Consider the following 134668-nt stretch of genomic DNA (forward strand, 5'->3'; position numbering starts at 1 on the left):
TGAGGGTGAGGGCTAGGGTTAGTGTGAGGGTTAGGCTTAAGGTTAGGGTGAGGGTTAGGGTTACGGTGATGTTTAGGGTGAAGGTGAGGTTTAGGGTGAGGGTTAGGTTTAGGGTTAGAATGAGGGTTACGATAAGAGCTAGGGTTAGGGTTAGGTTGAGGCTTAGGCTTAGTGTGAGGGTTAGGGTTAGGTTTAGGGTTAGGGTGATGTTTAGGGTGAGGGTGAGGGTGAGGGTTAGTGATAGGGTTAGGGTTAAGGTGAGGGTGAGGGCAAGGCTAAGGCTTAGGGTGAGGGTTACCTAAGGCTAAGGGTTAGGGTGAGGGGTAGGGTTAGGGTTAGGGTGAACGTTAGGTTTAGTTTGAAGGTTAGGGTTAGGGTTAAGTTTAGGGTGAGGGTAAGAGTTAGGGTGAGTATTAGGGTGATAGTGCAGTTTAGGGTTAGCCTTACTCTTAGTGTGAAGGTGATGGTGAGGGATAGGGTTAGGGTTAGGTTTAGGTTTAGGATGAGGGTGAGGGTTAGGTTCAGGGTTAGGGTGAGGGTTAGGGTTAGTGTGGGTGTTAGGGTTAGGGTTAGGGTGAGGGTGAGGGTAAGTTTTAGGGTGAAGGTTAGGGTGAAATTGAGGGTTGGGGTTATCGTGAGTGTTAGGGTGAGGGTTAGGGTGAGGGTTAGGGTTAGGTTTAGGGTGAGGGTTAGCGGCAGGGTAAGGATTAGGGTGTGGGTTAGGGTTAGGGTGAGGTGTAGGGTGAGGCTGAGGGTTAGGTTTAGGGTTAGGTTGAAGTTAAGGGTTAGGGTGAGGGTTAGGGTGAAGGTTAGGCTTAGAATTATGGTTAGCGTGAGGGTTAGAGTGAGTGTTAGGGTTAGGGTTAGAGTTAGGTTTAGGGTGAGGTTGAGGGTGAGGGTTAGGATTAGGGTTACATTTAAGGGTAGGTTGAGGGTGTGGGTGAGGGTGAGGGTAAGGGTTAGGATTAGGGTTAGGTTTAGGTTTAGGCTGAGGGTGAGATTGAGGGTGAGGGTTAGGGTGAGGGTATGAGTGAGGGTGAGACTGAGTGTTAGGATTTGGGTGAGGGCGAGGTTTAAGGTTCGGGTTATGGTGAGGGTGAACATTAGGGTTAGGTTTAGGGTGACGGTGAGAGTTAGTGTTTGGGTCTGGATGAGGTTCAGGGTTATTGTTAGGGTGAGGGTAAAGGTTAGGATGAGGGTTAGGGTGAGAGTGAGGGTTAGGGTTATCCTGAGGGTTAGGGTGATGGTTAGGTTGAGGGTTAGGGTTGGGTTTAAGGTTTGGTTGAGGGTGAGGGTTAGGTTTAGGGTTAGTGTTAGGGTGAGGGTGAGGTTTAGGGTTAGGTTTAGTGTGAAGGTTAGCTTAAGGGTTACGGATAGGGTGAGGGTGTGTGTGAGGGTTAGGGTTAGGTTTAGGTTGAGGGTGAGGGTGAGGGTGAGGGTTAGGTTTAGGATTAGGGTTAGGGTTAGGTTTAGGCTGAGGGTGAGGTTTAGGTTTAGGGTTAATGTTAATGTTAAGATTAGACTGAGTGTGAGGTTGAGGGTAAGAATTAGGGTTAGGGTGAGGATTAGGGTTAGGGTTATGGTGAGCGTGAGGGTTAGGGTTAGGTGATGTTTAGCATGAGGGTGATGGTTAGGATGAGGGTGAGCGTTCCCTTGAGACTGAGGGTTAGATTTTGGGTGAGGGTGAGGGTGAGGTTGAGGGTTAGGGTTAGGGTGAGGGTTAGGGTGAGGGTGAGGGTGAGGGTCAAACTGAGGGTTAGGGTGTGGGTGAAGGTTATGTTTAGGGTGAGGGTTAGGGTGACGGTGAGGTTTAGGGTGCGGGTGAGTGTTAGGATTATGTTTAGGATTAGGGTTAGATTGAGGGTTAGGGTGAGGGTAAGGGTTGGGGTTAGGGTTAGGGTGAGTTTAGGGTCAGAGTGAGAGTGAGGGGTCGGATTAGTTTAAGGGTTAGGCTGAGGGTGAGTGTGAGGGTTAGGGTGAGGGTGAGGGTTAGGCTTAGTTTGAGGGTTATTGTGAGGGTGAGGGTTAGGGTGAGGGTTAATGTTAGTGTTAGGCTTAGCGTGAGGGTTAGGGTGAGAGTAAGGTTTTGGGTGAGGGTTAGGGTGAGGGTGGGTTTTAGAGTTAGGTTTAGAGTTAGGGTGAGGGTTAGGGTTAGGGTTAGGGTGAGGGTTAGTGTGCGGGTTAGGATTAGTCTTAGGGTTAGGGATAGGATTAAGTAAAGGTTTAGAGTGAGGGTTAGAGTGAGAATGAGTGTTAGGGTTACCGTGAGTGTTAGGGTCACGGTTAGTGTGAGGGTTAGGGTTAGGGTAATGTTTGGGTTTAGTGTGAGGGTGAGGGTTAGGGTTGGGTTCAGGTGAGGGTTAAAGTTATGGTTAGGGTTAGCGTGTGGGTTAGAATTAGGGTTAGGTTTAAGTTTAGGTTTAGGGTTACGGTTAATATTAGTATTAGGGTGAGGGTGAGGGTGAGGTTTAGGATTAGGGTTAAGTTAGGTTTAGGTTCAGGGTTAGTCTTAGGGTTACGGTTAGGGTTATGGTTACGGTGAGGGTGACGGTTAGGGTTACGTTTGGGGTGAGGTTTAGGGTTAGGGTTAGGGTTAAGATTAGTGTTAGGTTTAGGGTTAGAATGAGGGGTAGGATGAGGGGTAGGGTTAGGTTTAGGGTGAAGGTTAGGTTTATTGTGAGGTTTAGGGATAGCGTTAGGGTTAGGGATAGGGTGAGGGTTAGGTTTAGGGTGGAGGTTAGGGTTGGGGTGAGAGTAAGGGTTAAGGGCAGTTTTAGGTTGAGGGTGATGGTGAGGATGAGGGTGAGTGTGAGATTTCGGATGAAGGTTTGGGTTAGGGTTAGGGTGAGTGTGAGGGTGATATTTAGGGTTAGGTTTAGGGTTACGGTGAGTGTGAAATGAGGGTGAGGTTTAGGGTTAGGGTTAGGGTTTAGGTGAGGTTTGGGTTTAGGGTTAGGGTAAGGGTGAGGGTGAGGGTTAGGGTTAGAGTTAAGGTTAGGGTGAGGGATTGGGTTAGGGTTAGTGTTAGTGTTAGGGTTAGGGTGAGGTTTATGATGAGGGTTAGGGTTAGGGTTACGATTAGGTTTAGGATGAGGGTGAGTGTGAGTGTGAGGGTGTGGGTTAGGGTTAGTCTTAATGTTAATCTGAAGGTTAAGTTTAGGGTGAGGGTTAGAGTTAGGGTGAGGGCGAGGTGATGGTGAGGGTTAGGGTTAGAGTTAGGGTGAAGTTTCGGGTTAGGCTTAGGGTTAGGCTTAGAGTGAGGATTAGGTTTAGGGTGGAGTTTAGGGTTGGGGTGAGTGTAAGGGTAAGGGGCAGGTTTAGGTTGAGGATGAGGGTGAGGGTGAGGGTTAAATTTGGGTAAGTGTTAGGCTGAGAGTAAGGTTGAGGGTGACGTCTAGTTTTAGGGTGAGGGTTAGGCTTAAGGTTAGGGTGAGGGTTAGGGTTAGGGTGATGTTTAGGGTGAGGGTGAGGGTTAGGGTGAGGTTTAGGGTGCAGGTGAGGTTGAGGGTTACTGTTAGGGTGAGGGTTAGGGTTAGGATGAGGATGAGGGTTAGGATGAGGGCTAGGGTTAGGGTGAGGGTTAGGCTTAGTGTGAGGGTTAGGGTTAGGTTTAGGGTTAGGGTTAGGGTGAGGTTTAGTGATAGGGTTAGGGTTAGGGTGAGTGTTAGGGCAAGGCTAAGGCTTAGAGTGAGGGTTAGGGTAAGGCTAAGGGTTAGGGTGAGGGTGAGGGTGACAGTTAGGTTTAGGGTTAGTGTGAGGTTCAGTGTTATGGTTATGGTTAGGGTTAGGGTTAGGATGAGGATTAGCGAGAGGGTTTAGTGTTAGGGTTAGGGTGAGGGTTAGGTTTAGTGTGAGTTTTAGACTTAGGTTCAGGGTTAGGTTGCGGCTTAGGTTGATGGTTAGGGTTTGGGTTAGGGTTAGGTTGAGGGTGAGGTTTAGGGTGAGGTTTAGGATTAGGGTTAGGGTTAGGGTGAGGGTTAGGATGGAGGTTAGGGTTAGGGTGAGGGTTAGGGTTAGGGGTAGTGTTAGGTTGAGGGTGAGGGGTACGGTTATGTTTAGGGTTAGGGTGAGGGCTAGGGTGAAGGTGAGGATTAGGGTTAGGTTTAGTGTGAGGGTTAGTGTGAGGGTTAGGGATAGGAATAGGGTTATGATGAGAGTAAGGGTGAGGGTTAGGGTTAGGGACTGAGTGAGGGTTAGGGTTAGAATTAGTGTTAGGTGAGGGCTAGGTTGAGGGTGAGGTTTAGGGTTAGGGTTAGGTTGAGATTTCGGGTTAGGTTTAGGGTGAAGTTTAGTGTTAGGTTTAGGGTTACTGTTAGGTTGAGGGTTAGGGTTAGGGTGAGGGTTAGGGTTAGGGTTATGGTGAGGGTGAGTGTTAGGATTAGTGTTAGGTTTAGTGTTAATCGGAGGGTGAGGGTGAGGGTGAGGGCTAGTGTTAGGGTGAGGGTTAGGCTTAAGGTTAAGTTGAGGGTTAGGTTTAGGGTGATGTTTAGGGTGAAGTTGAGGGTTAGCGTGAGGTTTATGGTGCAGGTGAGGTTTAGGGTTAGTGTTAGGGTGAGGGTTAGGTTTAGGGTTAGGATGAGGCTTAGGATGAGTGCTAGGGTTAGGGTGAGGTATAGGCTTAGTGTGAGGGTTAGGGTTAGGTTTAGGGTTAGGGTGAGGGTTAGGGTTTGGGTTAAGGTTAGGGTGAGGGTTGGGCTTAGTGTGAGGATTAGGGTTAGGTTTAGGTTTAGGGTGAGGGTTAGGGTGAGGGTTAGGGTTAATCAGGGTTAATCTGAAGGTTAAGTTTAGTGTGAGGGATAGGGTTAGGTTTAGGGTGAGGTCTAGATGATGGTGAGGTTTATGGTTAGGTTTAGGGTGAAGTTTAAGGTTAGGCTTAGGGTTAGGCTTAGGGTGAGAATTAGGTTTAGGGTAGAGGTTAGGGTTGGGGTGATTGTAAGGGTAAGGGGCAGGGTTAGGTTGAGGATGAGGGTGAGGGTTAGGGTTAAATTAGGTTAAGGGTTAGGCTGAGGGTCAGGGTGAGGGTGAGGTCTAGGGCTAGTGTGAGGGTTAGGGTTAAGGTTAGGGCGAGGGTTAGGGTTAGGGTGATGTTTAGGGTGAGGGTGAGGGTTAGGGTGAGGGTTAGGGTGCGGGTGAGGTTGAGGGTTACTGTTAGGGTGAGGGTTAGGGTTAGGGTTAGAATGAGGGCTAGGGTTAGGGTGAGGTTTAGGCTTAGTGTGAGGGTTAGGGTTAGGTTTAGGGTTAGGGTGAGGGTTAGGGTGAGGGTTAGTAATAGGGTTATGGTTAGGATGAGGGTTAGGGCAAGGCTAAGGCTTAGGGTGAGGGTTAGGGTAAGGCTAAGTGTTAGGGTGAGGGTGAGGGTTAGGTTTAGGGTTAGGGTGAGGTTCAGTGTTATGGTTATGGTTATGGTTAAGGTTAGGGTGAGGGTTAGTGAGAGGGTTTTAGGGTTTTAGTTTTAGGGTGAGGGTTAGGTTTAGTGTGAGTGTTAGTGTTAGGGTTAGGGTTAGGTTGAGCGTTAGGTTGAGAGTTAGGATTTGGGTTAAGGTTAGGTTGAGGGTGAGTTTTCGGGTGAGGTTTAGGATTAGGGTTAGGTTTAGGGTGAGGGTTATGATGGAGGTTAGGGTTAGGGTGAGGGTTAGGGTTAGGGGTAGGGTTAGGTTGAGGGTGAGGGGTATGGTTACGTTTAGGGTTGTGTGAGGGCTAGGGAGAAGATGAGGATTAGGGTTAGGCTTAGGGTGAGGGTTAGTTTGAAGGTTAGGGATAGGATTAGTGTTATGGTGAGAGTAAGGGTGAGGGTTAGGGTTAGGGTCAGAGTGAGGGTTAGGGTTAGAATTAGTGTTAGGTGAGGGCTAGGTTGAGGGTGAGGTTTAGGGTTAGGGTTAGGTTGAGATTTCGGGTTAGGGTTAGGGTGAAGTTTAGTGTTAGGTTTAGGGTTACTGTTAGGTTGAGGTTTAGGGTTAGGGTGAGGTTTAGGGTTAGGGTTAGGGTGAGGTTGAGGGTGAGGGCTAGGGTTAGGGTGAGGGTTAGGCTAAAGGTTAAGTTGAGGGTTAGGGGTGAAGTTGAGGGATAGCGTGAGGGTTAGGGTGCAGCTGAGGTTTAGGGTTAGTGTTAGGGTTAGGGTTAGGTTCAGGGTTAGGATGAGGCTTAGGATGAGGACTAGGGTTAGGGTTAGGGTGAAGGTGGGGCTTAGTGTGAGGGTTAGGGTTAGGTTTAGTGTTAGGCTGAGGGTGAGGTTGAGGGTGAGGTTTAAGTTGAGTGTATGGGTGAGGGCGAGACTGAGGGTTAGGGTTTGGGTGAGGGTGAGGGTTAGGGTGAGGGTGAGTGTTAGGGTTAGGTTTAGGGTGACGGTGAGGGTTAGTTTTTGGGTCTGAGTGAGGTTTAGGGTTAGGGTTAGGGTGAGGGTAATGGTTAGGGTGAGGGTTAGGGTGAGAGTGAGGGTTAGGGTTATTGTGAGGGTTAGGGTGATGGTTAGGTTGAGGGTTAGGGTTGGCTTTAGTGTTTTGTTTAGGGTGAGGGTTAGGGTTAGGGTTAGGTTTAGGGTTATGGTGAGGCTTATGGTTAGGTTTAGGGTGAAGGTTAGCTTAAGTGTTACAGATAGGGTGAAGTTGAGGGTGAGGGTTAGGGTTAAGTTTAGGTTTAGGTTGAGGGTGAGTGTTAGAGTTAGGTTTACTATTAGGGTTATGTGTAGGTTTAGGCTGAGGGTGAGGTTTAGGGTTAGGGTTAGGGTGAGGGTAAGGTTTAGGGAGAGCATTAGGGTGAGGGTGAGGGTTAGGCTGAGGGTGAGTGTGAGGGTGAGGCTTAGGATTAGAGTTAGGCTTAGGGTTAGGATGAGCTTGACGGGTTAGGGTGAGGGTTAGGGTTAGGTTTAGGGTGAGGGCTAGGGTGAGGGTGAGGGTTAGGGTGAGGGTGAGGGTGAGGGTGAGAGTTAGGTTTAGTGTGAGCCTTAGTCTGAGGGTAAGGGTTAGGGTGAGGGTAAGTGTTATGGTGAGGGTTAGGGTGAGAGAGAGGGTTAGGTTTAGCATGCGTGTTAGGGTGATGGTTAGAGTTAGGATTAGGGTTAGGGTTAGGGTTAGCCTGAGGGTGAAGTTGAGGGAGAGGTTGATCTTGAGATTTAGGGTTTGGGTTAGGGTTAGGGATAGTGTAAGGGCTAGCGTGAGTGTGAGTGTTAATGTGAGTGTGAGGGTGAGGGTGAGGGTTAGGGTTAGGGTTAGGCTGAGTGTGAGTGTGAGAGTGAGGGTCAGTTTTAGTGTTAGGGTTAGGGTTAGTCTGTGGGCTAGGGTGAGGTTGAGGAATAGGGTGAGTGTGAGGGTGAGTGTGAGGGTTAGGGTTAGGGTAATCGCTAGAGTTAGGTTTAGGGTAGGGTGAGGTTAGGGTGACGGTGAGGGTTAGGGTGAGAATTAGGGTTAGGGTGAGCGTTAGGGTTATGGTTAGGGTGAGGGTTAGTTTTAGGGTGATGTTTAGGGTGAGGGTGAGTGTTAGGGTTAGGGTGAGGGTGAGGGTGAGGGTTAGGCTTAGGTTTAGGGTTATGGTGAGGGTGAGGGTTATGGTTAGGGTTAAGTTGAGGGAGAGGGTGAGGTTCAGTGGTAGGATTAGTGTTATGGTTAGCCTGAGGGTGAGGGTGAGGCTGAGGGTTAGGTTTAGGGTGAGGTTTAGTGTTCGGGTTATGATGAGGGTGAGGGTTAGGGTCAGGTGATGTTTAGGGTGAGGGTGAGGGTTAGGATGAGGGTGAGAGTGAGGGTGAGACTGAGGGTTAGATTGTGGGTGAGGGTGAGGGTGTGGTTGAGGGTTAGGGTTAGGGTGAGTGTTAGGGTGAGGGTGATGGTTCGGGTGAGACCGAGGGTTAGGGTGTGGATGAGGGTTAGATTTAGGGTGAAGGTTAGGGTGACAGTGAGGTTTAGGGTGCGTGAGAGGGGTAGGATTAGTTTTAGGTTTAGACTGAGTGTGTGGGTGAGGTTTAGGGTGAGGGTGAGGGTTAGGCTTAGGGTGAGGGTTATTGTGATGGTGAGGGTTAGGGTGAGGGTTAGGGTTAGGGTTAGGTTTAGCATGAAGGTTAGGGTGAGAGTAAGGTTTTGGATGAGGTTTAGGGTGAGGGTGGGTTTTAGAGTTAGAGTTAAAGTTAGGATGAGGTTAGGGTTAGGGTTAGGGTTAGGGTTCGGGTGACGGTTAAGGTCATGCTTAGGGTTAGGGTGAGGGTTAGAATTAGGGTTAGGGTTAGGTTTAGGTTTAGGGTTACTGTTATTGTTAGGGTTAGGGTGAGGGGGAGGTTTAGGCTAAGGGTTAGGGATAAGTTTAGGTTTAGGGTTAGTGTTAGGGTTAGGATTAAGGTTATGGTTACTGTGAGAATGAGGTTGAGGGTTAGGGTTAGGTTAGGGATGAGGTTTAGGGTTAGGGTTAGGGTTAAGATTAGGGTTAGGTTTAGGGTTAGGATGAAGTGTAGGGTGAGGGTTAGGGTTAGGTTTAGGATGAGGGTTAGGGTTATTGTGAGGGTTAGGGTTAGCGTTAGGGTTAGGGTTAGGGTGACGGTTAGGTTTAGGGTGGAAGTTAGGGTTGGGGTGAGAGTAAGGTTTAGGGGCAAGGTTTGGTTGAGGGTCAGGGTTAGGGTTAAATTAGGGTTAGGGTGAGGTTGAGGGTGAGGGTGAGTTTTAGGGTTAGGGTTAGGTTTAGGGTGGGGGCTAGTGTGAGGGTGAAGGTTATGGCGAGTGTGAGGGTTAGGCTTAGGGTAAGGGCTAGGGTTAGGTTCAGGGTTCGGGTGAGGGTTATCGTTATGGTGAAGTTTAGGGTTAGGATTAGGGTCATGGTTAGCATTAGGTTTAGGATTAGTGTGAGAGTTAGGCTGAGGTTAAGGTTTAGGGTGAGGGTAAGTCTTAGGGTGAGGGTTAGGGTGAGAATGAGGGTTAGGGTTAGCGTGAGTGTTAGGGTGAGTGTTAGGTTTAGGGTGAGGGTGACGGTGAGGGTTAGGGTTAGGGTTAGGTTGAGGGTGAGGGTGAGGTTTAGGGGTAGGATTAGAGTTAGGGTTAGGGTTAGGCTGAGGGTGAGGTTGAGGGTGAGGGTTAGGGTTAGGGTGAGATTTAGGGCTAGTGTTATGATGACGGTGAGGGTTAGGTTTAGGTGATGTTTAGGGTGAGGGTTAGGATGAGGGTGAGGGTTCGGTTGAGACTGAGGTTTAGATTTTGGGTGAGGGTTAGGGTGAGGTTGAGAGTTAGGGTTAGGGTGAGGGTTAGGGTGAGGGTTCGGGTTCGGGTGAGACTGCGGTTTAGGGTGTGAGTGAGGGTTAGCTATAGGGTGAGGGTTAGGTTTAGGATGAGGGTGAGGGTTAGGTTTAGGATAAGGGCTAGGGTGGGGTTAGGGTGAGGTTGCGGGTGATTGGTAGGATTAGTTTCAGGGTTAGGCTGAGGGTGAGGCTGAGGGTTAGGGTGAGGTTGAGGGTTAGGTTTAGGGTGAGGGTTATTGTGACGGTGAGGGTTAGGGTGAGGGTTAGGTTTAGGGTTAGGTTTAGCGTGAGGGTTAGGGTTTGAGTAAGGTTTTGTTTGAAGGTTATGGTGAGGGTGGGTTTTAGAGTTAGGGTTAGCGATAGGGTGAGGGTTACGGCGACGGTTAGGGTTAGGGTGAGGGTTAGTGTGAGGGTGAGGGTTCGGGTCAGACTGAGGGTTAGGGTGTGGGTGAGGGTTATGTTTAGGGTGAGGGTTAGGGTGACGGTGAGATATAGGTTGCTGGTGAGTATTAGGATTAGGTTTAGGGTTAGGGTGAGGTTTAGGGTGAGGGTGAGGGTGAGGGTTAGGTTGAGGTTAGGGTCAGTGTGCGGGTGAGGGGTAGGATTAGTTTTAGGGTTAGGCTGAGGGTGAGTGTGAGGGTTAGAGTGAGGGTTAGGGTTAGGCTTAGGCTGAGGGTTTTTGTGACGGTGAGGGTTAGGGTGAGGGTTAGGGTTAAGGTTAGGTTTAGCATGAGGGTTAGGTTTTGAGTCAGGTGTTGGGTGAGGGTTATGGTGAGGGTGCGTTTTAGATTTAGGGTTAGCATTAGGGTGAGAGTTACGGTGATGGTTAGGGTTAGGGATAGGGTTAGGGTGAGGGTTAATGTGCTGGTTAGGCTTAGGCTTAGGGTTAGGGTTAGGATTAAGTTAAGGTTTAGGGTGAACCTTAGGGTGAGTGTGAGGGTTAGGGTTACCGTGAGTGGTAGGGTGAGGGTTAGGGTTAGGGTTAGGTTTAGGGTTAGGGTGAGTGTGAGGGTTAGGGTTAGGGTTCAGGTGAGGGTTAAGGTTATGGTTAGGGTTACGGTTATTGTTATTGTTAAGGTGAGGGTGAGGGTGAGGTTTAGGATTAGGGTTAGGTTAGGTTTAGGTTTAGGGATAGTGTTAGGGTTAGGGTTAGCGTTACGGTTAAGGCGAGGATGAGGGTGAGGTTGAGGGTGAGGGTTAGGGTTAGGTTTGGGGTGAGGTTTAGGGTTAGGGTTATGGTTAAGATTAGGGTTAGGTTTAGGGTTAGTATGAGAGGTAGGGTGAGGGATAGGGTTAGGTTTAGGGTGAGGGTTAGGGTTATTGTGAGGGTTAGGGTTAGCGTTAGGGTTAGGGTTACGATGAGGGTTAAGTTTAGGGTGGAGGTTAGGGTTGGGGTTAGAGAAAGGGTTATGGGCAGGGTTAGGTTGAGTGTGATCGTGAGGATGAGCGTGAGGGTTAGGATTACTGTTTGGGTTTGGGCTAGGTTGAGGGTGAGGTTTAGGATTAAGTTTAGAGTTACCGTGAATGTGAGGTGAGTGTGAGGGTTAGGGTTAGGATTAGGGTGAGGTTTAGGGTTAGGGTTAGGGTAAGGGTGAGGGTGAGGGTTAGGGTTAGAGTTAAGTTTAGGGTGAGGGATAGGGTTAGGGTTAGTGTTAGGGTTAGGGTGAGGGTGAGGGTTATGATGAGGGTTAGGGTTAGGGTTAGGGTTAGGGTTAAGATTAGGGTTAGGGTGGGGGTGAGTGTGAGGGTTAGGGTGAGGGTTAGGGTTAGTCTTAGGGTTACGCTGAGGGTTAGGTTTAGGGTGAGGGTTAGGGTTAGGGTTAGGTTGAGGGTCAGGTGATGGTGAGGGTTAGGGTTAGGGTGAAGTTTAGGGTTAGGCTTAGGGTTAGTGTGGAGGTTAGAGTTGGGGGGAGGTTAAGGTTTAGGGGCAGGGTTAGATTGAGGGTGAGCGTGAGTGTTACAGTTAAATTAGGGTTAGGGTTAGGCTGAGGGTGAGGGTGAGGCTTAGTGTTAGGGTGAGGGATAGGGTTAGGGATAGGGTGAGGAAGAGGGTTAGCATTATGGTAAGGTTTAGGTTTATTGTTATGCTTAGGGTTAGGGTTAGGGTGAGGTATAGTGAGGGTGAAGGTTAGGGTAAAGGGTAGGGTGAGGTTTAGGATGAGGGTGAGTGTTAGGGTGAGAGTGAGTGTTAGGGTTAGGTTTAGGGCTAGGGTTAGGGTTAATGTGAGGGTTAGGTTTAGGGTTAGGTTTAGGGTTAGGGTTAGGCAAAGGTTTAGGGTGAGTGTTAGGATGAGAGTGAGTGTTAGAGTTATCGTGAGTGTTAGTGTGAGGGTTAGGGTTAGGGTTAGGTTGAGGGTGAGGGTTAGGCTGAGTGTGAGGGGTGAGGGTGAGGGTTATGCTGAGGGTGAGGGGTGAGGATGAGGGTTAGGATTAGGGTTACTGTTAGGGTTAGGATGAGGGTGAGTATGAGAGTGATGGTTAGCATTAGGGTTAGGGTGAGGGTGAGGGCTAGGGTGTGGGTGAGCGTTAAGCTAAAGATTAGGGTGAGGGTGAAGTTGAGGGTGATGTTCAGGGTGAGGGTGAGGGTTAAGGTGAGGGTTAGGTTGCGGGTGAGGTTTAGGGTTAGGGTTAGGTTGAGGGTTAGGTTTAGGGATAGGATGAGGGTTAGGATGAGGGCTAGGGTTAGGGTTAGGGTGAGGGTTAGGCTGAGTGTGAGGGTTAGGGTGATGGTTAGGCTGAGGTTTAGGTTGAGCTTTAGTGATAGGTTTCGTGTTAGGGTGAGTGTTAGGGCAAGACTAAGGCTTAGGGTGAAGGTTAGGGTAAGGCTAAGTGTTAGGGTGAGGGTTAGGGTTAGGAATAGGTTGAGTGTTAGGTTTAGTGTGAGGGTTAGTGTGAAGATTAGGTTTAGGTTTAGAATGAGGGTTTGGTTTAGGGGTGGAGTGAGAGTAAGGGTTAGGGTCAGGGTTAGGTTGAGGGTAAGGTTTACGGTTAAATTAGGGTTAGGTTTAGGTTGAGGGTGGTGGTGAGGATGAGGGTTCGGGTGAGGGTTCGGTTGAGGGTTCGGGTTCGGGTTAGGGTGAGGGTGATGGTGAGGTTTAGGGTTAGGGTTAGGGTTAGCATTACGGTGAGGGTGAGGTGAGGGTGAGGCTTAGGGTTAGGGTTAGGGTGAGGTTTAGGGTTAGGGTTAGGGTTAGAGTTAGGGTGAGGGTGAGGGTTAGGGTAAGGCATAGGTTTAGGTTGAGGCTGAGGGTTAGGGTTAACATTAGGATTAGGGTTAGGGTTACGGTGAGGGTGAGGTTGAGGATGAGGGTGAGTGTGAGGGTTAAGGTTAGTGTTAGGGTTAGACTTAGGTATAGAGTAAGGGTGAGTGTGAGGATTAGGGTTAGGGTTTTGGTTAGGCTTAATGTTAGGCTGAGGGTGAGGGTTAGATTTAGTGTAAGTGTTAGGTTTAGGGTTAGGTTTAGGATTAGGGTGAGGGTTAGGGTTAGGATTAGGGTTGGGTTTAGGGTGCGGGTTAGGGTTATGGTTAGGGTTAGCGTTAGGGTGAGGGTGAGGGTTTCGCTTAGGGTTAGGTTGAGGATTAGCGCTAAGGTGAGGTTTAAGGATAGGGTTAGGGTTAGGGTTACAGTGAGGGTGAGAGTTAGGGTTAAGGTTAAGTTTAGAGACAGGGTGAGGGTGAGGGTTAGGGTTAGGATTAGGTTTAGGGAAAGGGTTACGTTGAAGGTGAGGGTGAGGGTTAGGGTTAAGGTTAGGGTTAGGCTTAGGTTTAGGGTGAGTGTTTGTGTTAGGGTTAGGGTGAGAGTTTGGGTTAGGTTTAGGTTTAGGATGAGGGTTAGGCTGAGGAGTAGGGTTAGGGTTATGGTGAGGGTTAGGGTTAGTGTGAGGGTTAGCGTTAGCTTAGGGTGAGCTTTAGGTTAAGGTAAGGGTGAGGGTTGGGTTTAGGGTGATGGTGAGGCTGAGGCTTAGGTTTAGGGTTAGTGTGAGCTCTAGGGTGAGGATGAGGGTTAGGTTTAAGGTTAGGCTGAGGTTTAGGGTTAGTGTTAGGGTGAGGGGTAGGGTTAGGGTTAGTGTGAGGGTTAGGTTTAGTTTGAGGTTTAGGGTTAGGTTGAGGGTTGTGTGAGTTTAAGGCTTAGGGTGAGGTTTAGGGTGAGAGTGAGGGTTAGGGATAGCTTTAGGGTGAGTGTGAAGGAAAGGGTGCGGCTTAGTGTTAGATTTAGGTTTAGGATTAGGGTGAGTGTCATGGTGAGGTTTAGCGTTCAGTTGAGGGTTAGGTTTAATGTGAGGGTTAGGGTAACGTTTAGGTTTAGGGTTAGGGTGAGGGTAAGGGTTAGGGTGAGTGTTAGCGTTATCGTGAGTGTTAGGGTGAGGGTTTGGCTTTGGGTTAGGATTAGGTTTAGGTTGAGGGTGAGGGTTAGGCTGAGGGAGAGGGGTGAGTGTGAGTGTTAGGATTAGGGTTATGGTTATGGTTAGGCTGATGGTGAGGGAGAGGATTAGCATTAGGTTTAGGGTGAGTGTTAGGGTTAGGGTTAGTGTGAGGGTGAGTGTGAGGGTTAGGATTAGGGTTAGGGTTACTGTTAGGCTGAGGGTGAGTGTGACGGTAAGGTTTAGGGCGAGGGTTAGGGTTAGGTTTAGGGTTCGGGTGAGGGCTAGATTTACGGTTAGGATTAGGTTTAGGTTTAGTTTTAACTGGAGGGTGAGGGTGAGGGTGAGTGTGTAGGGTTAGGGTGAGGGTTAGCATTAACGTTATGGTGAGGTTAGGGTTAGGGTGATGTTTAGGGTGAGGGTGATGGTTAGGGAGAGGGTTAATGTGCGGATGACGCTTAGGGTTAGTGTTAGGGGGATGGTTAGTTTTAGGGATAGGATGATGGTTAGCATGAGAGCTAGGGTTAGGGTTAGGGTGAGGGGTAGCCTTAGTGTGAGGATTAGGGTTAGGTTTAGGGTTAGGGTGATGATTAGGGTGAGGGTTAGGGTGAGGGTTAGTGATAGGGTTATTATTAGCGTGAGGGTTAGAACAAGGCTAAGGCTTAGAGTGAGGGTTAGGGTAAGGCAAAGGGTTAGGTTGAGGGTGAGGGTTCGGTTTAGTGTTAGGGTGAGGTTCATGGTTAGGTTTAGGGTTAGGGTTAGGATCAGGGTTAGCGTGAGGGTTAGGGTTAGGTTTAGGGTGAGGGTTAGGTTTAGTATCAGGGTTAGAGTTATGATTATGGTTAGGGTGAGGGCTAGGGTGAACTTGAGGATTAGGTTTAGGGGTAGGGTGAGGGTTAGGGTTAGGATTATGGTTATGGTGAGAGATAGGTTTAGGGTTAGGGTTAGGGTCAGAGTGAGGTTTAGGGTTAGGATTAGTGTTAGGTGAGGGCTAGGTAGAGGGTTAGGGTTAGGCTTAGGGTTAGGTTGAGATTTCCAGTTAGGTTGAGGGTAAGGGTTAGTGTTAGGTTTAGGGTTACGGTTAGATTGAGGGTTAGGGTTAGGGTGAGGGTTAGGGTTAGGGTGAGGGTGAGGGTTAGCATTAGGGTTAGGTTTAGGGTTATTGTTAGGGTTAGGGTTAGGTTTAAGGTTATGGTTACCATTAGGTTGAGAGTGAGGGTAAGGTTTAGGTTTAGGGTTAGTGTGAGGTTATGGTTAGGGTTAGGATAAATGTTAGGGTCAGGGTTAGTATGAGGGATAGGGCGAGAGGTAGGGGTAGGGTTAGGGTGAAGGTTACGGTTAGTCTGAGGGTTATGGTTAGTGTTAGGGTTAGGTTTAGGATGAGGGTTAGCGTCAGGGTGCATGTTCGGGTTAGGGTGAGGGTTAGGGTTAGGCATAGGGTTTGGTTTTGTGTGAGAGTGAGGGTTAGCGTTAGGATTAGGGTTAGGGTTAGGCTGAGGGTGAGGGTGAAGATGAGGGTGAGTATGAGGGTTAGAGTTAGAGTTAGGGTTAGGTTTAGGGTTAGGGTAGGGGTTTGGTTTAGTTGGAGGGTTAGGGTTAGGGTGAGGGTTGGGGTGAGGTTAAGGCTTTAGATGAGGTTTATAGTGAGAGTGAGGGTTAGGTTTAGCCTTAGGGCGAGTGTGAGGGTAAGGGTACGGGTTAGGGTTAGGTTTAGGTTTAGGATGAGGGTGATTGTTAGGGTGAGGGTTAGGGTTAGGGTGAGGGTTAGGGTTAATTTGAACGTTAGGGTTAGGTTTAGGGTTAGGGTTAGGGTGAGGGTAAGGGTTAGGGTGATTGTTAGGGTGAGAGTGAGTGTAATGGTTATCATGAGTGTTAGGGTGAGAATTAGCATGAGGGTTAGGTTTAGGGTTAGGTTGAGGGTGAGGGTTAGGCTGAGGGTGAGGGGTGAGGGTGACAGTGAGGGTGAGGGTTAGCATTAGGGTTAGGGTGAGGGTTATGGTTAGGGTTACGGTGAGGGTGAGTGGGAGGGTTAGGATTAGGTTTAGGGATACTGTTTGGCTGAGGGTGACGGTGAGGGTTAGGGTTAGGGTGAGGGTTAGGGTTAGGGTGAGGGTGAGGGTAAGGGCCAGAATTACCGTGAGGATTAGGGTTAGGTTTAGTGTTAAGCTGAGGGTCATGAATTGGGTGAGCACTAGGATTAGGTTGAGGGGTAGGCTTAAGTTTAGTGTGAGGGTTAGGGTTAGGGTGATATTTAGCATGAGGGTGAGTGTTAGGGTGCTGGTGAGGTTTACGGTTAGTGTGAGTGTGAGAATTAGGTTTAGTGTTATGTTGAGGGTTAAGCTTAGTGTGAGAGTTAGGATTAGGGTTAGGGTGATTGTTACGGAGAGGGTTAGGTTGAGAGTTAGTGATACGGTTAGTGTTACGGTGAGGGTTAGGGCAAGGCTAAGGCTTAGGGTGAGGGTTAGGGTAAGGATAAGAGTTAGGGTGAGGGTTAGGGTTAGGGTTAGGGTGAAGTTTAGGTTTAGTGTGAGGGTTATGGTTAGGGTTAGGGTTAGGTTGAGGGTAAGAGTTCGGGTGAGGTTTAGGGTGATAGTGATGGTTACGGTTAGCTTTATTCTTATTGTGAGGGTTATGGTGAGGGTTAGGGTTATGGTTATGGTTCGATTTAGGATGAGGGTGTGGGTTAGGGTTACTGTTAGGTTGAGGGTTAAGCTTAGCATTAGGGTTAGGGTGAGGTTTAGGGTGAGGGTTAGGGTTAGGGTCTGGGTCTGGGTGACGTTTAGGTTTAGGGTTAGGGTGAGGGTAAAGGTTAGGGTGAGGGTTAGGTTGAGAGTGAGGGTTAGGGTTATCGTGAGATTTAGGGTGATGGTTAGGGTGAGGGTTAAGGTTGGGGTTAGGGTTTGGTTTAGGGTGAGGGTGAGGTTTACAGTTAGGGTGAGGGTGAGGGTTAGGGTTAGGGTTAGGTTTGGGGTGAGGGTGAGGGTGAGGGTTAGGTTTAGGGTTAAGGTTAGGGTTAGGTTTAGGTTGAGGGTGAGGTTTAGGTTTAGGGTTAGGGTGAGGGTAAGATTTAGCGAGAGGGTTAGGGTGAGGGTGAGGGTTAGGCTGAGGATGAGGGTGAGGTTGAGGGTTAGGATTAGATTTAGGCTTAGGGTTAGGATGAGTGTGAGGGTGAGGGTGAGGGTTAGGGTTAGGGTGAGGGCTAGGGTGAGGGTGAGGGTTAGGGTTAGGTTGAGGGTGAGGGTTTCAGTTAGGTAGGGGTGAGGGTTAATTTGAGGATTAGGGTGAGGGTGAGGGTCAGGGTGAGGGTTAGGTTTAGGGTGAGGGTTAGGGTTAGGGTTAAGGTGAGGGTTAGGGTTCGGGTGATGTTTAGGTTGAGGGTGAGTGTTAGGGTGAGGGTGAGGGTTCGCGTGAGGTTGAGGGTTAAGTTGTGGGTGAGGGTTAGGCTTAGGGTGAATGATAGGGTGATGGTGATGGTTATGGTGAGGGTGAGGGTTAGGGTTAGGGTTAGGGTGAGGATTAGGTTTAGGGTTAGGCTTAGGATGAGTGTTACGTTGAGGGGTAGGTTTATGGTTAGAGTGAGGGTTAGGGTTATTGTGATTGTTAGGGTTATGGTGAGGGTTAGGATTAGGTTGTGGTTGAGGGTTAGGTTTAAGGTGAGGTTTAGGGTTAGGTTTAGGGTTTGTGTTAGGGTGAGGGTGAGGGTGAGGGTTACTGTTAAGTGTAGGGATAGGTTTAGGGTGAAGGTGATGGAGAAAGTTAGGTTAAGGATTAGGGGTAGTGTTAGGGTTATGCTTAGTGTGAGGGTGAGGGTGAGGGTGAGGTTTAGGGTGAGTGTTATGGTTAGGGTTAGGGTGAACTTTAGGGTTAGGGTGATGTTTAGGGTGAGGGTGAGTGTTAGTCTGAACATGATATTTAGGCTGAGGGTGAGGGTTAGGTTTATGGTTAGTATTAGGGTGAGTGTTAGGGTTAGGGTTAAGGATAGGGTGAGGATTAGGGTGAAGTTTAGGGTTAGGGTTAGGGTGAGGATTAGTGTGAGGGTTAGGGTTAGGTTTAGGTTTAGGGTTAGGGTGAGGGTGAGGGTTAGGGTTAGGGTTCAGGGGAGGGTTAAGGTTATGGTTATGGTTAGGGTGAGGGTTAGAATTAGGTTTAGGGTTAAGCTTAGGTTTAGTGTTACGGTTAATGTTAGTGTTAGGGTGAGGGTGAGGGTTAGGATTAGGGTTATATTTTGGGTGTGGTTTAGGGTTAGGGTTAGGGTTAAGTTTAGTGTTAGGTTTAGGGTTATTATGAGAGGTAGTGTGAGTATTAGGGTTAGGTTTAGGGTGAGCGTTAGGGTTATTGTGAGGGTTAGGGTTAGCGTTAGGGTTAGGGTTAGGGTGAGGGTTAGGTTTAGGGTGGAGGTTAGGGTTGGGGTAAGATTAAGGGTTAGGGGTAGGTTTTGGTTGAGGGTGATGGTGAGGATGAGGGTGAGCGTGAGGTTTCCGTTGAGGGTTTGGGTTAGAATTAGGGTGAGGTTGAGGGTGAAATTTAGTGTATAGGGTTAGGGTTTCGGTGAGTGTGAGGTCAGGGTAAGGGTTAGTGTTAGGGTTAGGGTTTGGTTGAGGTTTAGGTTTTGGGATAGGGTAAGGGTGAGGGTGAGGGTTAGGGTTAGAGTTAAGGTTAGGGTGAGGGATAGGTTTAGGGTTAGTGTTAGGATTAGGGTTAGGGTGAGGTTTATGATGAGGTTTAGGGTTAAGTTTAGGCTTAGGGTTAAGATTAGGGTTAGGGTGAGGGTGAGTTTGAGGGTTAGGGTGAGGGTTAGATTTAGTCTTAGGGTTAATCTGAGGGTCAGGTTGAGGGTGAGGATTAGGGTTAGGGTTAGGGCGAGGGTTAGGTGATGGTGAGGGTTAGGGTTAGGGTTAGGGTGAGATTTAGGGTTAGGCTTAGGGTGAGCATGAAGTTTAGGGTGGAGGTTAGGGTTGGGGTGAGGGTAAGGGTTAGGCACAGGGTTAGGTTGAGGGTGAGGGTGAGGGTTACGGTTAAATTATGGTTAGGGTTAGGATGAGGGTAAGGTTGAGATGGAGGGCTAGGGTTAGGGTGAGGGTTAGGCATAAGGTTATTGTGAAGGTTATGGTTGGGTGATGTTTAGGGTGAGGTTTAGGGTTAGGGTGAGGGTTAGGGTGCGGGTGAGGTTTAGGGTTAGTGTTAGGGTGAGGGTTAGGTTTAGGGTTAGGATGAGGTTTAGGATGGGGGCTAAGGTTAGGGTGAGGGTTAGGCTTAGTGTGAGGGTTAGGGTTAGGTTAAGGTTTAGGGTGATGGTTAGGGTGAGGGTTACCGTGAGGGATAGGGTGAGGGTTAGTGATAGGCTTAGGGTTAGGGTGAGGGTTTGGGCAAGGCTAAAGCTTAGGGTGAGGGTTAGGGTAAGGCTAAGGTTTAGGGTGAGGGTGAGGGTGATTTTTAGGTTTAGGGTTAGGGTGAGGTTCAGGGTTAGGGTTATGGTTATGGTTAGGGTTAGGATGAGGCTTAGCGTGAGGGGTAGGGTTAGGGCTAGGTTGAGGTTTAGGTTTAGTGTGAGTGTTAGTGTTAGGGTTAGGGTTAGGGTTAGGGTGAGGGTTAGGTTGAGGGTTAGGGTTTGGGTTAGGGGTATGTTGAGGGTGAGGTTTAAGGTGAGGTTTAGTGTTAGTGTGAGGGTTAGGGTGAGGGCTAGGGTTGGGGGTAGGGTTAAGTTGAGGGTGAGGGTGAGGGTTAATGTTATGATTAGGGTTAGGGTGAGGGCTAGGGTGAAGTTGAGGATTAGGGTTAGGTTTACAGTGAGTGTTAGGGTGAGGGTTAGGGTTAGGATTAGGGTTATGGTGAGAGTTAGGATTAGGTTTAGTGTTAGGTTCAGAGTGAAGGTTAGGGTTAGAATTAGTTTTAGGTGACGGCTAGGTTAAGGGTGAGGGTTAGGGTTAGGGTTAGGGTGAGATTTCGGGTTAGGGTTAGGGTGAGGGTTTTTGTTCTCTTTAGGGTTACGGTTAGGTAGAGGGATAGGATGAGGACTAGGTTTAGGGTTATTGTTAGGGTTAGGATTAGGTTTAAGTTTACCTTTACAATGTGGGTGAGAGTGAGGGTGAGGTTTAGGGTTAGGGTTAGGATGAGGTTTAGGGTTAGGGTTAGGGTTAAGGTTAGGGTTAGGGTTAGCTTTAGGATGAGGGTTAGGGTGAGGGGCAGCGGTAGGGTTAGGGTGATGGTTAGGGTTATTGTTAGGGTTAGGGTTAGGGTGGAGTTTAGGTTTATGATGAGTGTTAGGTTTAGGCATAGGTTTAGGTTGAGGGTGAGGTTGAGGGTTAGTGGTAGAATTAGGTTTAGGGTTAGGCTGAGGGTGAGGGTGAGAATGAGGGTGTGTGTGAGGGTTAGGGTTAGGTTTAGGCTTAGGCTTAGGGTTAGGCGGAGGGTGAGGGTGAGAGTGAGGGTTAGGTTTAGGGTTGGGGTTGGGGTTAGGTTTAGTATTAGGGTTAGGGTGAGGGTGAGGAAGAGGGTCAGGGTTAGGATTAGGGTTAGGGTGAGGGTGAGTGTGAGGGTTATGGTTAGGGTTAGTATTAGACTTATGTTTAGGCTGAGGGTGAGGGTGAGGGTGAGGGTTAGATTTAGCATGAATTTTAGGTTTAGTGTTAGGTTGAAGTTTAGGGTTAGCTTTAGGGTTAGGGCTAGGGTGAGGGGTAGGGTTAGGGTTAGCATGAGGGTTAGGTTTAGTTTGAGGTTTAGGATTAGGGTGAGGTTTGGGGTGAGGTTAAGGCTAAGGGTGAGGTTTAGTGTGAGAGTGAGGGTTAGGGATATCCTTAGGGTGAGTTTGAGTGTAAGGGTGCGGGTTTGGGTTAGGGTTAGGTTTAGGATGAGGGTGAGTGTTAGGGTGAGGGTGAGTGTTAGGGTGAGGGTTAGGGTTAGTGTGAGGGTTAGGGTTAGGTTTAGGTTTAGGTTACCGGTGAGGGTAAGTGTTAGGGTAAGTGTTAGGGTGAGAGTGAGTGTTTGGGTTTTCGTGAGTGTTAGGGCGAGGGTTTGGTGAGGGTTATGGTTATGGTTTGGTTGAGGGTGAGGGTTAATCTAAGGGTGAAGGGTGAGGGTGAGGGTTAGCATTAGGGTTACTGTTAGGGTTAGGCTGAGGGTGAGGATGAGGGTGATTGTGAGGGTTAGCATTAGGGTTAGGGTAAGGGTTAGGTTTAGGGTTAGGATGAGGTTTAGGATGAGGGCTAAGGTTAGGGTTATGGTGAGGGTTAGGCTTAGGGTGAGGGTTAGGGTTAGGTTAAGGGTTAGGGTGATGGTTAGGGTGAGGGTTACCGTGAGGGTTAGGGTGAGGGTTAGTGATAGTGTTAGGGTTAGGGTGAGAGTGAGGGCAAGGCTAAGGCTTAGGGTGAGGGTTAGGGTAAGGCTAAGGGTTAGGGTGAGCGGCAGGGTTAGGGTTAGGGTGAGGTTTAGATTTAGTGTGAGGGTTAGGGTTAGGGTTAGTTTTAGGGTGAGGGTAATATTTAGGGTCAGGGTTAGGGTGATAGTGAAGTTTAGGGTTAGCCTTAGTCTTAATGTGAGGGTTATGGTGAGGGTTAGGGTTAGGGTTAGGTTTAGGTTTAGGATGAGGTTGAGGGTTAGTTTAGGGTTAGGGTGAGGGTTAGGGTTAGTGTGAGGATTAGGGTTAGGGTTAGGGTAAGGGTGAGGGTAAGGTTTAGGGTGAAGGGTAGTGCAAGATTGAGGGTTGGGGTTATTGTGAGTGTTAGGGTGAGGGTTAGGCTGAGTGTTAGGGTTAGGGTTAGGGTGAGGGTTAGCGGGAGGGTAAGGATTATGTTGTGGATTAGGGTTAGGGTGAGGTTCAGGGTGAGGGTGAGGGTTAGGGTTAGGTTGAAGTTAAGGGTTAGGGTGAGAGTTAGGTGAGGGTTAGTCTTAGCATTAGGGTTAGGGTGAGGGTTAGAGTGAGGGTTAGGGTTAGGGTTAGAGTTAGGTTTAGGGTGAGGGTGAGGGTTAGGATTAGGTTTATGTTTCAGGTTATGTTGAGGGTGAGGGTGAGGGTGAGGTTTAGGGTTATGATTAGGGTTAGGTTTAGGGTTAGGCTGAGGGTGAGGTTGAGGGTGAGTGTTAGGGTGAGGGTGAGCCTGAGTGTTAGGATTTGGTGAGGGTGAGGTTTAGGGTGAGGGTTAGGTTGAGGGTGAGTGTTAGGGTTTGGTTTAGGGTGACGGTGAGAGTTAGGGTTTTGGTCTGGTGAGGTTTAGGGTTAGGGTGAGGGTGAGGGTAAGGGTTAGGGTGAGGGTTACGGTGAGAGTGAGGCTTAGGGTTATCGTGAGGGTTCGGGTGATGGATTGGTTGAGGGTTAGGTTGGGTTTTAGGCTTTGGTTTAGGGTGAGGGTGAGGGTTAAGTTTAGGGTTAGGGTTAGGTTGAGGGTTAGGGTTAGCTTAAGGGTTACGGATAGTGTGATGGTGAGGGTGAGGGTTAGGGTTAGGTTTAGGTTCATGTTGAGGGTGAGGGTGAGGGTTAGATTTAGGATTAGGGTTAGGGTTAGGTTTAGCCAGAGAGTGAGGGTTAGGGTTAGAGTTAGGGTGAGGGTTAGTGTGAGGGTGAGGGTTAGGGTTAGGGTTATCTTTAGGGTGAGCTTAGGTGAGGGTGCGGGTGAGGAGTAGGATTAGTTTTAGGGTTAGGCTGAGGGTGAGGGTGAGGGTTAGGGTGATTTTGAGGGTTAGGCTTAGGGTGAGGCTTGTTGTGAGTGTGAGGGTTAGGGTGAGAGTTAGGGTTATGGTTAGGTTTAGCGTGAGGGTTATGGGCAGAGTAAGGTTTTGGGTGAGGTTTAGGGTGAGGGTGGGTTTTAGAGTTAGGGTTAGATTTAGGGTGAGGGTTATAGTGAGGGTTAGGGTTAGGTTGGGGTGAGGGGCAGTTTGAGGGGTACGGTTAAGGTTAGGGTGAGCGTTAGGTTTAGAGTGAGGGTTAGGGTTAGGGTTAGGGTGAGGGTAAGGGTTAGGGTGAGGATTAGGGTAAGAGTGAGGGTTAGGGTTAGCCTTAGGTTTAGTGTGAAGGATAGGGTGATGGTTAGGGTTAGGTTTCGGGTGAGGGTGAGTGTGAGGGTTAGGGTTAGGGTTAGGTTTAAGGTACGGTTTAGCGTGAGAGTGAGGTTTAGGGTTAGGATTAGGGTTAGGTTTATGCTGAGGGTGAGTGTGAAGGTTAGGTTGAGGGTAAGGTTTAGGGTGAAGGATCGTGTGAGGGTGAGGGTTAGGCTGAGGGTGAGGATTAGGATTAGGGTTAGGGTTGGGGTTAAGCTGATGGTGAGGGTGAGGGTGAGGGTCAGGTTTAGAATTAGAGTTATGGTTAGGTTGAAGGTTAGGATTAAAATTAGGATGAGGGTTAGGGTTAGGGTTAAGATTAGTGTGAGGGTGAGTTTTAGGATTAGTGTTAGGGTGAGTGCTAGGGTAAGGGTGAGGTTTAGGTTCATGGTTAGGGTTAGGGTGAGGGGTAGGGTGAGGGGTAGGGTTAGGGTTAGGGTGAGGGTAAGTTTTAGTGTGAGGGTTAGAGTTAGGGTTAGTTTAAGGGTAAGGGTTAGGGTGAGGGTTAGGGCGAGAGTGATGGTGAGGCTTACGGTTAGGGTTAGGTTTAGTGTGAGGTTGAGAATGTGGGTTAGGTTTAGGATTAGGGTTAGGGTTATGCTGAGGGTGAGGGTGAGGGTTAGGGTGAGGGTAAGGGTTAGGTTAAGGGTTAGTGTGAGGGTGAGGTTTACGCTGAGGGTGAGGGGTGAGGGTGAGTGTTAGGATTAGGGTTAGGGTTAGGGTTAAGCTGAGGGTGAGGGTGAGGGTGAGGTTTAGACTTAGAATCAGGGTTAGGGTGATGGTTAGGTTTAAAATTAGGATGAGGGATAGGATGAGGGTTAGGGTTAGGTTTAAGGTGAGGGTTAGGGTGAGGATAAGAATTAGGTTGAAGTTTAGGGTGAGAGTGAGGGTTAGGGTTATCATGAGTATTAGGGTGAATTTTAGGGTGAGGGTTAGGGTTTTAAGGTTATTGTGAGTGTGAGTGTTAGGGTTAGGGTTAGGGTGAGGGTTAGGTTTAGGGATAGGATTAAGCTGAGGTTAGGGTGAGGGTAAAGGTGAGGGTGAGTGTTAGGTTTAGGGATAGGGTTAGGCTGAGGGTTAGAGTGAGGGTGAAGGTGAGGTTTAGGGTTAGGGTGAGGGTGAGGTTGAGGGTGAGGGTTAGCATTAGGGATAGGGTGAAGGTTAGGATTAGGTTAGGGTGACAGTGAGTTTGAGGGTTAGGATTAGGGTTAGGAATATTGTTAGGCTGAGGGAGAAGGTGAAGGTTATGGTTAGGGTGAGGGTTAGGGTTAGGGTTAGGTTTACTGTGAGGGTGAGGGTTAGGGTTAGGATTAGGGTTAGGTTTAGTGCTAAGCTAAGGGTGAGGGTGAGGGTGAGGTCTAAGGTTAGTGTGACTGTTAGGTTTAGGGTGATGTTTAGGGTGAGGGTGAGGATTAGGGTGAGGGTGAGGGTGAGTATTAGGGTTAGCGTGAGTGTTAGGGTTAGGGTTAGGGTGAGGTTTAGTGTGAGGGTTAGGATTAGGGGTAGGGATACTCTTAGGCTGAGGGTGAGGATGAGGGTTAGGGTTAGGGTGAGGGTGAGGGTGAGGGTTACAATTTAGATTAGGGTTAGGTTTAGTGTTAACTGAGGGTGAGGGTGAGGGTGAGGGCTAGGGTTAGGGTGAGGGTTAGGCTTAAGGTTAGGGTGAGGCTTAGGGTTAGGGTGAGGGATAGGGTGCAGGTGAGGCTTAGGGTTCAGGTTAGGATGAGGGTTAGGTTTAGGTTTAGGAAGACTGTTAGTATGAGGGCTAGGCTTAGGGTTAGCGTGAGGGTTAGGCTTAATGTGAGGGTTAGGGTTAGGTTTAGGGTTAGGGTGATGGTTAGGGTGAGGGTTACGGTGAGATTTAGGGTGAGGGTTAATGATAGTGTTAGGGTTAGGGTGAAGGTTGGACCAAGGCTAAGGCTTAGGGTGAGGTTAGGGTGAGGGTTAGGGTGAGGGGTAGCGTTAGTGATAGGGTTACTGTGAGGGGTAGGGTTAGGTTTAGGGTTAGGGTGAGGGTTAGGTTGAGGGTTATGTTTTGGGTTAGGGTTAGGTTGAGGGTGAGGGTTCAGGTGAGGTTTAGGTTTATGGTTAGGGTTAGAGTTACGGTTATGTTGTGGTTGAGGGTGAGGGTAAGGATTACGATAAGGTTGAGGTTTAGGTTAGGGTTAGGGTTAGGATGAGGTTTAGGGTTAGGTTTAGGGTTAGGCTGAGGTTTAGGGTTAGGGTTACATTGAGGATTAGGGTTAAGGTTAGGGATAGGTTTAGGTTTATATTGAGGGTGAGCTTCAGGGTTAGGATTAGGGATAGCTTTAGGGTTATTTTTACAATTAGGTTTAGGGTTACCTTTACGGTGAGGGTGAGTCTGAAGGTGAGGTTAGGCTTAGGGTTTGGGTGAGGTTTAGGGGTAGGGTTAGGGTGAGAGTTTGGGTTAGGGTTAGGGTTATGGTGAGGGTGATGGTTAGGGTTAGCATTAGTGTTAGGGTTAGGGTTAGGGTTATTGTTAGGGTTAGGGTTAGACTTAAGGTTACGGTGAGGGTGAGGGTGAGGGTTAGGGTTAGGGTTAGGGTGAGGTTTAGAGTGAGGTAAGAGTTAGGGTGAGGGTTAGGGTTATGGTGAGGTTTAGGGTGACGTTGTGGTTTAGGGTTAGGGTTAACGTTAGGGTGAGATAAGAGTCAGGGTGAAGTTTAGGTTGAGGGTGAGGGTTAAGGTTAACGTTAGTGTTAGGGTGATGGTTAGGGTTAGGATTAGGTTCAGGGTTAGGGTTAGGATTAGTGTTAGGATTATGCTGAGGGTGTGGGTGAGGGTTAGGGTGAGGGTAAGAGTTAGGTTGAGGGTTATTGTGAGGGTGAGGTTTAGGATTAGAGTTACGGATAGGGTTATGCTGAAGGTTAGGGTGAGGGGTGCGGGTCAGGGTTAGGATTAGCGTTAGGGTTAGGTTTAAGCTGAGGGTGAGGGTGAGGGTGAAGTTTAGAGTTAGAGTTAGGGTTAAGGTTAGGTTTAGGGTGAGGGTTAGGGTGAGGATAAGTATTAGGTTGAGGTTTAGGGTGAGAGTGAGGGTTAGGTTTATCATGAGTTTTAGGGTGAGGGTTACTGTTTTAGGGTTTTTGTGAGTGTGAGTGTTAGGGTTAGCGTGAGGGTTAGGTTTAGGGATAGGGTTAGGGTGAGGGTTATGGTTAGGGTGAGTGTGAGGGTGAGGGTGAGGCCTTGGGTTAGGTTAGGTTTAGGGTGAGGTTGAGGTTGAGGGTTAGGGTTAGGCTGAGGTTTAGGGTGAGTGTGAAGGTGAGGTTTAGGGTTAGGGTGATGGTGATGGTTAGGGTGAGGTTGAGGGTGAGGGAGATGGTTAGCATTAGGGTTAGGGTGAAGCTTAGGGTTATGGTAGGGTGAGGGTGAGTGTGAGGGTTAGGTTTAGGGTTAGGTATACTGTTAGGCTGAGGGAGAATTTGAAGGTTATGGTTAGGGTGAGTTTTAGGGTTAGGTTTAATGTGAGGGTGAATGTTACGGTTAGGATTATGGTTAGGTTTAGTGACAAGCTGAGGGTGAGGGTGAGGGCTAAGGTTAGGGTGTGGGTTAGGCTTAAGGTTAGGGTGAGGTTTAGGGTTGGGGTGAGGGTGAGGGTTAGGGTGAGGGTGAGGGTTAGGGTGAGGGTGAGGGTTAGTATTAGGGTTAGCGTGAGTGTTAGGGTTAGGGTTAGGGTGAGGTTTAATGTGAGAGTTAGGATTAGGGGTAGGGATACTGTTAGGCTGAGGGTGAGGATGAGGGTTAGGGTTACGGTGAGGATTAGGGTTAGGGTTAGGGTGAGGGTGTGGGTGAGGGTGACAGTTTAGATTAGAGTTAGGTTTAGTGTTAAGCTGAGGGTGAGGGTGAGGGTGAAGGCTACGGTTTGGGTGAGGGTTAGGCTTAAGTTTAGGGTGAGGGTTAGGGTTAGGGTGATATTTAGGGTGAGGGTTAGGGTTAGGGTGAGGGATAGGGTGCAGGTGAGGCTTAGGGTTCGGGTTAGGAAGAGTGTTAGGATGAGTGCTAGGGTTAGGGTTAGGGTGAGGGTTAGGCTTAATGTGAGGGTTAGGGTGAGGCCAAGTGTTAGGGTGAGGCTAAGTGTTAGGGTGAGGGTTAGAGTGAGGGGTAGGGTTAGGTGAGGGGTAGGGTTAGGGTAAGTGTGAAGGTTAGGTTTTGTGTGAGGGTTAAGGTTAAAGTTAGGGTGAGGGTAAAAGTTAGGGTGAGGGTTGGGGAGATAGTGAGGGTTAGGGTTAGCCTTAGTCTTAGTGTGAGGGTTATGGTGAGGCTTAAGGTTAGGGTTCGGGTTAGGGTTAGGCTATGGGTGAGGGTGAAGATGAGGGTAAGTGTTAGGGTTAGGGTTAGGGTTAGGCTTATGGTTAGGCGTTCGGTGAGGATGAGGGTGAGGTTTAAATTTAGGGTGAGTGTTAGGTTTAAGGTTAAGATGAGGGTTACGGTTAGGGTTGGGTTTAGGATTAGGGATAGGATGAAGGCTAGGGTGAGCGTGAGGTTTAGTGTTAGATTTAAGGTGAGGTTTATGGTTATGGTAAGGTTTAGGATTAGTGTGTGGTTTTGGGTTAGGGTTAGGGTTATGGGGAGGGAGAGGGTTAGGGTTAGGGTTAGGGTTATTGTTAGGGTTAGGGTTAGGGTTAAGGTGAGGGTGAGGGTGAAGGTAATTTTTAGGCTAAGGGTTAGGGAGAGGTTTAGGGTTAGGGTTAGGGTTAGAGTTAGGGTGAGGGTTCGGTTTAGAGTGAGGGTTAGGTTTAGGGTTAGGGTTAGGATTAGCGCGACGGAGAGGATGAGTTTGTGGGTTAGGTTTAGGTTTAGGTTTAGGGTTAGGCTTAGTGTTAGGCTGAGGTTGAGGGTGAGGGGGAGGGTTAGGGTTAGGGTGAGGGTGATGTTTAGGGTTACTGTTACAGTGAGGGTGAGGGTTAGGTTTAGGGTTATGGTTAGGGTGAGTGTGAGGGTTAGGATTAGGGTTAGGTTTAGGGTTATTGTTACTGTTAGGGTTAGGGTTACCTTTAGGGTGAGGGTGAGACAGAGGGTTAGGTTTAGTGTTAGGGTTACAGTGAGGGTGAGGGTTATGGTTAGGATTAGTGTTACGGTGAGGTTGAGGGTTAGGGTTAGGTTTAGGGTTAGGGTTAGGGTTATTTTCAATGTTTGAGTTAGAGTTACAGTTACGGTTACGGTGAGGTTGAAGGTGAGTGTTTCAGTTAGGGTTAGGGTTAGGGTGAGTTTTAGGTTAAGGTTAGGGTTAGGGTGAGGTTTAGGTTTAGGGTTAGGGTTAGGGTGAGGTTTAGGGTTAGGGTTAGAGTGAGGGTTAGGGTTAGGGCTAGGGTTATGGTGAGGGTGAGGGTGAGGGTTAGGATTGGGGTTAGTTTTAGGGTTATTGTTAGGGTTAGTGTTAGGGTTACCTTTACGGTGAGGGTGAGGCAGAGGGTGAGGTTAGGGTTTGGGTGAGGTTTAGGGTTAGGGTTGTGGGTAGTGTTAGCGTGAGGGTTTGGGTTAGGGTTACGGTTACGGTGAGGGTGAGGGTTAGGGTTAGTTTTAGGGTTAGGATTAGGGTTATTTTTAGTATTAGGGTTAGAGGTACTGTTTCGGTGAGGGTGCGTGTGAGGGTTAGGGTTAGGGTTAGGGTGAGGTTTAGGATGGGCTTAGAGTTAGGCTGAGGGTTAGGGTTAGGGTGAGGTTTAGGGTGAGGTTGAGGGTTAGGGTTAGGGTTAACGTTAGGGTGAGGTTAAAAGGGTGAGGGTTAGGGTAAGGTTGAGGGTTAAATTTAGTGTTAGTGTTAGTGTGAGTGTTTGGGTTAGGGTTAGGTTGAGGTTTTGGGGGAAGGTTAAGGTTAGGTTTAGGGTTAGGGTGAGGGTTACGTTTAAGGTTAATGTGAGGACGAGTGTTAGGTTTAGGGTTAGGGTGAGGGCTAGTGTGAGGGTGAGGGTGAGGGTTAGGGTGAGGGCTAGTGTGAGAGTGAGGGTTAGGGTTAGGGTTAGGGTTAGTGTGAGGGGTAGGGTGAGGGATAGGGTTAGGGTTAGGGTGAGGGTAAGTTTTAGTGTGAGGTTTATGGTTAGGGTTAGGGTTAGCTTGAAGGTAAGGTTTAAGGTGAGGGTTAGGGTGAGAGTGAGGGTGAAGCTTAGGGTTAGAGTTAGGTTTAGGGTGAGGGTGAGGTTGATGTTTAGGGTTAGGATTAGGGTTAGGGTTAAGCTCAGGGAGAGGGGGAGGGTTATGGTGAGGTTAAGGGTTAGGGTGAGGGTTAGTGTGAGGGTGAGGGTTTGGCTGAGGGTGAGGCGTGAGTGTGATGGATAGAATTAGTGTGAGGGTTAATGTTAGGCTGAGGGTGAGGGGGAGGGGGAGCTGGAGGGGGAGGTTTAGTTTTAGGGTTAGGGTTAGGGTGCAGGTTAGTGTTAAGGTTAGGATGAGCGTTAAGTTGAGTTTTTGGGTGAGGATTCGGGTGAGGATAAGCATCAGGGTGAGGATTAGGGTGAGAGTGAAGGTTAAGGTTATTATGAGTGTTAGGGTGAGTGTTAGGGTTAGGATTAGGTTTAGGGTGAGTGTGAGTGTTAGGGTTAGGGTTAGGGTGAGTGTTAGGGTTAGGTATAGGGTTAGGATGAGGGTTAGGGTTAGGGTAAGGGTGAGGGTGAGGGTGAGGCTTAGGTTTAAGGTTAGGTTCAGGTTGAGGGTGAGTTTGAGGGTTAGGGTGAGGGTTATGCTGAGTGTGAGGGTGAGGGTTAGGGTGAGGGTTAGGGTTAGGGTGAGGTTTAGTGTGACGGTGAAGGTTAGGTTTAGGTTAGGTTGAGGGTTAGAGGGAAGTCTAGGGTGAGGGTTAGGGTTAGTGTTAGGGTTAACGTTCGTGTGAGTGTAAGTGTTAGGATTAGGATTAGGGTGAGGGCTAGGGTGAGTGTGAAGTTTAGTGTTAGGGTTAGTGTGAGAGGTAGTTAGGGTTAGTGTGAGGGTAAGTTTTAGTGTGAGAGTTAGGGTTAGGCTTAGGGTTAGGTTGAGGGTAATGGTTAGGGTGAGGATTAGGGTGAGTGTGAGGTTGAGGCTTAGGGTTAGGGTTAGGTTAAGGGTGAGGGTGAGGTTGAGGTTTAGGGTTAAGATTAGGGTTAGGGTTATGCTGAGGGTTAGGGTGAGGGATAGGGAGAGTGTAAGGGTTAGGGTGAGGTTTAGGCTGAGTTTCAGTGGTGAGTGTGAGGGTTAGGATTAGGGTTAGGGTTAGGGTTAGGCTGAGGGTGAGAATTAGGTTGAGGGTGAGGTTTAGGTTTAGGGTTAGGGTTATGGTCAAGGTTAGGATGAGGGTTAGGATGAGCGTTAGGGTGAGGGTTAGGGTGAGGATAAGCTTTAGGGTGTGGTTTAGGGTGAGAGTGAAGTTTAAGGTTATCATGAGTGTTAGGGTGAGTGTTAGGGTGAGGGTTAGGATTAGGGTGATGGTGAGTGTGAGAGTTAGGGTTAGAGTTAGGGTTAGGGTGTGGGTTAGGGTTAAGGATAGGGTTAGGGTGAGGGTTAGGATTAGGGTAAGGGTGAGGGTGAGGGGGAGGGGGAGGCTTAGAATTAGGGTTAGGTTTAGGATGAGGGTGAGGTTGAGGGTTAGGGTTAGGGTTATGCTTAGGCTGAGGGTAAGGGTCAGGGTGAGTGTAAGGGTTAGGGTGAGGGTTAGTGTGAGGGTGAGGGTGAGGTTGAGGGTGAGGTTTAGGGTTAGGTTTAGGGTTAGGGTGAGGGTGAGGGTTAGGGTGAGTGTGAGGGTGAGGGTTAGCATTAGGGTTAGGGTGAGGGTTATGGTTAGGTTAAGGAGAGGGTTAGGATTAGGGTTAGGGATACTTTTACACTGAGGGTGTGGGTGAGGTTTACGGTTAGGGTGAGGGTTAGGATTAGGGTTAGGATGAGTGTGAGGGTGAGGGTTAATGTTAGGATTAGGGTTTGGTTTAGTGCTATGCTGAGGCTGAGGGTGAGGGTGAGGGCTAGGGTTAGGGTGAGGGTTAGGCTTAAGGTTAGTGTGAGGGTTAGGGTTAGGGTGATGTTTAGGGTGAGGGTTAGGGTTAATGTGAGGGTTAGGGTGAGGGTGAGGTTTAGGGTTAGGTTTAGGTTGAGGGTTAGGTTTAGGGTTAGGATGAGTTTTAGGATGAGGGCTAGAGTTAGGGTTAGGGTGATGGTTAGGTTGAGGGTTAGCATGAGGGTTAGGGTGAGGGTTAGGGTGAGGGTTAGTGATAGATTTAGGGTTAGGGTGATGGTAAGGGCAAGGCTAAGTCTTACGGTGAGTGTCAGGGTGAGACTAAGGGTTAGGGTGAGGGTTATGGTGAGGGGTATGTTTAGGGTTAGGGTGAGGGTTAGGTTTAATATTAGGGTTAGGGTTAGAGTTAGGGTGAGGGTAAGAGATAGGGTGAGGGTTGGTGTGATAGTGAGGGTTAGGGTTAGCCTTTGTCTTAGTGTGAGGGTTATGGTGAGGATTAAGGTTAGTGTTAGGGTTAGGGTTAGGCTGAGGTTTAGGGTGAGGATGAGGGTGAGTGTGAGGATTAGGGTTAGGGTGAGGGTTAGGTTTAGGTTAGGCGTAGGGTGAGGGTGAGTGTGAGGGTTAGATTAAGGGTGAGTGTTAGGTTTAGATTTAGGGTGAGGTTTAGCGTTACTATTAGGGTTAGGTTGAAGGCTAGGGTGAGGGTGAGGCTGAGGGTTAGGGTTAGTGTTAAGGTTAGTGTTAGGTTTATGGTTATTGTGATGGTTAGGTTTAGGGTTAGGGATAGGTTTAGGGGTAGGTTGAGGTTGAGTTTGAGGGTTAGGGTTAGGGTTAGTCTTAGTGTTAGGCTGAGGTTGAGGATGAGGGTGAAGGTTAAGGTTAGGGTGAGGGTTAGGTTTAGGGTGAGGGTTACAATGAAGGTGAGGGTTTGGGTTAGGGTTGAGGTTAGGGTGAGTGTGACGCTTAGGATTAAGTTTAGGTTTAGGGTTATTTTTAGGGTTAGGGTTAGGGTTATGTTTACCTTTGTGGTTAGGTTGAGACTGAGGTTCAGGTTTAGGGTTAGGGTTAGGGTTACAGTGAGGGTTTGGTGTATGGTTAGGGTTAGGGTTACGGTGAGGGTGAGGGTTATGGTTAGGTTTAGGGTTAGGGTTAGGGTTAATTTTAGAATTAGGGTTAGAGTTACAGTTATGGTGAGGTTGAGTTTGAGTGTTAGTGTTAGGGTTAGGGTTAGGGTGAGGTTTAGGGTTAGGGTTAGGGTTAGGGTGAAGTTTAGGTTTAGGGTTAGGGTAAGGGTGAGGTTTAGGGTTAGGGTTACAGTGAGGGTTAGGGTTACGGTTATGGTTATGGTGAGGGTGAGGGTGAGGGTTAGGATTAGGTTTAGGTTTAGGGTTATTGTTAGGGCTAGTGTTATGGTTATCTTTACGGTGAGGGTGAGGCTGAGGGTGAGGTTACGGTTAGGGTTTTGGTGAGGTTTAGAGTTAGGGTTAGAGGTAGGGTTAGGGTGAGGTTTTGAGTTAGTGTTAGGGTGAGGTTTACGGTGAGGGTTAGGGTTAGGGTTACAGTTAAGGTGAGGGACAGATTGACGGTTAGGGAGAGGTTTGGGTTGAGGTTAGAGTTAGGGTTAGGGTTAACGTTAGGGTGAGGTGAAAAGTTAGGGTGAGGGTTAGAGTAAGGGTGAGGTTTAAGTTTAGTGTTAGTGTTAGCGTGAGGGTAAGGGTTAGGGTTAGGTTGAGGGTTTGGGGGAAGGTTAGGTTTAGTGTTAGGTTTAGGATTAGTGTTAGGTTTAAGGTTAGTGTGAGGGTGAGTGTTAGGATTAGGGTTAGGGTGAGGGCTAGTGTGAGGGTTAGGGTTAGGGTTAGGGTTAGCGTGAGGGGTAGGGTGAGGTGTAGGGTTAGGGTAAGGGTAAGTTTTAGTGTGAGTGTTAGGGTCAGTGTTTGGGTTAGGTTGAGGGTAAGGATTAAGGTGAGGGTTAGGGTGAGAATGAGGGTGAGGCTTGGGGTTAGGGTTAGGTTTAGGGTGAGGTTGAGTTTGAGGATTAGGGTTAGGATTAGGGTTATGGTTAAGCTGATGGGGCGGGGGAGGGCTAGTGTGAGGGTAAGGGTTAGTGTGAAGGTTAGTGTGAGGCTGAGGGTTAGGCTGAGTGTGAGGGGTGAGTGTGAGGGTTAGAATTAGGGTGAGGGTTAATGTTAGGCTGAGGGTGAGGGTGAGGGTGAGGGTTAGGTTTAGGGTTAGGGTTAGGGTTAGATTGAGGGTTAGGGTTAAGGTTAGGATGAGGGTTAGGTTGAGGGTTATGGTTAGGGTTAGGGTGAGGATAAGCTTTAGGGTGAGGTTTAGGGTGATAGTGAGGGTTAAGGTTGTCATGAGTGTTGAGGTGAGTTTTAGGGTGAGGGTTAGGTTAGGGTTAGGGTTAGGGTGAGTGTGAGTGTTAGGGTTAGGGTTAGGGTGAGGGTTAGGGTTAGGTATAGCGTTAGAGTGAGGGTTAGGGTGAGGGTGAGTGTGAGCTTGAAGGTGAGGTTGAGGCTTAGGGTAAGGGTTAGGTTTAGGGTGAGGTTGAGTTTGAGGGTTAGGGTTAGGGTTATGCTGAGTGTGAGGGTGAGCGTTAGGGTGAGGTTTAGGGTTTGGGTGAGGTTTAGTGTGAGGGTGAAGGTTAGGCTCAGGGTGAGAGGTGAGGGTTACGGTTAGTGTTAGGGTTAACGTTATGGTGATGTTAAGGGTTAGGGTGAGGGTGAGGGTTAAGGTTATGGTTAGTGTTAGGGTGAGGGTTAGGGTTAGGTTAGGCTGAGGGTTAGAGGGAAGGCTAGGGTTAGGGTTAAGGTTAGGGTTAAGGTTAGTGTGAGGGTGAGTGTTAGGATTAGGATTAGGTTGAAGCCTAGGATGAGGGTGAGGTTTAGGGTTAGAGTTAGGGTTAGGGTGAGGGGTAGGTGGAGCGGTAGTTTTAGTGTTAGGGTGATGGTAAGTTTTAGTGTGAGAGTTAGGTTTAGGGTTAGTGATAGGTTGAGGGTAAGGATTAGGGTGAGGTTTAGGGTGAGAGCGAGGGTGAGGATTATGTTTAGGTTTAGGTTCAGTGTGAGGGTGAGGTTGAAGGTTAGGGTTAAGATTAGGGTTAGTGTTACGCTGAGGGTGAGTGTGAGGATTAGGATGAGGGTAAGGGTTGGGTCGAGGTTTAGGCTGAGGGTGAGAGGTGAGTGTGAGGGTTAGGATTAGGGTTAGGGTTACGTTTAGGCTGAGGGGGAGGGGGAGGGGGAGGGTGAGTTTTAGGGTAAGGGTTAGGGTTAGGGTGAGGGTTAGGGTTAAGGTTAGGATGACGGTTAGGATGAGGGTTAGGGTGAGGGTTAGGGTTAGGATTAGCATTAGGGTGAGGTTTAGGGTGAGAGTGAGGTTTAGGGTTATCATGAGTGTTAGGGTGAGTGTTAGGGTGAGGGTTAGGATTAGGGAGAGTGTGAGTGTTAGGGTTACGGGTAGGGTGAGGGTTAGGGTTAGGGATAGGGTTAGGGTGAGGTTTAGGGTTAGGGGGAGGGGGAGGGGGAGGGCGAGGGGGAGAGGGAGGGTGAGGCTTAAAATTAGGGTTAGTTTTAGGGTGAGGTTTAGGTTGAGGGTTAGGGTTAGTGATATGCTGAGGATGAAGGTGAGAGTTAGGGTTAGGGTAAGGGTTAGGGTGAGGGTTAGTGTGAGAGTGAGTGTTAGGCTGAGGATGAGGGGTGAGGGTGAGGGTGAAGATTAGGGTTAGGGATAGGGTGAGGTTTACGGTTAAGGTTAGGTTTAGGGTTAGGGTGTGGTTTTGGGTTAGGTTTAGGATTTCGGTGAGCGAGAGGGTTAGCTTTAGGGTTAGGGTTAGGGTTAGGGTTAGGGTTAGGGTTAGGATTAGTGTGAGTGTTAGGGTTAGGGTTAGGGTGAGGTTGAGGCTTAGTTTTAGGGTTAGGTTTAGGGTGAAAGTGAGTTTGAGGGTTAGTGTTAGGATTTAGGGTAACCCTGAGGGTGAGGGTGAGGGTTAGGGTGAGGGTAAGTGTTAGGGTGAGGGTTATTGTGAGGGTGAGGGTTAGGCTGAGGGTTAGGGTTGATGGTGAGGGTTAGGATTAAGGTTCTGGTTAGGGTTAGGCTGAGGGTGAGGGTGAGGGTTAGTGTGAGGGTGAGGGTTAGGCTGAGGGTGAGACTGAGGTTGAGGGTTAGCATTAGGGTTAGGGTGAGGGTTAGGGTTTGGGTTAGTGTGAGGGTGAGTGTGAGGGTTAGGATTAGGATTAGGGATACTTTTAGGCTGAGGATGAGTGTGGGTGTTAGGTTTAGGTTGAGGTTTAGGGTTAGGGTTAGGGTGACGTTGAGGCCGAGGGTTATAGTTAGGATTAGGGTCAGGTTTAGTGTTAAACTGAGGGTGAGGTTGAGGGTGAGGGCTAGGGTTAGGGTGAGGGTTAGTGTGAGGCTTATATTGAGGGTTAGTGTGAGGGTTAGTGATAGGTTTAGGGTTAGGGTGAGGGTTAGGGCAAGGCTAAGGCTTAAGGTGAGGGTTAGGGAGAGTCTAAGTGTTAGGGTGAGGGTGAGCGTGAGGGTGAGGGGTAGGGTTAGTGAGGGTGAGGATTACGTATAGTGTGAGGGTTAGGGTTAGGGTTAGGGTGAGTTTAAGATTAAGGGTAACGGTTAGGGTGATAGGGAGGGTTAGTGTTAGCCTTAGTCCAAGTGTGAGGGTTATGGTGAGGCTTAGGTTTAGGGTTAGGTTTAGGTTTAAGATGAGGGTGAGGGTAAGGTTTAGGTAAGAGTGAGGGTTAGTTTTAGTGTGAGGTTTAGGGTTCGGTTTGGGGTGAGGGTAAGGGTTAGGGTGAAGGTTATGGTGAGAATGAGGGTTAGAGTTATCGTATGTGTTAGGGTGAAGGTTATAGTGATCTTTAGGGTTAGGGTTAGGGTTAGCTTTAGGGTGAGGGTTAGCGGCAGGGTAAGTATTAGGGTGAGGGTAAGGGTGAGCATTAGGCTTAGCATTATGGTTAGGGTGAGGGTTAGTTTTAGGGTTAGAGTTAGGGTTAGTGTGAGGCTGAGGGTTAGGGTTAGGATTAGGGTTAGGGTTATGGTTAGGTTGAGGTTGAGGGTAAGGGTGAGTGTTAGGGTTAGGATTAGGCTTAGGTTTATGTTTAGGCTTAAGTTGAGGGTTAGGGTGAGGGTTAGTGTTAGTGTAAGGGTTAGGCTTAGGGTGAGGTTTAGGGATTGGGCGAGCGTTAGAGTGAGGGTATGCATGAGGGTGAGACTGAGGATTAGGGTGTGGGTGTGGGTTAGGTTTAGGGTGAGGGTTAGGGTGACAGTGAGCGTTAGCGTGAAGGTTAGGGTGAGAGCGAGGGTTCAGGTTTTCTTGAGGGATAGGGTGAGGGTTAGGGTTGGGGTTAGGGTTTGGTTTAGGGTGAGGGTGAGGTTTAGGTTTAGGATTAGGGTGAAGTTTAGGATGAGGGTTAAGGTTAGGATTAGGGTTAGGTTGAGGGCTAGGGTGAGGGTGAGCGTTAGGGTTAAGGTGAGGGTTAGGTTTAGGGTTAGGGTGAGGGTTAGGTTGAGGGCTAGGGTTTGGGTTAGGGTTAGGTTGAAGGTGAGGTTTAGCGTGAGGTTTAGGGTTAGGGTTAGGGTTAGGGTGAGAGTTAGGATGGAGGTTAGGGTTAGGGTGAGGTTTAGGGTTAGGAGTAGGTTTAGGTTGAGGGTTAGGGTTAGGATTAGGTTTAGGGTGAGAGCTAAGGTGAGGGTGAGGTTATGGTTAGGGTAGGGTGAGGGTTAGGGTGAGAGTTAGCTTTAGGATTAGTGTTAAGGTGAGAGTTAGGGTTACTGTTAGGGTTAAGGTTAGAGTGAGGGTTAGGGTTAGGATTAGTTTTAGCGTTAGGGCTAGGTTGAGGGTATGGGTTAGTGTTAGGTTTAGGGTGAGGTTTAGGGTTAGGGTTAGGGTTAGTGTTAGGGTTAGGTTTACGGTTATGTTGAGGGTTAGGGTTAGGGTGAGATTTAGGGTTAGGGTTAGGTTTAGTGTTAGGGTTAGGGTTACGGTTATGTTGAGGGTTAGGGTTAGGGTGAGGGTTAGGGTGAGGGTTAGGGTTTGGGTGAGGTTTAGGTTTAGTGTTACAATGAAGGTGAGGGTTAGCGTTAGGGTTAGGGTTAGGGTGAGGGTGAGGGTTAGGGTTAGGGTTAGGGTGAGGGTTAGGTTGAGGGTTAGGGTTTGGGTTAGGGTTAGGTTGAGGGTGAGGTTTAGGGTGAGGTTTAGGGATAGGGTTAGGGTTAGGGTGAGAATTAGGATGGAGGTTAGTTTTAGGGTGAGGGTTAGGGTTAGGTGTAGGTTTAGGTTGAGTGTGAGGTTGAGGGTTAGGGTTAGGATTAGGGTTAGGGTGAGAGCTAGGGTGAGGGTGAGGATTATGGTTAGGGTAGGGTGAGGGTTAGGGTGAATGTTAGCTTTAGGATTAGGGTTAGGGAGAGAGTTAGGGTTAGTGTTAGGGTTAGGGTTAGAGTGAGGGTTTGGGTTAGGATTAGTTTTAGGATTAGGGCTAGGATAAGGGTATGGATTAGTGTTAGGGTTAGGGTGAGTTTTAGGGTTAGGGTTAATGTGATGGTTAGTGTTAGGTTTACGGTTATGTTGAGGGTTAGGGTTAGGGTGAGGGTTCGGGTTAGTGTTAGTCTTAGGGTAAGGGTGAGGGTTAGGAATAGGGTTAGGTTTAGGATTATTGTTAGGGTAAGGGTTATACTTACAGTTACGTTTATGAAGAGAGTGAGAACCTAAACGTCACGTTTAAGGTTAGGTTTAGTGTTTGGGTGAGATTTAGGGTTAGGGTTACAATGAGGTTGAGAGTTAGGATTAGGGTTAGGGTTAGGGTTAGGGTGAGGGTTAGGATTAGGGTTAGGTTTAGGGTTATTGTTAGGGTTAGGTTTAGGGTTAACTTTACGGTGAGTATGAGGCTAAGGCTGAGTTTAGGGTTTGGGTTTGGGTGAGGTTTAGGTTTAGGGTTAGGGGTAGTGTTAGGTTTAGGGTTAGTGTTATTGTTACGCTAGGGTTAGAGTTACGGTTATGGTGAGGGTGAGGGTGAGGGTTCGGTTTAGGGTAAGTTTAGGGTGAGGTTTACGTTTAGGGTTAGAGTTAAGGTTAGGTATAGGCTTAGGGTGACGGTGAGGTTTAGGGTTACAGTTAGGGTTAGTGTTAGGGTTAGGGTGAGGGTTACGGTTAGGATTAGTTTTAGGGTTAGGGTTAGATTGAGTTTGAGTGTGAGGGTTAGAGTTAGGATTAAGCTTAGGGTTAGGTTTAGGCTGAGGGTGAGGGTGAGCATTAGAGTTAGTTTAGGATGAGTGTTAGGGGTACGATTATGGTTAGTGTGAGGGCTAGGTTGATGGTGAGGGTTAGGGTAGGGTTAGGGTGCGGTTTAGGGTTAACTATAGGGTTAGGGTTACGGTGAGCGTTAGGGTTAAAGTAAGGTTTACGGTTAGGGTGAGGTGTACGGTTAGGGTTAGTGTTATGGTTATGGTTAGGGTTAGGGTGAGGGTGAGGGTTAGGATTAGGTTAAGGTTTATGGTTATTTTTAGTGTTAGGATTAGGGTTACAGGTACAGTGAGGGTGAGGATGTGTGTGAGGGTTAGTGTTAGGGTTAGGGTGAGGTTTAGGGTTAGGGTTATTGTTAGGGTTATGGTTAGGGTTAGGATGAGGCTTAGGGTGAGGGGTACGGTTAGGGTTAGGGTGAGTGTTAGGGTTACTGTGAGGGTTAGGGTTAGGTTTAGGGTTAGGGTGATGGTTAGGTTGAGGGTTAGGGATTAGGTGAGTGTTAGGGTGAGAGTGAGGGTTAAGTTGAGGTTTCCCGTTAGGGTTAGCTTACGGTGAAGTTTAGGGTGACGTAAGAGTTAGGGTGAAGGTTAGGTTTCAGGTGAGGTTGAGGGTTAGGGTTAGGGTTAACGTTATGGTGAGATTAAGTGTTAGGTTGAGGGTTAAGGTGAGGGTGAGGGTTAAGGTTTGGGTTCGTGTTAGAGTGAGGGTTTGGGTTAGGGATAGGTTGAGGGTTAAATGGGAAAGTTAAGGTTAAGTTTAGGATTAGGTTGATGGTTAAGGTTAGGGTTAAGGTAAGTGTGAGGGTGAGTGTTACGTTTAGGGTTCGGGTGAGGGCTAGGATGAGGGTGAGGTTTAGGGTTAGGCTGAGGGTAATTTAGTGTGAGGGTTAGGGTTAGCGTTAGGTTTAGGTTGAGGGTAAGAGTTAGGGTGAGAGTTAGGTTGAGAGTGAGGGTGAAGCCTAGGGTTAGGGTTAGGTTTAGAGTGAGGTTGAGGATGAGGGTTAGGGTTAGGATTAGGGTTAGGTTTACGCTGAGGGTGAGGGTGAGGGTTAGGATGAGGGTAAGGTTTAGGGTGAGGGTTAGTATGCGGATGAGGATTAGGCTGAGGGTGAGGGTTGAGGGTGAGGGTTAGGATTAGAGTTAGGGTTAGGGTTAGGGTGAGAGTCAGGGTGAGCGTGAGGTTTAGGTTTAGGGTTAGGTTTAGGGTGAGGGTTAGGGTTAAGGTTAGGATTAGGGTTAGAATGAGGGTTAGGGTTAGGTTTAGGGTGAGGGTTAGGGTGAGGATAAGCATTAGGTTGGGATTTAGGGTGAGAGTGAGGGTTAGGGTTATCATGAGTGTTAGGGTGAGTTTTAGGGTGAGGGTTAGGGTTTTAGTGTTAGGGTGAGTGTGAGTGTTAGGGATAGGGTTAGGGTTAGGGTGAGGGTTAGGTTTAGGATAGTTTTAGGGTGAGGGTTAAGGTTAGGGTGAGTGTGAGAGTGAGTGTGAGTGTGAGGCTTAGTGCTAGGTTTAGGTTTAGGGTGAGTGTGATGTTGAGCGTTAGGGTTAGGATTAGGGTTAGGGTTATGCTGAGGGTGAACGTGACGGTTAGGGTGAGTGTAAGGGTTAGGGTGAGGGTTAATATGAGGGTGAGTTTTAGGCTGAGGGTGAAGGGTGAAGGTGAGGGTAAGGATTAGGGTTACGGTTAGGTTAAGCTGAGGGTGAGTGTGAGGGTGAGGGTGACATTTAGGCTTAGGTTTAGGGTTAGGGTGAGGGTGAGTGTGAAAGTGAGAGTGAGCATAAGGGATTGGGTGAGGGTTAGGGTTAGGGTTAGGTTGAGGGTGTGTTTGACGGTTAGGGTTAGCATTAGGTTTAGTGTTAAGCTGAGGGTGAGGTTGAGGGCAAGGTTTAGGGTAAGGGTTAGGCTTAAAGTTAGTGTGAGGGTTAGGGTTAGGTTGATGTTTAGGGTGAGGCTGAGGGTTAGGGTTAGGGGTAGGGTGAGGGGTAGGGTTAGTGTCTGGGTGAGGGTGAGGTTTAGTGTTAGGGTTAGGGTTAGGGTGAGGGGTATGGTGAGGGGTATGGTTAGGGTCACGTTGAGGGTAAGTTTTAGTGTGCGGGATGGGTTTAGGTTTAGTGTTAGGTTGAGGTTAAATGTTAGGGTGAGGGTTAGGATTAAGTTTAGGGTTAGTGTTAGGCAGAGGGTGACGGTGAGGGTGAGGGTGAGGTTTAGGGTTAGGGTTAGGATTAGGGTGAGGTTTAGGGTTGGGGAGAGGGTTAGGGTGAGGGTTAGGTTTAAGGTGAGGGTGAGGGTGAGGGTGAGGCTTAGGGTTAGGGTTAGGTTTAGGGTGAGGGTCAGGTTGACAGTTAGGGTTAGGATTAGGGTAAGGTTTACGCTGAGCGGGAGGGTGAGGGTTGTGGTGAGGGTAAGGGTTAGGGTGAGGGTTAATGTGAGGGTCAAGTTTAGGCTGATGGTGAGAGGTGAGGGTGAGGGTTAGGATTAGGCTTACAGTTAGGGTTAGTCTGAGTGTGAGTGTGAGGGTGAGGGTGAGGTTTAGGGTTAGGTTTAGGGTTAGGGTGAGGGTTAGGGTGAGGGTGAGTTTGAGGGTAAGCATTAGTGTTAGGGTGAGGTTTCGTGTTAGGGTTAGGGTGAGCATGAGTGTGAGGGTTATGATTAGGGGTAGGGATATTGTTATGCTGAGGGTGAGGGTGAGGGTTAGGGTTAGGTGAGGGTTAGGTTTAGGGTTAGGTTGAGGGTGAAGGCGAGGGTTACGGTTAGGATTAGGGTTAGGTTTAGTGTTAAGCTGAGGGTGAGGCTGAGGGTGAGGTCTAGGGTTAGAGTGAGGGTTAGACTTAAGTTTAGGGTGAGGGTTAGGGATAGGGTTATGTTTAGGGTGAGGGTGAGGGTTAGGGTGAGGTTTAGGGTTATGTTTAAGGTTAGACTTAGGGTTAGGGGAAGGGTGAGGGTGAGGGTCAGATTTAGGGTGATTGTTAGGTTTAGGTTTAGGGTGAGGTTTAGGGTTAGGATTAGGGTTAGGATGAAGGCTAGGATGAGGGTGAGGTTTAAGGTGAGGGTGAGGTTTAGGGTTAGAGTTAGTGTTAAGGTGAGGGTTAGGGTTAAGATTAGGATGAGGGTTAGGGTTAGGGTTAGGGTGAGGATATGCATTAGGGTGAGTTTTAGGGTGAGAGTGAGGTTTAGGGTTATCATGAGTGTTATGGTGAATTTTAGGGTGAGGGTTAGGGTTTTAGGGTTAGGGTGAGTGTGAGTGTTAAGGTTAGGTTTAGGGTTAGGGTTAGGGTAAGTGTTAGGGATAGGGTTAGGGTGAGAGTGAGGGTTAGGGTTATGGTGAGGGTGAGGGTGAGGGTGAGGCCTAGGGTTAGTTTTAGGTTTAGGGTGAGGGTGAGGTTGAGGGTTAGGGTTAGGGTTAGAATTGGAGTTAGGGTTATGCTGAGGGTAAGGTTGAAGGTAAGGGTTAGGGTGAGGGTGAGGGTGATGTGAGGGTTAGGCTTAGGGTGAGGTGTGAGGTTGAGGTTTAGGATTAGGATTACGGTTATGGTTAGGCTGAGGGTGAGGGTGAGTATGAGGGTGAGGCCTAGGGTTAGGATTAGTTTTAGGGTGCGGGTGAGGGTTAGATGTAGGGTGAGTGTTAGGTTTAGGTTAGGGTGAGGGTTAGGGTGAGGGTTAGGGTTAGGATTGGGGTTAGGGTGAGGGTGAGGGTGAGGGTTAGCATTAGGGTTAGGGTGAGGGTTAGGGTTAGGATGAGGGTGAGGGTGAGGGTTAGGGATAGGTTTAGGTTTAGGTTTAGGGTTATTGTTAGGGTTAGGGTTAGAGTTACGGTTACGGTGGGGGTGAGGGTGAGGTTTAGGGTGAGGGTAAGGTTTAGGGTGAGGTTTAGGGTTAGGGTTAGGGTTAGGGTTAACTTTAGGGATAGGGTGAGTGTGAGGTTTAGGGTTACGGTTAGGGTTCTTTTAGGGATAAGGTTAGGGTTAGGTTTAGGGTTAGTGTTAGTTGTAGGATTAGAAATAGAATTAGTGTGAGTGTGACTATTAGGGTTAGGGTTATGTTTAGGCTTAGGGTTAGGCTGAGGGTGAGGGTGAGGTTTAAGATTAAGGTGAGGGTTAGATTTAGGATGAGGTTTAAGGTTAGGATTAGGGTTAGGGTGAGGGCTAGGGGGATGGTGAGGGTTAGCGTTAGGGTTAGGGTGAGGTTTAGGTTTAAGTATAAGGCTAGGGTTAGGGCGAGGGTTTGGGTTAGGGTAAGGTTTACGGTTAGAGTGAGGGTTAGTTTTAGGATGAGGGTTAGGGTTAGGTTTAGGGTTAGGGTGAGGGTGAGGGTCAGGATTAGGTTAAGGGTTATGTTTATTATTAGGGTTAGGGTTACAGTTAAGATGAGGGTGAGGATGAGTGTGAGGATTAGTGTTAGGGTTAGGGTGAGGTTTAGGGTTAGGGTTATGGTTAGGGTTAGGATTAGGCTTAGGGTGAGGCGTAGGTTTAGGGTTAGGGTGAGGGTTAGGTTTACTGTGAGGGTTAGGGTTAGGTTTAGGGTTAGGGTGAGGGCTAGGTTTTGTGTTTTGTTAGATTATGTGTTAGGGTTAGGGTGAGGGTGAGGGTTAAGGTGAGGTTTAGGGTTAGGGTTAGCATTAGGGTTAGAATTAAGGTTAAGGTGAGGTTGAGGGTGAGGGATAGGGTGAGGTTTAGGATTAGGGTGAGGTTAAGGGTTAGGGTTAGGCTTCGGGTTAGGCTTCGGGTTATGGTGAGGGTGAGCGTGAGGGTTTGGATTAGGGTCAACTTTTGGGTTATTGTTAGGGTTAGGGTTACCTTTACGGTGAGGGTGAGGTTAGGGTTAGGGTTTAGGTGAGGTTTAGGGTTAGGGTTAGGGGTAGGGTTAGGGTGAGGGATTGGGTTAGGTTTAGGGTTTTGGTGAGGGTGACGGTTAGGTTTATGGTTAGGGTTATTGTTAGGGTTAGGGTTAGGCTTACGGTTACAGTGATGGTGAGGGTGAGGGTCAGGTTTAGGTTTAGGGTGAGGTTTGGTGTGAGGTAAGAGTTATTTTGAGGGTGAGGTTTAGGGTGAGGTTGAGGGTTAGAGTTAGGGTTAACGTTACGGTGAGGTTAAGAGTTAGGGTGAGGTTTAGGGTGAGGATGAGGGTTAAGGTTATGGTTAGTGTTAAGGTGAGGGTTAGGGTTAGGGTTATGTTGAGGATTAGGGGGAAGTTTAGAGTTAGGTTTAGGGTTAAGGTTAGTGTAAGGGTGAGTGTTAGGATTAGGGTTAGGGTGTGGGGTAGGGTTAAGATTAGGATGAGGGATAGGATGAGGGTTAGGGTTAGGGTTAGGGTGAGGGTTAGGGTGAGGATAAGCATTAGGGTGAGGTTTAGGGTGAGAGTGAGGGTTAGGGTTTTCATGAGTGTTACGGTGAGTTTTAAGGTGAGGGTTAGGGTTTTAAGGTTAGGGTGAGTGTGAGTGTTAGGGTTAGGGTTAGGGTTACTGTGACGGTTAGGGTTAGGGATAGGGTTAGGGTGAGGGTTAGGGTTACGGTGAGGGTGATTATGAGGGTGAGGCCTAGGGTTAGGGTTAGGTTTAGGGTGAGGGTGAGGTTGAGGGCTAGGGTTAGGATTAGGGTTATGGTTAAGCTCAGGGTTCGAGTGAGGGTTACAGTGAGGTTAAGGGTTAGGGTGAGGGTGAGTATGAGGGTGAGTGTTAGGCTGAGATTAAGGGGTGAGTGTGAGGGTTAGGATTAGGGTTAAGGTTAGGGTTATACTGAGGGATAGGGTGAGGGTGAGTGTGAGGATTAGTGTGAGGTTTGGGGTTAGGGTGAGGATGAGAGTTAGGGTGAGGGTGAGGGTGAGAGTTAGGGTTTTGGTGAGGGGTAGTATTAGGGTTAGGGTGAGGGTGAGGATGAGAGTTAGTGTTAGGGTTAGGGTGAGGATTAGGGTTAGGTTAGGGTGAGGGTGAGTGTGAGGGTTAGGATTAGGGTTACGGATACTGGTAAGCTGAGGGAGAAGTTGAGGGTTAGTGTTAAGGTGAGGGTTAGTGTTAGGGTTAGGGTGAGTCTGAGGGTTAGGATTAGGATTAGGGTTAGGGTTAAGGTTAGGTTGCAGTTGAGGGTGAGGGTGAGGGTTTGGGTTAGGATTAGGGTTAGGTTTAGGGTTAGGCTGAGGGTGAGGGTGAGGGTGAGAGTTAGGCTAAGGGTGAGGGTTAGGCTTAGGGTGATGTTTAGGGTGAGGGTGATGGTTAGGGTGAGGGAATGGGTGAGGGTGAGACTGAGGTTTAGGGTGCGGGTGTGGGTTAGGTTTTAGGTGAGGGTTAGGGTAATGGTGAGCGTTAGGGTTAGGTTTAGGGTGAAGGTGAGCGTTATGGTTAGGGTTAGGGTGAGGGATAGGGTGAGAATGAGGGTTAGGTTTTTCGTGAGGGTTAGGGTGTGTGATAGGGTGAGGGTTAGGTTAAGGGTTACGCTTAGGGTGACGGTGAGGGTGAGGGTGAGGTTGGGTGTTAGGTTTAGGATTAGAGTTAGGGTTAGGTTTAGGCTGAGGGTGAGGTTTAGGGTTAGGGTTAGGGTGATGTTAAGTTTTAGGGAGAGGTTTAGGGTGAGGGTGAAGTTTAGTTTTAGTGTTAGGTTTCGAGTTAGGGTTCGGGTGATGTTTAGGCTGAGGGTGAGTGTTAGGGTGAGGGTTCGGTTCGGGTGAGGGTTAAGATGTGGGTGAGGGTTAGGCTTAGGGTGAGTGTTAGGGTGACGGTGAGGGTTAAGTTGAGGGTGAGGCTTAAGGTTAGGGCTAAGGTGAGGGTTAGGTTTAGGGTTAGGGTTAGGGTGAGTGTTAGGTTGAGGGGTAGGTTTATGGTTAGAATGAGGGTTAGGGTTATTTTGATTGTTAGGGTTAGCTTTAGGGTGAGGATAAGGGTTAGGGTGAGGGTTAGGGTTAGGTTGCGGTTGAGGGTTAGGTTTAGGGTGAGGGTTAGGGTTAGGGTTAGAGGTAGGGTTAGGGTGAGGGTGAGGGTTAGTGTTAGGGTTAGGGATAGGTTTAGGGTGAGGGTTATCATGAGGGTTAGGGAAAGTTTTAGGGGTAGGGTTAGGGTTAGGTTTAGGGTGAGTGTGAGGGTGATGGTGAGGTTTAGGGTGTGTTAGGGTTAGGGTTAAGGTGAAGGTTAGGGTTAGGTTGATGTTTAGGGTGACTGAGTGTTAGGCTGATGTTGAGGGGTAGGCTGAGGGTGAGGTTTAGGTTGAGGTTTAGCATTAGGGTGAGTGTTAGGGTTAGGGTTAGGCATAGGGTTATTGTGAGGATTAGGGTTAGGGTTAGGTTTAGGGTTAGGTTGAGGGTAAGCAGTAGGGTGAGGTTTAGCGTGAGGGTTAGGGTTAGGGTTAGGGTGAGGGTCAGGGTTTGGGTTAGGGTTAAGGTGAGGGTTAGTGATAGGGTGAGGTTTAGCGATAGGTTTAGGGTTAGGGTGACAGTTAGGATTAGAGACAGGGTGAGGGTGAGGGTTAGGGTTAGGATTAGGGTTAGGGTAAAAGTTAGGTTGAGGGTGAGGGTTAGGGTGAGTGTGAGGTTTAGGTTAGTTTTAGAGTTTCTTTGAGGGTTAGCGTGAGGGTTTGGGTTAGGTTTAGGGTTAGAATTAGTGTGAGTGTGAGGGTTAGGTTTAGGGTTAGGGTGAGGGTGAGGGTTAGGGTGAGGGTTGGGGTTAGTGGGAGGTTTATTCTTAGGGCTAGGGTTATGGTTAGGGTGAGAGTAAAGGTTAGGGTTAGGGTTAGTTTGAGGGTTAGAGTTACAGTTAGGGTTAGGGTTATTGTTAGCATTAATTTGAGGGTGAGGGTAAGGGTTACGGGTAGGTTAGGTTTTGAGTGATGGTGAGGGTCAGGGTGAGGGTTCGATTTAGGTTTAGGTTTTGGATGAGGGTGAGGTTGCAGGTTATGATTAGGGTTAGGGTGAGGGTTAGGGTGAGGGTGAGGGTTTGAGTGAGGGTGAGGCTTAGAGTTAGCATTAGGATTAGGCTTAGGGTTAGTGTGAGGGTTAGGGTTAAGTTTAGGGCTAGGGTGAGGTTGAGGGTGAGCGTGAGGGGTAGGGTTAGGGTTAGGGTGAGGGTTAGGGTTAGTGTTAGTGTGAGGGTGAGAGTGAGAGTTATGGTTAGGGTGAGGGTAAGGGTGAGGGTTATGGTTAGGATTAGGGTTGGTTTGAGGGCTAGGTTGATGGTGAGGATTAGGTTTAGGGTGAGGTTTAGGTTTAGGCTTAGGGTTAGGGTGATGTTTAGCGTTAGGGTTAGGGTGAGGGTTAGGATTAGTGTGAGTGTTAGGCTTAGGGTAAGGGTTAGGGTGAGGGTAAGTGTTAGGGTGAGGGTTAGATTGAGAGTGAGGGTTAGGGTTATCGTGAGTGTTAGGGTGAGGGTTAGGGTTAGGATTAGGGTTAGGGTTAGCCTGAGGGTGAGGTTGAGGGTGAGGGTGATGTTGAGGTGTAGGGTTTTGTTTGGGTTAGGGTTAGTGTGAGGGCTATGGTGAGGGTGAGGGTTAGGGTGAGTGTGAGGGTGAGCGTGAGGGTTAGGGTTGGGGTTAGTGGGATGGATAGGCTTAGGGCTAGTGTTATGGTTAGGGTGAGGGTAAAGGTTAGGGTGGGGGTTAGAGTGAATGTGAGGGTTACTATCATCGTGTTAGGGTGAGGGTTACGGTTAGGGTTAGGGTTAGGGTTAGGTTGAGGTTTAGAGTTACAGTTAGGTTTAGGGTTATCATTAGGGTTAAAGTGAGGGTGAGGGTAAGGGTTACGGTTAGAGTTAGGTTTTGAGTGAGGGTGAGGGTGAGGGTTCGGGTTCGGTTTAGGTTTAGGTTTTGGGTTAGGGTGAGGTTGCGGGTTATGATTAGGGTTAGGGTGAGGGTTAGGGTGAGGGTGAGGGTTTGGGTGAGGGTGAGGCTTAGAGTTAGCATTAGGATTAGGCTTAGGCTTAGGGTGAGGGTTAGGGTTAAGTTTAGGGCTAAGGTGAGGATGAGGTTGAGGGTGAAGGTTAGGGTTAGGGTTAGGGTGAGCATTAGGGTTAGCTTGTGGGTTAGGGTTAGTGTTAGGGTGAGGGTGATAGTGAGATTTACGGTTAGGGTGAGGGTAAGTGTGAGGGTTAGGGTTAGGATTAGGGTTGGTTTGAGGGCTAGGGTGATGGTGATGATTAGGTTTAGGGTGAGGTTTAGGGTTAGGCTTAGGGTTTTGGTGATGGTTAGCGTTAGGGTTAGGGTGAGGGTTAGGTTTAGTGTGAGCGTTAGGCTTAGGGTAAGGGTTAGGTTGAGGGTAAGTGTTAGGGTGAGGTTTAGGGTGAGAGTGAGGGTTAGGGTTAGTGTGAGTGTTAGGGTTAGGGTTAGGATTAAGGTTAGGGTTAGGGTTAGCCTGAGGGAGAGGGGGAGGGGGAGGGTGATGTTGATGTTTAGGGTTTGGGTTAGGGTTAGGGTTAGAGTGAGGGCTATGGTGAGGATGAGGTTTAGGGTGAGTGTGAGTGTGAGGGTTAAGGTTAGGATTAGGTTTAGGGTTAGGTTTAGTCTGAGTGTGAGGGTGAGGGTGAGGTTTACGGTTAGTGTTAGGTTTAGTCTGAGGGCTAGTTTGAGGGTGAGGGTTAGGTTGAGTGTGAGGGTGAGTGTGATGGTTAGGGTTAGGGTAAGGGCTAGGTTTAGGGTTATGGTTAAGGTGAGGTTGGGGTGAGGGTGAGGGTTAGGGGGAGAGTTAGGGTTAGGCTGAGGGTTAGGGTTAGAGTTAGGGTGAGGGTTAGTTTAAGATGATGTGGAGAGTGAGGGTGAGGTTTAGGGGTAGGATTAGGGTTAGGGTGAGGCTGAGGGTTAGGTTGAGGGTGAGGGTTAAGGTTAGGGTGAGGTTTAGGTTTAGGGTTATGGTGAGGGTGAAGGTTAGGCTTAGGTGATGTTTAGGGTGAGGGTGAGGTTTAGGATGAGGGTGAGATTTCGGGTGAGACTGAGGATTAGGGTTTGGGTGTGGGTGAGGGTGAGGTTGAGGGTTAGGGTTAGGGTGAGTTTTAGGGTGAGGGTGAGGGTTTGGTTGAGTCTGAGGTTTAGGGTGTGGGTGAGGGTTAGGTTTATGTTTAGGGTTAGACTGACGGTGAGGTTTAGGGTGCGGCTGAGGGTTAGGATTAGTTTTAGGGTTAGGATTAGGGTTAGAGTGAGGGTTAGGGTGAGGGTGAAGTTTAGGTTTAGGGTTAGGGTTCGGTTGAGGTTAGGCTGAGAGTGCGGGTGAGGGATAGGATTCGGTTTAGGGTTAGGCTGAGGGTGAGTGTGAAGGTTAGAGTTAGGGTTAGGGTTAGGCTTAGGGTGAGGGTTATTGTGAGGGCTAGGGTTAGAGTGAGGGTTAGGGTTAGGGTTAGCGTGAGGGTTAGTGTGAGAATGAGGGTTAGGGTTAGCCTTAGAGTTAGTGTGAGGGTTAGGGTGACAGTTAGGGTTAGTTTTAGGTTGAGGCTGAGTGTGAGGATGAGGGTAAGTGTTAGGGTTAGGGTGAGGGTTAGGTTTAGTGTGCGGGTTAGGGTTAGGGTTAGAGTTAGGGTTAGGGTAAGGTTTAGGGTGAGGGTTAGGGTGAAATTGAGGGTTAGGGTTACCGTGAGTGTTAGAGTCAGTGTTAGGGTGAGGGGTAGGGTTAGGGTTAGATTAAGGGTTAGGGTGAGGGTGAGGGTTTTGGTTAGGGTTCGGGTGAGGTTTAAGGTTATGGTTTGGTTAGGCTGAGTGTTAGAATTAGGGTTAGGTTTAGGTTTAGGGTTAGGATTAGGGTCATTGTTAAGGTTAGGGTGAGTTTGAGGGTGAGTTTAAGGACTAGGATTAGGGTTAGGTTTAGGTTTAGGGTTAGTGTTAGGGTTAGGGTTAGGGTTATGGTTATGGTGAGCGTGAGGTTGAGGGTGAGGGTGAGGTTTAGGATTGGGGTGAGGTTTAGGGTTAGGGTTAGGGTTAAGATTAGGGTTAGGTTTAGGGTTAGGGTGAGGTGTAGGGTGATGGGTAGCGTGAGGGGTATGATTACGTTTATGGTGAGGGTTAGGGTTAGTGTGAGGGTTAGGGTTAGCGTTAGGGTTAGGGTTAGGGTGAGGGTTAAGTTTAGGGTGGAGGTTTGGGTTGGGGTGAGAGTAAGTGTTAGGGCTAGGGTTAGGTTGAGGGTGAAGGTTAGGGTTAAATTAGGGTTAGGGTTAGGCTGAGGGTGATGGTGAGGATGAGGGTTAGGTTGAGGGTTCGGTTGATGGTTTGGGTTTGGGTTAGGGTGAGGTTGAGGGTGAAGTTTAGGGTTAGGGTTTCGGTTAGGATTGCGGTGAGGGTGAGGTAAGGGTGAGGGTTAGGGTTAGGGTGAGGGTGGGGTTTAGAGTTAGAGTTAGAGTTTGGGTGAGGGTTTTGGTGAGGGTTAGGGTTAGGGTTACTGTTAGTGTTAGGGTTAGGGTGAAGGTTAGGATGAATGTTTGGGTTAGGGTTAGGAAAAGGTTCAGGTTTAGGGTTAGGGTGAGGGTGAGTGTAAGCATTAAGGTTAGGGTTAGTCTTAGCCTTAGGGTTAGGATGAGGTTGAGGGTGAGTGTGAGGCTTAGGGTTACGATGAGGATGAGGTTTAGGGTTAGAGTTAGTGTTAGGGTGAGGTTTAGGCTGAGGGTTAGTGTTAGGGTAAGTGTTAGGTTTAGGGTTAGGGTGAGGTTTAGGGTGAGGGTTAGGGTTTGGGTTAGGGTTAGGATTAGGGTTAGGGTGAGGGTTAGGGTTAGGGTTAGGGTGAGGCTGAAGTTTAGGGTTAGGATTGGGGTTACGTTTAAGGTTAGGTTGAGGTTGAGGTTGAGGGTGAGGGTTAGGGTTAGGATTACGTTTAGGATTAGGGTTAGGCTGAGGGTGATGGTGAGGGTGAGAGTTAGGGTAAGGGTGAGGGTTAGGCTTAGGCTGATGTTTAGGGTGAGGGTGAGGATTAGCGTGAGGGTATGGGTGAGGGTGAGACTGAGGTTTAGGGTGTGGGTGTGGGTTAGGTTTTAAGTGAGGGTTAGGGTGATGGTGAGCGTTAGGGTTAGGTTTAGGGTGAAGGTGAGCGTTATGGTTAAGGTTAGGTTGAGGGTAAGGGTTAGGGTGAGGGTTAGGCTGAGAGTGATGGTTAGGGTTTTCGTGATGGTTAGGGTGAGGGATAGGGTGAGAGTGAGGGTTAGGGTTTTCGTGAGGGTTAGGATGAGGGATAGGGTGAGGGTTAGGTTAAGGGTTACGGTTAGGGTGACGGTGAGTGTGAGGGTTATGGTTAGGTTTAAGTTTAGGGTGAGGGTGAGGGTGAGGGTTAGGTTTAGGATTAGGGTTAGGGTTAGGTTTAGGCTGAGGGTGAGGTTGAGGGTGAGGGTTATTGTTACAGTGAGGGTGAGGTATAGGGTTAGATTTAGCGTTAGGGTGAGTGTTACTGTGAGTGTTAGTGTTAGTGTTACAGTTAGGGTTTGGCTGAGGGTGAGTGTGAGGGTTAGGCTTAATCTTAGGCTTAGGCTTAGGCTTAGGCCGAGTGTGACGTTGAGGGTTAGGGTGAGGGTTACGGTTAGGGTTATGGTGAGGGTGAGGATGAGGTTTAGGGTTAGGATTAGGGTTAGGGTGAGCGCTAGGGTGAGGGTTATTGTGAGGTTTAGAGTTATAGTGAGTTTTAGGGTTAATGTGAGGGTTAGTGTTAGGGTTAGGGTTAGTGTAAGAGTGAGGGTAAGTTTTAGGGTGAGGGTTAGGGATAGGATTAGTGTTAGGGTGAGTGTTAAGGTTAGGGTTAGGGTGAGGGTTACGGTTAGGGTTATGGTGAGGGTGAGGATGAGGTTTAGGGTTAGGATTAGGGTTAGGGTGAGCGCTAGGGTGAGGGTTAGTGTGAGGTTTAGAGTTATGGTGAGTTTTAGGGTTAGTGTAAGGGTTAGTGTTAGGGTTAGGGTTAGTGTAAGAGTGAGGGTAAGTTTTAGGGTGAGGGTTAGGCATAGGATTAGTGTTAGGGTGAGTGTTAAGGTTAGGGTTAGGGTGAGGGTTAGAGTGAGGGTTAGGTTTAGGATTAGGGTTAGGTTGAGGGCTTCGGTGAGGGTGAGGGTTAGGGTTAGGGTTATGGTGAGGTTCAGGGTTAGGGTCAGGGTGAGGGTTAGGGTTAGGTTTAGGTTTAGGGTTAGGGTTAGGGTGAGAGTGAGGTTTAGGTTTAGAGTTAGTGTTAGGGTGAGGGTTAGGGTTAGGGTTATTTTTAGTGTTATTGTTAGGATTAGGGTGAGGGTTAGGGTGAGTGTTAGGTTTAGGGTTAGGGTTTGGATTAGGATTAGGGTATGGGTTAGGGTGAGGGTGAGTGTGAGGGTTTGGGTTAGGCTTAGGCTTAGGCTTAGGGTTAGGTTGAGGGTGAGGGTTAGAGTGAGGGTTAGGGTTAGGGTCAGCATGAGGTTTAGGGTTAGAGTTAGCATTAGGGTGAGGTTTAGTGTAAGGGTTAGTGTTAGGGTTAGTGTTAGGGTGAGGATGAGGTTTGGTGTTAGAGTTAGGCTTAGGGTTAGGGTGAGGGTTAGCTTTAAGGTGAGGGTTAAGTTTAGCGTGGAGGTTGGGTTAGGGTGAGGGTTAGGGTTAGGGGTAGGGTTAGGATGAGGGTGAGGGTGAGGGTTATGGTTAGGATAAGGTTTAGGGTTAGGCTGAGGCTGAGGGTTCGGGTGAGGGTTAGGTTAGGGTGAGGGTTAGGGTTAGGATTAGGGTGAGAGTTTGGGTGAGGGTTAGGGTTAGGATTAGGGTTAGGGTGAGGGCTAGGGTGAGGGTGAGGATTAGGGTTATGTTTAGGGTGAGGGTTATTTTCAGGTTGAGGGTTTGCATTAAGGTGAGGGTTAGGCTTAGGGTGGAGATTAGGGTTAGGATGAGGGTTAGGGTTAGGGGTAGGGTTAGGATGAGGGTGAGAGTGAGGGTTATGCTTAGGATTAGGTTTATGTTTAGTTTGAGGGTGAATGTGAGTGTGAGGGTTAAGGTTAGTGTCAGGATTAGGGTTAGGATTAGTGTGAGAGTTTGGGTGATTGTTAGGGTTAGTATTAGCGTTAGGGTGAGAGCTAGGGTGAGGGTGGGATTAGGGTTATGTTTAGGGTGAGGGTTAAGGTGAAGGTTAGGGATAGGATTAGTGTTAGGGATAGGTGTTATTGTTAGGGGTTAGGCTTCGGGTTAAGGGTATGGTGATGTTGAGGCTGAGGATGAGGTTTAGGGTTAGGGTGAGGGATAGAGTTAGGGTGAGGGTGAGCTTTAGGGTTAGAGTTAGGGTTAGGGTGAGGGTTAGGGTGAGGGTTAGGGTTAGGGTTAGTGTTAGGGTTAGGGTTTGGTGAAGGATAGGGTGAGAGTGAGGGTTAGGGTTAGTGTTAGGCTTAGGCTTAGTGTTAGGGTGAGGTTGAGTGTAAGGTTTAGGGTTAGGGTTAGGGTTAGGGTTAGGCTTAGTGTTAGGCTGAGGGTGAGCGTGAGGGTGAGGGTTAGGATGAGGGTGAGGTTTAGGGTTAGAGTTAGCATTAGCGTGAGGGATAGTATGAGGGTTAGTGTTAGGGTTAGTGTTCCAGTTAGGGTTAGGGTGAGGGTGAGTGTGAGGGTTAGGGTTAGGCTTAGGCTTAGGCTTAGGCTTAGGCTTAGTCCAAGCTTGGGGGTGAGGGTAAGGGTTAGAGTTAGGGTGAGGGTTATTTTAGGGTTAGGGTTACGGTTACGGTTACGGTGAGGGTGAGGCTGAGGGTTAGGATTAGGGTTAGGATGAGGTTTAGGTTTAGGGTTAGGGTTAGAGTTAGGGTAAGGGTGAGAGTGAGCTTTAGAGTTAGAGTTAGGGTTAGTGTTAGTGTTAGGGTTAGGGTTAGGGTTAGGGTTAGGGTGAGTGTTTGGGTTGGGTTAGGGTGAGGTTTATATGAGGTTTAGGGTTAGGATTAGGGTTAGGGTGAGGGCAAGGGTGAGGGTGAGGGTTAGGGTTAGGGTTAGGGTTAGGTTTAGTGTTATGGTGAGGGTTAGGGTTAGGGCTCCAGTGAGGGTGAGGGTTAGGGTTAGGATTACTGTGACTGTGAGGTTCAGGGATAGGGGTAGGTTTAGGCGTAGTGTGAGGGTGAGTGTTATCGTGAGTTTGAGGGTTAGGGTTAGGGTGAGCGTTAGAGTTAGGAATAGGGTTAGGGTGATGGCAAGGTTGAGGGTGAGAGTTAGCGTTAGGTTTAGGGTGAGGTTTAGGGTGAGAGTGAGGGTTAGGGTGCCATTTAGATTTAGTGTGAGGGTTAGGGTGAGGGTTGGTTTTAGGGTTAATGTTAGGGTGAGGGTTAGGTTTAGTGTCAGGGTACAGGTTGAGGTTACGGTTAGGGTGAGGGTTAGGGTGAGGTTTAGGGTTAGGGTTAGGGTGAGAGTTAGGGTGAGGGTGACGGTTAGGCTTAGGGTTAGGTTGAGGGTTAGGCTGAGGGTTAGGCTGAGGGTAAGGGTTAGGTTGAGGTTTAGGGTGAGGGTGAGCGTTAGGGTTAGGTTTAGGTTTAGGGTGAAATTTAGGCTGAGTGTTAGGTTTAGGGTGAGGATTAGCGTTAGGATTAGGATAATGGTTAGGGTTAGGGTGACGATTAGGGTTTGGATTAGGGTTAAGGTTAGGGTTAGGCTGAGGTTGAGGGTGAAGGAGAGGGTTAGGTTTAGGGTTAGGTTTAGTTTAGGGTTACGATGAGGGTTAGGGTGAGGAGTAGGGTTATGGTTAGGGTGAGGGTTAGGGTTAGTGTGAGGGTTAGGCTTAGCATTAGGGTGAGTGTAAGGGTTAGTGTGACGGTTAGTTTGAGGTTGAGGGATAGGGTTAGGGTTAGGGTTAGGGTGAGGGTTAGAATTTGGGTTAGGGTGAGGGTGACTGTTAGCGTGAGGGTTAGGGTTAGGGTGAGGGTAAGGGTTAGGATGGTGGTTAGGGAGAGGGTGAGGGTCAGCGTTACAGTTAGTTTTATGGTTTGGGTGAGGGTTAGGGTGAGACTCAGTGATAGGTATAGGTTGAGGGTTAAGGTTACGGTGAGGGTTAGGGTTAGGTTTGAGGTAGGGTGAGGGTGAGGGTGAGGATTAGGATTAGAGTGAGGTTTAGGGTGAGGATTAGGCTGAGGTTAATGGTTAGGGTGAAGGTAAGGATGAGGGTGAGGTTTAGGGTTAGGGTTAGGGTTAGGGTTAGGGGTAGCGTGAGTGTCAGGGTTAGGGTTGGGGTTAGGTTTCGGTTGAGGATTTCGTTTATGCCAAGGTTTGTGTTAGGTTGAGGATTAGGGTGAGGGTGAGGCTGAGGGTGAGGGTGAGTGTTTGGGTGAGGATGAGGGTTAGGGTGTGGCTGAGGGTTAGGGGTAGGGTGAGGTTTAGGTAACAGTTAGCATTAGGGTGAGGGTGAGGTTAGGTTTAGGTTTAGGGTGACGGTGAGGGTTAGGGTTAGGGTGAGGGTTAGGGTGAGGGATAGGGTTTGGGTGAGTGTCAGGTTTAGTATGAGGGTTAGGGTGAGGGTGAGCATTAGGGTTAAGGTTAGGGTGAGGGTTAGGGTTAGGGTTAGGGTTAGGGTGAGGGTTAGGGTTAGGGATAGGGTTAGGTTTTGGATGAGGGTTAGGTTTATTGTGAGGGTTAGGTTTACGGTTAGGGTTAGAGTTAGGTTGAGGATAAGGGTTAGGGTGAGGGTTAGTTTGAGGCTTAGGTTCAGGGTTAGCGTTAAAGTTAGGGTGAGGGCTAGTGTTGGGTTCGGGTTAGCGTGAGGTTTACGGTGTGGGTGAGGGTTAGGTTGAGGGTGAGTGTTTGGGTGAGTGTGAAGGTTAGGGTGTGGTTGCGGGTTTGGGTTAGGGTGACGGTTAGGGTTAGGGTGAGGGTGAGTGTTAGGGTTAGGGTTAGGGTATGTGTTAGGATGAGGGATAGCGTAAGGTTAGGTTGAGGCTTAAGTTTAGTGTGAATTTTAGGGTTACAATTAGGGTTAGGGTGAGGTTAAGGTTTAGGGTGAGGGTTAGTTGGAGTGTGAGGGTCAGAGTTAGCTTTAGGGTTAGGGTGAGGGTTAGGGTTACGGTTAGGTTTAAGGTGAGGGTGAGAGTTAGGGTTAGTGTTATGGTGAGGGTTAGGGTGAAGGTTAGGGTTAGGTTTAGGGTTAGGTTGAGGGTGAGGGAAAGGGTTAGGTTTAAGAGTAGGGGTAGGGTTAGGATTTGGCTGAGAGTGAGAGATAGGGTAAGGTTAGGGTGAGGGTTAGGTTTCGTGTGCAGGTTAGGGTTAGGTTAAGGGTTAGGGTGAGGGGTAGGGTTAGGGTTATGTTTAGGGTGAGGGTGAGGGTTACGGTGATGTTGAGGGTGAGGGTGAGTGTGAGCATTAGGTTGTGGGTGAGGGTTCTGCTTATGGTTAGCATTAGGGTGACAGTGAAGGTTAGGCATAGGTTTATGGTTTGAGTTATGGTGAGGGTTAGGGTTAGGGTGATGTTTGGGTGAGGGTGAGGGTTAGGGTGAGCGTGAAGGTTTGGGTTATAGTGAGGGTTAGGGTGTGGGTGAGGGTTAGGTTTAGGGTTAGGGTGAGGTTGAGGGAACGTGTTAGGTTTAGGACTAGGGTTAGGGTTAGGGTTTGGCTTAGGGTGAGGGAAGGAGTGAGGGTGAGGGTTAGGGTGAGGGTTAAGGTTAGGATGATGGTTAGGTTTAGTGTGAAGATTAGATTTAGGGTTAGGGTTAGATTTAGGGTGAGGATAAGGGTTAGGGTAAGGGTTAGTTTCAGAGTGAGTGTTAGTTTTAGGATTAGGGTGAGTGTGAGGGTTAATATTAGGGTTAGGATTAGGGTTAAGGTGCGTGTGAGGGTTAGGGATAGGCTAAATGTTAGGGTTAGGGTGACGGTGAGAGAGAGGGTTAGGTTTTGGATTAGTTTTAGGGTTAGGGTTAGGCTTAGGATGAGGGTGAGGGTGAGGTTGAGGGTTAAGTTGAGGGTTAGGTTTAGGGTTAATGTGAGGGTTAGTGTTAAGGTTATGTTTAGGGTGAGGATGAGGGTTAACTGTTAGGGTTAGGATGAGGGTTCAGGTGAGGGTGAGGGTTAAGGTGTGGGTGAGCTTTAGGGTTTGGGTGAGGGTTAGGGTGACAGTGAGGAATAGTGTTATGGTGAGGCTTCGGTTGAGGTTGAGTGTTAAGGTGTGGGTGAGGGTTAGTGTTAGGGTGAGGGTTAGTGTTACGGTGAGGGTTAAGGTGAGGGTAAGGGTTAGGGTGAGGGTTAGGTTGAGGCTGAAGACTAGGGTTAGCATTAAGGGTAAGGTGAGGGTGAGGGTTATGGTTAGGTTTAAGGTGAGGACTTGGGTGGGGGTGAGCGTTAGGGTTAGGCTTAAAGATAGGGTGAGGATTAGATTTAGGGTAAAGGTTAGGGTGAGCGTTAGGCTGAGGGTAGGATTAGGGTTAGAGTGAAGGTTTGGTTTAGTGTGAGGGATAGGCTTAGGCTTGGAGTTAGTGTTAGGGTGACGGTAAGTGTTAGGGTGAGGGTTAGTGTGAGGGTGAGGGTTAGAGTTAGTACTAGGGTTAGGGTTAGGGTGAGGGTTAGGCTTAGGTTTAGGGTTAGGGTAAGGTTGTGGGTGAGAGTTAGGGTTAGGTTTAGGGTGTGGGTTAGGTTTATGGTTAGGCTGAGGGTGAGGGTGAGGGTTAGGGTTAGGGTTAGGGCTAGGAAGAGGATGATGGTCCGGATTAGGGTTAGGATCATTGTTAGGGTTCGGCTGAGGTTGAGCCTGTGTGTGAGGGTTAGGTTTAGGTTTAGGGTTAGGTTAGGATGAGGGATAGGGTGAGGGGTAGGGTTAGGGTTAGTGTGAGGGTTAGGGTTAGTGTGAGGGTTAGGGTTAGAGTTAGGGTTAGTGTGAGGGTGACGGTTAGGTTTAGGTTTAGGGTTAGGAAGAGGGGTACTGTGAGGATTAGGGTTAGGCTTAGGGTTAGAGTGAGGATCAGGGTTAGGTTAGGGTTCGGGTGAGGGTAAGGCTTAGAGTGAGCTTTAGGGTTAGGGTAAGCGTTAGAGTGATGGTTATGCTTACTGTGAGGTTTTGGGTTAGGGTTAGGGTTAGGGTGAGTGTGAGAGTGAGGGTTAGTGTTAGGATTAGGGTTAGGGTTAGGGTGAGGGTTAGGGTTAGGGTGAGGGTTAGGGTGAGGGTGAGGGTTAGGGTAGGTTGAGGGTTAAGGTTATGATTAGGGTTAGGGTAAGGGCTAGGTTGAGGGTGAGGGTTAGGGTTAGGTTTAGGATTAGGGTGAGGTTTAGGTTTAGGGTGAGGTTTAAGGTTAGGGTTAGGGTGAGTGTTAGCTTGAGGGTTAGGATTAGGGTTAGGGTGAGGGTTAGGTTTACTGTGAGGGATAGGGTTAGGGTTAGGTTTAGGAAGAGGGTGAGGTTTAGGTTTAGGGTGAGGTGTAAGGTTAGGGTTAGGGTGAGTGTTAGCTTGAGGTTTAGGATTAGAGTTAGGGTGAGGGTTAAGTTTAGTGTGAGGGTTAGGGTTAGGGTTAGGTTTAGGATGAGGGTAAGCGTTAAGGTGAGGTTTAGGGTGAGAGTGAGGGTTAGGTTTAGCGTGACTGTTAGTGTGAGGGTTAGGGTGAGGGTTAGTGTTAGGGTTAGGTTGAAGGTGAGGGTGAGGCTGAGGGTCAGGATTAGGGTTAGGGTTATGATGAGGGTTAGTGTGAGGGTTAGGGTTAGGGTGAAAGTGAGGGTGAGGGTTAGGGTTAGTTTGAGGGTTAGGGTTAGGATTGGGGTTATGGTGACGGCTAGGTTGAGGTTGAGTGTTAGGGTTAGGCTTAGGATTAGGGTGAGGGATAGGTTTAGTTTGAGGGTTAGGGTAGGGTTAGGGTTAGGGTGAGGGTGAGTGTTAGTGTTACGGTTAGTTTTAGGGTGAGGTGTAGGGTGAGGGTTAGGGTTACGGTTAGGTTTAGAGTTCGATTGAGGTTTTCGGTTAGCTAAGGATTTGGGTTAGGGTGAGGATTAGGTTGATGGTGAAGGTTAGGGTTATGGTGAGTGGTAGGGTTGGGGTTAGGGTTAATTTGAGGGTGAGGGTTAGTTTTGGGGTTAGGGTTAGGGTTATTGTAGTGGTTAGGATTTGGGTTAGGTTGAGGGTTAGTGTGAGGTTTAGGGTTAGGTTTAGGGCTAGAGTTTGAGTGAGGTTGAGTATTAGTTTTAGGATTCGGGTTAGGGTTAGGTTTAGGCTGAGGGTGAGGGTGTGGGTGAGGGTTAGGTTTAGTTTTAGGGTTAGGTTAGTGTTAGGATGAGGGTTAGGGTGAGGGGTAGTGTTAGGGTTAGGTTGAGGGTTTTGGTTAGTATGAGGGTTAGGGTTATAGTTAATGTAAGCCTGAGGGTGAGGGTAAGGGTTAGGTTTAGGGTTAGTGTGAGAGTTAATGTGAGACTGCGGTTTAGGGTTTGGGTTAGGGTTAGGGTTAGGGTTAGGGTTAGGGTTAGGGTGAGGGTTTCAGTTAGATAAGTGTTAGTGTTAGGGAGAGGATTAGGGTGAGGGTGAGGGTTAGGGTGAGGGATAGGATTAGTGTGAGGTTTAGGCTTAGTATTAGGGTGAGGGTTTGGATTAGGGTGAGGTTTAGGTTGAGGGTGAGGGTTAGGGTTAGGATGAGCATTGCTGTTAGGTTTAGGGTGGGTGTTAGTGTGAGGGGCAGGGTTAGAGTTAGCGTGAGGGTTAGATTTAGTGTGAGGGTTAGGGTTACAGTGAGGGTTACAGGTTGGGGTGAGGGTTAGGGTTAGCTTTAGTGTGAGGGTAAGGGTTAGGGTGAGGGTGAGGGTTAGGGTGAGGAAGAGGGTTAGGGTTAGTGTGAGGGTTAGGGTTAGTGATAGGATTATGCTTAGGGTGAGGGTAAGTGTTAGGGTTAGAGTGAGGGTGAAGTTTAGGGTTAGGGTTATGGTTAGGGTTAGGTTGAGGGTTAAGGTGAGGGCTAGGGTTAGGGTTAGGGTGAGGGCTAGGTTTAGTGTGAGGGTTAGGGTTGGGGTTAGGTTGAGGCATAGGGTTAGGGTGAGGGTGAGGGTAAGCGTTAGTGAGAGGGAGAGGATTAGGATGAGGGTGAGCTTTAGGGTTAGTGTGAGCGTTAGGTTCAGGGATAGTGTTTGGTTAGGTTGAGGGTAAGGTTAGGGTGAGGGATAGGGTGATGGTGAGAGTGAGGGTGATGGTTATGGTTAGGGTTAGGGTGAGCCTGAGGGTTCGGGTTCGGATTAGAGTTACGGTTAGATTTAGGCTGAGGCTGAGGGTGAGGGTGAGGGTGACAATTATGTTTAGGGTTAGGGTGAGGGGTAGGTTTAGTTTGAGGGTTAGGGTGAGGCTGAGTTTAAGGGTTAGGGTGAGCGTTAGGGTGAGGGTGAGGGTTATGTTTAGGATTAAGGTTAGGGTGAGGGTTAGGGTGAGGGTTAGGGTTATTGTTAGGGTGAGGGTTAGGGCGAAGATTAGGGTGAGGGTGAGGTTTAGGGTTAGGATTAGGGTTAGTGTGAGGGCTAGGGTGAGGTTGAGGGATAGTCTTAGAATTAAGGTTAGTTTAGGGTGAGAGTAAGGGTTAGAGTTAGGGTGAGGGTTAGGGTAAGATTTAGGGTTAGGGTGATGGTTAGGGTGAGGGTTAGTTTTAGATTTAGGGTTAGCATGCGGGTTAGGGTGAGGGGTAGGGTTAGGGTTAGGGTGAGGGTGAGCTTTAGGGTAAGTGTGACGGTTAGGGATAGGGTTAGGTTTAGGTTGAGTGTTAGGGTTAGTGTTAGGGTGAGGGTTAGGGTGAGGGTTAGAGTTAGGGTGAGGGTGAGGTTTAGGGTTAATGTGAGTATTAGGGTGAGGGTTAGGGTGAGTGTTAGTTTAGGGTTAGGGTGATGGTGAGGGTTAGGGTTAGGGTTAGTGTGAGGGTTAGGTTTAGGGTTAGGGTGAGGGTTAGAGTTAGGCTGAGGGTGAGGGTTAGGGTGAGGGTTACGTTCAGGGTTAGGGTTAGTGTGAGGTGTAGGGTGAGGGCTTTATTTAGGGTGATGATGAGGGTTAGGGTGAGGTTGAGGTTTCAGATGAGGGTGAGGGTTCGGGTGGGGTTGAGGGTTAGAGTTAGGGTGAGGGTTAGGTTTAGGGTTAGGGTAAGGGTTAGCTTGAGTGATAGGGTTAAGTTTAGGGTGAGAGTTAGGGTTAGGGTGAGGTTTAGGGTTAGTGTGAGGGTTAGGGTGAGTGTGCAGGTTAGGGTTAGGGTGAGGGTTAGGTTTAGGGTGAGGGTTAGTGTTAGGGTTAGTGTGAGTGTGAGGGAGAGTGTGAGGGTTAGGTTTAGGATTTGAGTTAGAGTTAGGATGAGGGTGAGGGTTACTGTTAGGTTTAGGGTTAGGTTTAGGCTGAGGGTGAGGGTGAGTGTGAGGGTTAGGGTGAGAGTGAGGGTTAGGTTCAGGTTTAGGGTTACGTTTAGAGTGAGGGTTAGGGTTAGGCTTACAGTTAGGATGAGGGTTAGGGTGAGGGATCGTGTTAATGTGAGGGTGAGGTTTAGTGTTCGTGTGAGGGTTATGTTTAGGGATAGGATTAGGGTTAGGGTGAGTGTACGGGTTCGGGTTAAGGTGAGGTTAAGGGTGAGGCTGAGGGTTAGAGTTAGTGTGAGGGTTAGGTTTTGGGATAGGGTTAGGGTTATGGAGGAAGTAAGGGTTACAGTTAGGTTGAGGGTGAGATTCAGGATTAGGGTTTGGGTTAGGCATAGGGTTAGTGTAAGATGGAGGGTTAGGTTAAGGGTTCGGGTTAAGGTTAGGGTTAGGTTTACTGTGAGGGTAAGGGTTAGGGTGAGGTTTAGGGTTAATGTGAGGATTAGGGCTAGCCTTAGGGTTAGGGTGAGGGTTACGTTTAGGGGTTTAGGGTTAGGTTTAGAGTAAGGCTTAGGGGTAGGGGTAGGGTGAGGGTTAGGTTTAGAGTGAGGGTGAGGGTTAGGGTGAGTGTTAGAGTACGGGTATTGGTTAGGGTTATTGTGAGGGTTATTGTGAGGCTGAGGGTTATGGTTAGGGTGAGGGTAAGGTTTAGAGTGAGGGTTACGGTGAGGATTAGGGTTAGGGTTAGGGTGAGGGTTATGATTAGTGTGAGGGTAAGGGTTTAGTTGAGGGTTAGGATTAGGTTTAGGATGAGGGCTAGATTGAGGATGAGGGTTAGGTTCAGGGTTAGGGTGAGTGATAGGGTTAGGGTTAAGGTTAGGGTGAGGGTGAGGGATAGGGTTCGGGTTAGGGTGAGGGTTAGAGTTAGGCTGAGGGTATGGGTTAGGGTGAGGGTGACGTTTAGGTTTAGGGTTAGGGTGCGGGTTTGGATTAGGTGATGGTTAGAGTGAGGGTGAGGTTAAGGGTTAGGGTGAGGGTTATGGTGAGGTTTAGTGTTAGGGTTGGGGTTAGGGTGAGGGTTAGGTTGAGGGTTTGGGTTAATGTGAGGGTGAGGGCGAAGTTGAGGGTTACGGTGAGGGTGAGTGTTAGGGTTAGGGTTAGGGTGAGGCTGACGGTGAGGCTTCGGATTAGCGTTAGGGTTAGAGTTAGTCTGAGGTTGAGGGTGAGTTTGAGGGTGATGTTTATGCTTAGGGTTAGGTTGAGGGTTAGGGTTAGTGTTAGGGTTTGGGTGATGCTGAGGTTAAGGGTTAGGGTGAGGGTGAGGGTTAGTTTAGTATTAGGGTTAGGGTGAGGTTAGGGTTAGGCTTAAAGTTAGGGTTAGGTTGAGTTTTAGGGTGAGGGAAAGGGTGTTGGTGAGGTTTAGGGTTCGGGTGAGGATTAGAGTTAGGATTAGGTTAGGGTCAAGGTTATGTGAGTGTGAGGGTAACATTTAAGGTGAGGGTTAGGTTTAGGGTGAGGGTTAGGGAGAGAATTAGGGTTAGGGTGAGGGCTAGCTTAAGGGTGAGAGTTACGTTTAGAGTTATGGTGAGTGTTAGGGTAAGGGTTAGGATGAGGGTAATGGTGAGGTGTAGGCTTAGGGTTAGGGTAAGGGTTAGGTTTAGTGTGAAGGTTAGGGTTAAGGTGAGGGTTAGTGTGAGAATGAGCGTTAGGGTTACCGTGAGTGTTAGGGTGAGGGTGAGGTTTAGGGTTAGGGTTAGTGTGATGGTTAGGTTTAGGGTTAGTGTGAGGGTTAGGGTTAGGGATAGTGTTAGGGTTAGGTTGAGGGTAAGGGTTAGGGTTAGGGCGAGGGTGAGCTTTAGGGTGAAGGAGCGGGTTAGGGATAGTGTTAGGGTTAGGGTGAGGGTTAGGGTTAGGGTGAGGGTTAGGGTGAGGGTTAGCGTTAGGGTTAGGGTGACGGATAGGTTGAGTGTGAGGTTTAGGGTTGGGGTTAGGTTTACCGTGATGGTAAGGGTTAGGGTGAGGGTTATGGTGAGGGTTCGGTTTAGGGTTAACTTTAGGGTGAGTTTGAGGGTGAGGGTTACGGTTAGGGTTAGGGTTAGGGTGAGTGTGACATCGAGGCTGAGGATTAGGGTGAGGGTGAGGATGAGGCTTTAGGATTATCGTTAGGCTTAGAGTTAGGCTGAGGGTGAGGGTGAGGGTGAGTTTGACGTTTATGTTTAGGTTTAGGTTGAGGGTTAGGGTGAGGGTGAGGGTTGTGTTTAGGATTAGGGTTAGGGTGAGGGTTAGGGATAGGCTTAGGGTTAGGTTTAGGGTTATGGTTAGGGTGAGGGTTAGGGTTAGGGTGAGGGTGAGTGTTAGGGTGAGGATTAGAGTGAGGGTAATTGTGACGGTGAGGGTTACGGTTAGGGTGAGTGTTAGGCTGAAGATGAGGGTGTGGGTTAGGTTTAGGGTTAGGGTGAGGGCTAGTTTGAGGGTGAGAGTTAGGTTTAGGGTAATGGTAAGTGTTAGGGTAAGGGTTAGGATGAGGGTAATGGTGATGGGTAGGGTTAGGGTTAGAGTAAGTGTTAGGTGTAGTGTGAGGGTTAGGGTTAAGGTGAGGGTTAGAGTGAGAATGAACGTTAGGGTTACCGTGAGTGTTAGGGTGAGGGTGAGGGTTAGGTTTAGGGTTAGTTTGATGGTTAGTTTTCGGGTTAGTGTGAGGGTTAGGGTTAGGGATAGTGTTAGGTTTAGGGTGAGGGTAAGGGTTAGGGTTAGGGTGAGGTTGAGGTTTAGGGTGAAGGAGAGGGTTAGGGATATTGTTAGGGTTAGATTGAGGGTAACGTTTAGTGTTAGGGTGAGGGTTAAGGTTAGGGTTAGGGTGAAAGTTAAGGTGAGGGTAGGGTTATGGTTAGGGTGAGGGCTAGGTTTAGTGTTAGGTTTAGGGCTATGGTTACGTTTAGGGACACGATTAGGGTTAGGGTTAGAGTAAGGGTTAGGGTGAGTGTGAGGGTTAGGGTGAGGGTGAGGGATAGGGTTAGTGTGAGGGTAAGGGTTAGGGATAGGGTTAGGGTTAAGGTTTTGGTAATGATTAGATTTAGGGTGAGGGTGAGGTTTAGGGTTAGGGTGAGGGTAAGGGATAGGGTTAGGGTTAGGTTGAGGGTTAGGTTGAGGGTTACTGTTAGGGTTAGGGTGAGGGTAAGGGATAGGGTTAGGGTTAGGTTGAGGGTTAGGTTGAGGGTTACGGTTAGGGTTATGGTGAGGGTTAGCGTTAGGGTTAGGGTGACAGATAGGGTGAGGGTGAGGTTTAGGGTTGGGGTTAGGTTTATGGTGGGGGTAAGTGTTAGGGTGAGGTTTAGGGTGAGTGTGAGGGTTAGGGTTAGCATTACAGTTAGGGTGAGGGTACGGTTTTGGGTTAGCTTTAGGGTGAGGTTGAGGGTGAGGGTTAGGGTTAGGGTTAGGGTTAGGGTGAGTGTGACTGTGAGGCTGAGTGTTAGGGTGAGGTTGAGGGTGAGGGCTCGGATTAGCGTTAGGCTTAGAGTTAGGCTAAGGGTGAAGGTGAGGGTGAGTGTGACGTTTATGTTTAGGTTTAGGGTGAGGGTTAGGGTGAGGGTGAGCATTGTGTTTAGTATTAGCGTTAGGGTGAGGGTTAGGGTTAGGCTTAGGATTAGGTTTAGGGTTATGGTTAGGGTGAAGGTTAGGGTTATGTTGAGGGTGAGAGTTAGGTTGAGGGTGAGAGTTAGGTTTAGGATTATGATAAGGGTTAGAGTTACGGTTAGGATGAGGGTAATGTTGAGGGGTAGGGATAGGGTTAGATTGAGGGTTAAGTTTAGTGTGAGGGCTATGTTTAGGGTGAGGGTTAGGGTGAGAATGAGTGTTAGGGATACCGTGAGTGTTAGGTTGAGGTTTAGGGAGTGGGTTAGGGTTAGGGTTAGGATAAGGATGAGGTTTAGGGATAGGGTTAGTTTGAGGGTTAGGGTTATGGATAGGGTGAGGGTTAGATTTAGGCTGAGGGTGAGGTTTAGGGTGAGGGTGACGTTTAGTGTTAGGGTTAGGGTTAGGGTTCGGGTTAGTGTGAGGGTTAGGGTGAGGGTGAGGTTAAGGGTTAGGTTAAAGGTTAGGTTGAGGGTTAGTGTTTAGGCTTAGGGTGATGGTTAGGGTGAGGGTTAGGTTGAGGGTTAGGGTTAGGGATAGTGTTTCTGTGAGGGTTAGGGTGAGGTTTAGGGATATGGTTAGGGTGAGGTTTAGGGTGAGGGTGAGGGTTAGGGTGAGTGTTAGTGTTAGGTGAGGGTTAACGTTAGGATTAGGTTTAGGGTGAGTGCTCTGGTGAGGGTGAGGGATAGGCTTAGGGTTAGGTTTATCTATAGGGTTAAGGTGAGGGTTAGGGTTAGGGTGAGGGTTAGGGTTAGGGTTAGGGTTAGGGTGAGGGCTAGGTTGAAGGTGATGGTTAAGTTTAGGATTAGGGTGAGGGTTAGGATTAGTGTAAGGTTTAGGGTGAGGGTGAGTTTAAGGGTTAGGGTGAGGGTTAGGGTGAGGTTTAGTGTTATGGTTAGGGTTAGGGTGAGCGTTAGGATAAGGGTTAGGTTGAGAGTTAGGGTTAGTGTCAGGGATAGGGATAGGGTGAGTGTTAGGGTGAGGTTTAGGGTTAGAGTGTGGGTGAGGGTTAGGGTGAAGTTTAGATTTAGGGTTCGAGTTAGGGTTATTTTGAGGGTGATTGTGAGGTTTAGGGTGAGGGTTAGAGTTAGGGTTAGGTTGAGTATGAGAGTTAGGGTTAGTGTTATGGTGAGGGTTATGGATAGGTTTATGGTTAGGGTGAGGGTTAGAGTTAAGCCGAGGGTGTGGGTTAGGGTTAGGATGAAGTTTATATTTAGGGTTAAGGTGAGGGTTAGGATAAGTGTGTGGGTTAGGGTGAGGGTGAGGTTATGCGTTAGGGTGAGGGTTAGGGTGAGGTTTAGTCTTAGTGTTAGGGTGAGGGTGAGGGTTAGCGTGAGGGGTAGGTTGAGGGTTAGGGTTGGTGTCAGGGATAGGGATAGGGTGAGGGTTAGGGTGAGGGTTAGAGTTAGGGTTAGGGTGAGGTTTAGTTTGAGGTTGAGGGTTAGGATTGGGGTGAGGGTTAGGGTTAGTGTGAGGGTTAGTGTTAGGATTAGGGTTAGGGTGAGAGCTAGGGTGAGGATAAGGGTTAGGCTTAGGGTTAGGGTGAGGGTAAGGGTTAGGGTTAGTGTGAGGGTTAGGTTGAGGTTGAGGGTTAGGGTTAGAGTTAGGTTTACGGTGAGGGTAAGGGTTAGGGTGAGTTTTCGGGTGAGTGTGAGGGTTAGGGCTAGCATTAGTGTTAAGCTGAGGGTTAAGTTTAGAGTTAGGTTTAGGGTGAGGTTGAGGGTGAGGGTTAGGGTTAGGGTTAGGGTGAGTTTTAGGGTTAGGGTGAGGGCTAGGGATAGGTTTAGGGTGAGGCTGAGGGCGAGGTTGAGGGTTATGGTGAGGGTAAGGGTGAGGGTGAGGTTTAGGATTAGGGTTAGTGTGAGGCTGAGGGTGAGGGTTCGGATTAGAGTTAGGTTTAGAGTTAGGATGAGTATGAGGTTTAGGGTGAGGGTTAGGGTTAGTGTAAGGGTTAGCTTGGGGCTGAGCTTAAGTTTTAGTGTGAGTGTTAGGGTGAGGTTGAGGGTTAGGTTTAGGAATAGGGTGAGCGTGAAGTTTAGGGTGAGGGTTAGAGTTAGGCTTAGGGTTTGGTTTAGGGAGAGGGTTAGGGTGAGGTTTACGGTTAGATTGAGTGTGAGGTTTAGGGTGAGGGTTAGAGTTAGGGTTTGGGTTAGGGTTCTTGTGAAGGTTATTGTGAGGGTGAGGGTTATGGTTTGGGTGAGGGTAAGGGTTAGGGTGAGGGTTAGGGTTAGGATTAGAGTTAGCATGAGGGCTAGGTTGAGGTTGAGGGTTATGTTTAGGGTTAGGGTGAGGTTTAGTGTTAGGTTTAGCATTAGTGTGAGGGTTAGGGTGATGATTAGGTTGAGTGTTAGGGCTTGTGTCAGGGATAGGGATAGGGTGAGGTTTAGAGTGAGGATTAGGTTGAGGTTTAGGGTTAGGGTGAGGGTTAGGGTTAGGATTAGTGTTACGGTGAGGGTTAGGGTGAAGGTCTGGGTTAGGTTTTTGGTTACGGTGAGCATTAGGGTTAGGGTTAGGGTGAGGGTTAATTTGAAGGATAGGGTTAGGTTTACTGTGAGGGTTAGGATTACTGTGAGGTTTACGGTTAGGGTTAGGGTTAGGGTTAGAGTGAGGGTAAGGGTTAGGGTGAGGGTGAGTGTTAGGGTGAGGATGAGGGTTAGGGTTAGTGTGAGTGTTAAGGTTAGGGATAGTGTTAGGGTTAGGGTGAGGGTAAGGGTTAGTGTTAGGGTGATGATGAGGCTTAGGGTGAGCTAGAGGTTTAGGGATAGGTTTAGGGTTAGGGTGAGGGTTAGGATTAAGGTGAGGGTGAGGGTTAGGATTAAGGTGAGGGTTAAGGTGAGTGTAGGTTTATGGTTTGGGTGAGGGCTAGTTTTAGTGTGAGCTTTAGATTTAGAGTTAGGTCTAGGGATAGGATTAGGTTTAGGGTGATGGTAAGGGTTAGGGTGAAGAAGAGGATTAGGGTGAGGGTGAGGGTTAGGGTTAGTGTGAGGATTAGTGTTAGGGAAAGGGTTAGGTTTAGTGGGAGCGTAAGGATTAGGGTTAGGGTGAGTGTGAGGTTTAGGGTTAGTGTGAGCATTAGGGTTAGGGACAGGTTTATGGTTAGGGTGTGGGTAAGATTTAGGGTCAGGGTGAGGGTGAGGTTTAGGGTGAGGTTGAGGGTTAGTGATAGGATTAGGGTTAGGTTGAGAGATAGGTTGAGGGTTATTGTTAGGTTTAGGGTGAGGGTTAGGGTGAGGGTTAGCGTTAGGTTTAGGGTGACCGATAGGGTTAGGGTGAGGGTTAGAGTTGGGGTTAGGTTTACGGTTAGGGTAAGGGTTAAGGTGAGGTTTAGGGTGAGTGTGAAGTTTAGGGTTAGTTTTATAGTTACGGTGAGGGTTAGGGTGAGGGTTAGGTTTAGGGTTACCTTTATGGTGAGGGTGAGGTTTAGGGTTAGGGTTAGGGTTAGGGAGAGGGTGAGGGCGAGGCTGAGGGTTAGGTTGAGGGTGAGGGTGAGGGTGAGGGTTCAGATTAGCTTAGGGTTAGAGTTAGGCTGAGGGTGAGGGTGAGGTTGAGGGTGACGATTATGTTTAGGTTTAGGGAGAGGGTTAGGGTGAGGCTGAGGTTAAGGGTTAGGGTGAGGGTGAGGGTTGTGTTTAGGATTAGGGTTAGGCGGAGTTTTAGGGTTTGGTTTAGGGGTAGGTTTACGGTGAGAGTTAGGGTGAGGGTTAGGGTTATGGTGAGGGTGAGTGTTAGGGTGAGGATTAGTGTTAGGGTTAGGGTTAGTGTTAGGGTGAGCGTTATTGTGATGGTGAGGGTTATGTTTAGGGTGAGGGTTAGGGTGAGGGTGAAGATTAGGGTTATGGTGAGGGCTAGGTTGAGGGTGAGAGTTAGGTTTAGGGTTATGGTGAGGGTTAGGGTTTCGGTTAGGATGAGGGTAATGGTGAGGGGTAGGGTTAGGGTTAGTGTGAGGGTTAGGTTTAGTGTGAGGGTTAGGGTGAGGGTGAGGTTAAGGGTTAGGGTTAGGTTCAGTGTTAGTGCTAGGCTGAGTGTGAAGGTGAGGGTGAGGGTGAGGGTTAGTTTGAGGGTTAGGTTGACATCTAGGTTAATGTGGAGTGTTAGGGTGAGTGTGAGGGTGAGGTTGAGGGTTTCGGTTAGATAAAGGTTAAGGATAGTGTGAGGATTAGGATGATCTTGAGGTTTAGGGTTAGGGTTAGTGTTAGGGTGAGGGATAGGGTTAGGTTTAGGGTGATTGTTAGGGTGAGAGTGCGGGTTAGGTTTAGGGTTAGGGTGAGGGCTAGGGTAAGGGTGAGGGTTAGGGTGAGGGTGAGGGTGAGGTTGTGGGTTTTAGTTAGGTAAGAGTTAAGGTTAGGTTTAGGGTTATTGTGAGGGTTCGGGTTTGGGTGAGGGTCAGGTTTAAGGTTAGGATTAGGGTGAGGTTTAGGATGAATTTTAGGGTTAGGATGAGGGTTAACTTGAGGGGTAGGGGTAAGGTTTTGGTGAGGGTTAGGGTTAGTGTGAGGGTTAGTGTTAGGGATAGGTTTAGGTTAGCGTGAGGGTAAGGATTAAGGTGAGGGTGAGGGTTAGGGTAAGGGTGAGGGTTAGGGATAGGGTTAGGGTTAGGGTGAGGGATAGGTTGAGGTTTAGGGTTAGGGTTAGCATTAAGGTGAGGGTTAGGTTGAGGGTTAGGATTAGGGTTATGGTTAGGGGTACGGTTACTTTTAGGGTGAGGGTGAGGCTTAGGATTAGGTTAACGGTGAGGTTAAGTGTTAGGGTGAGTTTTAGGGTGAGTGTGAGGGTTAGGGTTAGCATTAGGGAGGGGGTGAGGTTTAGGGTGAGGGTTAGGGTTAGGGTTAGTGTGAGGGTGAGGGTGAGAATTAGGTTAGGCTTCGGGTGAGGTTTCGGGTCATTTTGAGGGTTAGGATTAGGGATAGGTTGAGGTTGAGGGCAAGCGTTAGGGTTAGGGTGAGGGTGAAGGTGAGGGTTAGGGTTAGGGTTAGTGTTAGGGTCAGGGTTAGGGTCAGGGTTAGGATTAACATTAGGTTTAGGGTTAGGCTGAGTGTGAGGCTGAGGGTGAGGGTGATGGTAATGCTTAGGGTTAGGGTGAGGGTTAGGGTTAGTGTGAGGATTAGAGTGAGGCTCAGTTTAAGGGTTAGGGTGATGCTGAGGGTTTGGTTTAAGATTAGGGTTAGGGTGAGGGTTAGGATGAGGGTTAGGCTTAGGCTTAAAATTATGGTTAGGATGAGGTTTAGGGTGAGGGTAAGGGTGATGGTGAGGTTTAGGGTTGGGGTGAGGATTAGAGTTAGGGTTAGGGTTAGGGTTAGGGTGAGGGTTATTTTGAGGTTGAGGGTAACGTTTAGGGTTAAAGTAGAGTAATGATTATTGGTAGGGTGAGGGCTAGGTTGAGGGTGAGAGTTATTTTTAGTGTTTTGGTGAGGGTTAAGGTTAGGGTTAGGATGAGGTTTAGGTTTAAAGTGAGGGTTAGTGTTAGGGTGAGGGTTGGTGTGAGAATGAGCGTTAAGTTTACCATGAGTGTTAGGGTGAGGGTGAGGGTGAGGGTTAGGGTTAGTGTGAGGGTTAGGTTTAGGGTTAGGGTGAGGGTTAGATTTAGGCTGAGTGTGAGGGTTAGGGTGAGAGTGACATTTAGGGTTAGGGTTAGGATGAGGGTGAGGTTAAGTGTTAAGGTGAGGTTGAGGGTTAGTGTTAGATTGAGGGTTAAGGTTAGTGTCAGGGTTAGGTATAGGGTTAGTTTTAGGGTAAGGGAAAGGGTTAGGGTTAGGGTGAGGGTTAGGGTTAGGGTTAGGGTGAGGGTTAAGTTGAGGGTAGGGTTATAGTTCGGGTGAGGGCAAGGTTTCCTGTGAGGTTTAGGGCTAGGGATAGGTTTAGGGATAGGATTAGGGTTAGGGAGCGGATAAGGGTTAGGGTGAGGGTGAGGGTTAGGGTGAGGGTGAGGGTTAGGGTGAGGGTGAGGGTTTGGGTTAGGGATAGGGTAAAGGTGAGGTTAAGGATCAGGGTTAGGGTGAGGGTGAGGTTTAGGGTGAGGGTGAGTGTTAGAGATAGGTTTAGGGTTAGGTTGAGGGTTACCATTAGGGTTAGGGTGAGGGTTAACATTAGGGTTAGGCTGCTGGATACTGTGAGTGTGAGGGTTAGGGTTGGGGTTAGGTTTACGTTTAGCTTTAGGGTGAGGGAGAGGGTTAGGGTTAGATTAGGGATAGGGCTAGGGTGAGGGTTAGAGTTAGGCTGAGGGTGAGGGTTAGGGTGAGGGTGACGTTTAGGGTTAGGGTTAGGGTGAGGGTTAGGTTTAGTGTGAGAGTTAGGTTGAGGGTTAGGTTGAGGGTTAGGGTTACGGATAGTGTTTGGGTGAGGGTTAGGGTGAGGGTTAGGGTTATGGTTAGGGTAAGGTTTAGAGTGAGGGTGAGGGTGAGGATTAGGGTGAGTTTTAATGTTAGGGTGAGGGTTCAAGTTAGGATTAGGGTTAGGGTGAGGGCTCTGGTGAGGGTGAGGGTTAGGCTTAGGATTAGGTTTAGATTTAGGGTGAAGGTGAGGGGTAGGGTTAGGGTTAGGGTCAGGGCTAGGTTTAGTGTGAGGGTTAGGGTTAGGTTTAGGGTGAGGGTTAGGGTTAGGGTTACAGTTAAGTTTAGGGTTAGGTTTACAGTTAGGGTTAGGGTTAGGGTTAGGATTATTGTTAGAGTTAGGGTGAGGGTGACGTTGAGGGTGAGGGAGAGGGTGAGGGCTAGGATTAGTGTTAGGGTTAGAGTTAGGCTGAGGATGAGGTTGAGGGTGAGTTTGATGTGTAACGTTAGGGTGAGGGCCAGGATTAGGGTTAGGTTTAGATTTAGGCTGTGGGTGAGGGTGAGGGTGACAGTGAGGTTTAGGTTCAGAATGAGGGTGAGGGTTAGGGTGAGGGTTAGGGTAAGTGTGAGGTTTAGGGTGAGGGTGAGTTTAAGAGATAGGTTGAGGGTTAGGATGAGGGTGAGGGTTAGGTGTAGGGTTAGAGTGAGGGTAAGGGTTAGGGTTAGGGTTAGGTTGAGGTTTAGGTTGAGGGTTAGGCTTAGGGTTAGGGATACGATTAGTGTGAGGGTTAGGGTGAGGGTTAGTGTTTGGGTGAGGTTTAGGGTGAGGGTGAGGGTTAGGGTTATTGTGAGGGTTAGGTTTATGTGATGGTTATGGTTAGGATTAGGGTTAGGGTGAGGGCTATGGTGTGGTTGATGGTTAAGGGTAGGGTTAGGGTTAGGGTGAGGTTTAGGTTTAGGTTTAGGGTTAGGGTGAAGGTTAGGGATAGGTTTAGGGTTAAGGTGAGCGTGAGAGTTAGGATGAGGGTGTGGGTTAGTGTGAGGGTGACGTTTAGGTTTAGGGTTAGGGTGAGGGTTAGGCTTAGTGTGAGGGTTAGGGTGAGGCTGAGGTTAAGGGTTAGGTTGAGGTTAGGGTGAGGGTGAGGGTTTTGTTTAGGATTAGGGTTACGGTGAGGGTTAGGGTTAGGCTTAGGGTTAGGTTTAGGGTGAGGGTTAAGGTGAGGGTTAGGGTTATGGTGAGGGTGAGTGTTAGGGTGAGGATTAGTTTTAAGTTTAGGGTTAGGGTTAGGGTGAGGGTTATTGTGACGGTGAGGGTTACGGTTAGGGTGAGGGTTAGAGTGAGGGTGAGGGTTAGGATTAGGGTTAGGGTGAGGGCTAGGTTGAGGGTGAGAGTTAGGTTTAGGGTCATGGTGAGGGTTAGGGCTACGGTTAGGATGAGGGTAATGGTGAGGTGTAGGGTTAGGGTTAAATTGAGGGTTAGGTTTAGTGTGAGGGTTAGGTTTAGGTTGAGGGTTAGGGTGAGAATGAGTGTTAGGGTTACCGTGAGTGTTAGGGTGAGGGTTAGGGTGTGGGTTAGTGTTAGAGTTAGGGTTCGGGTAAAGGTGAGGGATCGGGTTAGGCTTAGTGTGAGGGTTTGGGTTAGGTTTAGGGTTAGGATTAGGGTGAGGGTAAGTGTTAGGGTGAGGGTGAGGGTTAGGATTAGGGTTAGGCTTAAATTGAGGGCTAGGGTGAGGGTGACGTTTAGGGTTAGGGTTAGGGTTATGATTAGGTTTAGTGTTAATTTCAGGGCTAGGGTGAGGATGAGGCTTAGGGTGAGGGTTAAGGTGAGGGTGAGGGGTTCAGTTAATTTATTGTTAGGGTTAGGGTGAGGATTTGTTTGAGGTTGAGGGTTAGTGTGAGGGTTAGGGTTAAGGTGAGGGTTAGAGGTAGGGTTAGGGTGAGGGGTAGGGTGACGGTGAGGGTGGCGGTTAGGGTGAGGGTTAAGGTTAAAATGAGGGTAAGGGTTAGGGTTAGGGGGAGGGTTAGGGTTCGTGTGAGGGTTAGTGTTAGTTTTACTGTTAGGGTTAGGGTGAGAATAAGGGTTAGGGTGAGGGTTAGTGTGAGGGTGAGCGTTAGGGTTAGGGTGAGGGTTAAGTTTAGGATTAGTGTGGGGGTTAGGGTGAGGGTGAGGCTTAGGGTTATGGTGAGGGTTAGGTTTAGTGTGAGGGTTAGGGTTAGGGTTAGGGTTAGGTTGAGGGTAAGGTTTAGGGTGACGGTCAGGGTGAGGTTGAGGTTTAGGGTTAGGATTAGGGTTAGAGTTAAGGTTAGGCTGAGGGTGAGGGTGAGGGTAAGGGTGAGGGTTAGGGTTAGGTTTAGGGTGAGGGTTAGTGTTAGGGTTTTATTTAGGGTGAGGATGAGTGTTAGGATGTGGTTGAGGTTTCAGGTGAGGGTGAGGGTTAGGGTGGGGGTGAGTGTTAGTGTTAGGGTGAGGGTTATGTTTAGGGTTAGGGTAAGGGTTAGCTTGAAGGGTAGGGTTAGGGTTAGGGTGAGAGTTAGGATTAGGGTGAGGGTTAGGTATAGGGTGAGGGTTAGGGTTAGGGTAACAGTGAGGGTGAGGGAGAGTATGAGGGTTAGGATTAGGGTTAGAGTTAGAGTTAGGATGAGGGTGAGGGTTAGGGTTAGGTTTAGTGTTAGGGTTAGGCTGAGGGTGAGGGTGAGTGTGAGGGTTAGGGTTAGGTTTAGGTTTAGGGTTATTGTTAGAGTGAGGGTTAGGGTTAGGCTTAAGGTTAGGATGAGGGTTAGGGTGAGTGGTCGGGTTAATGTGAGGGTGAGGTTAAGTGGTAGTGTGAGGGTTAGATTTAGGGATATGGTTAGGGATAGTGTGAGGGTACGGGTTCGGGTTCTGGTCAGGGTTAGGCTGAGGGTAAGCGTTCTTGTAAGGGTTAGGGTTTGGGATAGGGTTAGGGTTTTAGAAAGGGTAACGGTTAGGGTTAGGGTGAATGTGAGGTTTAGGATGAGGGTGAAGGTTAGGCATAGGGTTAGGGTTAGGTTCAGGGTTAGGTTGAAGGTTAGGGTTAGGGTTAGGTTTACGGTGAGTTTAAGGGTTAGGGCGAGGTTTAGGGTGAGTATGAGGGTTAGGGCTAGCATTAGGGTTAGGGAGAGGGTTACGTTTAAGATTAGGGTTAGGGTGAGGGTGAGGGTGAGGTTTAGGGTAAGGGTTAGGGTGAGGTTTAGTGTTATGTTTAGGGTTACGGTGAGGTTGAGTGCGAGGGTGAAGATTAGGTTGAGGGTCAGTTTGAGGGTGAGGTTTAGGGTTAGGGTTAGCGTGAGGCTGAAGGTGAGGGTTCGGATTAGGGTTAGCGTTAGATTTAGGCTGAGGGTGAGGGTTAGGGTGAGGGTTAGGGTTAGTGTAAGGGTTAGGTTGAGGCTGAGATTAAGGGTTAGGATGATGGTGAGGGTTAGGGTTAGGGTTAGGGTGAGCGTGAGGATTAGGGTGAGGGTTAGAGTTAGGCTTAGGTTTAGGTTTAGGGTGAGGGTTAGTGTTAGAGTGAGGGTGAGGGTTAGTGTGAGGGTTAGGGTTAGGGTTCCTGTGAGGGTTATTGTGAGGGTTATTGTGAGGATGAGGGTTATGGTAAGGGTGAGGGTAAGGGTTAGTGTGAGGTTTAGGGTTAGGATTAGATATAGGTTGAGGGCTAGGTTGATTGTGAGGGTTAGGTTTAGGGTTAGGGTTAGGGTTAGGGTGAGGGTTAAGTTGAGGGTTAGGGTTAGGTTTAGGGTGAGGGCTAAGATTACTCTGAGGGTTAGGGTTAGGGTAAAGTTTAGGGTGAGGGTTAGGGTTAAGTTGAGGGAGAGGGTTAGGGATAGGTTTAGGGTTAGTGTGAGGGTAAGGTTTAGGGTTAGGGTGCGGGTTACTGTTAGGGTTAGGGTGAGGGTTAATTTGAGGGTAGGGTTATGGTTAGGGTGAGGGCTAGGTTTAGTGTGAAGTTTAGGGCTAGGGTTATGTTTACGGAAAAGATTAGTGTTAGGGTGAGGGTAAAGGTTAGGGTAATGGTGAGGGTTAGAGTGAGGGTGAGGGTTAGGGTTAGTGTGAGGGTCAGGGTTAAGGATAGGATTAGGGTTAGGGTGAGGGTAAGGATTATGGTTAGGGTTAAGGTGAGGTTTATGGTGAGGATTAGCCTTAAGGTTAGGGTGACGGATAGGGTGAGGGTGAGGGTTAGGGTTGGGGTTAGGTTTACGGTGAGGGTAAGGGTTAGGGTGAGGTTTAGGCTGTGTGAGGGTTAGGGTTAGCATTACAGTTAGAGTGAGGGTTAGGGTGAGGGTTAGGTTTAGGGTTAGCTTTAGGGTGAGGGTGAGGGTGAAGTTTAGGGTCAAGATGAGGGCGAGGGTGAGGGTTAGGTTGAGGGTGAGGGTGAGGTTGAGGGTTCAGATTAGCATTAGGGTTAGAGTTAGGCTGAGGGTGAGGGTGAGGGTGATGTTTAGGTTTAGGTTTAGGGTGAGGTTTAGGGGTAGAGTGAGGGTGAGGGTGAAGTTGATGGTGACCTTTATGTTTAGGTTTAGGGTGAGGGTTAGGAGTAGTGTGAGGGTTAGTATGAGGCTGAGGTTAAGGGTAAGGGTGAGAGTTCGGGTTAGGGTTTTATTTAGGGTGAGGATGAGGGTTAGGGTGAGGTTGGGGTTTCATTTGAGGGTGAGGGTTAGGGTGGGGTGAGGGTTAGGGTTAGGGTGAGGGTTAGGATGACGGTGAGGGTAATGGTGAGGATGAGAATTAGGGTTAGTGTTCAGGTGAAGGTTAGGTTTAGGGTTACATCTAGAGTAAAGGTTAGGGTTAGGCTTAGGGTAGGATGAGGGTTAGGGTGAGGGGTCGGGTTAGGGTGAGATTGAGGTTTAATGTTAGTGTGAGGGCTAGGTTTAGGGATAGGGTTAAGGTTAGGGTGAGGGTACTGGTTCGGCTTCGGGTGAGGATTAGTGTGAGGATGACTGTTAGCGTTAGTGTGAGGGTTAGGGTTTGGGATAGGGTTAGGGTTATGGAGAGGGTAAGGTTTACGGTTAGGGTGAGGTTAAGGTTTAGGATGAGGGTGATTGTTAGGCATAGGGTTAGGGTTAGGTTGAGGGTGAGGGTTAGCGTTAGGTTAGGTTTACGGTGAGGGTAAGGGATAGGGTGAGGTTTAGGGTGAGTGTGAGGATTAGGGCTAGCATTAGGGTGAATGTGAGGGTTAGGTTTAGGGTTAGGGTTAGGGTGAGGGTGAGGGTTAGGGTTAGGGTTAGGGTGAGGGTTTGGGTGAGTGTTAGGATTAGGTTTAGGATTAGGTTTAGGGTTAGGATGAGGGTTAGGATGAGGGTGAGGCTGAGGGAGAGGGTTAGGGTTAAGGTGAGGGATAGGGTTAGGGTTAGGGTGAGGTTGAGGGCGATGGTGAGGTTTAGCGTGAGGGTCAGGGTGAGGGTGAGTTTTAGGGTTATGGTTAGGGTCATGGTTAACGTTAGAGTTAGGGTGAGGGTTAGGGTTAGGGTTAGGATGAGATTTAGGGTGAGGGTTAGGGTGAGGTTTAGGGTGAGAGTTAGGGTTAGGGTGAGGTTTAGGGTTAGGGTTAGGGTAAGGGTGAGGGTTAGAGTGAGGTTGAGGTTTAGGGTTAGGGTTAGTGTGAGGGCTAAGTTTTCGGTTAGAGTTATGGTCAGGGTGAGGGTGAGGTTTTGGATTAGGGTTAGGGTTAGAGTGAGGGCTAGGGTGAGGGTTAGGGTGAGGGTGAGGGTGAGGGATAAGCTTAGGGTGAGGGTTAGAGTGAGAGCTAGGGTGAGGGTGAGCGTTAGGTTTAGGGTTAGGCTGAGGTTTAGGGTTAGGGTGATGTTTACGTTGAGGGTGAGTGTTAGGTGGAGGGTGAGGATGAGTGTTTGGTTAAGGGTTTGAGTTAGGTTTAGGGTGAGGGTGAGGGTGATGGTGAGCATTAGGGTTAGGGTTAGGGTTAGGCTTAGGGTTAGGGTGAGGGTGAGGGAGAGGCTTAGGTTTAGGATTAGGCATATGGTTAGGGTTAAGCTTAGGTTGAGGTTGAGGGTGAGGGTTAGGGTGAGGGTTAGGTTTAGGGTGATGGTTAGGGTTAGGGTTAGGGTTAGGGTTATTGTTAGGGTTAGGGTTAGGGTGAGGTTGAGGATGAGGGTGAGGATGAGGGTTAAGATTATGGTTAGCTTTAGCGGGAGGGTGAGGGTGAGGGTTAGGGTTAGGATTAGGGTTAGGTTTAGGCTGAGGGTGAGGATGAGGGTGAGAATGAGGGGTAAGTTTAGGTTTAGAGTTAGGGTTAGGATGAGGGTTAGCATTAGTGTGAGGGTTAGGGTGAGCATGAGGGTGACGGTGAGGCTTAGGGTGAGGGTGAAGGTGAGTGTGAAAGTTAGGCTTAGGGTTCGGTTTAGGGTTAGGTTGAGTGTGAGGATGAGGGTTAGGCTTAGGATTAGAGTTAGGTTTAGAGTTATGCTTAGGGTGAAGTTGAGGACGACGGTGAAGATTAGGGTTAGGGTTAGGGTAAGGGTTAGGATTAGTGTGAGGGTCTGGGTGGTTGATTTTAAGGTTTAGGGTGAGGGTAAGGGTGAGGGTGAGGGTTTGGGTTAGGGTTATGGTGAGGGTTTGGGTGAGTGTTAGGATTAGGTTTAGGATTAGGTTTAGGTTTAGGATGAGGGTGAGGCTGAGGGTGAGGGTTAGGGTTAGGGTGAGGGTTAGGATTAGGATTAGGGTTAGGATTAGGGTTAGGGTGACGGTGAGGGTTAAAGTTAGGGTTAAGGTGAGGGTTCGGGTGAGGGGTAGGGTTAGGGTTGGAGTTTGGGTTAGGTTTAGTGTGAGCATTAGTGTTAAGGTTAGGGTTAGGATTAGGGTGAGGGTAAGGGTGAGGGTGAGGGTTAGGGTGATAGTGAGGGTTAGGCTTACCGTGAGTGTTAGGGTGAGGATGAGTGTGAGGGTTAGTGTTAGGGTTAGGGTTAGGATTAGGGTTAGGGTGGGGGTAAGGGTTAGGGTTAGGGTTAAGTTTACTGTTAGTGTGAGGGTTAGAGTTAGGGTTAGGGTGAGGGTTAGGGTTAGGTTTAGGGTTAGGCTTTTTGTTAGGGCTAGGGTTAGGGTGAGGGTGAAGGTGAGGGTAAGGGTTGGGGTTAGGATTATGTTTAGGGTGACGGTGAGGGTGAGGTTTAGGGTTAGGGTTAGGCTGAGGGTGAGGGTGAGGGTTAGGGTTAGGATTAGGGTTAGGTTGAGGGTTAGGGTTAGTGTGAGGGTTAGGCTTAGGGTTAGGATGAGGTAAATGTTAAGTTGAGGGTTAGGGTGAGGGTGAGGTCTAGGGTTAGGTCTAGTGTTAGGATTAGGGTGAGGGTGAGCGTGACGGTTAGGGTGAGGGTTAGGGTTAGGGTGATGTTTTGGTTTAGTGTTACAGTGAGGGTGAGGGTGAGTGTGAGGTTTAGGGTAAAGGTTAGAGTTAGGGTGAGGCCTTGGGTGAGGGTGACGGTTCGGGATAAGGTTAGGGAGAGGATTAGGTTTAGGTTTAGGGTGAGGGTTAGGGTGAGGGATAGGGTTAGGTTTAGGGTGAGTATTAGGTTTATTGTGCATATTATGGTTAGGTTTAGAGTTAGGGTTGGGGTAAGGGGAAGGGTTAGGTTGAGGGTTAGGGTGAGGGTGATGGTAATTGTTAGTATTAGGGTTAGGGTTAGGGTTATGGTGAGGATTAGGTTGATGTTTATTGTTGGGGTTAGGGTTAGGGTAAGTGTAAGGGTTAGGGTGAGGTTTAGGGTTAGGGTTAGGGTTAGGGTGAGGGTTAGAATGAGGGTTAGGGTTACGGTGATTATTAAGGTAACAGTCATGGTGAGGGTGATAGTTAGGGTTAGGGTTAGTGAGGGCTAAATTTTGGGTTAGGTTTATGGTCAGGGTGAGGGAGAAGGTTAGGATTAGGGTTAGGGTTAGGGTGAGGGCTAGGGTGCTGGTGAGGGTGAGGGGGAGTGTTAGGCTTAGGGTTAGGGTTATGGTGAGAGCTAGGGTGAGGGTGAGGGCGACGGTGAGGGTGAGTGTTTTGGTTAGATAAGGGTTATGTTTCAGGTGAGGATTAGTTGAGGATTATGGTTTGGGTGAGGGTTAGGGTTAGGTTGAAGTATAGAGATAGGGGTAGGGTGAGGGTTAGGGTTAGGGTGATGTGTTGGATTAGGTTGAGGGTTAGGGTGATGGTAAGGGTGAGGGTTAGGGTATGGGTGAGTGTTAAGGTTAGGGTGAGGGTTATGGTACCGGTGAGGGTTAGGGTGAGGGTGAGGTTAAGGGTTAGGATTAGGGTGAGGGTAAGGGTTAGGGTTAGGGTTAGAGTTAGGGTGAGGGTTAGGGTTAGGGTTAGGTTTAGGGTTAGTGTGAGGGTTAGGGTTAGGGGGAGGATAAGGTAAGAACAAGAACCCTAAACCTAAACCTTACCCTAAATTTAACCATCCCACTAACCCTAACCCTCACCCTAACTCTCACCCTCACCCTCACCCTAAGCCAAAGCCTAAGCCTAACCCTTATAGTAAACCTAACACTCTCACTCACACTCAGCCTAATCCTAAGCCTAACCCTAACCCTCACCCTCACCCTAACACTTACCGTACCTCTAACCCTAACCCTCAACCTAACCCTCACCCAAATCCTAAACCTAACCCTAGCCCTCAATCTAACCCTAACCCTAAACCCTAACACTATCTCTAACCCTCACCCTCACCCTAACCCTCACCCTCACCGAAACCTAAACCTATCCCTAACACTAACCCTCACACTAAACCTAACTCTCACCCTCATCCTAACCCTCACCCTCACCCTAACCCTCACCCTAACCCTTATACCACCCTAACACAATCATAACCCTCACATTAAACATAACCCTCCGCCTAACCCTAACCCTAACCATCACCTGAACAGTAACCCTCACCATAAACCTCACCCTCACCCTCACCCTAACCCTCACTCTAACACTAACCCTAACCCTCACTTTAACCATTACCCTCACCCTAATCTCCACATTAACTCTAATCCTTACCTAACCAAAACCCTCACCCTCAATCTCATCCTCACCCTAACCTTCACTATAACTCTAGCCCTCACTGTAACCCTAAACCTAAACTTAACCCTCACCCTCACCCTCAGCCTCATTCTCAGCCTAACCCTAACCCTAATCCTAATCCTAACCCTAACACTACCCCTCACCCTTACCCTCAACTTAAACCTAAACCTAACCCTCACCCTCACCCTAACCCTAACCCTCACCCTCAACCTGGCCATCAACCAAACCCTAAACCTTAACCTAAACCTCACCCTAACCTTCACCCTAACCCTAACCCTAACCCTATCCCTCACCCTAACCGTAAAGCTCACCCTAACCCTAACCCTCAACTGAGCTCTCACCCTAAGCCTAAGACTAACCCTAAAACACAAATTCATCCTCACCCAAATCCTCAGCCTAAAACTAAGCCTAACAGTAATCCTAACACTAAACCTCATGCTCAACCTAAACCTCAACCTAACCCTTACCCGCACCCTAACCCTATCCTTCACAATAAACCTAACACTCACCCTAACCCTAAACCTACACCTCACGCTAACCCTCACACTAAACCTAACCCCAACAATCACCGTAACCCTAACCGTAATCCTAACCCTCACACTAACCCTCACACTAACCCTAAAACTCACCCTAACCCTAACTCTAACCTTAATACTCACCCTCCCTCAACATCACCCTCAGGCTAACCCTAACCCTAATCCTAACCCTAACCCTCACCATAACTCTCACACTAAAACTAACCCTAACCCTCAACCTCACCCTCACAATCAGCCTAACTCTAACGCTAACTCTAATCTTAACCCAAACCATAACCATCACACTAAACCTAACAAAGAACCTAAACCTAACCCTACCCCTCACCTTAACCCTCACCCTAACCTAACCCTAACCCTCACCCTAACCCTATCCCTAACCCTCACAAACAACCTAGCCCTCACCCTAACCCTAATCCTAACCCTAACCCTCACATAAATCTAACCCTCACCATAACCCTTACCCTCACCCTCACCCTCAATATCACCCTAACCCTAACCCTCACCATAACCCTTACCCTCACCCTCACCCTCAACATCACCCTAACCCTAACCCTCACCCTAACGCTCACCCTAATCCTATCCCTAACCCTAACCCTAAACCTAAACCTAAAACTCAACCTAACCCTAACCCTAACCCTAACCCTCATCTTCACCCTAACCCTACACCTAACCCTCACCCTCACCTTAACCCTCAATCTAACTCTTAACCTCACACTCACCCTAAACCTCACACTAACCCTAACCCTCACCCGAACCCTAACCCTAAAACTCAACATCACCATCACCCTAAACCTCAGCCTAACTCTAACCCTAACCCTAATCCTAGCCCTCACCCTCAACCTCACCCTCAACCTCACCCTCACAGTCACCCTCACCCTAACTCTAACAATGAACCTAACCCTAACCCTAACCCTAACCCTAACTCTAACCCTAACCCTAACCCGAAGCATAACCCTAACCGTAACCCTCACCCTAACCCTAACCCTAACCCTAACCCTCACACTAAACCTATCCCTCAACCTAACCCTAACCGTACCCCTCACAAACCTAAGTGTAAACCTAACCCTAAGCCTAAACCTCACCCTTACCAGAGCCCTAACCCTAACCCTAATCCTAACTTTAACCCTCACCCTAATACTAGCACTCACCCTAACCCTCACCCTCACCCTAACCATAACCCTAACCCTCACCATAACCCTCACCCAAAACCTGTCCCTAACCCTAACCCTAAACCTCAACCTAACCCTCACCCTTATCCTTACCCTAAGCCTAAACCTAACACTAAAACTCAAACTAACCCTTACCCAAACCCTTAAACTCACCACCACCCTAACCCTCACACTAAACCTAACCCTCACCCTAACCCTATCCCTAAATGTCACCCTCACCCTAACCCCAACCCTCAGCCTTACTCTAACACTCACCCTATCCCTAACCCTAATCTTCACACTAACCATAACCCTCACACTTACCCTATCCCTAAACCTAACCCTCACCCTCAAACTCACCCTAAAGCTAACCCTAAACCTAAACCTCACCCTAACCTTCAACCTAACCGTAATGCTAACCCTAACCATCATACTCACCCTAAACCTCACACTAACCCTTAACCTCAACGAAAACCTAACCCCAACCCTAACCCTCACACTCAGCCTATCCGTCACCCTAACCCTAACGATAACCCTCACCCTAACCCTCACCCTAACCCTAACCCTAACCCTCAAACTAACCCTCAACCTAACCCTAAACCTAACCCTCACCCTCACAAAAACCTCACCCTCACCCTAACCCCAATCCTTACCCTCACCCTAACCCTAACCCTATCCTTAAACCTAAACCTCACACTAACCCTAACGCTCACCCTCACCCTAACCCTCACCCTCTCCCTAAAGCTAACCCTATCTATCCTATCCCTAAAGCTAACCCTAGCTCTGAACCTCACACTAAACTTAGCCCTCACCCTCACCATAACCCTACCCTCACCTTAACCCTCACCCTAACCCTAACCCTAAACCTCACCCTAACCCTAAACCTTACACTCACCCTAAGCCTAACCCTATCCCTAACCCTCACCCTCACCCTAAACCTCACCCTCAACCTAACCCTAACACTTACCCACACCCTAACCCTAACACTATACCTAAACCTAATCCTCACACTAACCCTCACCCTCACCCTCACCATAAACCTCACCCTAACCCTCACCCTAACCCTCACTCTAACCCTAACCCTAACACTAAACCTGACCCTAAACCTCAACCTAACCCTTAACCTCACCCTCAACCTAACCATCACACTAATCCTAACCCTGACCCTAATCCTAAACCTAAAAGTCTCCCTCACCCTAACCCACACCCTCATCCTAACTCTCACCCTCAACCTAACCCTAATCTTACCCCTAACCCTCACCCTAACCCTAACACTCACCCTCAGCCTAGCCCTCACCATAACCCTAATCCGAACCCTAACCCTAACCCTAACCCTCATCCTAACCCTAATCCTCACACTAACCCTAGCACTAATCTTCAATCTAACCCTCACCTTCAACCTAACCCTAACCCTAACCCTACCCTAACCCTCACCTTAACCCTAACCCTCACCCTTACAGTAACCCTCACCCTCAGCGTAACCCTCAACTTTACCCTTACTGTCACCCTCACCCTAACTCTCACCCTAACACTAATCCTCATCCTAACCCTCACCCTAAACATAACCCTAACTATTACCCTAACCGTAACCCTCACCTTCAGCCTCAGCCTCAGCCTAAACCTAAGCCTAACCCTAATCCTAACCCTAACCCTCATCCTAACCCTCAACTTAACCATAACCCTATCCATCACTCTAAAACTAATCCTCATCCCCACCCTAACCCTAACCCTATCCCTAAAACTTGCCCTAACCCTAACCCTAACCCTCACCCACACCGTAATTCTAACCCTAACCCTAACAATAACACTAACCCTAAATCTAACCCTAACCCTTACCCTCACCGTAACCCTAACCCTAACCCAAATCCTTACCCTAACCCTAACCCTAACCCAAAACCAAATCCTCACCCTAACCCTAAGCCTAACCCTCACCATCAGCCTCACCCTCAACTTAAACTTAACCCTAACCATAACAATCACAATAACCCTAACCCAACCCTAATCCTTACCCTCACCCTCACCCTAACCCTAAAACTAACGCTCACACTACACTTAACCCTCACCCTCAACGTAACCCTAACCATAATCCTAACCCTAAACCTCACCCTAAAGCTAACCCTAACCCTCACACTCACTCTAGCCCTCACCCTAACCCTAATCCTAACTATAAATCACATCCTAACCCTCACCCTAACCCTAAAACCCTACCCCTCACCCTAACCCTAACCCTCACCCTCACCCTCACTCTGGGCCTAAGCCTAAGACTAACCCTAACAATCACATTCACCCTCACCCTCACCCTAACTGTAATATTAACCCTAACCCTAACCCTCAAACTAACCCTCACCCTCACCCTAGCCCATACCCTAACCCTAAGCCTCAGCGTAACCTTCACCCTAACCCTCACTCTAACCCTAACCCCAACCATCACCTTAAACCTCACCCTAACCCTCACCCTAACTCTAATCCTAACCCTAACCCTCACTCTCACCCTCACCTTAACCCTAATCCTAATCCTAACCCTAACCCTAACCCTCACCCTTACCCTAAACATTACCCTAACCCTAACACTAACACTAACCCTAACTGTAACCCTAACCCTAACCATAATGCTCACCCTCACCCTCACCCTCACCTCAAACTTAACCCTAACCATAACACTACTGATAACCCTAAATCTAACCCTATAAAACTAACCCTAAACCTAATCAAACACCCTCACTCTCTCCCTAACCCAAACCCTAACCCTAACACTCACCCTAACTCTAACCCTAACCCTAACCCTAATCCTAATCTTAACCGAACCCCAACCCTAACCCTCACCCTAAATCTCACTCTAACCCTCACCCTAACCCTACCCCTCAGCCTAACACTAACCCTAACCATCAACCTCATGCTTGGCCTAACCCTAAGCCTAAGCCTAAGCCTAAACTTAACCCTAACCCTAACCCTCACACTAACCCTCACCCTAACCATAACCATAACACTAACCCTAAATCTAACCCTAAACCTCTCCCTCACCCTCACTGTAACAGTAACCCTAACCCTAACCCTAACAATAACCCTAACCCAAACCCTTACCCTAAACATAATCCTCAACCTAATCCTAACCCTCACCCTAACACTTACCCTCACCCTAACACTAACCCTCACACTAAGCCTAAACATCACCCTAACCCTAAACGTCACCCTCACCATAACCCTAACCCTATCCCTCACCCTAACCCTAACCCTCACCCTTACCATAACCCTCACCCTCAACCTAACACTCCCCTTTACCCTTACTGTCACCCTCACCCTAACCCTCACCCTAACCCTAATACTCAACCCTCACCCTAAACGTAACCCAAACCATCACCCTAGCCCTAACCCTCACCCTCACTCTCAGCCTCAGCGTAAACCTAAGCCTAAGCCTACCTCTAAGCTTAGCCCTCACCCTCACCCTAGCCCATACCCTACTCCTAACCCTAATCTTAACCCTCACCCTAACCCTCACTCTAACCCTAACCCCAACCGTCACCCTAAACCCAACCCTCACCCTCACCCTAACTCTAATCCTAACCCTAACCCTAACCCGAACTCTCACACTCACCCTCACCTTAACCCTAATCCTAATCCTAACCCTAACCCTAACCCTCACCCCCACCTTAAACCTCACCCTAACCCCAACCCTAACACTAACCCTAACCCTAAACCTCACCCTAAACTTAACTCTAACCCTAAATCTCACACTCACAATAACCCTAACCCCAACCCTAAACTTCAACCTAACCCTAAACCTCACCCTAACACTTATCTCAACCCTAACCCTAATCCTCCGCCTATCCCTAACCCTAACCCTCACCCTCACCCTAGCCCTCACACTAAGCCTAACGCTAAACCTACCTCTCACCCGAACCCTAAACCTAAACCTAACCCTAACCTGCACCCTAAGCCTAACCCTAACCCTCACCTAACACTAACCCTCACCCTAACCCTCATCCTAAACCTAACCCTAACCTTCACCCTAACCCTAACCCTAACTCTAACCCTCACACTCACCCTAGCCCTCACACTAACCCAATCCTAACCCTACCCCTCACCCTAACTCTCAACCTAAACCTAACCCTAAACCTCACCCTAAGCCTAAGCCTCACCATCACCCTTACTCTCACCTAACCCTCACCCTAACCCTACCCCTCACCCTAACCCTCAACCTAAACCTAACCCTAAACCTCACCCTAAGCCTAACCCTCACCATCACCCTCACCCTCACCATAACCCTAACCCTAACACTAAATCTCACCCTAAACTTAACCCTCACCCTAACCCTAACCCTCACCCTCACCCTAACCATAACACTCAACCTAAACATCACCCTAACCCTAATGCTAATTCTAACCCTTACACTCATGCTAACTCTCACCCAAACCCTTACCCTCACCCTAACTCTCACCCTCACCCTAACCCTAACCCTAAACCTCACTCTAAACCTAACCCACATCCTCAATCTAACCCTTAGCCTCACCCTAATCCACACCCTATCCCTAAACCTAACGCTACCCCTAACCCTCACCCTAAGCCTAAAACTATCCCTAAACCTACCCTCATGCTATCCCTCACTCTAACCCTTACTCTCACCCTAAACCTTACCCTCACCCTAACCCTAAACGAACCCCTCACCCTAACCATCATCCTAACCCTAACACTAACCCAAACCCTCACCCTCATCCTAACCCTAACCCTAAAGCTCACCCTAAACCTAACCCTCACCAGCATCCTGAGGCTCAACCTCAGTCTATTCCTAACCCTAACCCTAACCCTAACTGTAAACTTCACCATAACACTCACCCAAATCCTTACCCAACACTAACCCTCACATTAGCCCTAACCCTCACCCTAACCCTAACCATACCTCTCAAGCTAACCCTCACCCTAACCCTAACCCTCACGCTAACATTATTCCTTACCTAACACAAACCCTCACCCTCACAGTAACCCTCACCCAAACACTCACCCTAAACATAGCTTTCATCCTAACCCTAACCCTAATCCTCACCCTAACCCTAAACCTCACCCGAAAATTTACCCTCACTCTAACCCTCACCCTAACCCTAACCCTCACCCTAAATGTAACCCTCACCCTAACCCGCACCCTCACCTAATCCTCACCCTAACCATAACCCTTACCTAACCGTAAACCTCATCCTCACCCTCACCCTCACCTTAACCCTCACCCTCACCCTAGCCCTCACAATATCCCTAACCCTAACCCTAACCTCACCTTCAACTTCACCCTCACCAATACTCTAAAACAAACCCTAGACCACACTGTAACCCTAACCTCCAACCTAACCCTAACCCTCAACCTCACCCTCACCCTCAGGCTAACCGTAATTCTAATCCTAACCCTAAACCTCACCCTCACTCTAAACCTAACCCTACCACTAACCCTAACCCTCACCCTAACCCTAACCTCCACCCTAACCCTAATCCTGACACTAACCGTAAACCTAACCCTAACCCTCACCCTAACCCTAACCCACGCCCTAACCCTTACCCTCACCCTAACACTAACCCTCACACTATACCTAACCCTCACCCTAATCCTAACCCTCACCCTAACCCTAACCCTAACCCTAACTCTCACTTTCACCCTAGCCCTCACCATAACCCTAACCCTAACCCTAACCATCAACTAAACCTAACCCACACTCTAACTCTGTCCCTACCCCTCATTCTAGACCTCACCCTAACCCTAAACCTCACCCTCAGCCTAATCCTAACCCTAACCCTCACATAATACTCACCCTTACAGTAACCCTCACCCTCACTCTAATCCTCACTGTCAACCTTACCCTTACCCTCACCCTAACCCTCACCCTAACCCTAACCCTCAAACTCACCCTAAAACTCACCCTAACCCTAAAGCTCACCCTAAACCTTATTGTCACCCTAACCGCCACCCTCACCCTAACCCTAACCCAAACCCTAACCCACAACCTAACCCTCACCGTAACGCTAACACTAAACCTAAACTTCACCCTCACCATAACCCTAACCCTAACCCTAACCCTCACCCTAACCCTCAGCCTAACCCTTACCCTCACCGTAACCCTAAACCTAGCCCTCAAACTAACTCTAATACACATCCTAAGCCTAAACCTAAACCTAACCGTACCCCTCATCCTCACCTTCACCCTGACCCTCACCCTCAGCCTAACCCAAACCCTAATCGTAACCTTAACCCTCCCCCTCCCCCTTTCCCTAAACCTAACCCTAAACTTAAACCTCACCTTCACCCTCATCCTCAATCTCACCCTAACCCTAAACCTAACAATAACCCTAACCCTAACATTAACCCTAACCTCACCCTAACACTCACCCTCACTTAACCCTAAGCTTAAACCTAACCCTATCCCTAATCCTTTATCTAACCCTCTCCCTCAACCTCACCCTAACCCTAACCCTAACCTTAACCCTAACCCTCACCATAACCCTCACCCTTACCCTAAACCTAACACAAACACTCAACCGAACCATCATCCTCACCCTCCACCTAACCCTCACCCTCACCCTAAACATCAACCTAACCCTAATCAACACCCTAGCCCTAAACCTAACCCTCACCCTTAAACTAACCCTCACCCTCACCCTCACCCTCAGCCTAACCCTAAATCTAATCCTAACCCTAAACCTCACCCACACTCTAAACGTAACCCTACACCTCACCCTAACCCTCACCCTAACCCTAACTTCCACCCTAACCCTAATCCTGACACTAAACCTAAACCTAACCCTCACCCTAACCCTAACCCTCACAATAACCCTTACCCTCACCCAACCACTCACCCTAACCCTCACACTAAACTTAAACCTCACCCTAACCATAAACCTCATCCTATCCCTAACCCTAACCCTAACACTCACTCGCAACCCAGCCCTCACCATAACCCTATCCCTAACCCTCAACCTCACCCTAAACCTCACCTTAACCCTAACCTTCACCCTAAACCTTACCGACACCCTAACCGTCACCCTAATCCTAACCGTAAACCTCACCCTAACCCTCACCCTCACCATCACTTCCAGCCTAACCCTAACCCGAACACTAATCCTAACCCTAACCCCCACCCTTATTCTCAACCTAACCCTAACCCTAACCCTAACACTCTCCCTAACCCTAACATCCACCCTAACCCTAATCCTGACTATAACCCTAACCCTAACCCTCTCCCTAACCCTAACCCTCACCCTAAACCTTACCCTCACCCTAACACTCATCCTAACCCTAACACTAAACCTAACCATACCCCTCATCCTCACCCTCACCCTCACCCTCAGTCTAACCCTAAACCTAATCCTAATCCTAACCCTCACCCTCACACTAAACCTAACCCTAATCTTAACCCTCACCCTCACCCTCAACCTCATCCTCAACCTCACCCTAACCCTAACAATAAACCTAACCCTAAACCTAACCATCACCCTAAACCTAACCCTAACCCTAATCCTAACCCTCACCCTAATCCTAACCCTTAAACTCACCTTCACCCTAACCCTCACCGGTACCTTAATCCTCACCCTAAACCTAAACCTAACCCTCACCTAAACCCTAACCCTCACCTGTGAAGGCTATGGTGAGGCTGAGTATAAGGGTTTGGGTTAGGGTGAGGGTTAGGTTTAGGTATAGCGTGAGGGTTAGTTTGAGGGGTTGGGTTAGGGTTAGGGAGAGGGTTAGGTTTAGTGTGAGGTTTAGGGTTACAGTTTGGGTGAGGGTGAAGGTGAGGGTAAGGGTTAGTGTGAGGGTTTGGGGGAGGGTGAGGATTAGGGTTAGGATTAGGGTTAAGGTTAGGGTTAGGCTGGGGGTGAAGGTGAGGGTGAAGGTGAGGGTTAGGTTGAGGGTTAGGTTGAGGGCTAGGTTAATGTGGAGGGTTAGGGTGAGTGTGAGGGTGAGGTTGTGGGTTTCGTTTAGGTAAGTGTTAGGTATAGGGTGAGGATTAGGGTGAGATTGAGGGTTAGGGTGAGGGTTAGGGTTTGGGTGAGGGTTAGGGTTAGAGTTTTCTTTAGGGTGAGGATGACGGTTAGGGTGAGGGTGAGTATTAGGGTGAGGGTGCGGGTTAGGTTTAGGGTTAGGGTGAGGGCTAGGGTAAGGTTGAGGATTAGGGTGATGGTTAGGGTGAGGATGATTGTTAGGGTTTGGTTTAGGGTTAGGGTGAGGGTTAGTGTGAGGGTGAGGGTGAGGGTGAGGTTTAGGGTTAGGGTGAGGGTTAGGTTTAGGTTTAGGTTTAGGCTGAGGCTTAGGATGAGTTTTAGGGTTAGGATGAGGGTTAGGGTGAGAGTTAGGGTTAGGGTTAGGGTGAGGGTTAGGGTTAGTGTGAGGGTTAATGTTAGGGATATTTTTAGGATAGGGTGAGCGTAAGGATTAGGTTGAGGGTGAGGGTTAGGGTAAGGGTGAAGGTTAGGTATAGGGTTAGGGTTAGGGTGAGGGTTAGGTTGAGGTGTAGGGTTAGGGTTATGATTAGAGTGAGGGTTAGGTTGAGGGTTAGGGTTATGGTTAGGGGTACATTAAGGGTTAGGGTGAGGGTGAGGGTAAGAGTTAGGGTTAGGTTTACGGTCTGGGTATGGGTTAAGGGTGAGTTTTAGGGTGAATGTGAGGGATAAGGTTAGCATTAGGGTGAGGGTGAGGGTTAGGGTGAGGGTTAGGGTAAGGGTTAGGGTGAGGGTAAGGGTAAGGATTAGGGTTAGGGTGGGGTGAGGTTTAGGGTTATGGTGAGGTTTAGGGTTAGGGATAGGGTGAGGGTGAGGGCGAGCGTTGGGGTTATGGTGAGGGTGAAGTTGAGGGTTATGGTTAGGGTTAGGGTTAGGGTGATGGTTAGGGTGAGGGTTAGGATTAGCATTAGGGTTAGAGTTAGGCTGAGTGGGAGACTGAGGGTGAGGGTGATGTTTATGTTTAGGGTTAGGGTGAGGGTTTTGGTTAGTGTGCGGGTTAGGGTGAGGCTGAGGTTAACGGTTAGGGTGAGGGTGGGGGTTTGGTTTAGGATTAGTGTTAGAGTGAGGTTTAGGGTTAGGCTTAAAGTTAGGGTTAGGGTGAGGTTTAGGGTGAGGGTAAGGGTGATGGTGAGATTTAGGGTTGGTGTGAGGATTAGAGTTAGGGTTAGGGTTAGGGTGAGGGTTATTGTGAGGGTGAGGGTAATGGTTAGGGTGAGGGTTAGGGTTAGGGTGAGGGTTAGGGTAACGATTAGCGTTAGGGTGAGGGCTAGGTTGAGGGTGAGAGTTAGGTTTAGTGTTATGGTGAGGATTAGGGTTAGGGTTAGGATGAGGGTAACGGTGAGGAGTAGGGTTAGGGTTAGGGTGAGGGTTAGGTTTAGTGTGAGGGTTAGGTTTAGGGTGAGGGTTAGTGTGAGAATGAGTATTAGGGTTAACGTGAGTGTTAGGGTGAGTGTGAGGGTTAGGGTTAGAATTAGTGTGAGGGTTAGGTTTAGGGTTAGGGTTGTGAGGTTTAGAGTTAGGCTGAGGGTGACGGTTAGGGTGAGGGTGATATTTAATGTTAGGGTTAGGGTGAGGGTTAGGGTTAATTTGAGGGTTAGGGTGAGGGTGAGATTAAGGGTGAGGGTGAGGGTGAGGGTTAGGGTTAGATTGAGGGTTAGGTTTAGGGTTAGGTTGAGGGTTAGGGTTTGTGTCAGGGATAGTGATAGGGTGAGGGTTAGTGTGAATTTTAGGGTTAGGTATAGTGTTAGGGTTAGGGTGAGGGTAAGGGTTAGGGTTACAGTGAGGGTGAGGGTTAGGGTGACGGAGAGGGTTAGGGATAGGGTTAGGGTTAGGGTGAGGGTAAGGATTAGTTTTAGGGTGAGGGTGAGGTATAGGGTGAGGGTGAGGGTGAGGTTTAGGGATAGGGTTAGGGTTAGGTTGAGGGTTAGGTTGAGGGTTACGGTTAGGGTTAGGGTGACGGATAGGGTGAGGGTGAGGGTGAGGGTTGGGTTAGGTTTATGGTGAGGGTAAGGGTTAGGGTGAGGTTTAGGGTGAGGGTTAGGTTTAGGGTTAGCTTTACGGTGAGGGTGAGAGTTAGGTTTAGTGTTAGGGTAAGGGTAAGGATGAGGGTTAGGGTTCAGGTTAGTGTGAGGATTAGGGTTAGGGATAGGATGAGGGTTAGATTTAGGCTGAGAGTGAGTGTTTGGGGGAGGGTGAAGTTTAGTATTAGGGTAAGGGTGAGGATTATGTTTAGTGTGAGGGTTTGGGTGAGGGTGAGGTTAAGGGTTAGGGTAAAGGTTAGGGATAGGGTTTGGGTGAGGTTTAGGGTGAGGATTAAGTTTATGTTTAGTGTGAGGTTTATGGTGAGGGTGAGGGTTAGGGCTAGCTAAAGTGTTAGTGTTAGAGTGAGGGTTAAATTTAGGATTAGGGTTAGGGTGAGGGCTCTGGTGAGGGTGAGGGTAAGGCTAAGGGTTAGGTTTAGATTTAGGGTTAAGGTGAGGTGTAGGTTTAGGGTTAGGGTGAGGGCTAGGATTAGTGTGAGGGTTAGGATTAGGGTTAGGTTGAGTGTTAGGGTTATGGTTAGGGTTAGGTTTAGGGTTAGAGTTAGGGTTAGGTATAGGGTTATTGTTAGAATTAGGGTGAGGGTGAGGGTGATGCTGAGCTTGAGGATGATGGTGAGGGTGAGTGCTAGGATTAGGGTTAGTTTTAGCGTTAGGCTGAGGGTGAGGGTGAGGGTGAGGTTGATGTTAAACATCAAACTTAAAGGTTAGGGTGAGGGCCAGGATTAGGGTTAGGTTTATCTTTAGGCTGAGGGTGAGGGTTAGGGTTAGGATGAGGTTTAGCGTTGGGGTTAGGGTGAGGGTTAGGGTTAGTGTGAGGTTTAGGGTGAGGGTGAGATTAAGAGTTATGGTGAGGGTTAGGGTGAGGGTGATGGTTAGGTGTAGGGTTAGGGTGAGGGTGAGGGTTAGGGTTAGGGTTAGGTTGAGGTTCAGGTGAAGGGTTAGGGTTAGGGATAGGTTTAGGGTGAGGGTTGGGGTGAGGGTTAGGGTGAGGTTTAGGTTGAAGGTGAGGGTTAGGGTGAGGGTGAGGGTGAGGGTTATGGTGAGGGTTATGGTTCAGGTCAGGGTTAGGGTTTGGGTAACGGGGAGTGTTAGGGTTAGTGTGAGTGTTAGTGGTAGGTTTAGGGTGAGGATAAGGGTTAGGGTGAGGGTGAGGATAAGGGAGAGGTTTAGGCTTAGGGTTAGTGCTAAGGTGAGAGTTAGGGGTAGTTTGAGAGTTAGGGTTAAGGTTAGGGTCAGGGTCAGGGTAAGTGTGAGCGTGAGTGTTAGGGTTAGGTTTAGGATTAGAGTGAGGGTGAGGGTTTGGGTTAGATTTAGGGTGAGCATTACGGTTAGGGTGAGTGTTAGGATTAGGTTTACGGTGAACATGAGGTTGAGGGTGAAGTTGAGTGTGAGGGTTAGGTTTAGGGTTAGTGTGAGGGCTATGGTGAGGCTGAGGGTAAGGGTTTGGGTTAGGGTGAGGGTTAGGTTTAGGTATAGGGTGAGCGTTAGTTTGAGGGGTAGGGTTAGGGTTAGGTTGAGGGTTAGGTTTGGTGTGAGGATTAGGGTTACAGTTTGGGTTAGGGTTAGGGTGAGCGTAAGGGTTAGTTTGATGGTTAGGGTGAAGGTGAGGATTATGGTTAGGATTAGCGTTAGGGTTAGGGTTAGGCTGAATGTGAAGGTGAGGGGGAGGGTGAGAGTTAGGGTGAGGGTTAGGTTGAGGGCTAGGTTAATGTGGAGGGTTAGGGTGAGTGTGAGTGTGAGGTTGTGGGTTTCGTTTAGGTAAGTGTTAGGTATAGGGTGAGGATTAGGATGAGCTTGAGGGTTAGGGTTAGGGATAGGGTTAGGGTGAGGGTTAGGGTTACAGTTAGTCTGAGTGTTAGGGTGAGGGTGCAGGTTAGGTTTAGTTTTAGGGTGAGGGCTAGGGTAAGGGTGAGGTTTATGGTCAGGGTGAGGGTGAGGTTGTGGGTTTTGGTTAGGTAAGGGTTAATGTTAGGTTTAGGGTTCTGGTGAGGGTAAGGGTTTGGGTGAGGGTGAGGTTTAGGGTTAGGATTGGTTTGAGGGTTCTGCTGATGGTGATTGTTAAGGTTAGTGTTAGGGTTAGGGTGAGGGTTAGGGTGAGGGTGAGGTTTAGGGTTAGGGTGAGGGTTAGGTTTAGGTTTAGGTTTAGGGTGAGTCTTAGGATGAGTTTTAGGGTTAGGATGAGGGTTAGGGTGAGAGGTAAGGTTAGGGTTAGGGTGAGGGTTAGGGTTAGTGTGAGGGTTAGTGTTAGGGATAGGTTTAGGAAAGGGTGAGGTTAAGGATTACGGTGAGGGTGAGGGTTAGGGTAAGGGTGAGGGTTAGGGATAGGGTTAGGGTTAGTGTGAAGGTTAGGTTGAGATTTAGGTTTAGGTTTAGGTTTAGGGTGAGGGTTAGGTTGAGTTTTAGGGTTAAGGATATGGTTAGGGGTAAGCTAAGGTTTAGGGTGAGGGTGAGGGTGAGGGTTAGGGTTAGGTTTATGTTGAGGGTCGGGGTGAAGATGAGTTTTAGGGTGAGTGTGAGGGTTAGGGTTAGCATTAGAGTGAGGGTGAGGCTTAGGGTGAGGGTTAGGTTTAGGGTTAGTTTGAGGGAGAGTGTGAGGATTAGGGTTAGGGTTAGGATGAGTTTTAGGGTTATGGTGAGGGTTAAGGTTAGGGATAGGTTGAGGGTGAGGGCTAGTGTTAGGGTTAGGGTGAGGGTGAAGGTGAGGGTTAGGCTTAGGGTTATGGTTAGGTTGAGGGTTAGGGTCAGGGTTAGGATTAGCATTAGAGTTAGTGTTAGGCTGTGTGTGTGTGAGGGTGAGGGTGATGTTTATGCTTAGGTTTAGGGTGAGGGTTAGGGTTAGTGTGAGGAATAGGGTAAGGCTGAGGTTAAGGGTTAGGGTGAGGCTGAGGGTTTGGTTTTGGATTAGGGTTAGGGTGGGGGTTAACATGTGGGTTAGGGTGAGCGTAAGGGTTAGGCTTAAAGTTAGGTTCTGGGTGAGGTTTAGGGTGAGGGTAAGGGTGATGGTGAGGTTTAGAGTTGGCGTGAGGATTAGAGTTATGGTTAGGGTTAGGGTGAGGGTTATTGTGAGAGTGAAGGTAAAGGTTAGGTTCAGGGTTAGTGTTAGGGTGAGGGTTATGGTAATGATTAGAATTAGGTTGAGGGCTAGGTTGAGGGTGAGAGTTAGGTTTAGTGTTATGGTGAGGGTTAGGGTTAGGGTTAGGATGAGGGTAACAGTGAGGGGTAGGGTTAGGTTAAGCTGAGGGTTAGATTTATTGTCAGTGTTAGGGTGAGGGTGAGGGTTTGAGTTAGGGTTAGTGTGAGGGCTAGGTTTAGGTTTAGGGTGAGTGTTTGAGTTAGGCTGACGGTGAGGGTTAGGGTGAGGGTGACATTTAGGGTTAGGGTTAGGGTGAGGGTTAGGGTTAGTGTGAGGGTTAGGGTAAGAGTGATGTTAAGGGTTAGAGTGAGGGTGAGGTTTAGAGTTAGATTGAGGGTTAGGGTTAGGGTGAGTGTTAGGTTGAGGGTTAGGCTAGTGTCAGGGATAGGGATAGGTTTACGGTTAGTGTGAGGGTTAGGGTTAGGTATCGTGTTCGGGTTAGGGTGAGGCTAAGGGTTAGGTTGAGGGTCAGGGTGAGGTTTAGGGTGAGGTAGAGGGTTAGGGATAGGGTTAGGGTTAGGGTGAGTGTAAGGGTGAGGGTTAGGTTGAAAGATAGGGTTAGGTTTAAGTGTGAGGGTTAAGGTGAGGGTAGGGTTATGGTTAGCGTGAGGGCTAGGTTTAGTGTGAGGTTTATGCCTAGGGTTAGGTTTAGGGACAGGATTAGGGTTATGGAGAAGGTAAGGCTTAGGGTGAGGGTGAGGGTTTGGGTGACGGTGAGGGTTAGGGTTAGTGTGAGGGTTAGGGATAGGGTTAGGGTTAGGGTGTGGGGAAGGATCAGGGTTAGCGTGAGGGTGAGGTTTACGGTGAGGGTGAGAGTTAGGGATAGGGTTAGGGTTAGGTTGAGGGTTAGGTTGAGGTTTACGGTTAGGGTTAGGGTGAGGGTTAGCGTTAGGGTTAAGGTGACGGATAGGGTTAGGGTGTGGGTTAGGATTGGGGTTAGGTTTATGTTGAGGGTAAGGGTTAGGGTGAGGTTTAGGGTGTGTGTGAGGGTTAGGGATAGCATTATGGTTAGGGTGAGGGTTAGGGTGAAGGTTAGGTTTAGGGTTAGCATTAGGGTGAGGGTGAGTGTTAGGGTTAGGGTTAGGGTAAGGGTGAGGGTTAGGGTAAGGTTTAGTGTGAGGATTAGGGTTAGGGATAGAGTGAGGGTTAGAGTTAGGCTGAGGGTGAGGGTTAGGGTGAGGGTGACGTTTAGGGTTAGGGTTAGGGTGAGGGTTAGGTTTAGTGTGAGGGTTAGGGTGAGGGTGAGGTTAAGGGCTAGGTTAAGGGTTAGGTTGAGGGTTAGTTTTAGGGTTAGGCTTAGGGTGAGGATTAGGATGAGTGTGAGGGATAGTGTTTGGGTGAAGGTTAGGGTGAGGCTTAGGGTTATGGTTAGGGTGAGGTTTAGGGTTAGGGTGAGGGTTACAGTTAGGATTAGGGTTAGGGTGAGGGCTCTGTTGAGGTTGAGGGTTAGGCTTATGGTTAGGTTTAGATTTAGGGTTAATGTGAGGGGTAGGGTTAGAGTTAGGGTGAGGGCTAGGTTTAGTGTGAGCGTTAAGGTTAGCGTGAGGGTTAGGGTTAGGGTTACCGTTAGGGTAAGGGTTAGAGTTAGGGTTAGGTTTAGGGTTAGTTTTATTGTTAGAGTTAGGGTGAGGGTGAGGGTGAGGGTGAGGTTGAGGGTGAGGGTGAGGGTGAGGGTAAGTCTAAGATTAGGCTTAGTGTTAGAGTTAGGCTGAGGATGTGGGTGATGGTGAAATTGATGTTTAAGTTTAGGGTGAGGGCCACGATTAGGGTTAGGTTTAGATTTAGGCTGAAGGTGAGGGTGAGGGTGAGGTTTAGGGTTAGGGTTAGGGTGAGGGTTAGGGTTAGTGTGAGGTTTAGGGTGAGGGTGAGGTTAAGAGTTATAGTGAGGGTTAGGTTGAGGGTGATGTCTAGGTGTAGGGTTAGGGTGAGGGTGAGGGTTAGGTTTAGGGTTAGGTTGAGGTTTAGGTTGAGGGTTAGGCTTATAGTTATGGATAGGATTAGGGTGAGGTTTAGGGTGAGGGTTAGGGTTAGGGTGAGGTTTAGGGTGAGGGTGATGGTTAGGGTTATGGTGAGGATTAGGTTTATGTGATGGTTAGGGATAGGATTACATTTAGGGTGAGGGCTAGGGTGTGGGTGAGGTTTAGTGGTAGGATTAGGGTGAGTGTGAGGGTTAAGGTTAGGGTTAGGGTGAGGGTTAGGGATAGGGTTAGGGTTAGGGTGAGGGTGAGAGTTAGGATGAGGGTGTGGGTTAGGGTGAGGATGACGTTTAGTTTTAGGGTTAGGGTGAGGGTTAGGGTTAGTGTGAGGGTTAGGGTGAGGCTGAGTTTAAGGGTTAGGGTGAGGGTGAGGGTTGTGTTTAGGATTAGGGTTAGGGTGATGGTTAGGGTTAGGCTTAGGGTTACGTTTAGGGTGAGGGTTAGGGTAACGGTTAGGGTTATGGTTAGGGTGAGTGTTAGGGTGAGGATTAGAGTTAGGGTTAGGGTTAGGGTGAGGGTTATTGTGACGGTGAGGGTTACGGTTAGGGTGAGGGTTAGGGTTAGTGTGAGGGTTTGGGTGAGGCTGAGGTTAAGTGTTAGGTTGAGGGTGAGGGTTGTGTTTAGGATTAGGGTTAGGATGATGGTTAGGGTTAGGCTTAGGGTTAGGTTTAGGGATAGTGTTGGGTTAGGGTTAGGGTTAGGGATATGGTGAGGTTTATGGTTAGGGTTAGGGTTAGGGTTAGGGTTAGACTGAGGTTGAGGGTCTGGATGCTGGTGAGGGTTAGGTTTAGGAGGAGCATTAGGTTTAGGGTTAGGATTAGGGTGAGGGTTTGGGTTAGGGTTAGGGTTAGGATGAGGGTTAGGGTGAGGGGTACGGTTAGGGTTAGGTTGAGGGTTAGGTTTAGGGTGATAGTAAGGGTTAGGATGAGGGTTAGGTTTAGGGATAATTTTAGTGTTAGGGTGGGGGTTAGAGTAAGGTTGAGGTTTAGGGTTAGGGTGAGGTTTAGGGTTAGGGTTGGGGTAAGGGTGAGAGTTAGGGTGAGGGTAAGGTTTAGGGTGAGGGTTATGATGAGTGTAAGGGTTAGAATTAGCATTAGGGTTAGGGTTAGGGTTATTGTTAGAGTGAGGGTGAGGGTGAGGGTTAGGGTTAGGGTGAGGGTTAAGTTTAAGGGGAGGGTTAGGTTTAGGGTTAGGGTTAGGGTGAGTGTGAGGGTGATGGTGAGGGTTAGGCTTAGGGTGAGGTTTAGGGTTAGGTTTAAGTGGAGGGCTAGGGTGAGGGGTAGGGTTAGGGTTGGGTTAGTGTGAGGGCTAGGGTGAATGTGAGGGTTAGGGTAAGGGTTAGGATTAGGGTGAAGGTTACGGTTAGGTTTAGGGTGAGGGTTAGGGTGAGGGTTAGTGTTAGGGTGAGGGGTAGGGTTAGGCTTAGGGTACAGATTAGTGTTAGGTTTAGGTTTAGGGTTCGGGTGAGAGGTAGGGTTAGTGTTAGGCTTAGTGTGAGGGCTAGGGTGAGGGTGAGTGTTAGGTTTAGGGATAGGGTGAGGATTAGGGTTAGGGTAAGTGTTAGCATGAGTTTTAGGGTTAGGGTGATGTTTAGGGTTAGGGTTAGGGTTAGTCTGATGGTGAGATTTAGGGTTAGAGTTAGGGTTAGGGTGAGGGTTAGGGTTAGGGTTAGTGTTAGGATTAGGGTTAGGGTGAGGTTTAGGGTGGGGATGAGGGTTAAAGATAGGATTAGGATTAGGGTTAAGGTGAGGGTAGGTGTGAGGGTTAGGGTTAGCATTAGGATTAGAGTTAGGTTGAGGGTGAGGATTAGGGTTAGGGTGAGTGTTGGGGTTAGGGTTAGAGTGATGGTGAGGGTTAGGGTGAGGATTAGGGTTATGGTTAGTGTTAGGGTTATGGCTGGGCTTAGGTATAGGCTTAGTGTTAGGCGGATGGTGAGGGTGAGAGTGAGGGTTAGGTTTAGGGTGAGGGTGAGGTTTAGGGTTAGATTTATCATTATGGTGAGAGTTAGTGTGAGGTTTAGGGTTAGTGTTAAGGTTAGGGTTAGGGTGAGGGTGAGGGTTAGGTTTAGGGTGAGGTTTATGGTTAGGGTTAGGGTTAGGGTTAGAGTGAGGTTTTGGATTAGTGTTAGGGTTATGGTGAGTGTGAGGGTTAGTGTTAGGGTTAGGGTTAGTGTTATTTTTGGGTTAGGGTTAAAGTTACGGTGAGGGTGAGGGTGAGGGTTAGGGTTAGGTTTAGGCTGAGGTTTATGGGTAGGGTTAGGGTTAGGGTGAGGGTGAGGTTGGGGGTGAGGTTTAGGGTTAGGGTTATTTTTAGGGTTAGGTTTAGGGTAATGGTACGGTGAGGGTGAGGGTGAGGTTAAATTTTAGAGTTAGGGTTAGTGTTAGGGTTATGGTTAGGGTGAGGGTTAGTATGAGGGTTAGGGTTAGGGTTATGATTAGGCTTAGGCTTAGGGTTAGGCCGAGCATGAGGTTGAGGGTTAGGGTTAGTTTTAGGGTGAGGGTTAGGGTTAGGGTGAGGTTTAGAATGAGATTTAGGTTTAGGGTTAGGGTTAGGGTTAGGTTTAGGGTTAGGATTAGGGTTAGGGTTAGCTTTAGGGTTAGGGATAGGGTTTGAGTGAGGGTTAGGTTTAGGGTTATTGTTAGTGTTATGGTTAGGGTTAAGTTTGCGGTGAGGGTGAGGCAGAGGTTGAGCCGTATGGTTAGGGTTAGGGTTACGGTTAGGGTTAGTGTTAGGGTTAATGTTAGGGTTAGGGTTAGGGTGATGTTTAGGTAAGGGTGAGGGTTAGGGTTAGGGTTAGGATTAGGATTAGATTTAAGATGAGGGTGAGTGTGAGGGTTAGCGTTAGGGTTAGGGTTAGGATTGCGATAAGGTGAGGGTTACGGTTAGGGTGAGGGTTGGGGTTATGGTTAGAGTGAGGGTTGGGGTGAAGGTTAGCTTGAGGCTTAGGGTTAGGGTATGGGCTAGGGTGAGGGTGAGGTTAGGGTTAGGCTTAGCGTGAGGGTTAGGGTTAGGGTTAGTGTTATGGTTTGGTTTGGGTTTAGGTTTAGGCTTAGTGTTAGGTGGCGGGTGCAGGTGAGGGTGAGGGTTAGGGTAAGGGTGAGGGTGAGGTTTAGCGTTAGAGTTAGAGTTAGGGTGAGGTTTAGTGTGAGGGTTAGGGTTAGGGTTAGGGTTAGTGTTATGGTTAGGGTTAGGGTGAGGGTGAGTGTTAGGGTTAGGGTTAGTCTTAGGTTTAGGCCCAGCGTGAGAGTGAGGTTGAGGGTTAGGGTTAGTGTGAGGGTTAGACTTTTAGGCTTAGGGTGAGGGTTAGGATGTGGTTTATGGTTAGGATTAGGGTTAGGGTGGGGGCTAGAGTGAGGGTGAGGGTTAGCGTCCGCGTTATGGTGAGGTTTAGTGTTAGGGTTAGGGTTAGGGTTATGTTGAGGGTGAGGGTTAGGTTTAAGGTAAGGGTTAGTGTTAGGGTTAGGGTGAGGGTGAGGGTAAGTATTAGGGTTAAGGTGAGGGTTATTGTTAGTGTTATGTTTAGGGTTCGGTTTAAGTTGAGGGTGAGGCTGAGGGTGAGGTTTAGGGTTTCGGTTAAGGTGAGGTTTAGGGTTAGGGTTAGGGTTAGGGTGAAGGTAAGTATTTGGCTTAGATTTAGGGTTAAGGTGAGTGTGAGGTTGAGGGTGAGGTTTAAGGTTAAGGTTATTGTTAGGGTTAAGGTTAGAATTACGGGGAGGGTGAAGGTGAGTGTGCAGGTTAGGGTTAGGGTTAGGGTTTTGTTTAGGGTGAGTTTGGGGGTGAGGTTTAGGGTTAGGGTTAGGGTTAGTTTTAGGATTAGGGTTATGGTGAGGGTGAGTGTGAGGGTTAGGGTTAGGGTTAGGTTTAGGCTTAGGTTTAGGCTGAGGGTGATGGTGGGGATGCAGATTAGGTTTAGAGTGATGGATAGAGTTATGGTTAGGTTGAGGGTTAGGATGAGGGTTAGGGTTAGGATTAGGGTTAGGCTTAGGTTTAGGCTGAGGCTGAGGGTGAGTGTGAGGGTTAGGGTTAGGGTGATAGTTAGGGTTATGATTAGGGTGAGGGTTAGGATGAGGATTAGGGTTAGGGTGACGGTTAGGCTGAGGGTGACAGTAAGTGTAAATTTTAGGGTTAGGCTGAGGGTGAGGGTTACGGTAAGGGTGAGGGTTAGGGTTATGGTGAGGGTTAGGATGAGGGTTAGGTTTAGGGTTAGGGTGAGGGTGAGGGTTAGATTGAGGAATATTGCTAGGGTTAGTGTGAGGATTAGGGTGAGGATGAGGGTTAGGGTTAGGGTTAGGCTTAGGATTAGGTTTAGGGTGAGGGCTAGGGTGAGGTTGAGTGTTAGGGTTAGGGTGAGGGTTAGGGTTAGTGATAGGGTGAGGAAGAGTGGTAGCATTAATTTATGGGTTAGGTTTATTGTTATTGTTAGGGTTAGGGTTACAATGAGGTTGAAGTTGAAGGTTAGGTTTCGGTTTAGTGTTAGGGTGAGGTTCAGGGTTAGAGTTAGTCTTAGGGTTAGGGTTAGGGTGAGGGTTAGGGTAAGCTTTTGGGTTAGATTGAGGGTGAGGGTTAATGTGAGTGTTAGAGTTAGGGTTCGGGTTATGGTTATTGTGAGGGTTATTTTGAGGGTGAGGGTTACGTTTAGGGTGAGGGTAAGGGTTAGGGTGAGGGTTAGGCTTAGGGTTAGGGTTAGAGCAAGCTTGAGGGGGAGGGCTAGGTTTAGGATTAGGGTGAGGGTTAGGTTTAGGGTTAGAATAAATGTTACGGTGAGGGTTAGAGTGAGGGTTACGGTTAGGGTGAGGGTGAGGGTTAAGGTTAGGATTAGGGTGAGGGTTAGGGATAGGGTTAGGGTTAGGGTGAGGGTGACAGTTAGGATGAGGGTGTTTATTAGGGTGATTGTTAGGGTGAGAGTTACGTTGAGGTTTAGGTTGAGGTTTAGTGTGGGGGTGAGGGTTAGTGTGAGGGTTAGTGTTAGGTCTAGTGTTAGGGTTAGGGTGAGGGTAAGGGTTAGGGTTAAGTTAAGGGTGAGGTTTAGGGTGAGGGAGAGGTTTAGGGATAGGGTTAGGGTTAGGTTGAGGGTAAGGGTTAGGGTTAGGGTGAGGGTTAGGGTTAAGTTGAGGGTTAAGGTGAAGGTTGGGTTATGGTGAGGGTGAGGGCTAGGTTTTGTGAGTTTTAGGGGTAGGGTTAGGTTTAGGGATAAGATTAGGGTTAGGAAGAGGGTAAGGGTTAGGGTGAGTGTGAGGGTTAGGGTGAGGGTGAGGGTTAGGGTTAGTGTGAGGATTAGGGATAGTCTTAGGGTTAGGGTGAGGGAAAGGATTAGGGTTAGGTAAGGGTGAGGTTTAGGGTCAGGCTGATGGTGAGGGTTATGGTTAGGTTTAGGTTGAGGGTTAGGTTGAGGGTTACGGTTAGTTTTAGGGTGAGGGTTAGCGTTAGGGTTAGGGTGACGGATAGGTTGAGGGTGAGGGTTGTGGTTGGGGTTAGGTTTACGGTGAGGGTAAGGCTAAGGTTCAGGTTTAGGGTGTGTGTGAGGGTTAGGGTTAGCATTACGGTTAGGGTGAGGGTTAAGTTTAGGGTTAGGGTGAGGGTGAGGGTTAGGGTTAGTGTGAGGATTAGGGTAGGGATAGGGTGAGGGTTAGAGTTAGGCTGAGGGTGAGGTTTAGGGTGAAGGTGATATTTAGGGTTAGGTTTAGGATGAGGGTTAGGTTTTTTGTGAAGGTTAGGGTGATGGTGAGGTTAAGGGTTAGGGTAAGGTTTAGGTTGAGGGTTAGTGTTAGGGTTAGGCTTAGGGTGAGGTTTAGGGTGAGGGTTAGGTTGAGGGTTAGGGGTAGGGTTAGGAGTAGTGTTTGGGTGAGGGTTATGGTGAGTGTTACGGTTATGGTTAGGGTGAGGTTTAGGGTGAGGTTGAGGGTGAGGGTTAGGTTGAGGGTTAGGGGTAGGGTTAGGAGTAGTGTTTGGGTGAGGGTTATGGTGAGTGTTACGGTTATGGTTAGGGTGAGGTTTAGGGTGAGGTTGAGGGTGAGGGTTAGGGTGAGTGTTAGTATTAGGGTGAGGGTTAAAATTAGGATTAGGGTCATGGTTACGGCTCTGGTAAAGGCTTAGGCTTAGGGTTAGGTTTAGATCTAGGGTTAAGGTGAGGGGTAGGGTTAGGGTTAGGTTGAGGGCTAGGTTTAGTGTGAGGGTTAGGGTTAGGGTTAGGGTGAGGGTTAGTGTTATGGTTACGGTTAGGGTTTAGGGTTAGGTTAGGGTTAGGGTTTGAGTTAGGGTTAGAGTTAGGGTTAGGGATAGGGTTATTGTTAGATTTAGCATGAGGGTGAGTGTGAGGGTTAGGTTAGGGTTAGGGTTAGTGTGAGGGTGAGTGTGAGGATTAGGCTTAGGGTTAGGGTGAGGTTTAGGGATATGGTGAGGTTTAGGGTTAGGGACATGGTGAGGGTGAGGGCGAACGTTGGGATTAGGGTGAGGGTGAGGGTGAGGGCTAGGATGAGGGTTAGGGTTAGAGTTAGTCTGAGGTTGACGGTGAGGGTGAGGTTGATGTTTAAGGTTAGGGTGAGGGCCAGGATTAGGGTTAAGTTTAGATTTAGGCTGTGGGTGAGGGTTAGGGTGACGTTGAGTTTTAGGGTTAGGGTTAGGCTGAGGTTTAGGGTTAGTGTGAGGTTTAGGGTGAGGGTGAGATTAAGAGTTAGGGTGAGGGTGAGGGTTAGGTGTAGGTTTAGGGTGAGGGTGAGTGTTAGGTTGATGTTTAGGTTTAGGTTTAGGGTTAGGGTTAGGGATAGGATTAGGGTATGCGTTAGGGTGAGGGTTAGGGTTAGTGTGATGTTGAGGTTGAGGGTGAGGGTAAGGGTTATGGTGCGGGTTAGTTTTATGTGAGGGTTAGGGTTAGATTTGGGTTATGGTGAGGGCTAGGGTGTGGGTGAGGGTTAGGGATAGGGTTAGGGTGAGGGTTAGGGTTAGGATAATGTGAGGGTTAAGGTGAGGGGTAGGTTTAGGGTTCGGTTCTGAGTTAGGTGAGGGTAATGGTTAAAGTGAGGGTTAAGGTTCAGGTGAGGGTTAGGGTTAGGAGGAGGGTTAGGGTTAGTGTGAGGGTTAAGGTTAGGGTGAGTATAAGGGTTAGGGTGAGGGTTATGGTGAGGGTGAACGTTAGGCTGAGGGTGAGGGTTAGGTTTAGTATGAGGGTTAGTGTTAGAGATAGGGTTAGGTTAGGATGAGGGTGAGGGTTAGGGTATTGGTTAGGTAAAGATTAGGGTTAGTGTGGGGATAATTGTGATGGTGAGGGTTAGGCTCATGGTAATGGTTAAAGTGAGGGTGAGGGTGAGGGTTAGGGTGAGGGATAGAGTTAGGGTTAGGGTTAGGGTGAGGCCTATTGTGACGGTGAGGGTTACGGTTATGGTGAGGGTTAGGGTGTGGGTGAGGGTTAGGATTAGTGTTAGAGTGAGGGCTATGTTGAGGGTGAGACTTAGGTTTAGGGTTATTGTGATAAGGGTTAGAGTTACGGTTAGGATGAGGGTAATGGTGAGGGGTAGGGGTAGGCTTAACTTGAGGGTTAGGTTTAGTGTGAGGAATAGGTTTGGGGTGAGGGCTAGGGTGAGAATGAGTGTTAGGGTTATGGTTAGGGTAAGGGTGAGGGTTAAGGTTAGGGTTCGTGTGAGGATTAGGGTTAGGGATAGGGTGAGTGTTAGAGTTAGGCTGAGGGTGAGGGTTAGGGTGAGGGTGAGGTTTAGGGTTTGGGTTAGGGTGAGGGTTAGGTTTAGTGTTAGGGTTAGGGTGATGGTGAGTTTAAGGGTTTAGGGTTAGGGTTAGGGTTAGGGTTAGGGTTAGTGTTAGAATTAGGGTGAGGGTTAGGGTTAGGGTTAGGGTTAGGGTTAGGCTTAGAGTTAGGGTTAGGGTGAGGGTGAGGTTTAGGGTTAGAGTCAGGATTAGGGTGAGGGTTAGGTTGAGGGTTAGGGTTAGGGTTAGTGTTAAGTTTAGGGTTAGGGTGAGAGTTAGGGGGAGGGATAGGGTAAGGGTTAGGTTTAGGATTAGTGTTAGGGTGAGGGTAAGTGTGTGGGTTAGGGTTAGGTTTAGGTTTAGGCTAGAGTTAGGCTGAGGGAGAGTGTGTGTGTTAGTGTTAGGTTTAGGCTTAGGCTTAGGGTTAGGCTGAGGGTGAGGGAGGGGATTAGAAATAGGTTTTTTGTGATGGTTAGGGTTAATGTTAGGGTGAGGTTTAGGATGAGGGTTAGGGATAGGATTAGGTGTAGGGTTAGGGCTAGGGTGAGGGTGAGGGTTAGGGTTAGGGATAGGGTTAGATTGAGGATTAAGGCTAGGGTCAGGGTGAGTGTGAGGTTTAGGTTTCAGGTTAGGCTTAGGCTTAGGGTTAGGCTGAGGGTGAGTGTTAGGGTGAGGGTGAGGGTTAGGGTTAGGGTGAGGTTTAGGATGAGGTATAGGGTTAGGATTCGCGTTAGGGTTAGGGCTAGGGTGAGGGTTAAGGTTAGGGTTAGGTTTAGGTTTAGGGTGAGGATTAGGGTTAGGATTACCGTGAGGGTGAGGGTTAGGGTTAGGTTGAGGGTTAGGGTTAGGGATAGGGTGAGGTTTAGGGTTAGGTTTAGGGTGAGGGTTAGGATGAGGGTTATGGTTTGGATTAGGGTTAGGGTGGGGGCGAGGGTGAGCGTGAGGGTTAGGGTTAGGGTTAGTTTTAGGCTTAGGGTTAGGCTGATGGTAAGGGTGGGGGTGAGGAATAGGTCTTGGTTGATGGTTAGGGTTAGGGTGAGGGTGAGGGTTAGGATGAGGGTTAGGGTTAGGATTAGGTTTAGGGTTAGGGTTAGGGTTACTGTGAGAGGTAGGGTTAGGCTTAGGCTTAGGCTTAGTGTTAGGCTGAGGTTCAGGGTTAGGGTGAGGGTTAATGTTAGGGTGATGGATAGGTTTATGGTTAGGGTGAGTGTTAGGATGAGGGTTAGGGATAGGGTGAGGTTTAGGGTTAGGGTTAGGGTGAGGGTTAGGATGAGGGTTATGTTTTGGATTAGGTTAGGGTGGGGGCGAGGGTGAGTGTGAGGGTTAGGGTTAGGGTTAGTTTTAGGCTTAGGGTTAGGCTGATGGTAAGGGTGGGGGTGAGGAATAGGTCTTGGTTGATGGTTAGGGTTAGGGTGAGGGTGAGGGTTAGGATGAGGGTTAGGGTTAGGATTAGGTTTAGGGTTAGGGTTAGGGTTACTGTGAGAGGTAGGGTTAGGCTTAGGCTTAGGCTTAGTTTTAGGCTGAGGTTCAGGGTTAGGGTGAGGGTTAATGTTAGGGTGATGGATAGGTTTATGGTTAGGGTGAGTGTTAGGATGAGGGTTAGGGTTAGGGTAAGGGTTAGGGTTAGGGTTAGATTGAGCATTAATTTTAGGGTTAGTGTGAGGTTTAGGGTGAGGATGAGGGTTAGGGTTAGTGTAAGGGCTAGGTTGAGGGTGAGGGTTAGGGTTAGTGTTAGGGTGAGGTTTAGGGTTAGGATGAGAGTTAGGGTTATTGTAAGGGCTATGTTGAGGGTGAGGGTTAGGGTTAGTGTTAGGGTGAGGTTTATGGTTCGGATGAGTGTTAGGGTTAGTGTGAGCGTTAGTGTTAGGGTTAGGGTTAGTTTTAGGGTGAGGGTTAGGGTTAGGGTGAGGGTTATGGTTAGGTTGAGTGTTAGGGTTAGGGTGGGGGTTATTGTTAGTGTGAGGGCTAGAGTGAGGGTGAGTGTTAGGGTGAAGTTGAGGGTTAGGCTGAGGGTCTTGGTTAGGCATTGGTTAGGGTTAGGATGAGGATCAGGTGAGGTTTAAGGTGAGGGTTAGCTTGAGCGTTAGGGTGTGTGTGAGCGTTAGGGTTAGGGTGAGGGTTCGGGTGATATGAGGTTTAGGGTGACGTTGAAGGTTAGGGTTAGGGTTAGGTGAGGGTTATGGTTATGGTGAGGGTGAGGGTGAGGGTTAGGATTAGGTTTAGGTTTAGGGTGAGGTTTAGGGTGAGGGTGACGTTTAAGGTTAGGGTTAGGTTTGTGGTGTGGGTAAGTGATAGCATGAGGGTTAGGGTGTGTGTTAGAGTTAGCATTAGGGTTAGGGTGAGGGTTACGGTGACGGTGAGGGTGAGGGTTAGGGTGAGGGTTAGGGTTAGAGTGAGGCTTAGGGTGAGGGGTAGGGTTAGGTTTAGGGTTAGGTTTAGGGTTAGGGTTAGATTGAGAATTAGGTTTAGGGTTCATGTGAGGTTTAGGGTGAGGATGAGGGTTAGGGTTAGGATGAGGATTAGGGTCAGAATTAGGGTTAGGGTGAGGGTTAGGGTAAGGATGAGGGTTAGGGTGAGGGTGATTGTAAGGGTAAAGTTGTGGGTTAGGCTGAGAGAGAGGGTTATGATAAAGGTGAGGGTTAGGGTTAGGGAGAGTGTTTGGTTAAGGGTTCGGGTTAGGGTTAGGGTGAGGGTTAGATTGAGGATTAGGGTTAGGGTTAGTGTGAGGTTTGGGGTGAGGATGAGGGTTATGGTTAGGTTGAGGGTTAGGGTTAGAATTAGTGTTAGAGTGAGGGCTAGGGTGAGGGTGAAGTTTAGGGTTAGGGTTAGGGTGAGGTTTCGGGTTAGTGTGAGTGTTAGTTTTAGAGTTAGGGTTAGTGTTAGGGTGAGGGTAAGTGTTAGGGTTAGGTTTGGGGTGAGGGTTAGTGTTAGGGTTATTGTTAGGGTTAGGATTAGGATTAGGGTTAGGATGAGGGTGAGTGTCTGGGTTAGGGTTAGGTTTAAGTTTAGGCTTAGGGTTTAGGCTGAGCGTGTGTTTGAGCTTGATGGTTAGGGTTAGGGTGATGGTTAGGGTTAGGGTTAGGGAGAGGGTTAGGATGAGGGTTAGGATGAAGGTGAGTTTTAGGGTTATGTTTAGGGTGAGGTTTAGGGTTAGGGTTAGGGTTAGGGTTAGGTTGAGGTTTCAGTATAGATTTAGGGTTAGGATGAGGGTTAGGGTTAAGTTTAGTGTTAGGTTTAGGGTTAGGGTGAGGGTTATTGTTAGGGTGAGGGTTAGGGTTAGGGCTGGGATTAGGATTAGGGTTAAGGTGAGGGTGAGTGTGAGGGTTAGTGTTAGGGTTAGAGTTAGGCTTAGGTTTAGGCTGAAGGTTAGGGTGAGGGTGAGGGTGAGGTTTAGGGTTAGAGTTAGGGTTAGGGTGAGGGTTAGTGTGAGGGTTAGTGGAAGGATTGGTGTTAGGGTTAGGTTGAGGTTTAGGGTTAGGGATAAGGTTAGATTTAGGACTAGGGTTAGGGTGAAGGTGAGTGTGAGTGTTAGGGTTAGGCTTAGGCTTAGGCTTAGGGTTAGGCTGAGGGTGAGGGTGAGGGTTAGGGTTAGAGTTAGGATGAGGTTTAGGATGAGGTATATGGTTAGGATTCGGGTTAGGGTGAGGGTAGGGTGAGGGTGAGGTTTGCGGTAAGGTTTAGTTTAGGCTTAGGGATAGGATTTGAATGAGGTTGAGGGTGAGGGTTAGGGTTAGGGTTAGTGTGAGGTTTAGTGTTAGGGTTAGGGTTAGAGTTAGGGGTAGATTGAGGTTGAGGTTTAGGGGTAGAGTTAGGGTTAGGGTGAGGGTTTGGTTTAGGGTGAGGGTTCGGGTGGGGGTGACTGTAAATGGAAAGGTGAGTGTTAGGCTGAGGTTGAGGGTTATGGTAAGGGTGAAGGTTAGCGTTAGGGTGAGGGTTAGGGTTAGGGTTAGTGTTAGGGTGGGGGATGGATTGAGTATTAGTGTTAGGGTTAGATTGAGGTTTAGGTTGAGGATGAGGGTTAGGGTTAGGGTGAGGAATAGGGTGAGGGTGAGGTTTAGGGTTAGTGTAAGGGTTAGGTTTAGGGTTAGGGTGATGTTTAGGGTTAGTGTGATGGTTAGTGTTAGGTTTAGGGTTAGTGTTAGGGTGAGGGTAAGTTTTAAGGTGAGGGTTAGGGTTAGGGTTAGGGTGACGTTTATGTTTAGGGTGAGGGTTAGGGTTAGTGTTATTTTTAGAGTTAGGGTTAGGGTTTCGGTTACAGTGAGGGTGAGGGTGACCGTTAGGGTTAGGGTTAGGATGAGGTTTAGGGATAGGTTTAGGGTTAGGGGTAGTGTCAGTGTGAGGTTTACAATTAGATTACGTGTTAGGGTGAGGCTGAGGGTGAGTTTTAGGGTTAGGATTATTGTTAGGTTTAGGCTTAAGGTTATGGTTAGGTTGAGGGTGAGGTTTAGGGTTAGAGTTAGGCTTAAGGTGAGGCTGAGGGTGAGTGTTAGGATTAGGATTAGGATTAGGGTAAATGTTAGGGTGAGTGTGAGGGTTAGGGTTAGGGTTAGGATTATGCTTAGGGTTACACTGAGGGTGAGGGATAGGGTGAGGGTAAGGGTTAGGATTAGGGTTAGGGTTAGGGTGAGGGTGACTGTGTGTGTTAGTGTTAGGTTTAGGTTTAGGCTTAGGGCTAGGGTGAGGGTGAGGTTCAGGGTGTGGTTTAGGGTTAGGATAAGGGTTAGGGTAAGGGTTAGGGGGAGGGTTTGGATGAAGGTTAGTGTTAGGATTAGGGTTAAGGTGAGGGCTAGGGTGAGGGTGAGGTTTAGGTTTAGGTTTAGGCTGAGGTTTAGGGTTAGGGTTAAAGTTAGGGTGAGGTTGAGTTTTAGGGTTAGAGTTCGGGATAAGGTGAGGCTGTGGGTGAGGTTTAGGGTTACGGTTAGCGTTAGGGTTAGGGTTAGTGTGAGGGTTAGGGTGAGGGTGAGGGTTAGGGTAAGGGGTATGATTAGGATTAGGGTTAGGGTGAGGGTGAGGGTATGTGAGTGTTAGGGTTAAGGTTAGGCTTAGGCTTAGGGTTAGGCTGAGGGTGAGGGTGGGGGTGAGGATTAGGGTTAGGGTGATGGTTAGGGTTAGGGTGATGGTTAGGGTTAGGGTTAAGGTGAGGGTTAGGATGAGGGTTAGGATTCATATTAGGGATAGGGTGAGGTCTAGGGTGAGGGTGAGGGTTAGGGTAATGTTTTGGCTTAGGCTTAGGGTTAGGCTAAGCATGAGGTTGTGGGTGAGTGTTAGGTTTAGGGTTACGGTGATGGTTAGGTTTATGGTTAGTGTGAGGGTTAGGATGAGGTTTAGTGTTAGGGTTAGGATGATGGTAATGGTAAATGTGAGGTTGAGGCTGAGGGTGAGGGTTAAGATAAGGGTGAAGGTTAGGGTTAGGTTTAGGGTTAGGGTTAGGGTTACGGTGAGGGTTAGATTGAGGATTAGGTTTAGGGTTTGGGTTAGTGTGAGGTTTAGGGTGAGCATGAGGTTTAGGGTTAGGATGAGGGTGAGGGTTAGAATTAGGGTTAGGGTGAGGGCTAAGGTGAGGGTGAGGGTTAGAGTTAGGGTTAGGGTTAGGGTTAGGTTTAGGATTAGGGTGAGGGTTAGGGTTAGTGTGAGGATTATAGTTAGGGTTACGGTTACTGTTAGGGTGCGGGTAAGTGTTAGTCTTAGGGTTAGGGTCACGGTTATTTTTAGGGTAAGGGTTAGGGTTAGGTTTTTGGTTATTGTTAAGGTTACAGGGAGCTTAAATCTTAGTGTGAGGGTGAGAGTTAGGGTTAGGGTGAGGTGAGGTTTAGGGGTAGAGTTAGCGTTAGCGTGAGGGTTAGGGTTAGGGTGAGGGTAAAGGTGAGGGTTAGGCTGAGGGTGAGAGTTTCGGTAAGGGTGAGGGTTATGATTAGTGTTCGGGTGAGGTTTAGGATTAGGGTGAGGGTTAGGGTTAGTGTGAGGATTAGTGTTAGGATTAGGGTTAGTGTAAGGGTGAGGGTAAATATTAGGGTGAGGATTAGGTTTAGGTTGAGGGTTATGATTAGGGTGAGGGTTAGGTTTAGGGTTAAGGTTAGGGTTATTGTTAGAGTTAGGGTTACGGTTATGGTGAGGGTGATGTTGAGGAGGTTTAGGTTTAGGGTTAGGGTTAGATTTAGGATTACGGTGAGGGTGAGGTTTAGGTTTAGTGTTATGGTTAGAGACAGGGCGAGGGTGAGGGTGAGGGTTAGGGTTAGGGTTAGGGTTAGGGTGAGGGTTAGAATGAAGTTTAGGGTTAGGATTAGGTTTAGGGTGATGGCTAGGGTGAGGGTTCAGGTGAGGGTTAGGGTTAAGGATAGGGTTAGGGTTAGGGTTAATGTGAGGGTGAGGCTGAGGAGAAGGGTTAGGGTGAGGTTTAGGTTTAGGGTTTGGTTTAGGGTTAGTGTTAGTGTTAGGGTTAGGGATAGTGTTAAGGTGAGGGTTAGGGTTAGGATTAAGGTTAGTGTTAGGGTTAGGTTGAGGGTGAGTGTGGGGTGAGGATTAGGGTTAGGGTTATGTTTAGGATTATTGTTACTGTCATGGTTAGTGTTAAGTTTGTGATGAGGGTGAGGCTGACAGTGAGGGTTCTGGTTATGGTTAGGGTTAAGATTATTCTTATTGTTAGGGTTAGGGTTAGAATTATGGTGAGGTTGAGGTTGAGGTTGAGGGTGAGGGTTAGGGTTAGGGTGAGGTTTAGGATTAAGGTTAGGGTTAGGGTTAGGTGAGGGTGAGGTTTGGGGTTAGAGTTAGGGTTAGGGGGAGGGTTAGGGTGAGGTTTAGGGTTAGGGTTAGTGTTAGGGTTAGGTTGAGGGTGAGGGTGAGGGTTAGGCTGAGGGTTAGGATTAGGATGAGTGTAAGGGTTAGGTTGAGTGTGGGGGTTAGGTTTAGGGTAAGGCTTAGTCTTTGGGTTAGGCTGAGGGTGAAGGTGAGGGTGAGGTTAGGGTTAAGGTGAGGGTTAGGGTGTGGGTTAGGGTTAAGGATAGGGTTAGGTTTAGGGTTAATGTTAGTTTGAGGCTGAGGATTAGGGTTAGGTTTAGGTTTAGGTTTAGGGTTTGGTTTAGGGTTAGTGTTATTGTTAGTGTTAAGGTGAGGGTTAGGGCTAGGATTAAGATTAGTGTTAGGGTTAGGCTGAGGGTGATTGTGGGGGTGAGGATTATGGTTAGGGTTAGGGTTAGGATTATTGTTACTGTTATGGTTGGTGTTAAGTTTGTGATGAGGGTGAGGCTGACAGTGAGGGTTCTGGTCATGGTTAGGGTTAAGATTATTCTTATTGTTAGGGTTAGGGTTAGAGTTATGGTGAGGTTGAGGTTGAGGGTGAGGGTTAGGGTTAGGGAGAGGTTTAGTGTTAGGGTTATGGTTAGGGTTAGGGTTAGGTGAGGGTGAGGTTTGGGGTTAGAGTTAGGGTTAAGGGGAGGGTTAGGGTGAGGATTAGGATTAGGGTTAGTGTTAGGGTTAGGGTGAGGGTGAGGGTGAGGGTTAGGCTGAGGGTTAGGATTAGGATTAGTGTAAGGGTTAGGTTGAGTGTGAGGGTTAGGCTTAGGGTTAGGCTTAGTCTTAGGGTTAGGCTGAGGGTAAAGGTGAGGGTGATTTTAGGGTTAGGGTGAGTGGTAGGGTTAGGATTAGGGTTAGGGTGAGGGCTAGGGTGAGGGTGAGGGTTAGGGTTAGTGTTAGGGTAAGGTTTAGAATTAGGGTGAGGTTTAGGGTGAGGGTTAGGATGAGGGTTAGGGTTACAGTGAGGTTGAGGGTTAGGGTTAGGTTGAGGGTTAGGGTTAGGATTAGGATTAGAATGAGGGTGAGTGATAGGATTAGGGTTAGGGTTAGGGTTATGTTTAGGTTTAGGATTAGTATTATGGTTAGGGTTAGGGTTAGAGTTATGGGGAGGGTGAGGGTGAGGGTGAGGGTGAGGGATACGTTTAGGTTTAGGGTTACGGCTAGGATTAGGGTTAGGACGACGGTGAGGTTTAGGGTTAGATTTGGGGTTAGTTGGAGGGTTAATGTTAGGGTTAGAGTTAGGTTTAAGGTTAAGATGAGGGTTAGGTTGAGGTTTAGGGTTAGGGTTAGGATTAGGGTTAGGATTAGTTTTAAGGTGAGGGTGAGTGTGAGGGTTAGGGTTAGGCTTAGGCTTAGGCTTAGGGTTAGGCTGAGGTTGAGGGTGGGTGTGATGATTAGGGTTAGGGTTATGGTTAGGGTTAGGGTTAGGGTGAGAGTTAGGATGAGGGTTAGGTTTAGGATTAGGGTTAGGGTGAGAGTGAGGGTTAGGTTTAGTGTTAGGGTAAGGTTTAGAATTAGGGTTAGGGTTAGGGTGAGGGTCAGGATGATGGTTAGGGTTACAGTGAGGTTGAGGGTTAGGGTAAGGTTGAGGGTTAGGTTTAGTATTAGGATTGGAATAAGGGTGAGTGGTAGGATTAGGGTTAGGGTTAGGGTTAGGTTTAGGTTTAGGATTAGTATTATGGTTAGGGTTAGGTTTAGACTTAGGCTGAGGGTGAGGGTGAGGGTTAGGGTTAGTGTTAGGGTGAGGGTTAGGATGATGGTTAGGATTAGGATTAAGATTAGGGTGAGGGCTAGGGTGAGGGTGAGGTTTAGTTTTAGGGTTAGGGTGAGGTTTAGCGTTAGGGTTAGGGTTAGTGTTACGGTTCGAGGTAAGTTAAAGGTTAGGGTGAGGGGAAGGATTAGGGTTAAGGTCAGACTGAGGGTTAAGGTTAGGGTTAGGGTGAGGGTTAGGATGAGGATTAGGGTTAGGATTAGGATTAGGGTGAGGGCTATGGTGAGGGTGAGAGTTAGGGTTAGTGTTTGGGTGAGGTTTAGGCTTAGGGTTACGGTTAGTATTTGGGTTAAGTTGTGGGCTAGTTTTAGGGTTAGATTTAGGTTTAGGGGGAGGGTTAGGTTGAGGTTGAGGGTTAGGGTTAGTGTTAGGGTTAAGGTTAGGGTAAGGGTGAGTGTGAGGGTTAGGGTTAGGGTTAGGCTTAGGCTTAGGGTTAGACTGAGGGTGACTGTAGGGGTGAGGATTAGGGTTAGGGTTATGTTTATGCTTAGGGTTAGGGTGAGGGTTAGGTTTCGGATTAGGGTTAGGGTGAGGGCTAGGGTGAGGGTGAAGGTTAGGATAAGGTTTAAGCTTAAGCTTAGGGATAGGATGAGCATGAGGTTGAGGGTGAGTGTTAGGTTTAGGGTGATGGTTAGGTTTATTGTTAGGGTAAGTGTTAGGATGAGGTTTAGGTTTAGGGTGAGGGTTAGGGTGAGGATGATGGTAAGGGTAAAGGTGAGGTTTAGGCTGAGGGTGAGGGTTAAGATAAGGGTGAGGGTTAGGATTAGGTTTAGGGTGAGGGCTAGGGTGAGGGTTAGGGTGAGGGTTAGGGTTAAGGATAGGGTAAGGTTTAGGATTTGGGTTAGGGTGAGTGAGTGTGAGTGTTAGGGTTAGGGTTAGGGTTAGTCTTAGGGTTAGGTGAGGGTTAGGGTTAGGGATTGGGTTAGAGTGAGTGTGAGGGTGAGGATTAGGGTTATGTTTAGTGTTAGGTTTAGGGTTTGGTTTAGGGTTAGGTTTAGGGTTAGGTTTAGGGTTAGGGTTACAGTGAGGGTTAGGGTTAGGGATAGGGTTAGTGATAGGGTAAGGCTGAGGGTGATGGTGGGGGTGAGGATTAGGTTTAGGGTTAGGGTTAGGGTTATTGTTAGTGTTATGGTTAGTGTTAAGTTTGTGGTGAGAGTGTGGCTAACGGCGAGGGTTATGGTTATGGTTATGTTCATGGTAGAGTGTTAGTCTTATTGTTAGGGTTAGGGTTATAGTTACTGTGAGGTTGAGGGTGAGGGTGAGGGTTAGGGTTAGTGTTAGGGTTAGATTTAGGGTGAGATTTAGGGATAGGCTTAGGTTTGCGATTAGGTTTAGGATTAGGGTGAGTGTGAAGGTTAGGGTGAGGGTTAGGCTTAGACTTAGGGTTCGGCTGAGGATGAGGGTGGGGGTGAGGATTAGGGATAAGGTTAGTGTTATTGTTAGTTTTAGGGTTAGAATTCCCTTGAGGTTGAGGGTGAGGGTTAGGGTTACGTTTAGGGTGGGGATTAGGGTTAGTTTAGGGTTAGGGTGAGGGTGAGGTTTAGGGTTAGACATAGGTTTAGGGGGAGGGCTAGTGTGAGGGTTATGGTTAGTGTTAGGATTAGGGTTAGGTTTAAGGTTAGCATTAGGGTTAAATTTAGAGTTATGGTGAGGGTGAGTGTGCAGGTGAGTGTGAGGGTGAGGGTTAGGATTAGGATTACGGTTGGGGTGAGGGCTAGGGTGAGGGTGAGTGTTAGGGTTAGGTTTAGAATTAGGGTTAGGGTTAGGGTGAGGGTTAGTATGAGGGTTAGGGTTTCAGTGAGTTAGAGGGTTAGGGTTAGGTTGAGGGTTAGGGTTAGGATTAGGAATATAGTGAGGGTGAATTGTAGGATTAGGGTTAGGGTTAGGTTTAAATTTAGGATTAGTATTATAGTTAGGGTTAGGATTAGCGTTATGGTGAGGGTGAGGGTGAGGGTGAGGGTGAGGGATACGGTTAGGTTTAGGGTGTGGTTTAGGGTTAGGGTAGGATTAGGTTTAGGATGACGGTGAGGTTTAGGGTTAGATTTAGGGTTACTTGGAGGGTTAATGTTAGGGTTGGTGTTAGGTTTAAGGTTAGGGTGAGGGTTAGGTTGAGGTTTAGGGTTAGGGTTAGGGTTAGGATTAGTTTTAAGGTGAGGGTGAGTGTTAGGGTTAGGGTTAGGGTTAGGCTTAGGCTTAGGGTTAGGCTGAGGGTGAGGGTGTGGGTGAGGATTAGGGTTAGGGTTAGGGTTAGGTTTAGGGTTAGAGTGAGAGTTAGGATGAGGGTTATTGTTAAGATAAGTGTTTGGGTGAAGGCTAGGGTGAGGGTGAGGGTTAGGGTAAGGGTTAAGCTTAGGCTTAGGGTTAGGCTGAGCATGAGGTTGAGGCGGAGGTTTAGGGTTAGGGTTAGGGTGAGGTTTAGTGTTAGGGTTAGTGTTAGAGTTAGGGTTAGGTTGAGGGTGAAGTTTAGGGGTAGAGTTAGGGTTAGGGTCAGGGTTAGGGTTAGGGTGAGTGTTAGGGTGGGCATGATGGTAAGGGTAAAGATGATGATTAGGCTGAGTGTGAGGTTTACGGTAAGGGTGAGGGTTAGGGTTAGGGTGATTGATAGGGTTAGGGTTAGGGTGAGGGTGAGGGTTAGATTGAGGATTAGTGTTAGGGTTAGTGTGAGGTCTTGGGTAAGGTTGAGGGTTAGGGTTAGGGTGAGGGCTAGGGTGAGGTTGAGGTTTAGGATTAGTATTAGGGTGAGGTTTAGGCTTAGGGGGATGGTTAGATTTAGTGTTATGGTGAGGTTTAGTGTTAGGGTTAGGGTTAGGATTAATTTTACAGTTAGGCTTAAGGTGAGTGTTAGGGTGAGGGTGAGGGTTAGGGTTAGGGTTAGGATTAGGTTTAGGATTAGTGTTAGGGTGAGTGTGAGGGTTAGGGTTAGGCTTAGGCTTAGGGTTATGGTGAGGGCTAAGGTGAGGGTGAGGGTTAGGGTTAGTGTTTGGGTGAGGTTTAGGGTTAGGGTTAGGGATTGGGTGAGGGTTTGAATTAGGGTTAGTGTTAGGGTGAGTGTGAGGGTTAGGGTTAGGCTTAGGCTTAGGGTTAGGCTGAGGGTGAGGATGAGGGCGAGGGTTAGGGTTAGGGTGAGGGTTAGGGTTAGGGTTAGGGTGAGAATTAGGTTTCCGGTTAAGTTTTGGGTTAGGGTGAGGTTTATGGTAAGGGGTACTGTGAGGGTGAGGGTTAGGGTTAGGTTGAGGGTTAGGGTTAGGTTTAGAGTTAGGGTGAGGGTGAGGGTTAGGGTTAGTGTTACGGTGGGGGTTAGGATGAGTGTTAGGGTTAGGATTCGGATTAGGGTGAGTGCTAGTGTGAGGGTGAGGGTTAGGGTTAGGGTTAGGTTGAGGTTTAGGGTTAGTCTTAGGGTTAGTGTTACTGTTCGGGTTACGTTTCGGGTTAGGGTGAGGGTTAGGGTTAGTGTTACGGTCAGCCTGTGGGTTAAGGTTAGGGTTAGGGTGAGGGTTAGGATGAGGATTAGGGTTAGGATTATGATTAGGGTGAGGGCTTGGGTGAGGGTGAGGGTTAGGGTTAGTATTTGGGTGAGGTTTAGGTTTAGGTTTAAGGTTTGATTGAGAGTTAGGATGAGGGATAGAGTTACGGTGAGGGTGAGTCATAGGGTTAGGTTGAGGTTTAGGGTTAGTATTTGGGTTAGGGTGAGGGTTAGTTTTAGGGTTAGATTTAGGGTTGGGGGAGGGTGAAGTTGAGGTTTAGGGTTAGGGTTAGGGTTAGTGTTAGGGTTAAGGTTAGGGTGAGGGTGAGTGTGAGGGTTAGGTTTAGGGTTAGGCTTAGGCTTACGGTTAGGCTGAGGGTGAGGATTAGGGTTAGGGTTATGGTTAGGGTTAGGGTTAGGGTGAGGGTTAGGGTTAGGATTAGGGTTAGGGTGAGGGCTAGGGTGAGGGTGAGGGTTAGGATAAGGTTTAAGCTTAGGCTTAGGGTTAGGCTGAGCGTGAGGGTGAGGGTGAGTGTTAGGGTTAGGGTGATGGTTAAGTTTACGGTTAGGGTGAGTGTTAGGATGAGGTTTAGGTTTAGGGTGAAGGTTAGGGTGAGGATGATGGTAAGTGTAAAGGTGAGGTTTAGGCTGAGGTTGAGGGTTAAGATAATGATGAAGGTTAGGATTAGGTTTAGGGTGAGGGCTAGGGTGAGGTTTAGGGTTAGGGACCGAGTAAGGTTTAGGATTTGGGTTAGGGTGAGTGAGTGTGAGTGTTAGGCTGAAGGTTAGGGTTAGGCTTAGGTTTAGGTGAGGGTTAGGTTTAGGATTTGGGTTAGAGTGAGGGTGAGGGTGAGGATTAGAGTTAGGTTTAGGGTTAGGTTTAGGGTTAGGATGAGGTTTAGGTTTAGGGTGAAGGTTAGGGTGAGGATGATGGTAAGTGTAAAGGTGAGGTTTAGGCTGAGGTTGAGGGTTAAGATAATGATGAAGGTTAGGATTAGGTTTAGGGTGAGGGCTAGGGTGAGGTTTAGGGTTAGGTTTAGGGTTAGGGTTAGTGTTAGTGTTAGGGTTAGGGTTAGGTTTACAGTGAGGGTTAGGGTTAGGGATAGGGTTAGTGTTAGGGTTAGGCTGAGGGTGATGGTTGGGGTGAGATTAGGGTTAGGGTTAGGGTTAGGGTTATTGTTAGTGTTATGGTTAGTGTTAAGTTTGTGGTGAGCGTGAGGCTAACGGTGAGGGTTATGGTTATGGTTATGGTTATGGTTAGTGTTAGTCTTATTGTAAGGGTTAGGGTTAGAGTTACTGTGAGGTTGAGGGTGAGGGTGAGGGTTAGTGTTAGTGTTAAGGATAGATTTAGGGTGAGGTTTAGGGATAGGTTTACGTTTAGGATTAGGGTTAGGAATAGGGTCAATGTGAGGGTTAGGGTGAGGGTTAGGCTTAGGCTTAGGGTTGGGCTGAGGATGAGGGTGGGGATGAGGATTAGGGTTAGGGATAGTGTTATTGTTAGGGTTAGGGTTAGAGTTACCTTGAGGTTGAGGGTGAGGGTTTGGGTTAGGGTTAGGGTGGGGATTAGGTTTAGGGTTAGGGTTAGGGAAAGGTTGAGGGTGAGGTTTAGGGTTAGATATAGGTTTAGGGGGAGGGTTAGGGGGAGGGTTAGGGTTAGGTTTAGTTTTAGGGGTTGGGTGAGGTTTAGGGTTAGGGTTAGGATTAAGTTTAGAGTTACGGTGAGGGTGAGTGTGTGGGTGAGTGTGAGGATTAGGGTTAGGTTTAGGTTTAGGCTTAGGGTTGGGCTTAGGGTTAGGCTGAGGGTGAGGTTTAGGGTTAGGGTGAGGGTTAGTGTGAGGGTTATGGTGAGGGTTAGATTGAGGGTAGGGTTAGGTTTAGGGTTAGGGTGAGGGCTAGGGTGAGGGTGAGGTTTAGGTTTAGGTTAAGGGTTATGTTTTGGGTTAGGGTTAGGGTTAGGGTTAGGGTGTGGATGAGGTTTAGGGTAAGAGTTAGGGTTAAGGTGAGGCTGAAGGTGAGGGTTAGGGTTAGGGTTAGGAATAGGATTATGATAAGGTTTGGGTGAGTGTGAGGTTTAGGGTTAAGCTTAGTGTTAGGCTTAGGGTTACACTGAGTGTTAGGGTGAGGGTGAGCGTTAGGGTTAGGGTGAGGTTTAGGGTTAGGGTTAGGTTGAGTGTTAGTGTTCAGGTTATGTTTAGGGTTAGGGTGAGGGTTAGGGTTACGGTTAAGTTTTGCGTGAGGCTTAGGGTTAGGTTGAGGGTTAGGGTTAGTGTTAGGGTTAGGGTGAGGTTTAGGGTTAGGGTTAGGGAGAGGTTTAGGATGAGGATTAGGATTAGGATTAGGGTTAGGGTGATGGCTATGGTGAGGCTGAGGGTTAGAGTTAGTGTTAGGGTGAATTTTAGGGTTAGGATGAGTGTTAGGATGAGGGTTAGTGTTACGATAAGGGTGAGGGTTAGGGTTAGGGTGAGGGTTACGGTTAGGATTATGTTTAGGGTGAGGGTGAGGGTTAGGATTAGGGTTAGGGTTAGGGTTATTGTTACAGTTAGGGTTAGGTTTATGGTTACTGAGAGGGTGAAGGTGAGGGTTAGGGTTAGGGTTAGGCTGAGGTTTTTAGTGTTAGGGTTAGGGTTAGACTTAGGGTTAGGGTGAGGTTAGGGTTAGGGTTAGTGTGAGGTTTAGTGTTAGTGTTAGGGTTAGGGTGAGGCTGAGGATGAGGGTTAGGGTTAGGGTTGGTGTTAGAGTTAGGGTTACAATGAGGGTTAGAGTGAGGGTGAGGGTTAGGCTTAGTGTTAGGATTAGGATTAGGGTAAGGGTTAGTGTGAGTTTGAGGATTAGGGTTAGGTTTATGCTGAGTGTGAGGATGAGGGGGAGGGTTAGGGTTAGAGTGAGGGTTAGGGTTAGGGTTTGGGTGAGAGTTAGGGTTCGGGTTAAGTTTAGTGTTAGAGTGAGGGTTAGGGTTATGTTGAGGTTTAGGGTTAGGCGTAGGATTAGGGTGAGGTTTAGGGTTAGGGTTAGGGTTAGGGTGAGTGTTAGGATGAGGATTAGGGTTAGGATTAGGGTTAGGGTGAGGGCTAGGGTGAGGGTGAGGTTTAGGGTTAGTGTTTGGGTGAGGTTTAGGGTTAGGTTTAGGGTTTGGGTGAGGGTTATTATGAGGGTTAGAGTTACAGTGAGGGTGAGGGTTAGGGTTAGGTTGAGGGTTAGGGTTAGGATTTTGGTTAGAGTGAGGGTTAGTTTAAGGGTTAGATTTAGGGTTAGGGGGAGTGTTAAGTCCAGGGTTAGGGTTACTGTTAGGGTTAGTGTTAGGGTTAAGTTTAGGGTGAGGGTTAGGTTGAGGTTTAGGGTTAGGGTTAGGGTTAGAGTTAGGATTAGGGTTAGGGTGAGGGTGAGTCTGAGGGTTAGGGTTAGGGTTAGGGTTAGGCTTAGGGTTAGGCTGAGGGTGAGGGTGGGGTTGAGAATTAGGGTTAGGTTTATGGTTATGGTTAGGGTTAGGGTGAGGGTTAGGATGAGGGTTAGGGTTAGGATTAGAGTTAGGGTGAGAGCTAAGATGAGGGTGAGGGTTAGGATAAGGTTTAAGCTTAGGCTTAAGGTTAGGCTGAGCGTGAGTTTGAGGGTGAGGGTTAGGGTTAGGGTGATGTTTAGGTTTATAGTTAGGGTGAGTGTTAGCATGAGGTTTAGGTTTAGGGTGAGGGTAAGGGTGAGGATGATGTTAAGGGTAAAGGTGAATTTTATACTGAGGGTGAGGGTTAAGATAAGGGTGAGTGTTAGAGTTAGGTTTAGGGGTAAGGTAAAATTTAGTGTTAGATTTAGGTTGAGGGTTAGATTGAGCATTAGGGTTAGGGTTAGGGTTTGTGTGAGGTTTAGGGTGAGGATGACAGTTAGGGTTACGGTGGGGTTGAGGGTTAGAATTAGGGTTAGGGTGAGGTTTATTGTGAGGGTTAGGGTTAGAGTTAGGGTTAGGGTTAGGGTTTGGTTTAGGATTAGGGTGTGGGTTAGGATTAGTGTGAGGGTTAGGGTTAGGGTTAGTGTTAGAGTGAGGATAAGGGTTAGGGTGAGGGTTAGGTTTATGGTGAGGGTTATGGTAAGGATGAGGGTTAGGTTTAGGGTTAGGGTGAGGTTTAGTGTTAGGTTTAGGGTTAGAGTTAGGGTTAGGGTGAGGGTGAAGTTTATTGGTAGAGTTAGGTTTAGGGTGAGGTTTAGGGTTAGGGTGAGGGTTAGGGTGAGGGTTAGGGTGGGGGTGACGTTAAGGGTAAAGTTGAGGGTTAGGCTGAGGGTGAGGGTTACGGTAAGGGTGAGGGTTAGGATTAGGGTTAGGCTGAGGTTGAGAGTTAGATTGAGTATTAGTATTAGGGTTAGTGTGAGGTTTATGGTGAGGTTGAGGGTTAGGGTTCGGGTGAGGGCTAGGGTTCGGGTGAGGGTTAGGGTTGGTGTTAGAGTCAGGTTTAGGGTTAGGGTGATGTTTGGGTTAGTGTGAGCGTTAGTGTTAGCTTTACCGTTAGTGTTAGGGTGAGGTAAAGTGTTAGGGTGAGAGTTAGGGTTAGGGTGAGGTTTATGTTTAGGGTGACTTTGAGTGTTAGGGTTATCTTTAGGATGAGGTTAAGTTTATTGTTAGGGTTACAGTTAGGGTTATGGTGTGGGTGAGGTTTAATGTTAGAGTTACGGTAGTGTTAGGGTTTGGGTTAGGGTGAGAGATAGGGTTAGGCATAGGCTTAGGCTTAGGCTTAGGCTTAGGCCGAGCATGAGGGTAATGGTTAGGGTTCGGGTTAGGGTTTGGGTTCGGGTTCGGGTTAGGTTGAGAGTTAGGATGAGGTTTAGGGTTAGGATTAGGTTTAGGGTGAGGTCTAGGGTGAGGGTTAGGGTGAGGGTTAGTGTTAGGGATAGGGTTAGGTTTAGGATTTGAGTTAGGGTGAGGGTTAGTTGAGGGTTAGGGTTAGGTTTAGTGTTAGGGTGATGTTTAGGATTAGGGTTAGAGTTAGTGTTATGGTTACGGTTAAGTTTGTGGTGAGGTTGAGGCTTAGGGTGAGGGTTATGGTTCTGGTTAGGGTTAGGGTTAGTGTTAGGGGTAGTGTTATTGTTAGGGTTAGGGTTAGAGTTACGGTGAGGTTGAGGGTGAGGGTGAGAATTAGGGTTAGGGTGAGGTTTATGGTTAGGGTTAGGGTTAGGGTTAGAGTGAGGGTGAGGTTTAGTGTTAGAGTTAGGGTTAGAGTGGAGGGTTAGGGTGAGGTTGAAGGCTAGGTTTAGTGTTAGTTTTAGGGTGAGGGTGAGGTTTAGGTTGAGGTTTAGGGATAGGGTTAGGTTTAGGATTATGGTTAGGGTGAGGGTGAGTGTGAGGGTTAGGGTGAGGGTTAGGATTAGGCTTAGGTTTAGGCTGAGGGTGAGGGTGGGGGTAAAGATTAAGGTTAGGGTGATGATTAGGGATAGGGTTAGTGTTATTGTTAGGGTTAGGGTTAAAGTTACAGAGAGGGTGAGGGTGGAGTTGAGGGTTAGCGTTAGGGTTAGGGTGGGGTTTAAGGTTAGGGTTAGGGTTAGGGTGAGTGTGATGTTTAGGGTTAGATATAGGGTTAGGGGGAGGGTAAGGATGATGGTTAGGGTTTGGGTTAGTGTTAGTGTTAGGGTGAGAGTGAGGGTTAGGTTTAGGTTCAGGGTTATTCTTAGGGTTAGGCTGAAGGTGATGGTGAGGGTGATTGTTAGGCTTAGGGTGAGTTTTAGGGTTAGGTTTATGGGGAGGATTATGATGAGGGTTAGGCTTAGGTTTAGGGTTAGGGTGAGGATTAGGGTTACAGAAGGGTGAGAGTTAGCTTAGATTGAGGGTTAGGGTTAGGATTAGGGTTAGGGTGAGGGTGAGTTTTAGGATTAGGGTTGGGGATAGGGTTATTATTAGGGTTATGGTTATGGTTATGGTTATGGTGAGGGTAAGGCTTAGGGTTAAGGTTAGGGTGCGGTTTTTAGTGCTAGGGTTAGGTTTAGAGTTAGGGTTAGGGTGAGGGTGAGGTTTAGGGGTAGAGTTAGGGTTAGGGTGAGGGTTAGGTTGAGGGTTAGGGTTAGGGTGAGGGTTAAGTTGGGGGTGACGATGAGGGTAAAGATGAGTGTTAGGCCTAGGGTGAGGGTTATGTTAAGAGTGTTGGTTAGGGTTAGGGTGAGGGTGAGGGTTAGATTGAGGATTAGTGTTAGGGGTAGTATGAGGTTTAGGGTGAGGATGAGGGTTAGTGTTAGGGTGAGGGCTAGGTTGAGGGTGAGGTTTAGGGTTAGTGTTAGGTCGAGGTTAGGGTTAGGGTGAGAGTTCTTGTTAGGTTTAGGGTTAGGGTTAGGATTAGGGTTAGGTTTAGTGTTAAGATTAGGGGTAGGGTTAGGGTAGGGTTAAGGTTAGGGTTAGGGTTATTGTTAGGGTTAGGGTTAGGATGAGGTTTAGATTTAGGGTTAGGATTAAAATTATGCTTAGGGTAAGGGTGAGGTTTAGGGTTAGAGTTAGGGTTAGTATTAGGGTAAGGGTTATGGTGAGGTTTTGGGTTAGGGTTAGGCTTAGGCTTTGGTTTAGGCTTAGGCCCAGTATATGGGTGAGTGTTCGGGTTAGTGTTAGGGTGAGGGTGAAGGTTAGGGTTAGGGTGAGGGTTAGTGTTAGAGTTAGGGATAAGGTGAGTGTTAGGGTGAGGGTGAGGGTAGGCTTAGGGTTAGGGTTAGAAATAGGGTAAGGGTTAGAGTTAATGTGAAGGTTAGGGTAAGGGTTCGGGTTAGGATTAGGGTTTCGCTGAGGGAGAGGGTGAGCATGAAGGTTAGGGTTAGGGTCAGGTTTAGTGTTAGATTTAGGGTTAGGCTTAGGGTTTCGCTGAGGGAGAGGGTGAACATGAGGGTTAGAGTTAGGGTGAGGTTTAGGAGTAGAGTTAGGGTAGGGTGAGGGTTAGGGTTAGGGTGAGGGTGAGGTTTAGGGGTAGAGTTAGGGTTAGGGTGAGGTTGAGGGTGAGGGTTAGCTTTATAGTGAGGGTTACGGTTAGATTTAGGGTGAGTGTGATGGTTAGATTGAGGATTAGTGTTCAGTTAGTGTGATGTTTAGGGTGAGGATGAGGGTTAGGGTTAGGGTGAGGGTTAGGGTTAGGATTAGGGTGAGGTTTAGGGTTAGGGTGATGGTTAGGTTTAGTGTGAGTGTTTGTGTTAGGTTTAAGTTTAGTGTTAGGGTGAGGATTAGTGTTAGGGCGGGGGTTAGTGTTATGGTGAGGCTTATGGAAATGGTGAGAGTTAGGGTTAGGGTTATTGTTAGGGTTAGGTTTAGGGTTACAGTTACGGTGAGGGTGAAGGAGAGGGCTAGGGTAGGGTTAGGATGAGATTTTGGTTTAGACTTAGGGTTAAAGTTAGGGTTAGGGTAAGAGTGAGGTTTACAGTTAGTGTTAGGCTTAGTGTTAGGGTTAGGGTTAGGGTGAGGGTAAGGGTTCGGGTTAGGCTTAGGCTTAGGCTTAGGCTTAGGACGAGCATGAAGGTTAGGGTTAGGGTTAGGGTGAGGGTTAGGGTTACGGTTAGGGTGAGGGTTACCATGAGGTTTAGGGTTAGGATTAGGGTTAGGGTGAAGGCTAGGGTGAGGCTTAGGGTGAGGGTTAGGGTTAAGGATATTGTTAGGTTTAGGATTAGTGTTAGGGTGAGGGTGAGTGTGAGGGTTAGGGTTAGGGTTAGGTTAGGCTTAGGGTTAGGGGGACCGTTAAAGTTAGGGTTAGGGTTAGGGTGTAGGTAAGGCTGAGGATTAGGGTTAGGTTTAGGGTTTGGGTTAGGGTTATTGTTATTGTTAGGGTTAGGGTTAGAGTTAAGCTGAGGGTGAGGGTGAGGGTGAGGGTTAAGATTAGGGTTAGATTGGGGTTTAGGGTTAGGGTTAGGGTTAGGGTTAGTTTGAGGGTGAGTTTTAGGTTTAGATATAGGTTTAGAGGGAGGGTTAGGGGGAGGGTTAGGGTGAGGGTCAGTGTTAGGGTTAGAGTGAGGGTGAGGGTTAGGTTGAGGTTTAGGGTTATGGTTAGGGTTAGGATTAGTGTGATGGTTAGTTTTAAGGTTAGGGTTAGTGTTAGGGTGAGGGTAAGTGTTAGGGTGAGGGTTTGTGTTAGGGTGAGGTTTATGGTTAGGGTGAGGGTTAGGATTAGGGTTAGGTTTTCTGTTAGGGTTAGGTTTAGTGTTTGGGTTGCTGTGAGGGTGAGGGTGAGGGTTAGGTTTAGGTTTAGTGTAAGGTTTAGGGTTTGGGTTAGGGTTAGAGTTAGGTTTAGGTTGAGTGTGATGTTTGGGGTTAGACTTAGGGTTAGGGTGAGGTTTAGGTTGAGGTTTAGGGTTAGGGATATTTTTAGGGTTAGGTTTAGGTTGAGTGTTAGGTAGAGGGTTAGGGTTAGGGATAGGGTTAGGAATAGGGTTAGCGTGAGGGTGAGTGTAAGGGTTAGGATGAGGTTTAGGTTTAGGTTTAGGGTTAGGCTGAGGGTGAGGTTGAGGGAGAGGGTTAGGGTTAGGTTGAGCATGAGGGTTAGAGTTAGTGGGAGGGTTAGGATGAGGGTTATGGTTAGGATAAGGGTTAGGGTGAGGGCTAGGTTGTGGGTGAGGTTTAGAGTTAGATTTAGAGTTAGGATTAGGGTCAGGATTAGGCTGAGGGTGAGGGCGAGGTTTAGGGTTATTGTTAGGGTTAGGGTGAGGCTAACGGTGAGGGTTAGGGTTAGGGTTAGTGTTAGGTTTAGGGTTAATGTGAGGGATAGGTTTAGGGTGGGGGTTACGATGAGGATTAGGGTTAGCATTAGGGTTAGGGTGAGAGTGAGTGTTAAGATTAGGGTTAGGCTTAGGGTTAGGGTTAGGTTTAGAGTTAGGATTAGTGTTATTGTTATGGTTAGGGTTAGATTTATGGTGAGGGTGAGGGTGAGGGTGAGGGTTAGGGTGGGTTTATGGTTAGGGTTAGGATTAGGGTTAGGTTGAGGGTGAGGTTTTGGTTTAGATTTAGAGTTAGGGGTAGGTTAGGTCAAGGTTTAGAGTTAGGGTTAGTGTTAGGGTTAATGTTCGGGTGAGGGTTAGGTTAAGGTTTAGGGTTAGGATTAGTGTTAGATTTCGGATTAGGGTTTAGCTCATGGCTAGGGTGAGGGTGAGGGTTAGGGTAAGGCTTAGGCTTAGGGTTAGGCTGAGCATGAGGTTGAGGGTGAGGATTAGGGTTAGAGTCCTCGGTAGTTTTACGCTTTGGGTGAAGATTAGGATGAGATTTAGTGTTAGGTTGAGGGTTAGTTTGATTATGATGGTAAGGGTAAAGGTGAGGTTTAGGCTGAGGGTGAGGGTTAAGATAAGGGTGAGGTTTAGTGTTAAGTTTAGAGTTAGGGTAAGGTTTAGGGTTAGGGTTAGGGTGAGGGTTAGATTGAGGATTCGGTTTAGGGTTAGCGGGAGGTTTAGTGTGAGGATGAGGGTTAGTGATAGGGTGAGGGTGAGGGTTAGAATTAGGGTTATGGTGAGGGCTAGAGTGAGGTTGAGGGTTAGGGTTAGGTTTAGGGTGAGTGTAGGGTGAGGGTTACGGTTAGGTTTAAGATTAGTGATAGGGACAGGTTTAGGATTAGGTTTAGGTTGAGGGTGAGTGTGAGGGTAAGGGTTAGCGTTAGGATTAGCCTTACGGTTAGGGTGAGGATTAGGGTTAGGGTTTGGGTTAGGGTGAGGTTGAGGCTTGGGATTAGGGTGAGGTTTAGGGTTAGAGTTAGGGTTAGGTTTAGGGTTAGGTTTAGGGTTAGGGTTAAGGTTAGGGTTAGGGTTAAAATGAGGGTTAGGTTTAGGGTTAGGGTTAGGCTTAGGGTTAGGCTGAGGGTGATGGTGGGGGTGAGGATTAGGGTTACGGTTAGTTTTAGGGTTATCGTTAGTGCTATGGTTAGGGTTAAGTTTGCCGAGAGGGTGAGGCTGAGGGTGAGGGTTATGGTTAGGGTTAGGTTTAGGGTTAGTGTTATTGTTAGGTTTAGGGTTAGAGTTACGGTTAGGTTGAGCGTGAGAGTGAGGGTTAGGGTTACGGTGAGGTTTAGAGTTAGGGATAGGGTTAGGGTTAGGGTATGGGGGAGGTTTAGGGTTAGAGTTAGGGTTACTTTTAGTGTGATTGTTAGTGTTAGGGTTAGGGTTAGTGTTAGGGTGAGGGTAAGTGTTAGGGTGAGGTTTTGGGTTACGGTGAGGGTTATCGTTAGGGTGAGGGTTAGGGTTATGGTTATTGTTAGCGTTAGGGATATGTTTACGGTGAGGGTGAGGGTGAGGTTTAGGGTTAGGGTTAGTGTTAAGGTCAGGGTGAGGGTGAGGGTTAGGTTGAGGTTTAGGGATAGTGTTAGGTTTAGGGTTAGGTTTTGGGTGAGGGTGAATGTGAGGGTTAGGGTGAGGGTTAGGCTTATATTTCGAGTTAGGCTGAGGGTGAGGGTTGTGGTGAGGATTGGGGTTAGGTTGATGATTAGGGTTAGGATTAGTGTTATTGTTAGGTGTAGGGTGAGGTTGAGCATTAGGTTGAGGTTTAGGTTTAGGGTTAGGGTTAGGATTAGTGTGAGGGTTAGTGTTAGTGTTAGGGTTAGTGTTGGGGTGAGGGTAAGTGTTAGGGTGAGATTTTGGTTTACAGTGAGGGTTATTATTAGGGTGAGGGTTAGGGTTATGGTTATTGTTAGGGATAGGGATACGGTTACAGTGAGGGTGAGGGTGAAGTTAGGGTTAGGTTTGGGACGAGGTTTAGGTTTAGGGTTAGGTTAGATTTAGGGTTAGGGTTTGGGTTACGGTTAGGGTGAGGTTTACGGTAAGGGTTCGGGTAATGGTTAGGGTGAGCGTTAGATTGAGGATTAGGGTTAGGGTTAGTGTGAGGTTTAGGGTGTGGATGAGGATTAGGGTTATGCTGAGGGTGAGGGTTAAGATAAGGGTGAGGGTTAGGGTTACGGTGAGGGTTAGGGTAAGGGTTCGGTTTATGGTTAGTGTGAGGGTTAGATTGAGGATTAGGGTTAGTGTTAGTGTGAGGTTTAGGGTGTGGATGAGGATTAGGGATAGGGTGATGGTGAGGGTTAGAATTAGGGTTAGTGTGAGGGCTAGGTTGAGGGTTAGGGTTAGGGTGAGGTTTAGAATTAGGGTGAGGTTTAGGGTTAGTGTGAGGGTTAGTGTTAGGGTTAGGATTAGTGTTAGGGTGAGGGTAAGTAGTAGGTTGAGAGTCAGGGTTAGGGTGAGGGTTATTTTTAGGGTTAGGGTTAGGGTTACGTTTACTGTGAGGGTGAGTGTGAGGGTTAGGGTTAGGGTGAGCTTTAGTGTTAGGGTTATGGTTAGAATTAGGGTTAATGTGAGGGTGAGGTTTAGGGGCAGAGTTATGTTTAGGGTCGGGGTTAGGGTGAGGATGAGGGTTAGGGTGAAGTTTAGGGTGGGGTTGACGGTAAGGGTAAGGGTGAAGGTTAGGCCATGTGTAAGGGTTACAGTAAGGGAGAGGGTTAGGTTTAGGGTGAGGATTAGGGTAAGGGTTACGGTGAGGGTGTGGGTTAGATAGAGGATTAGTGTTAGGGTTAGTGTGAGGTTTAGGGTGAGGATGAGGCTGAGAGTTAGGGTGAGGGCTAGGGTGAGGGTGAGGGTTAGGGTTAGTGTTAGGGTGAGGTTTAAGTTTAGGGTGATGGTTAGGGTTAATGTGAGGGTTAGGGTGAGTGTTAGGGTTAGGGTGAGTGTTAGGGTTAGGGTTAGGGTTATGGTTACAGTGAAGGTAAGGGTGAGGGTTAGGGTTGGGCCTAGGATGAGGTTTAGGTTTAGGGTTTGGGTTAGAGTTAGGGTTAGGGTTAGGATGAGGTTTAGGGTTAGGATTAGGGTACAGGTGAGGGCTAGGGTGAGGGTTAGGGTCAGGGCTAGGAATAGTGATAGGGTTAGGTTTAGGATGAGGGTTAGGGTGAGTGTGAGTGTGAGAGTTAGGGTTAGGGTTAAGCTTAGGCTTAGGCTTAGGGTGAGGGTGAGGGTTAGGGCTAGGGTTTGGGTTAGGGTGAGGATGTGGCTGTTTATTAGGATTAGTTTGAGGATTAGGGTTAGGGTTAGGTTTAGGGTTACGGTGAGGGTTAGGGTTAGGCCTAGGTTAGGCTTAGGGTTAGGCTGAGGGTGAGGGTGGGCGTGAGGATTAGGGTTAGGCCTAGGGTTAAAATTCTGGTTATTGTTAGTGTTTTGGTTTGGGTTAAGTTTGAGTTGAGGGTGAGGCTGAGGGTGAGGGTTATTGCTAAGGTTAGGATTAGGCTTAGGGTTAGGCTGAGGGTGAGGTTGGGAGTGAGGAATAGGTTTTGGGTGATGGTTAGTTTTAGGGTTAGGGTGAGGGTTAGGATGAGGGTTAGGGTTAGGATTAGGTTTAGGGTGAGGGCTACGGTGAGGGTGAGGGTTAGGGTTAGGCTTAGGCTTAGGCTTCGGGTTAGGCTGAGGGTGAGGTTGAGGGTGAGGTTTAGGGTTAGGGTGATGGACTGGGTTAGGGTTAGGGTGAGTTTTAGGATGAGGGTTACGGTTAGGATGAGGATTAGGGTGAGCGTGACGGTAAGAGTAAACGTGAGGGTTAGGCTGAGTGTGAGTGTTCCCCAAACGGTGAGAGTTAGGATTAGGGTGAGGGTTAGGGATAGGGTTAGGGTGAGAGTTAGGATGAGGGTGAGGTTTAAGGTTAGGTTTAGGGTGAGGGATAGGGTTAGGGTGATGTTTAGGTTTAGTGTTAGGGTGAGGTTTAGGGTTAGGGTTAGGGTTAGGATCAGTGTGAGTTTGAGGTTTAGGGTTAGAGATAGGGTTAGGGTGAGGGTTAGGGTGAGGGTTAGGGTTAGGGTTAGGTTTAGGGTTGGGTTTTGGGTGAAGGTTAGGGTGAGGGTGTGTGTTAGGGTTAGGGTTGGGGTGAGGGTTTGGGTTAGGATTAGGGTTAGGGTGAGGGCTGGGGTGAGGGTGAGGTTTAGGATTCGGTTTAGGGAGAGGGTGAGTGTGAGGGTTAGGTTTAGGGTTAGGGTGAGGTTGAGGATGAGGATGAGGGTTAGGGTTTGGGTGAGTGTTAGGGTTAGGGTTAGGGTGAGAGTTAGGTTTTGGGTTAAGTTTAGGGTTAGGCTCTGTGTTAGGTTGAAGGTGTCGGTAAGGTTAACGGTGAGGGTAAGTCTGAGGGTGAGGGTTATGGTAAGGATGAGGGTTAGGGTGAGGGTGAGGGTTATGGTTAGGGTTAGAGTTAGGTTTCACCTGAGGGTGAGGGTGAGGATTAGGCTTAGGGTTAGGGTGAGGTTTAAGGTTAGAGTTATGGTTAGGGTGAGGTTTAGTGTGCAGGTTAGAGTTAGGATTGGTGTTAGGGTTGGGTTAGGGTTAAGGTTAGGGTGAAGGTTAGGGTTAGGGATAGGGTTTCATTTAGGGTTATGGTTAGGGTGTGGGTGAGGGTGAGGTTTAGGGTTAGGGTTAGGCTTAGGCTTAGAGTTAGGCTGAGGGTGAGGGTGAGGGTTAGGTTTAGGTTGAGGGTTAGGGTTAGGCTTAGGGTGAGAGTTCGGATAAGGTATAGGGTTAGGATTCGGGTTAGGTTGAGGGCTAGGGTGAGGGTTAAATTTAGGGTTAGGTTTAGTGTGAGGTTTAGGGTTTGGGTTAGGTTTAGGGTTATGGTGAGGGTTCTGGTTAGGGTTACTGTAAGGGTGAGGGTTAGGGTTAGGTTGAGGTTTAGGGTTAGGGTTAGGCTGAGGGTTAGGTTGGGGGTGAGGAATAGGTTTTGGGTGATGGTTAGCGTTTGGGTTAGGGTGAGGGTTAGGATGAGAGTTAGGGTTAGGATTAGGTTTAGGGTGAGGGCTAGGGTGAGGGTGAGGATTAGGGTTAGGGTGAGGTTTAGGTTTAGGGTTATGCTGAGGGTGAGGTTGAGGTTGAGGGTTAGTGTTAGGTTGATGGATAGGTTTAGGTTTAGGGCGAGTGTTAGGATGAGGGTTAGGGTTAGGTTGAGGGTTAGGGTGAGCGTGATGGTAAGAGTAAAGGTGAGGGTTAGGCTGAGGGTGAGTGTTCCTCTAACGTTGACGGTTAGGATTAGGATGAGGGTTAGGATAAGGGTTAGGGTGAGGGTTAGGGTGAGTGTGAGGGTTAGATTGAAGATTAGGTTTAGGGTAAGTGTGAGGTTTAGGGTGAGGATGAGGGTTAGGATTAGGGTGAGGGTTAGGGTTAAAATTAGGGTGAGGGCTACGGTGAGGTTGTGGTTAGGGTGAGGTTTAGGGTTAGGGTGAGTGTTAGGGTTACTGTTAGGGTTAGGTTTAGAGTTAGGGTTAGGGTAAGGGTGAGGGTAATTGTTAGGGTGAGGGTTAGGTTTAGGGTGAGGTTTATGGTTAGGGTTTTTGTTAGGTTTAGGGTTAGGGTTACAGTGAGGGTGAGGGTGAGGGTTAGGGTTAGTGTGAGGTTTAGGTTTAGGGTTAGGGTTTAAATTATGTTTAGGTTGAAGGTGAGGTTTAGGGTTAGAGTTAGGGTTAGGGTGAGGGTTAGGATGAGGGTTAGGGTTAAGGTTAATTTTAGTTTTGTGGTTAGGGTGAAGGTTAGGGTGAAGGGTAGGGTTAGGTTTATGATTATGATTAGGGTTAGGGTGAGGGTGAGTGTGTGGGTTAGGGTTAGGTTTAGGGTTAGGATTAGGGTTAGGCTGAGGGTTAGGTTGAGGGTGAGGGTTATTGTTAGAATGAGGATTAGAGTTAGGTTTAGTTTGAGGGTTAGGATGAGGGTTAGGTTTAGGATTAGGGTTAGTGTGAGGGCTAGGGTGAGGTTGAGATTTAGGGTTCGGGTTAAGTTGAGGTTTAGGGTTAGGGTTAGGGTTAGGGTCAGGGTGAGTTTGAGGTTTAGGTTTAGAGATAGGGTTAGGGTGAGAGTTCGGATTAGTGTTAGTGTTAGGGTTAGGTTTAAGTTGAGGGTTAGTGTTAGGGTGTGTGTTAGGGTTAGAGTTAGGTTTAGGATTAGGGTTAGGGAGGAGGTGAGTTTGAGGTTTAGGGTTAGGGTTAGGTTTAGGGTTAGGCTTAGGGTTAGGCTGAGGTTTAGGATGAGGGTGAGTGTTAGGTTTAGGGTGAGGGTTAGGGTTAGGGTGAGGGATAGGATAAGGGTTAGGGTTAGATTAAGGGTGAGGGTGAGGGTTACGGTTAGTGTTATGGTTAGGGTTAGTGTGAGGTGTAGGGTGAGGATGAGGGTTAGGGTTAGGGTGAGGGTTAGGATTAGAATGAGGGTTATGGTGAGCATTAGGTTTAGGGCTAGGTTTCGGATGAGGTTTACGGTTATGGTGAGGGTTAGAGTTAGTGGGAGGTTTAGTGTTAGTGTGAGGGTAAGTGTTAGGTTTAGGGTTAGGGTTAGGGTGAGGGTTATGTTTAGGGTGAGGTTTAGGGTTATGGTAAGGGTGAGGGTGAGGGTTAGGGTTAGGGTGAGGTTTAGGGTTAGGTTTAGGGTTAGAGTTAGGGTTAGGGTGAGGGTGAGGTTTAGTGTTAAATTTAGGGTTCAGTTGAGGTTTAGGATGAGGGTTAGGGTTAGGGTTAGTTTTAGGTTTAGGGATAGGTTGAGGTTTAGGGTTAGGTTTATGATTAGTATTAGGGTTAGGGTGATGGTGAGTTTGTGGGTCAGGGTTAGGTTTAGGGTTAGGCTTAGGGTTAGGCTGAGGGTTATGTTGAGGTTGAGGATTAGTGTTAGGGTTAGGGTTAGGGTTAGGGTGAGGGTTAGGATGATGGTTAGGTTTAGGATTAGGGTTAGGGTGAGGGCTAGGGTGAGGGTGAGGTTTATAGTTAGTGTTTGGGTGAGGTTTAGGGTTAGGGTTAGGGTTAGGATCAGTGTGAGTTTGAGGTTTAGGTTTAGAGATAGGGTTAGGTTGAGGTTTACAGTGAGGGTTAGGGTTAGGGTTAGGGTTAGGGTGAAGGTTAGGATGAGGGTGTGTGTTAGGTTTAGGGTTAGGGTGAGGGTTAGGTTTTGGATTAGGGTTAGGGTGAGGGCTGTGGTGAGGGTGAAGTTTAGGAATAGGGTTAGCGAGAGGGTGTGTGTTAGGTTTAGGGGTAGTGTGAGGGTTAGGTTTTGGATTAGGTTTAGTGTGAGGGCTGGGGTGAGGGTGAGGTTTAGGAATAGGGTTAGGGAGAGGGTGAGTGTGAGGGTTAGGGTTTGGGTGAGTGTTAGTGTTAGGGTTAGTTTGAGAGTTAGGTTTCGGGTTAAGTTTAGGGTTAGGGTGAGTGTTAGGTTGAGGGTGTCGGTAAGGTTAAAGGTTAGACTTAGTCTGAGGGTCAGGGTTACCGTAAGGGTGAGGGTTATGGTTAGGGTGAGTGTTATGGTTAGGGTTAGAGTTAGGGTTCAGCTGAGAGTGAGGGTGAGGTTTAGGATTAGGGTGTGGATGAGGTTTAGGTTTAGAGTTAGGGTTGGGGTGAGGGTTACGGTGAGGGTTAGGGTTATGGATAGGGTTACATTTTGGATTATGGTTAGGGTGTGCGTGAGGGTGAGGGTTAGGGTTAGGCTTAGGCTTAGGCTTAGGGTTAGGCTGAGGATAAGGGTGAGCATTAGGGTTAGGGTGAGGGTTGGGTTTAGGGTTAGGGTGAGGGTTAGGATGAGGTATAGGGTTAGGATTCGGGTTAGGTTGAGGGCTAGGTTGAGGGTTAAGGTTAAGATTAGGTTTAGTGTGAGGTTTAGGGTTTGGGTTAGGTTTAGGGTTAAGGTGGGGTTTAGGGTTAGGGTTACTGTATGGGTGAGGGTTAGGGTTAGGTTGAGGGTTAGGGTTAGGGTTAGGCTGAGGGTTAGGTTGGGGGTGAGGAATAGGTTTTGGGTGTTTAGCGTTTGGGTTAGGGTGAGGGTTAGGATGAGGGTTAGGGTTAGGATTAGGTTTAGGTTGATAGCTAGGGTGAGGGTGATGATTAGGGTTAGGTTTAGGCTTAGGCTTAGGGTTAGGCTGAGGGTGAGGGTAAGTGTGAGGGTTAGTGTTAGTTGGATGAATAGGGTTAGGGTTAGGGTGAGTGTTAGGATGACAGTTAGGGTTAGGGTGAGGGTTAGAGTGAGAGTGATGGTAAGAGTAAAGGTGAAGGTTAGGCTGAGGGTGAGTGTTCCCCTAAGGTTGAGGGTTAGGATTAGGGTGAGTGTTAGGTTAAGGGTTAAGGTGAGGGTTAGGGTGAGGGTGAGGGTTAGGGTTAGGGTTAGGGTGAGGGCTACGGTGAGGGTTAGGGTTAGTGTGAGGTTTAGGGTGAGGGTGAGGATGACGGTAAGTGTAAAGGTGAGGGTTAGGATAGGCTGAGGCTGAGGGTTAAGATAAGGGTGAGTGTTAGGCTTAGAGTGAGGGTTAGGGTAAGGGTTCGGGTTAGGGTTAGGGTGAGGGTTAGATTGAGGATTAGGGTTAGGGTTAATGTGAGGTTTAGGGTGAGGATGAGGGTTAGGGTTAGGTTGAGGGTTAGGGTTAGAATTATGGTTAGGGTGAGGGCTAGGGTGAGGTTTAGGTTTAGAGTTAGGGTTAAGGTGAGGTTTAGGGTTAGGGTGAGGGTGAGGTTAAGGTTCAGGTTGAGGGTTAGGCTGAGGGTAAGGGTTAGGGTTAGAGTTAGGTTTAGGGTGAGGGTTAGGGTGACGGTGAGGGTGACGGTAAGGGTGAGGTTTAGGTTTGGGATTAGGGTTAGGGTGAGTGTTAGGGTGAGGAGTAGTGTTAGGGTTAGGGTGAGGATTAGGGATAGTGTGAGGGTTAGGGTTAGAGTGACAGTAAGGCTTAGGGTGAGGGTTAGGGTTAGGGTGAGGGTTATCATTAGGGTTAGGTTGAGGGTTAGTGTTAGGTTGGAGGTTAGGGTTAGGGTGAGGGTTAGGGTGAGTGTTAGGGTTAGGGTGAGTGTTAGGATTAGGGTTAGGGTGAGGGTTAGGCTTAGGGTGATGTGTAGAATGAGGGTAAGGCCTAGGGGGAGGGTGAGAGTAAGGGTTAGGGTATGGGTGAGGGTTAAACTTAGGGTTAGGGTTAAGGTAATGCTGAGGGTTAGGGTGAAGGTGAAGTTAAGGGTTAGGATTAGGGTGAGGGTTAGGGGTAGTTTTAGGGTTCTAGTTAGGGTGAGAGGTAGGATGAGGGGTAGGTTTAGAGTTAAGGTTAGAGTTAGTGTGAGGGTTAGGGTTAGGGTGAGGATAAGGTAAGGGTGAGGTTTGGGGTGAGGGTGAGGGTTCGGGTTACTGAATGTGAGCGTTAGGGTTATGGTTATGGTGAGGGTTAGGGTTATGTTTTGGGTGAGGGTGAGTATTTGAGGATGAGGGTTCTGGAGAGTGTGAGGGTTAGGGTTTCAGTGAGGGTTAGGGTTAAGGTGAGTGTTAGGGTGACGGTTTGTGCGAGGTTTAGGGTTGGGGTTAGGGTTAGAGTGAGGGGTAAGGTGAGGGGTAGGGTTATGCTTAGGGTTAGGTTTAGGGTTACTGTGAGGGTTAGGGTTAGGGTGAGGTTTTGGGTTACTGTGAGGGTTCAAGTTAGGGTTAGGCTTAGTGTTAGGGTGAAGTAAGGGTTTGGTTGAGGGTTAGGGTTAGGGTGAGGGTTAGGGTTAATGTGAGGGTCAGGGTTAGGGTGAAAGTTAGGGTTAGGTTGAGGGTTAGGGTGAGGTTGAGGGTGACGGTAAGGCTTAGGGTTAGGGTTAGGGTGAGGGTGAGTGTGAGGGTTAAAGTTAGGCTTAGGGTTAGGCTGAGGTTGAGGGTGAGGGTGAGACTGTGGGTTAGGGTGTGGGTGAGGGTTAGGTTTAATGTAAGTTTAAGGGTGAAAGTGAGTGTTAGGGTGCAGGTGAGGGTTAGAGTTAGGGTTAGGGTTAGTATCAGGGTTAGGTTTAGGGTTAGGTTGTGAGTTAGGATGAGGGGTAGGGTTAGGGTTAGGGTTAGGGTTAGGGATAGGCTGAGGGTGAGGTTGAGGGTGAGGGTTGTGTTAGTTTGAGCGTTAGGGTTGGGAATAGGGTGAGGGTTAGGATGAAGGTTAGGGTGAGGGTAAGGTTTAGCTTGAGGGTTAGGGTGAGTGTGAGGGTTAGGGTTAGTGTTAGTGTTAGGGTGAGGGTAAGTGTTAGTGTTAGGTTTAGGTTTACGGTGAGGGTGAGGGTTAGGTTTAGGTTGAGGGTTAGGGTTAGGGTTAGGGTGAGGGTGAGGGTGAGGTTTAGGATAAAGGTTAGTGTTAGTGTTATTTTTAGGGTTATGGTTAGGTTTATGGTTACGTTGAGGATGAGGGTTAGGGTTAGGGTGAGGTTTAGGTTTAGGTTTAGGTTTAGGGTTAGGGTTAGGATGAGGATTAAGGTGAGTGTTAGGGTTAAAGTTTGAGTGAGGGTTAGGGTTATTGTGAAGGTTAGGGTTAGGGTTAGGGCTAAGGTGAGGGTTAGGGTGAGGGTAATGTAAAGGTAAGGGTGAGGTTTTTGATGAGGGTGAGGGTTACGGTAAGGGTGACGGTTAGTGTTAGGGTGAGGGTTAGGGTTAGCAATAGGGTTAG

This window comes from Dipodomys merriami, unplaced genomic scaffold (assembly GCF_024711535.1).
Source record: "Dipodomys merriami isolate MVZ:Mamm:240054 unplaced genomic scaffold, mDipMer1.0.p SCAF_77, whole genome shotgun sequence".
Lineage (NCBI taxonomy): Eukaryota > Metazoa > Chordata > Mammalia > Rodentia > Heteromyidae > Dipodomys > Dipodomys merriami.